We start from the raw sequence: 144,179 nt of genomic DNA, 5'->3' as shown, positions 1-144,179 counted from the left end.
TGTTCGGTTGGTGTAATGTATAGATGGAAGAAGTTGCAATTGTCAGAGTGTATTTGAGAAAGGAGATGGGCTTTTGATTTATGATGCTGGTGTAATGGAAAAATTTCGCCAATATATAATGAGGTAAAAAGGTATTACAGTTTTCTTTAATGACAATGCCTCTTGCTCACAGGTACAGTCAAGAAGGCATCTGGCTCGTGTTCATTTATTAGACTTGTAATTCTGGTTTCTATGTGCATTTATACACTCCTGGAAATTGAAATAAGAACACCGTGAATTCATTGTCCCAGGAAGGGGAAACTTTATTGACACATTCCTGGGGTCAGATACATCACATGATCACACTGACAGAACCACAGGCACATAGACACAGGCAACAGAGCATGCACAATGTCGGCACTAGTACAGTGTATATCCACCTTTCGCAGCAATGCAGGCTGCTATTCTCCCACGGAGACGATCGTAGAGATGCTGGATGTAGTCCTGTGGAACGGCTTGCCATGCCATTTCCACCTGGCGCCTCAGTTGGACCAGCGTTCGTGCTGGACGTGCAGACCGCGTGAGACGACGCTTCATCCAGTCCCAAACATGCTCAATGGGGGACAGATCCGGAGATCTTGCTGGCCAGGGTAGTTGACTTACACCTTCTAGAGCACGTTGGGTGGCACGGGATACATGCGGACGTGCATTGTCCTGTTGGAACAGCAAGTTCCCTTGCCGGTCTAGGAATGGTAGAACGATGGGTTCGATGACGGTTTGGATGTACCGTGCACTATTCAGTGTCCCCTCGACGATCACCAGTGGTGTACGGCCAGTGTAGGAGATCGCTCCCCACACCATGATGCCGGGTGTTGGCCCTGTGTGCCTCGGTCGTATGCAGTCCTGATTGTGGCGCTCACCTGCACGGCGCCAAACACGCATACGACCATCATTGGCACCAAGGCAGAAGCGACTCTCATCGCTGAAGACGACACGTCTCCATTCGTCCCTCCATTCACGCCTGTCGCGACACCACTGGAGGCGGGCTGCACGATGTTGGGGCGTGAGCGGAAGACGGCCTAACGGTGTGCGGGACCGTAGCCCAGCTTCATGGAGACGGTTGCGAATGGTCCTCGCCGATACCCCAGGAGCAACAGTGTCCCTAATTTGCTGGGAAGTGGCGGTGCGGTCCCCTACGGCACTGCGTAGGATCCTGCGGTCTTGGCGTGCATCCGTGCGTCGCTGCGGTCCGGTCCCAGGTCGACGGGCACGTGCACCTTCCGCCGACCACTGGCGACAACATCGATGTACTGTGGAGACCTCACGCCCCACGTGTTGAGCAATTCGGCGGTACGTGCACCCGGCCTCCCGCATGCCCACTATACGCCCTCGCTCAAAGTCCGTCAACTGCACATACGGTTCACGTCCACGCTGTCGCGGCATGCTACCAGTGTTAAAGACTGCGATGGAGCTGCGTATGCCACGGCAAACTGGCTGACACTGACGGCGGCGGTGCACAAATGCTGCGCAGCTAGCGCCATTCGACGGCCAACACCGCGGTTCCTGGTGTGTCCGCTGTGCCGTGCGTGTGATCATTGCTTGTACAGCCCTCTCGCAGTGTCCGGAGCAAGTATGGTGGGTCTGACACACCGGTGTCAATGTGTTCTTTTTACCATTTCCAGGAGTGTAGTATTTCTGGTTTTTCAATTAATTCATTGTAAATGGTGTTTAAAGTATTTTGTCGTATTGAGAAAGAACCGAGCCAGATACATGTACGTTGATTCACACAGAACAGTTACACTTGTGCTTTGTTCTTTCGTAGCTTTTGTAGTTGCAGGGGACTTAATTAATCAATCGTGTTAATGGAAATTCCTTGTCATTCTTTATTTTTATTTTATGTAGTCAGATTGCGTGCTAATAACAGTCAGGGCCAACCGGTTACGACACTTCGGTCACACTGCTAGTAAAATTATTGCATTTATTCATTAATATTAGTCTTTTCTTTTTAATTAAGCCCCTATGCACAGTCTCCTGCCGAAATGCACGGTCCATGGATTCATGAGGTTGTCTCCATACCCGTACACGTCCATCCGCTAGATACAATTTGAAACGAGACTCGTCCGATTAGACAACATGTTTCCAGTCATCAACAGTCCAATGCCGGTGATGATGGGACCAGGCGAGGCGTAAAGCTTTGCGTCGTGCAGTCAAAGGTAGACGAACGGGCCCTCGGCTCCATATGCCCATATTGATGATATTTTGTTCAATGGTTCACACGCTGGCACTTGTTGACAGCCCAGCGTTCAAATCTCCTAAAATTTCCAGAAAGGTTGCACTTCTGTCACGTTGAACGACTCTCTTCAGTCGTCGTTGGTGCCGTTCTTACAGGATCTTTTTCTGGCCATAGCTATGTCCGAGATCTGATGTTTTACCGGATTCCTAATGTTCACGGTACATTCGTGAAAAGGTCGTACGGGAAAATCCCCACTTCATCGCTACCTCGGAGATGCTGTGTCCCATCGCCGTGCGCCGACTATAACAGCACGTTCACACCATTGTAGCAGCAGTAACCGACCTAACAACTGCACCAGACATATGTTGTCTTATATAGGCGTTGCCAATCGCAGCGCCCACTCTGCCTGTTTACATATCTGTATTTGAATACTCATGTCTATACACGTTTCTTTGGCGCTTCAGTGTACGAACATATCTCTATATGATGACTGTCACCTCACTGTAAGCAGAAATGGGTGAAAGAGGAGGATCTTGCATAAACCCTGTTAGTAATCCTGCTCTTTCCCTAGTTAAACAACAAAGGGGCAAAGTTAACGCTATCTCACCCACTGCTAATTAATATTCACTGTCGATAATTTTTGACATTGGTCATCCTGATTGTGCAGTGGTGCTACGATGTGTGTTGTTCACTCTCGGCATACGACCGACATTAGAAGTTTCTTTAAACAGTGCTTGCCGGACAGTGTGTCTAAGGCGTTCAGCCTGACCGAGCTGCCTCCAAACATGTCTCCGACGATTGTCTGATTGAAGACATATGCGGCACTCATCGGTGAAGAGAACGTGATGCCAATCCTCAGCGGTCCATTCAGCATATTACTGGGCCCATCTGTACCGGGCAGCATGGTGACGTGGTTGCAAAGATGGACCTCGCCATGGACGTCAGGAGTGAAGTTGCGCATCATGCAGCGTATTGCGCACAGTCCTGTGGCGTTGTTGGCAGGGTTCCTCCGAGCCATAATCCGTAGGTAGCGGTCATCCACTGCTGTAGTAGCCCTCGGGCGGCCTGAGCGACACGTGTTCGACAGTTCCTGTCTCTCAGTATTTCTCTATGTCCGAACAACATCGCTTTGGTTCACTCCCAGACGCCTGGACACTTCCCTTGTTGAGATTGCTTGCTGGCACAAAGTAAAACTGCGGACGCGATCGAACCGTGGTACTGACCGTCTCAGGCATGGTTGAACCAGAGTCAACACGAACCGTGTACCTCCTTCCTAGTGGAATGACTGGCTGATCGGCTGTCGGACCCCCTCCGTCTGATAGCCGCTGCTCATGCGTGGTTTTCGACATCTTTGGGTGCGTTTAGTGACATCTCTGAACAGTCGAAGGGACTGTGTCTGTGATACAATATCCACAGTCAACGTCTATCTTCAGGAGTTCTGGGAACCGGGGTGATGCAAAACTTTTTCTGATGTGTACGTAAAGGGCTTATTTCAACAGTGGTACAAGTCTATTTTTGTTCATTCTGAGATACAGAGTCCTAAAGTTAAATGAGCGCTGAAAAATCTGCAGTTGAGATACCAGAAATATTCAAGCATATGGCTTCTTGCTAGAGATGAACCTTTCTTTCTGTTTGTTTGGATCATTAATGTCAGAAGCATTATAGACAGAAAAGTGGAGGTAGAATACATTGAGTACATACACAATCACAATGAAATAAATAAATGCAGGAAATATATAGGGATAGAGTGGAATGGGCAATGTGCCTTTATGTAACCCTTTTAGCCCCCAACCTCAGCCATAGGAATGCTAGGTATGTTTTATTATCTCAGCAACTTCTTTTCTGATAGCAAGTTGCTAAGATTGATAGCAACTGCTCCAGGCATTACAGAGACATGTCACCGCTTTTGTCAGCCTCCCCTCCAACTCCATCCATAGCGGTGAAACCTAATCAGCACTGTCATCGGTGATCCTAGCGACTCCGAAAACTTCGATCCGACGTTTATAATGGTCCTTGTAGAATATTTTTACACGTAAGGGACTCTCATTCTCAACCACACTAATACGGATGGCAGAAGTATATTATCTCTGAAGAATTTGTATACGAATATGAGTCATTTACATACGAATGTGGTTGAAATGACACCAGACCTTCCTTAATTATGCTTCTGCATCACCCCTTCTCCACCTGCATCCCTATCCAAATGTAAGACAGCTGGTCCTTACCCTCACAGTACTTTTTTCCAGACTGTAAGTGATATGTGTACCAGTTTTTCCAATGGTTTTGCCGCAGTGGTAAGACTGGTTCCCGTCATGTCATCCACGTTACGCGTTGTCGGGCTTGGCTAGCACTTGGATGGGTGACTGTCCGGGACTGCCGAGCGCTGTTGGCAAGCGGGGTGCACTCAGCCCTTGTGAGGCAAACTGAGGAGCTACCTGACTGAGAAGTAGCGACTCTGGTCACGAATGCTGACAACGGCTGGGAGAGTGGTGTGCTAACCACATGCCCTTCCATACCTCATCCAGTGATGCCTTAAATCTGAGGATGACACTGTGGCCGGTTGGTACCGCTGGGCCTCTGAGGACTGCTCAGAGTTTGCATTCATCTGGGCTCGGTTCCAAGCTGGGTCTAAAATTTTTTCGGCTCGGGGACTCAGTGTTGTGTTGTCCTCATCATCATTTCATCATCATCGACACGCAAATCGCCCAGTGTGGCGTCAACTGAAAACACTTGCAATTGGGCGGCGCATCTTCTCCAGGTGGGGACTCCCGGCCATCAGTGCCACACGATCATTTCATTTTTATATCAATATATACATACATAGTATTTCTCTGAAGAAATTAATCAATGGAGTACGAGTAGATCAGTACCAATCGATCTTATTTTGCTATGGAGTTAGGTATTGGAATCGTATACTGCCACCAGCAAATTTTTTAAGTAGCCCTTCAAGCTGACCTTCAACAGAAATAAGTGTGATGTAGTTCGCGCAAGGATACGTAAAGGTCCCATACCATTCAGTATCCAACCAGTTGTGATCAATGACTGTAAACAGTAACAATCGTTAAGTGTAAGGGACAGTCAAATGAAAACAAGACGTATAGAAAAAAGTAGTAAACTCTTTGTAATTTCAAAATTAATGGTCATAACAGTTAATACCGTTGTCCCACTGTGAGACAAGACGGTTAATATCTTCATGTAAAAATGTTTATGGTTGCGTGCGGAACCATGATTGTACCTAGGTTTGCACATATTCGTCCGAAACAGATCGACCACCACGAATGTATTTCTTCACGGCTCCAGAAAAATGGAAATCTCATAGGGAGAGAATAAGACAGTGTGGAGAATGCTTAAGAGCTTCTCGGAGGAACTTCTGCAGCACAGTCAAAACAGCCTACCAACAAAATTCCCCCCCCCCCCCCCCAGCATGTTATCCAGGCTGCTTCGACTACGCTGTAGAAGCTTCGCTTGGAAGCCCCTACACATGCTCGATACAGCCCAGATACTCGCAGGCCATCGATTTGCTTCGAACGATGACGTGCATTCCTGGGTGCAGTCACTGTTCCTTGAGCAACCGCAAACATTTCTACAAGAAGGCACTGATCGTCTTCTCTCACAGTGGGATAAATCTATTAACAGTTATGATGATTAATTTTGAAATAAAGAAAAGTTTACTTCTTACTTTTTTCCGTCTGTCTCGTTTTCATTTGACTGCCCCTTATATCTAGAAACAAATTGATTCCTAACACTTTCGTCTCGCGTAGTGACCACGATGGCGTCCACCTTCGTAGCACAGCGGTAGCGTTAACAGCCTACCACGCAAGGGGGCCTGGGTTCGATTCCCGGCAGGGGACTGGGAGTTGTGTGTCCTTCATCGTCATTTTCATCATCATTGACACGCAGGTCGCAGAAGTGGCATCAACTAAAAAGACTTGCAATACGGCGGCCGAATCCGAAGGGGATATCGCGGCCAATAGATACCATACGACGCGACTGCTACGGTCGCAGGTTCGACTCCTGCCTCGGGCATGGATGTGTGTGATGTCCTTAGGTTAGTTAGGTTTAAGTAGTTCTAAGTTCTAGGGGACTGATGACCACAGATGTTAAGTCCCATAGTGCTCAGAGCCATTTGAGCCATTAGATGCCATACGATCATTACATTTCCTCACGATGGCAACATCCGCAAAAGTCAGCTGCACAGAGAGCAGGACCGAACACTTTTTACCACTCGCCATCGTCGAACAGACAACGAAGACGGTTCAAATGGCTCTGAGCACTATGGGACTTACCTTCTGAGGTCATCAGTCCCCTAGAACTTAGAACTACTTAAAAGTAACTAACCTAAGGACATCACACACATCCATGCCCGAGGCAGGATTCGAACCTGTGACTGTAGCGGTCGCGCGGGTCCAGACTGTAGCGCCTAGAACCGCACGGCCACCCAGGCCGGCACAACGAAGACGGATCATGATGCCGGAACACATGTGACCTTCAACACATATCGATCGGCATACAGCTGTAGATATCAAAAATGAAATAGAATAATTGATGAATATTAGTTTGCCGCCTTCTTTTCTTTAACAGACGATAGCAGAAACAGACAACGAGCCCTATTCTGTTGGTCAGTGGCTCTCTAGAGAAGTTCCAGATAGGACAGGCATAGTTCATGACTGACCAGATGCTTGTTCCAAAGATTCGTAGACCACATTTGACATAAAGCGATGCACTTGTCGTTCATTAATGCATAGAGAGCCTCCATGATCTGTGAGGTCTTCTTCGATACGTGATGCCTTCAAATCAGGTGCAAATAGAGTATTATCCTGAAGACTTCCCTGTCAGTACCCACCGGTTGGCGTGTAGCAGACGTATTTGTTCAGATAGTGAAGGTTTCCTCTTCGCAGCTTTGAGTACTACACGCCACTCACTTAGCGACTTAGCAGCGTCATGGCATGCATCTCCAAGTAGCCGTCGACTCACCAGTGACGGGGGATCCTGATGATGAGCTCAGTGCAGCCAGCGTAGGAGATGGTCATGTAATATACACTACTCGCCATTATAACTGCTACACCAAGAACAAATGCAGATGATAAACGGGTATTCATTGGACAAATATATTATACTAGAACTGACATGTGATTACATTTTCACGCAATTTGGGTGCATAGATCCTGAGAAATCAGTACCCAGAACAACCACCTCTGGCCGCAATAACGGCCTTGATACGCCTGGGCATTGAGTCAAACAGAGCTTGGATGGTGTGTACAGGTACAGCAGCCCATGCAGCTTCAACACGATACCACAGTTCTTCAAGAATAGTGACTGACGTATTGTGACGAGCCAGTTGCTCGGCCACCATTGGCCAGACGTTTTCAGTTGGTGAGAGATCTGGAGAATGTGCTGTCCAGGGCGGCAGTCGAACATTTTCTGTATCCAGAAAGGCCCGTACAGGACCTGCAACATGCGGTCGTGCATTATCCTGCTGAAATGTAGGGTTTCGCAGGGATCGAATGAAGGGTAGAGCCACGGGTCGTAACACATCTGAAATGTAACGCCCACTGTTCAAAGTGCCGTCAATGCGAACAAGAGGAGACAGAGACGTGTAACGAATGGCACCCCATACCATCACGCCGGTTGATATGCCAGTATGGCGATGACGAATACACGCTTCCAATGTGCGTTCACCACGATATCGCCAAACACGGATGCGACCATCATGATGCTGTAAACAGATCCTGGATTCATCCGAAAAAATGACGTTTTGCCATTCGTGCACCCAGATTCATCGTTGACTACACCATCGCAGGCGCTCCCGTCTGTGATGTAGCGTCAAGGGTAACCGTAGCCATGGTCTCCAAGGTGATAGTCCATGCTGCTGCAAACGTCGTCGAACTGTTCGTGCAGATGGTTGTTGTCTTGCAAACGTCCCCATCTGTTGACTCAGATATCGAGACGTGGCTGCACGATCCGTTACAGCCATGCGGATAAGTTGCCTGTCATCTCGACTGTTAAGGATGCGAGGTCATTGGGATCCAGCACAGCGTTCCATATTACCCTCCTGAACCCACCGATTCCATATTCTGCAAACAGTTAGTGGATCTCGACCAACGCGAGCAGCAATGTCGAGATATGATAAACCGCAATCGCGATAGGCTACAATCCGACCTTTATCAAAGTCGGAATAGTGATGGTACGCATTTCTCCTCCTTACACGAGGCATGACAACAACGTTTCACCAGGCAACGCCGGTCAACTGCTGTTTGTGTATGAGAAATCGGTTGGAAACTTTCAAAATGGCTTTGAGGACTATGGGACTTAACTTCTGAGGTCATCAGTCCCCTAGAACTTAGAACTACTTAAACCTTACTAACCGAAGGACATCACACACATCTATTCCCGAGGCAGGATTCGAACCTGCGACCGTAGCGGTCGCGCGGCTCCAGACTGTAGCGCCTAGAACCGCTCGGGCACACCGGCCGGCGTTTGGAAACTTTCCTCAAGTCAGCACGTTGTAGGTGTCGCCACCGGCGCCAACCTTGTGTGAATGCTCTGAAAAGCTAATCATTTGCATATCACAGCATCTTCTTCCTGTCGGTTAAATTTCGCGTCTGTAGCACGTCATCTTCCTGGTGTAGCAATTTTAATGGACAGTAGTGTAGGACAAGTGAACTTTTTCAAAGTTATAATTTTTTCTGAACATAGCACTGGAACGTTCTTCTTATTAAACAACAAAATGATGCCTTGCTTAAAAGAATTATAAAACTTAGCGTTATAAGAATATGAGTTCGTCCTTTTTTTATTGCCTCCATTCTTTGTAATTATGTCGTTTAAATTCTTGCAGGGATATACCGAATGTAAAACTGTAACCTGTACAAAAGTCATTTTTGTAACAAATTATTGTATGATAAATTATCTTAATCATTGTAGCGAAGTAAGTAGAAGTTTCTAAGTTGAGTAAAGTTGACTCAAGCAAGCAACAATTTTTTGGAAATATTTGGTAAGTTCCTATGGGACCAAACTTCTGAAGTCATCCGTCCCTAGGCTTACACACTAATTAATCTGACTTAAACTAACTTACGCTAACGACAACACACACACACGCCCCAGTGAGGACTCGAACCTCCGACGGGGGGAGCCGCGCGAACCGTGGTAAGCGCCCCTAGACCGCGCGGCAAGCAACAATTCCTAATACAGTCATCAAGTTAAAGTTCTGAGTAGAATAGGCCTAAATAAAAATTGTTACTTCAGTGGTAACAATGTAAATGTTGAAGTACCACAGCCGTATGTTCCGGTTGTGTCGTTGTATCGAACAAAGAAATTTCGTTATAAAATGGAACACCTACAGCCGCCCTTACGATTTATTTATTATATGACTACCAGTTTCGATGCTTCAGTATACCACCTTCATGCTTTAACCGACGCTGAGTGGGTTAACGCCAGTCGTATACACTATTCTATCACTAGGCCAACATCTATGAACTGGTTTACGTAGACTGCCTGTAACAACGATGTTGTGTCTTCAACTATCAACCAACAGTTGTCAGGTAGCATAGCAGTACCTGCTGAAATTCTGTTGGGTTCCTCTTCACGAGTGTTCGCGTCTGGCATTTGGCAGCTTTGAGTGCTATACGTCACTCACTCGGTAGTTGACGGTTGCAGCACAACATCGTTGTTACAGGTAGTTTCCGAAAATCAATTCACAGATGTTGGCCACTATTAGAATCGTGTATAAGCCCCTCAGCCTCCATGAAGCACAGAAGATAGTGCACTGAAGCACCAAAACTGGTAACCATGTAATAAATAACATCGTAACGTTGGCTGTAGGTGTTTCATTTTATTACATATGTGAACTGCCGAAGTCCCTTAAACCTCCGATCAGAAGGATGGACATACAAAAGAAATTTAGGGGTTGAACAGGAAAAAACAGATACCATAAAGGCTTAATCTTTTACGTATTTCGCCGGCCGGGGTGGCCGAGCGGTTCTAGGCGCTACAGTCTGGAGCCGCGCGACCGCTACGTTCGCAGGTTGGAATCCTGCCTCGGGAATGGATGTGTGTGATGTCCTTAGGTTAGTAAGGTTTAAATAGTTCTACGTTCTAGGGGACTGATGACCTCTGAAATTAAGTCCCATAGTGCTCAGAGCCATTTGAACCATTTTCTTTTTACGTATTTCATTAACAGACAAATATGGAGAAGTAACGACATAAATGGGATGAAAGTAATATAAAGGAATCCATGGAAAAGGATCATAGTTCTTGAAATGACAATTAGAGAAGCAAATGAGAAATACTCAGTTTCAAGAAGTACATTAGGTGATATCCTTAAAGCTTTATGGGGAAACAGAGAGGTAGCCGTAAACCCAGTTTTAGGAAATTACATGACGATGATGAACGGAAACAATATTGTGCAATCAATGAAACCTTCGAAGAACGCTGAATTGGTTCAAATGGCTCTGAGCACTATGGGACTTAACATCTGTGGTCATCAGTCCCCTAAAACTTAGAACTACTTAAACCTAACTAACCTAAGGACATCACTCACATCCATGCCCGAGGCAGGATTCAAACCTGCGACAGCAGCGGTCGTGCGGTTCTAGATTGGCCAAGTTCTAATAAAGACTCTAATGAACTAAATTCGAGATGGCCTTTTCAAGAAAACAGTGCAAATTATTTCTCTACTGGTGAAACTCTGAAGCTGCCATGGAGATGTGTTTTCTCAATGGCTATCATGTCAACTTGTACTGAACGTGTAGGCACTGGATTCGCAGCAAAACTTAAGTGAAGTAGCAGAGGCAACCCCCTGCAGATTTCGAGCATTACGAGGTGCATTCAAGTTTTAAGGCCTCCGATTTTTTTTCTCCGGACTGGAAAGAGATAGAAACATGCGCATTGTTTTAAAATGAGGCAGCGTTCATTGTCAATATGTCCCAGAGATGGCAGCACCGTACGGCAGATGGAATTTTACCGCCAGCGGCGAGAATGAGAACTGTTTTAAATACTTAAAATGGCGACGTTTTCCATACTTGAACAGTGTGCAATCATTCGTTTTCTGTATTTGCGTGGTGTGAAACCAACTGAAATTCATCAACAGTTGGAGACGTGTGGTTATGGAGTTATGGATGTGTCGAAAGTGCGTTCGTGGGTGCGACAGTTTAATGAAGGCAGAACATCGCGTGACAACAAACCGAAACAACCTCGGGCTCGCACAAGCCGGTCTGACGACACGATCGAGAAAGTGGAGAGAATTGTTTTGGGGGATCACCGAATGACTGTTGGTCAGATCTCCTCCAGAGTTGGCATTTCTGTGGGTTTTGTGCACACAATCCTGCATGACGACCTGAAACTGCGAAAAGTGTCATTCAGGTGGGTGCCACAAATGCTGACGGACGACCACATGGCTGCCCGTGTGGCATGTTGCCAAGTAATGTTGACGCACAACGACAGCATGAATGGGACTTTCTTTTCATCGGTTGTGACAATGGATGAGACGTGGATGCCATTTTTCAATCCAGAAACAAAGCTCCAGTCAGCTCAATGGAAGCACACAGATTCACCGCCACCAAAAAAATTTCGGGTAACCGCCAGTGCTGAAAAAATGATGGTGTCCATGTTCTGGGACAGCGAGGGCGTAATCCTTACCCATTGCGTTCCAAAGGGCACTATGGTAACAGGTGCATCCTACGAAAATGTTTTGAAGAATAAATTCCTTCCTGCACTGCAACAAAAACGTCCGGGAAGGGCTGCGCGTGTGCTGTTTCACCAAGACAACGCACCTGCACATCGAGCTAACGTTACGAAACAGTTTCTTGGTGATAACAACTTTGAAGTGATTCCTCATACTCCCTACTCACCTGACCTGGCTCCTAGTGACTTTTGGCTTTTTCCAACAATGAAAGACACTCTCGGTGGCCGCACATTCACCAGCCGTGCTACTATTGCCTCAGCGATTTTCCAGTGGTCAAAACAGACTCCTAAAGAAGCCTTCGCCGCTGCCATGGAATCATGGCGTCAGCGTTGTGAAAAATGTGTACTGCAGGGCGATTACGTCGAGAAGTAACGCCAGTTTCATCGATTTCGGGTGAGTAGTTAATTAGAAAAAAAATCGGAGACCTTAGAACTTGAATGCACCTCGTACCTGCTGCAATTCTGTTGGGTTCCTCTTCACGAGTGTTCGCGTCTGGCATTTGGCAGCTTTGAGTGCTATACGTCACTCACTTGGTAGTTGACGGTTGCAGCGCAACATCGTTGTTACAGGTAGTTTCCGAAAATCAATTCACAGATGTTGCCCGCTATTAGAATCGTGTATAAGCCCCTCAGCCTCCATGAAGGCCAGAAGATAGTGCACTGAAGCACCAAAACTAGTAACCATGTAATAAATACACTCCTGGAAATTGAAATAAGAACACCGTGAATTCATTGTCCCAGGAAGGGGAAACTTTATTGACACATTCCTGAGGTCAGATACATCACATGATCACACTGACAGAACCACAGGCACATAGACACAGGCAACAGAGCATGCACAATGTCGGCACTAGTACAGTGTATATCCACCCTTCGCAGCAATGCAGGCTGCTATTCTCCCATGGAGACGATCGTAGAGATGCTGGATTTAGTCCTGTGGAACGGCTTGCCATGCCATTTCCACCTGGCGCCTCAGTTGGACCAGCGTTCGTGCTGGACGTGCAGACCGCATGAGACGACGCTTCATCTAGTCCCAAACATGCTCAATGGGGGACAGATCCGGAGATCTTGCTGGCCAGGGTAGTTGACTTACACCTTCTAGAGCACGTTGGGTGGCACGGGATACATGCGGACGTGCATTGTCCTGTTGGAACAGCAAGTTCCCTTGCCGGTCTAGGAATGGTAGAACGATGGGTTTGATGTACCGTGCACTATTCAGTGTCCCCTCGACGATCACCAGTGGTGTACGGCCAGTGTAGGAGATCGCTCCCCACACCATGATGCCGGGTGTTGGCCCTGTGTGCCTCGGTCGTATGCAGTCCTGATTGTGGCGCTCACCTGCACGGCGCCAAACACGCATACGACCATCATTGGCACCAAGGCAGAAGCGACTCTCATCGCTGAAGACGACACGTCTCCATTCGTCCCTCCATTCACGCCTGTCGCGACACCACTGGAGGCGGGCTGCACGATGTTGGGGCGTGAGCGGAAGACGGCCTAACGGTGTGCGGGACCGTAGCCCAGCTTCATGGAGACGGTTGCGAATGGTCCTCGCCGATACCCCAGGAGCAACAGTGTCCCTAATTTGCTGGGAAGTGGCGGTGCGGTCCCCTACGGCACTGCGTAGGATCCTACGGTCTTGGCGTGCATCCGTGCGTCGCTGCGGTCCGGTCCCAGGTCGACGGGCACGTGCACCTTCCGCCGACCACTGGCGACAACATCGATGTACTGTGGAGACCTCACGCCCCACGTGTTGAGCAATTCGGCGGTACGTCCACCCGGCCTCCCGCATGCCCACTATACGTCCTCGCTCAAAGTCCGTCAACTGCACATACGGTTCACGTCCACTCTGTCGCGGCATGCTACCAGTGTTAAAGACTGCGATGGAGCTCCGTATGCCACGGCAATCTGGCTGACACTGACGGCGGCGGTGCACAAATGCTGCGCAGCTAGCGCCATTCGACGGCCAACACCGCGGTTCCTGGTGTGTCCGCTGTGCCGTGCGTGTGATCATTGCTTGTACAGCCCTCTCGCAGTGTCCGGAGCAAGTATGGTGGGTCTGACACACCGGTGTCAATATGTTCTTTTTTCCATTTCCAGGAGTGTAACATCGTAACGTTGGCTGTAGGTGTTTCATTTTATTACATATGTGAACTGCCGAAGTCCCTTAAACCTCCGATCAGAAGGATAGACATACAAAAGAAATTTAGGGGTTGAACAGGAAAAAACAGATAGCATAAAGGCTTAATTTTTTACGTATTTCGCCGGCCGTGGTGGCCGCGCGTTTCTAGGCGCTACAGTCTGGAACCGCGCGACCGCTACGTTCGCAGGTTCGAATCCTGCCTCGGGCATGGATGTGTGTGATGTCCTTAGGTTAGTAAGGTTTAAGTAGTTCTAAGTTCTAGGGGACTGATGACCTCAAAAGTTAAGTCCCATAGTGCTCAAAGCCATTTTGAAAGTTTCCAACCGATTTCTCATACACAAACAGCAGTTGACCGGCGTTGCCTGGTGAAACGTTGTTGTGATGCCTCGTGTAAGGGGGAGAAATGCGTACCATCACTATTCCGACCTAAGGACATCACACACATCCATGCCCGAGGCAGGATTCGAACCTGCGACCGTAGCGGTTTCGCGGTGCCAGACTGAAGCGCCTAGAACCGCACGGCCACACCGGCCGGCGAACGCTGAATTGAATGGCACATTTGTCGGGGTTGCGTCAATGAGAATTGTTCCCATATAGAGGTAAAAAGGCTTTACTGTACGAGTACAGTTATATTACCCTACTTACTTACAAACAAAACATAACACGTCAAAGTTGATGAATCGAAAATTCAAAGAAAGAGGTGAATTGCCGCACTGAAACGCAGTGTAGTTTTGACTGAAAATCGCGTGAGTGGTGCTGTTTCTCTGTAGCTCACAGTGTAGCCGCGATTTAGGTGCTGTCACTTGTGCTGGAGCTTAGAAACAGCTCTCGCCTGATACAATGAGCTGTCCGATACAACCCGACCATCCGCTATGTGTATGTATATAGGATAAGCAGAAAGTCCTTCCACGTATTAATACAGTTAGACATGTAGATGAGCACTGTTGTGAATATAAAACAATAGGGAAACGGTACACTTTGTACTATTCTTGAACAGAATTACGAGTGAACATTCGCCGACGAAATCAACCCGTAAGCGGTCTGCACACTTAGCCATCCAGGGATCGACTAAGCGAGGCTACATGCGGAAAGGCATGAATGTTTCAAGTCTTCGGGCATCGTCAGTGAATGAGAGTGATCGTGAGTTCGAGCCACTTATGCATGAATGTGCAACACTGCTCGCGAGCTTTTCACATGCAAACGATCAGAAGAACGTTATGTTGTCTGAAGAGTGTACGATTGATCGTAACTCACGGAATCGTAACGTTTTTGGTTGTTTTGGGGGAAGAGACCAAACAGCGAGGTTATCGGTCTCATCAGATTAGGGAAGGACGGGGAAGGAAGTCGGCCGTGCCCTTTCAAAGGAACCATCGCGACATTTGCCTGGAGCGATTTAGGGAAATCACGGAAAACCTAAATCAGGATGGCCGGACGCCGGATTGAACCGTCGTTCTCCCGAATGCGAGTCCAGTGTGCTAACCTTGCGCGGTCCGTAACTTTTTTCTTTGGGCAAAAGACAAACCGCAATTTTATGAGGAAATTGGATGCAATCCATCCCAAGTTACGACTTGGGGAGCGTTAAGGGCAGACTGCCTGCTTAGATCGTATTTCTTTCATGGTTCTATGAGCCAACACACCTATCTTTACATGATGAATACATAGCTATTTCCAGAATCAAGAGCTGGAGGAGTCGTTAAACTTCAATGGGAAGGGGCTTCACCACATTTTGCTGTGCCTACAAACTGCTAAGTGAACTGTTTTCAAATCGCTGGATTGGACGTAGTTCAAGAGAGGCGTCAACACTGTTGCCACGACATCCACAAAGCCTAGACGTGACCACACCCGACAACACACTGTGGGACATAGTGAAAGGAGACGTTAGTAAGCGACGATATGTGCACGACGATCAGCTGAAAGGCTGAGTTCACATTTGAAAGGGTTAGCCTTGATGTGCTGCGGCGGATACGCCCAAGAACATGGTGTCGCATCAAACTTTGCATCGCACATCGAAGACCGCACACTGACCATGATTAACGAACATTTGTAACAATGTTCGCATTTTATTCACATTAAATATTAATAATAACCAGACATTGTTTATTCAGAACAAATGTTGAAACTTAAAAACACACTCTTTCGTTTTCGAACGGTATTTACCTACATGTCTAACGGTACTACGCTGTTAACATGTGGGGACTTCTCGCCCAACCTGTACTTCCTGACACGTGGTGACAGTAGGAGGTACTGCACAGTCAAGGCCTTCATTTTTATCTTTCCATTTCGTTAATCCACCTGGACAGCTGCCCACGTTAACACGCGGATTCAGCTGTACGGGGAGCCGCAACGGCCCCGGATCGAATACGCCCGGCGGTTCAATAACGGTGCGCTGGTCAGCCCCGATGTGGTTTTTAAGCGGTTTCCCACATCCGAATACGTACCCATGTTCCGCCTCAGTTACACGATTTAGAAAACGTTCGCGCACTTTCACTAGACAATTGAGGAACACAAATTTCGTCCCTACAGGCAAGAGGTTGGTAACAGAAATGGCATCTGCGCAACCTCAACAAGTGCCATTGCCAAATCCAAAAATTAGCATGCTGACACAGTGATGATATAGGATAAGGCCAGGGCAAAAAAGAAAAGTAAGATTCTTCGATTTCATTAGCATGGATGGGATGTCAACTTCCGCTCCTAAGCTTACCAGCTTACATGACTATGAAAACTTATGATAATACTTTAAAATTTTTGAAGAGGATAAAATACGTAAAAGTCCTGACACTCCAGGCTCGTAAATCGTAGGTGGAAACAGTGACTTTGGATCAGGCCCAGAGATGTGCTCAGAGAGCACAGTTGTTAAGGTGATCGCACACAGCAGGTAGGAGTTCCAGGATCTGGTCTGGAACTGAGGTTTTCGTATGTGACACCGAAGCATGTTACCTAAATCCCTCAATATTATTTCATCTAGGCGTCTTCGTGACTCTTGGATGGTTGCAGATGACGTCTGTGGTGTCGACACTACAGAAGCCTTTTTATGAAGGTCAGGACCAGAAACTGCACATGCGCTACGCAGTTTAGGTGCATTGTGTGACAGGGAAGCTAGGTTGCTATGGGGAACAGTATAATCACTCACATCAGACTGATAGCTGGTGTCCCCACTGGGATATGTGCAAGAATGAACATCGTCCGCGAAACTTACATTTACTGAGATGCTCACTGTACAAATTTTTACATTTACACAAATAATCGCGTCTGCGGAGCAAAGATACTCTTACACTGAAGAAAAGATGTGTTGAACAACCTAAAGATGATTTCAGTTACCTGCGCACGCGCGTTTTTCATAGTTATGAAACAAAGACTAACAGTGCAGTTCGTGCACAATCTGACAAGAGATGTTTGCACTGACTTGGAAAATGAACACTCGAACAGATCACTCTGGAGAGGATTCTACTAAATATAACATGAGCTTCTGGTATGTTCTCGAAGAAGTAATTCATCACATTAATAATTACATGAACTTCGTGTTTTAAGTAAGTTAACAATTTAAATATAACTGCATCTTTTACTGCTTGTAAAAAATAAGGTTGAAAGTAGTAACATAGATTGTTTTCATTTATAACGAAATATAATGTCTGAAATAATGGAGTATACCGCGTGTATACGACAACAAATATTTAGCTTTTACAAATTACGCTGTTATTAATGAAAAAGTTAAGTGAGTTTTTGCAACATACCAGTAGTTTTCTATTTCGTGATTAATAAAACTTCGTAAATTACGTTTGGAAAGATATTCGAAATATTTCGAATTTGTTGTAACTCATGTAAAGTGGAATCCATAGGATAACTAATTTTCATGGCACAACTTTATCTCACAGAAACATGCAAACTTGTTATTACATTATGGCCAAATTAGAAAAGATATAAAATTTGGTAAATGCACAAATGTATAGCCTGGCTATTTTAACAACATGAACCTCATACTTTGTTGCCCAAAATCGGAATAAACATTATTGAGAAGAATGTGGTACCGTAAAAATCAGTTAAAGTACACTATTCGTCATCGCCATACTGGCGTATCACCCGGGTTGATGTTATGGGGTGCCATTGGTTACACGTCTCGGTCACCTCTTGTTCACACTGAGGCACTTTGAACAGTGGACGTTACATTTCAGATGTGTTACGACCCGTGGCTCTACCCTTCATTCAATCCCTGCGAAACCCTCCATTTCAGCAGGATAATGCACGACCGCATGTTGCAGGTCCTGTACGGGCCTTTCTGGATACAGAAAAAGTTCGACTGCTGCCCTCCCCAGCACATTCCCCAGATCTTTCACCAACTGGAAACATCTGGTCAATAGTGGCCGAGCAACTGGCTCGTCACAATACGCCAGTCACTACTCTTGATGAACTGTGGTATCGTGTTGAAGCTGAATGGGCAGCTGTACCTGTACAAGCCATCCAAGCTCTGTTTGACTCAATGCCCAGGCGTATCAAGGCCGTTATTACGGCCAGAGGTGGTTGTTCTGGGTACTGATTTCTCAGGATCTATGCGCCCAAATTGCGTGAAAATGTAATCACATGTCAGTTCTAGTATAATATATTTGTCCAATGAATACCCGTTTTTCATCTGCATTTCTTCTTGGTGTAGCAATTTTATTGGCCAGTAGTGTAGTTTTTCAACACTTAAACAAAACTCTTGAATACCGTGCTTTGTCTTGAAATTCCAGAGCCAGCCATCGCTCGCTTTAAATGTTGGTAACATTTTAAGTTTGACAAGGGCCAATATTTGGCATGTTTTAAATTTAATTTTGTATTTGACCTATCTGAAGAAGGCTACATTGCTATAGCCGAAACCTAGGTAAAGTTTCTTAGCTTATACAACTGGAGGCTTTATGTTCATTACTCAAGCTTCTGTCCTAATCGAAGGTAAAGAAAAACCTCTAGAAAAAATAACGAGCTAATGGCCGAAACGAATGATCCCTCGAACTTGTAGTGAAATACTGAAACTGTAATTACCACAAGTACCTTTTACTCAGTAGAATGCTACAGTATCATATTCATCCTTCAGCTGTAGTAATAAGTTTCAAATCAAAGCCAATAACTCGATCTATTCCTCTCACTTACAGAAAAATATAGAAAACTACACGGAGGTGGACATATCTCCGGCTTACAGATACCTCAGGAGGTCTTCTGACTGGATGGGGATGGCAATGCGCGACTGGGATCCTGTGGAGATGATTTCGCGCATTGAGGACATAGCAGCCCCTATCTGCGAAGACGCGCTAAATAGTTCGGAGATGATCAGCTTTATAAAGTATGTGTACTACTGCAAAGGAAAAAAAATTGTGGTTGTAGAGTACAAGCTACGTAAGTTTTTAACACAGTGTACCAATAATAAGCGCGTCGCGCACTGGTGTTCCAGGTCGGCGCCCAAATTCGACCTGTACATCATGGAGAGGTTGCTGGGTCCGTGTTTCTACGGCGTGGTGCACGCAGTCGGCTCTCCACCAGTGGTGGGTCTCGCCACCCACGGGGCGCACCCGTGCACCCACTGGAGCCACAGGAACCCAGACAGTCCGGCCTACCTGCCGCTCTGGGTCCTGCCGTACTCTCACCACATGTCCTTCTGGGAGAGGCTCTACAGCGCCTACATATGGCTCTACTTTAACTTTGTGTGGCACAGTATGGTGCTGCCGAGACACGACGAGATACAGAAGAGCTACTTCGGTCCTTCAGTCCCATCGGTGTTCGATCTCGAGAGAAACTTCAGCCTGATGCTCGTTTCTAACCACTTCACTTAATGCTATCCCAGGCCGAATCTCCCAAATTTCGTTGAACTGACTGCCAGACATTAAACCTCTTCCTCAGGTATAGTATATAATTATTAACTTTTTGCTTAAACACAGTCCAGGTGGACTGATTCGTTCATTCAAATAGCGGTTTCGACAGATTTTTGCATGGTAAAAGGTCTTCCATGAGGTTTAGGGCGAGACGACTGGGATCGTTTTCCTTCATCTGATTCTTCCTGAGTGAAATGTTACATCGTGGCAGTGATCGAGCAACTTTCTAAAAACTTTCTGTGGTGATATTATTAATTATGAAGGTGGCAGGGGTAAAATACAGGGAGCGAAAGGCTATTTACAATTTGTACAGAAAGCAGATGGCAGGTATAAGAGTCGAGGGACATGAAAGGGAAGCAGTGGTTGGGAAGGGAGTGAGACAGGCTTGTAGCCTCTCCCCGATGCTATTCAATCTGTATATTGAGCAAGCAGTAAAGGAAACAAAAGAAAAGCTCGGAGTAGGTATTAAAATCCATGGAGAAGAAATAAAAACTTTGAGGTTCGCCGATGACATTGTAATTCTGTCAGAGACAGCAAAGGACTTGGAAGAGCAGTTGAACGGAATGGACAGTGTCTTGAAAGGAGGGTATAAGATGAACATCAACAAAAGCAAAACGAGGATAATGGGATGTAGTCGAATTAAGTCGGGTGATGCTGAGGGAATTAGATTAGGAAATGAGACACTTAAAGTAGTAAAGGAGTTTTGCTATTTGGGGAGCAAAATAACTGATGATGGTCGAAGTAGAAAGGATATAAAATGTAGAACGGCAACGGCAAGGAAAGCGTTTCTGAAGAAGAGAAATTTGTTAACATCGAGTATTGATTTAAGTGTCAGGAAGTCGTTTCTGAAAGTATTCGTATGGAGTGTAGCCATGTATGGAAGTGAAACATGGACGATAAATAGTTTGGACAAGAATAGAATAGAAGCTTTCGAAATGTGGTGCTACACAAGAATGCTGAAGATTAGATGGGTAGATCACATAACTAATGAGGAGGTATTGAATAGAATTGGGGAGATGAGGAGTTTGTGGCACAACTTGACAAAAAGAAGGGATCGGTTGGTAGCACATGTTCCGAGGCATCAAGGGATCACAAATTTAGCATTGGAGGGCAGCGTGGAGGGTAAAAATCGTAAAGGGAGACCAAGAGATGAATACACTAAGCACATTCAGAAGGATGTAGGCTGCAGTAGGTACTGGGAGATGAAGAAGCTTACAGAGGATAGAGTAGCATGGAGAGCTGCATCAAACCAGTCTCAGGACTGAAGACCACAACAACAACACATTATTAATACTATGTAAACATGGAATGTAGGAAGGACGAGGAGAAGGAAAGGCTATAAAGATGGGTTGGAAATCATGAAGGCTAGGCATTGTGATAATGCAATGCCGAAAGTTGAAACTTTGTCCACGACCGTGATTCGAACCCGGATTTATCGCTTCTCATGAACTGTTTTCTTAACCTCTTTGGCCATCCGGACACGGTCCCTCATCGACTCAAATTTCCAACTTATCGCAAGTTGCATTGCAGCATCCCTCGCACATTAAAATCTCTACCCGTAAATCCTGATTTCCGTAAGAGTTCGGACGATGTTTGTGCACCGTTTTCAGAAATGTATTTCTGTCGGACATGGGCCACAGAACAGAAGCTATTGGAATATACACGTTATTACTGCTTCTGGCGTAGAGCTTTCGCTCCTATCATTGTTCAGAACATTTATGTATTTCGTTTTCCGTGGGCCTTTGGAGGGAACTCCATCCTGTATGCTATTTGGCTGAGTACAAGAAAGTCTTTGTTGTAAGATAGTAAACTGGTCGTGCACTCCCGCTGCCTATACTGATTTTGTCAAAACTACAAACCAACTTTAGTGACACCCACACCTCTCTGTCTATGGAAAAAGAATCCTTGCTAGTTTTGGGTCCCTGCTTATATTTTCCAAGGTGGTCTAAGCGTTTGATCTCGAGTACACAACAGAGGCAAAATTTCTATCGAGATTATTAGATCCAGATAGTTCATGTCTGATAAGTGTGTGTTTAAATGTAAGGGCTACTCTGAGATGAAGAGAAGTAAAGGAGAGTAAATCACAGTGGACCACATCAGTCCAGCCCGAACATTGTGACCCAACAAAAAGAAAAAGAAACGTGACTGAACTGATGATGCGCAGTTATCATATAAAGTAGATTTTTTTTTCATGTGAGGAGTGAGATAAGGCAGTCGAGGCAGGGATATATATCCTGTGCCTATTCGACATTCACATACATTTCAGCTACAAAACATGAGCAGCTGCTGCACCGAGACTGCTCTCAATTCGTTAGTGTTTCCACTGGCGCAAACTTTCTCATGCCTCTGCCCATGCTCGTGAGGTAGATGCCCGCTGAACTGAAACGCAGTAAAGCAAAGACAAGCGATACAAATTTTGAGCAAAGAAGTTAACATGATTATCCCCTTTAACTGTAATTAAATAATAAGTCTCCTCTAATTTACGTCTATGGTCACAAACTTTTTGTTAACAGATTACCCGTTTCGGTCTATAATGACCATCATCAGATTTGTTTTATAAAAACTTTTGACGATACGACTATGGCTGCAGTACATTAGGACTTTCTTTTTATAAAACAGATCTGATGATGGTCATTATAGACCGAAACCGGTAATCTGTTAACAAAAAGTTTGTTACCATAGACGTAAATTACAGGAAACTTATTGTACATACGTGTCACTCTTTTATTCGCGACAATGTCGCAGCTTGTAATTAAATATTTAAGACAAATTTGAAGAGATAATCATTACGGGCTTACCACGTGCTCACTGAAGCCAGCATTTATCTTTAGAATTCCTGGAATTATTTACGCTCCACTCAAGTGCAACTCATATTTTCCTTCTTTGCTTCGTTTAGGTTTACTGTTTGTCACTGCCTTCAGAACGGTCTGATACAACTAACTAAATTCAAGGTTATGTCAAATTTAATACAAATTCAGTAGTACGTGAACTACAGTAACATTATGTGTCAATGGGCTTTGTGTTTCACAAACAGGACGTACAGGAGTGGCTGGACGGAGCCACAGAGGGTGCTATCTACTTCAGCCTGGGCACCAACGTACTGAGTAGCACAATGCCACCAGAAAAGCGACGGGCCTTCCTCGACGCCTTCTCCCAGCTGCCGCAGAGTGTGCTCTGGAAGTGGGAGAAGGACGACGCAACTGACCTGCCACCTAACGTCAGAATGTCCAAATGGCTTCCACAACAATCTGTACTAGGTATGCAATATATATAGTCAAACTGGAGAAAATTTGCATAATATGCAAGACAAAATTCATTTAATTTTCTCTTACTAGCACTTGTTTCAGCACTTTCAGTGCTATGTCAGTGTTTCTCTTTTCTTTTTCTTTTTTCTCCTGCCTGATATATTTTTGTGATATGGTAGAAGCTTCGTATCCCACCACTGCCTACCGAGCGGGGTGGCGCAGTGGTTAGACACTGGACTCGCATTCGGGAGGACGACGGTTCAATCCCGCGTCCGGCCATCCTGATTTAGGTTTTCCGTGATTTCCCTAAATTCCCAATTCCCTAATTTCCCAAATGCCGGGATGGTTACTCTGAAAGGGCACGGCCGACTTCCTTCCCCGTCCTTCCCTAATCCGATGAGACCGATGACCACGCTGTCTGGTCTCCTTCCCCAAAACAACCAACCAACCAACCACCACTGCCTGGGGCATCTTCAAACACGTCATCGGTGATCACCGGTTCTCAGTACGAAGCAGGAGTCATCTCTGAAGACATTTCTACTCCAGTAAACGAGAGTCCAGACTGAATACGCCCGACACCACGATCAAATGGGCTTGTTGGTGTACAGAAGTCGAGAAGTCGAAGGCAGTCTGCGGAAGGGGCGCAATACGCTCATCACCCTATCTGTGAGCCACCTATTAATGGTCCTTGTGATCACTGAAGCACCAGTTGCAAGTCAGATCGATGGTAATGATGAATCCGGAGCTCTGAGTGCCTCTCTGACGATTGCTCACTTCTATTCAAATCTCGACCGATTCACCGATCACTCTAACCCACTTGTTTGAGCCCAGCTACACGCTGATATGTGCGTATATTGTTCACGCACCTGTCTGCGAAGCATAGCTACTGAGTACACGGGATGAAATTCGCAAAGACTTTATGCCCCGGTGTGCTATCCTTGCAAGTTGCGCCGTGAAATTGTGCTGCAGCGTCACACGTTTATCCATCGAGTGCCAAAGTTTACAATTTTGCATTTTCTGTCAATACCTGTATGAATATCACTTTTGACCAATTGGCATAACTCCTTCATGACGCGTCTTTTTTTAAATTGTATCTTTCATATGACAGTTCCAGCCTAAAATGATTGTTGACGTTATGTGTCGTGAATATAACACTTAAGTTATATTTTTTTGCAAAAAAAAAAACTTGATGTAGGTCTGATACACTATAAATATTATGTATAATATTTCATGACTGAACTACGAAATGTGGCTGTACTGCATATGTATACTGACGTCAATATACGTCAGATTATTGCTCCTTAAGAAATAGTTTCATGTCGAATTCATACGATTCTCAAAATCTTTTCTTATCACAAAAACTTCCGAGACAAATTAATAATTTTAAAGAACTACTAAAGATACGTAAAGTTCCAAAACTTGTATGAATAACAGAAAAATCAGTGAATTTGGTCTTGCACAAAAGCAGACAGTTTGTCGACGTTTTTTTCCCAGCATGAAAATTATTAAAAGCTAAAATATTTAAAAAGACCCCTGTCTTGTAGCTAAGTATTCGATTACCCTTTTATTATTATCATCGTTATTGTTGGTAAAGACACTCCTCGAGCTAGTCTCTGAAATGTATGTTGTCAAAGAGGAAATAGTGACGTTCAGTGCCGATGAAGTTCTTCGCTTTAACCCCTGGCATCAGAAGCGGCAGGAAAGTGATGTATTTTCTCAGGAAAGAAGGCCTTCGTCAGAACGGCGACATAAAAATTTTACATTGAGAAACATCTGAAGGTTATGTTGGACACTGAAGTTGGGTCTAATTTGACTTGTAGGCTGTAGTAAGAGATCCGAATCTGAGAACGATCGAACCATCCCGATTTTCAAATAGTGGTCAGTTTAGACACGCAACCCTGCTGGGGTTTCGTGTCTGGGAAAAAATTCGCTCATGCGATAAAGGAAAGTTTTCACAGCGAGCTGCCTTATTACGAAGGCGAGGAGCGCGACTGTTTTTGTTTACAAGTGCTGGCAGAAATGGGTAGACGTCTTTTACGTTGCCAATAATGAAAAAGTGATGTTGCGTATAAAAATGAATGAAACTGCGTTGACACTCAGGTGTGGCCACGGTGCTATCTCGAGTAATGTAAGTACCATTGTCTAGCATTGTTCATGACAGTATACATGGAAGGAGGCTAAATATCAATGACTGCCGGCGGCAACTGGAGGTGGATTCACAGAAGAATTCAAAGCCCCCAACCTGAAACGTGCTGTAGGAGACTTATTCAAGTCTAGACTGTTAGCCTCTAATAGTGAGGCGAATACCTATGGCGTAAGAACAACGATAGACATACATGGGAAATTTCAGTACAATATGTGTGTACTATTCTGCACCTCTATTCACCACAAGCAAATGTGGTATTTGGTCGGAATTCAGTGATGGAAGATGGCATCAAACATTGGGAATTGTACTGGCACTGCAATCTATTTAGCACTTATAAAGCAAAGGACAGCCTGATCAGATGACAACACCTCAACTATAAACTGCCAGAGCTCACAGTATTTTCAGTTTGTGAAGAGTGCTAGACGTAGAATTCTGAAAAAATGTTTTCTCCTTGTCAAAGACAGCACACCTGTGAATAACAAACACCACGTATACACCCAAACCTCTGTCAGTCAGTATTGATCTCTTCTCGCTCGTTTCCACATCTTTCATCTGTGTCAAGGGCACCCATTACCTTTTTATCAGCTGCGTAAACTTATTATGTGCATGATACATATACCCCTCAAATTATTTTGTACAAAGTTTTCAGCAGCAAATGTGAAGCACATATTTACAAAAATGGATTATTTTCCTAGTGTGCATTTGCAAATGCACAAAAGACATATTGTTATCTAGATATGAGTGTACTTGTTTCCTATTTCACTACTTAATATGGTGAACTTATTTTTGTTTAATTAAGATAGCTGTAAAATGCTTGCCTATTAGTTTTTTCTTACTATGTTAGTTGCAATCTATTTCATATATCAGTGTACCACACATCCTGTCACCTAGGGACAGGGAAGGAATGTAGTTAATTCTTTCAAACAAGTCATCAGACATTTTCTACATCGTTGTTGCAGTCTCCTCCACGTTAGCCTCACTTGTGCAAAACCTTTGCAGCCATTTGAACCTGCTACCCACAGACAAGCTTTGGCCTCACTGCCTCCAATCGCCCCCCCCCCCCCCCCCCCCCCCCACACACACTTCCCTCCATTATCAAACTGACGATTATTCTATGCCCCAGAATGTGCTCAATCAACCAAACCCTTCTTTTAGTAAAATTGTGAAATACTTTTCTTTTATCCAATTTTAGAGCTAGTACCTCATGATTTACTCATCTAATGTTCAGTACCACATTTGCAAAGCTTCTATTTTCTTCTTGTCTCAGTTGTTTATTGTACAGGTTTCACTTCCATATAAGACAGACAAATGCCTTCAAAAAAGACAGTTTGCGTTTTGTATCTTCCTTGTTTCACCAATCACGAATTATTTAGTTGCCCAAATAGCAAAACAACTTAAAGTACTTCAGTCCCTAGTTTAATGCCCTCAGCACCGCCAGATTTAATTCAACTAGAGCCCATTATCCTTGTTTTATTTTAGTTGGGATTCATCTTTTTACGTCTTTTCGAACCATTACCTATTCCGTTCAACTGCTCTTCCAAGTCCTTTGTCGTCCCTGACTGAATTACAATGTAATCAGCAAAAACCAAGTTTTAATTTTTTGTTCTTGAGCTTTAACGCCCTCCTCAAATTTCTTTTTCGTTTGCTTCACATCTTTCTCAGTGTGCAGACTGAGTAACATCAGCAGTACTCTACAAACCTGTCTCCCTCCCTTCTCAGCTTGATCCTCAATTTCATGTCTGTCTGTTACAACTCGCGTCTGGTCAATGTATAAATTTTAGGTAAACTTTTTCTCTCTGTACTTTATCGCTGGTACCTTCAGACGTTCAAAGGCTTTATTCCAGCCAACATTGCAAAAGATTTCTCTAAATCTATAAATTACCTTCTAGGATAAATGTATTGCTTGACTTGTTCCTACACTTCTGCTAAATCCAAAACGAACATTCATGTGGTCGACTCTATTAGTTTTCCAGTCTTCACAAATAATTTGTGTTGCTGGTTTTATAACAATGTCCTATTACACTGCTGGTTCGATTATATTCACACCTATCGGCAGTAGCCTTTTTCTGAAAGTAATAGTAATTATTACATTCCAGTTAATGCCTTTCTACCTAATGAAGTCATAATTATGTTAACTGTAAGTGTGTTTGTGGTACCAATTACATGTTTCGATTACTTGGTCGCAGAGTTCTTCTACAGTAGAGGTAGACAATCATTCAGATTTGACACAAATTGCAAATATGGAAAAGTCATAATCGCACACTTCTGTATTAAGTGTTACGCGTTTCAAAACATTTGTTTTAGTATCTTTCAGCAGAAATTCAGACCATACAGCAAACATTAGAATGACAACCCCAATGAACTATTTCCCCTGTTGGCTACTGCAGTGTAATGTTGGACTGGAACTTCTGAGGACAGAAGAACTTTCGCACACTTTTTCACTTTCATTCTTCTTCAGCATCCCTAGAAAGTTTGTCGCATCATCATTTAGGCACACTATGCACTCTGAATCCAGTTTCAGTATAGTACTTTACTTAAAACCGTACACATGTTCGATGTCGCTAGCCTCTCCAGTGACTGCTTATGTCCATGAAACTTTCCTCTAAAGTAATTATGGTAGCTTACTGAGAAATACTCTGGTTTTACCTTGTTTATAGCTAAATAATATCTGCACATTAAGTTTCTGTATACAAAACTGAAAATGGTGATGAGTTGAAGCGGAAGATACTAATTCCTACAGATTCTTAAAAAACTAGTACTCCAGAAATAAATTGACAAATATGATACATGAAATTACTCTTTGTATCATTAGCAATGTATGTGTTTGTCATCCAGAGCACATCCAAATGTTAGAATCTTCATCACACAAGGAGGCCTGCAGAGCTTCAATGAAGCCACTTATTATGGTGTCCCTTTAATTGGGATTCCATTCATGGGAGATCAGCATTACAATGTAGCAAAAATGGTATCTGCTGAAATTGGTTACAAGCTGCAGTTTCGAAGTATCACAAAGGATGTGGTTCTAAAAGCTACTAGAGCTATTCTTGGTGATCCTAAGTAAGTAACATTTCTTTTAGATTTTCAAATGTTCTCACCACTATATTTAGTGGGCAGTGTTGGTATCTATAATATCACTTGCAGTTTCCGTGTCTGAATCATATCAATTCAAAATTCAGTTACTCTATTACACAGTATTCATTAGTTATCGACATGATGGGTCTATCAGGCTGTATAGGCATTATAGCCTTAGCCTGCCTGACTTTAAGTCACCACTACGAAGGCAGCAACAGGCAACAGTTGGTTGTACTACTCCTCATCTCTAAGTCAATGATGTAAACAGTCCTTTGTTGTTAGTTAAGAGTAATATGTATTATTAAATTTCATATTATCAAATTTGACATAATATAATTGATGAAGGTTGTTCAGAAAATTTTCTGTTATACCTGATTATCAGATTTTTTCATCTTTTCATTTAATATGTATCATAGTTTCTTAAAATATTTTTATAATGTTCTTGCCTTTTGTCTTCTATTCCTACAGATGTATACACATGCATATACATATATCCTCTTTATCAGGCATTTCTTATTTTAGGCAAATGAATGAACTCACTTCGTTTCTGTTGTATTCTTTCGTTTTCTCTGCTGCACGATGTAAGTCGAGTCAACAAGCTTTGTTTACACCCATTGTTAAGTATTTACCCTATGCCATGTGATTGTTTCCATGTAGTAGGTTTAAATTTCACTTTTTATTGCCAGTACATCACTGCTTTGCTCCACCAACTCACTCTAGTATAAAGCTATGTTCTCAAAACAATTACCATTCACCTTTTCTCACTATGAAAACAAATTCACCTCCTTCATTTATCTTGAGCCTCGTTGATTCACAGTATGCTCAGTCTTATAGAACATTAGCTCTTGTTGTAGACATCAGACTGTTTACATAAATGATAGTATAATATTGCTTTTGGAAAACAAATATGTCAGAAGTGCAATTTTAGTGGTCATTTCATATTAATGAGAAGTCCTTTTTAATTCTGGATGTGCATATCAAAATCAAGAACAGTAATTACAGATAAGAAAATATTGTTTTCTGTTATAATGCAATTCAAGTTACTTATTGGATGTAACATTTCTGTACAGAATCGAATGTGTACTGAAATGAGCCATCATCCACTATGTAATATATAATGGTTATCTAAAAATAGTTTTTTTAGTGATTAAATTATGGCTTCCCCCTATATAGTTAATGACAAAGAGCATGTTGCAGAGCATTCATATGTAATTTCACTTCCTGAAAATTTTTTATTTTAGCCCTTTCCTTAGTGATCTCGCGTCCGTCGGCCGTCGTAATTTAATATATTATTATTGTTATTATTTTTTGATTGTTGCCGACTTACGTGATGGGCCTTAATAAAAATGATATTTCATTTAATTTTGATTTACGATTAAATGCTTTCCTGAAGTTCTCCTTTTTAACAATATTAATCTCAAATTATTTGTTACGTTAATGAATGTTAGACTCGCTGAATCTTAAAACATGAGCATATAAGCTGAACAATGTAATAAACTTTTCATATTAATTTCCGCGGCTAGTCAGTTCACTTTAAAGCAATAAATCTTTAGTTATTAATTACAATTGCGGCCCACACACGCGCGAGAGTATTTTTCTTACCTCCGTTAACCATTGTATTGTAGCCGGAGTCCTGGTTCTGGCTCTCGGCTATGGCACTGAAAATAAGAATCTTAAAGCTACGTATTTCTGCAACTTCGTGCGGCTGTGGAGAAAAATTAATATTACGTTAATAGCGGGCGAGTATTTCGCTTCCGCTAATTTTTCATAAGTTAATATCGCCACGTAATGGCGTCGTTGGCTGCATCGGCCGCAGCGATTGTTGAACTGTAAATTACTTGAATGCAGGTTAATTCAAGGAAGGCGGACATGAAATCGGAATCACCTCTTACAAATTAAAAGTGCACAATAATATTAAATCAGTATATATATAATCTGCTTAACTCATACAAATATGCTTACATTTGCCAGCACTCGCAAGATGTCCGTCTATACCCAATCAAGACAAGAGAAGAAGTGAAGACGACTAAAAAAATTGACAAAAGAGCGTATCTCGTCACCTCTTTAGATCATTTTGTCATAAATTATTTCTTTGCAATCGAAACTTAGACAGAGAAATTATTGTTTTACGGCTACACAATAAAAATATATTATTCAATTTTTAAATGTCTCTTCTTTATAAATACTGTTTTTTAAGTCTTTTCGTAATATAGCACTGGGGACGCTAAATTGCCCCCCGAAATATTTATGTCACAAAAGAATGTTCGTGGTTTTTGACATAAATATTTCCTATTTCATGTCTACAGTGTCCACACCCAGGTTTTTCTTTCACAGTCTACATATGTCACATCGTATGTTTAAACCGTTGTAATTACTGAGGTGTGTTGCACACAAAGTGTAATACAGCTGAAGTTATTTACATAACAATATAATATACAATTGGTTACGTATACAGACATGTACAAAAGGACATAGAATACAATTAGTTTCATTTTGGCTGCTTCTTTTTAGGGTTGCAACTTTTGCAGTGTTCAAAGGTATACAACCACGAGTTAGTCTGTAGTACTTGAAGTCCCAGGGGTGTTAACTGTTCGCTCCCCATTTGGCGCGGCCGTAGGGAAACCCTGGGGAAAACCTCGGCGGAGCGACAGGCTAACTGCTTTGGTTACTTTCACTTAATTGTTTCTGGGATGTCCTTGGAGTACAGGATGTGCATACATTACAAATAATTTTTTTCTGCACTATGCAAAAAATGAGGTCATTATAGCAATTGGTTGCGGTGTCGTTGATGATCTACGTCGCGACGTTTAGCTCGCGACGGCGCCGGTTGGTGTGTTCGGTGCTCGGCGTTCGCGGCGGCTGCGGAGAGGTCAACCCCCGCTCGACGCCAGCGTGTCTCTCGCCGTCGTGGAACGTCAGAATCAGCTGATCGGCTGCACGGTTGGCGATGCGCTTCTGTCTCCGCCGGGCGTGGCGGAGTGGGATGGTATCCGCCCCCCGCGCTTGTTGGCAGGAGTCAGCTCTGCTACGCATCTCCGACGTAGTATATGAAACATACACGCAACCAACGTAATATTCCCCTCCCGCTGCAGATAGTTACGCTAGTGGGAAAGAAGCATTTATTAGTGCGGCAGTTGTTAAGCTTTCGCCAGTTTCCGAGTGTCAAGCCAGCACTGTCCTGCAGAATACATGACATGGATCTTCTCCCGTGAATGAAGTTTTGATGCGCCACTGTTTCCATTACACGTCAGTTTTCGTCTTGATAAACTTATTTATGTTTTCGCCGCACTCGCAGGCACTGGTGAGTGTCTCAGTACGAGCTTAGCACAAACATTCGCCGTTTCTGCGGTCGCTGTTTTGCAACAGTCCACGCATCGCATTCCAATCTCGCCTTATTGTGCTCTCTGAAACTACAGTCTGTCTCAAAAATATTGACTGTGGGTTCACTTCACGTTAACAGTTCACATTTATAAGCAAATTCACAGTTTTTCGTGCGTAATATTGGCGTTTGGCGTCTCCACCGCTGTTGAACGTTCAATACTAGCACTTCACTGTCCATATCACAGTTTCACCTTCACAGTTTTTCACACTGCTTAAAGTAACTGTTTCGATTAGTCCACAAACACTAATGTATTTCATTCAGTCTGAACTGGATTTTGGCTCGTGCTGGATTTTACCAGTCTCTCGCACTAATTATCTCTTTTCATTTTCCACTTAAGAGTCGTACTTCCCTTCAGATTTTTGGACTGTACAATTGTACTTCCGTCTCATCCGAGGTAAGTCCCCATGTCATGTCTGCCCACTCATTGTGTACTTGCCCTCCAGAGCCCGGCTCGACTTCATGAAACTTTGCCTCTCGCATTATTGTACACATTTTATAATCTAGGCCTAGCGTGCAAGTTCGTAGATTAGTGTTAGATTTGTGACTTTTGTTTACACGATAAATTCGTGCAAATATCTGCCTTAGCAGATGGCATTATATTTTAACAGTGCTTAGCGGTAGTCGCGTTTACTGATTTGCTTTGTACCTTGTCCACAACACATGAGGTACCTTGGGTGATGTACACCCTGCACTCATGTTGTTTAGTAAATTATGATTGAGCATATTTCAAGATCGGTATAGACATAAATACATGGAACAACATATACACTACAATATTGAATTTCATAAGTTTCATTACTACTACAGTTCAAAAACATTCATGACACACTAATGAAAAATTCCTTCATCATTACATGCTGTTGAATTTTTCTAAAAATATTTCTAAAGCATTTTTAAAAAATGAAAGTTTTAAATTATTCTTAAACCTACGTTCATTTTTTCCTTCAATATGCAATTGCTTAAGAATACTGTTGTTCCTTAACATATACAAAATTGAATCGCACTGATCTTGTGTGCCTCATTGTCTTTACCTGTTACACTAAAATCTGAACATTTACACACAGAAAAAAAAACACTCTAAACTTAACCTATTATTCACACATGTAAAATTTTGTCTACTGAGCGAACGTCTTTAAGTCTTTGTAAGTATTTTCCTTGTTTCCTTCGTAATTGCCTCCTTATTTGACCACAGGATGGTGTAGTTTGCGTGACAGAAAGTATCGTGAGGTACCATTTCGATGTTATAGGTGTAGCCCTCGATAACACCGGGTTTTTCCGAAAACACATTCTCATAATTTATAAGTAGCTGAGTCAGTTCGTTTTGTTGTGCTTCAGTCAAATGTTCTGACTCCCTGACTTTCATGGCTATCAGTTTCCCTTTTTCTTCTTTGTCTTCAGTAATAAATTCTTTATAATATGCTTGTCTTGTACTTAAGTCAGAATTTAAATTCATTACCTGTATTCCTTCGAATCCAGACTGAAAGCTCCGGCAATATTTACCGTGCACTTCCCGTGTCCTCAACAATGGCAAAATTGCACGTCTACCCTCATTCATAAGGCTTACTTCCCCGCACAAGAGGTCGATTTTAGCGTCCCTCTGGCGTAAAAATTCCATCCCAGGATGCAAGCAACACCTAATCCCTTAACTACTAGGAACGAGCTTTTCATTGCTTCATTTCCTATCGTAAACTCGACTTGCACCTGGTGCTTTACAATTTAAGATTGTGCACCTGTTGCACCTGTGCACCTGTTACACGACAATTCTTCACTGGCAATACTGGTATTCTATTATTTTGACTCAAGTACTTGTAAAAATTTGCACTCATCACACTGGTTGACGCACCGGTATCTACTATTATCTGTATTGGTGTTCCGTACATATCTGCTTGCAATATAGCCTGCACAACACTTGTCAGTTCGGTTACATTTCTGCGGTATGTCTACAAGTTCCGTTTCTATTTTTATTCTCTCATTGTATCTCAGCATACAAAGTTTATGGCTGTCATCCGTGAATGTGCCCTCACTACACCATCCTGCAGCCAACAACGGAGAGCGTATTGTGGCTGTCTTTAGTTTAACGGATGAGCATTAGTGGGTTGACAGTTGTCTGTCACTTCCACTAACCTCACATTGTGGATCTGGTTGTTGCTGTTGCTGCTTTTGGGTTGGCCGCCCTGCCTCCCCAATGGTGTATTTTGATATTGTGCATGACTCTGGTTTTGCGGTGGTCGGTTGTAACTTCCTGACATGTTCTGTGACGGACCTGGGTTGGCGTTCCATTGTGGCGCTGTGTTTTGTTGCCACTGTGGTGTCGGTTCATTACAACCACGCCACTGGTTTCGGTTGTTCCGCCATTGCTCATGCGTCCATCATGATGTCTCTTTCGATTTTGACGATTATAACCGTTGCCGTTATAACCATTGCCATTGTTTGTGCCTCGATTCTGTTGCCAGTGCTCTTGCCTATTCCCGTTACCATTTGGTACTAAGTTACTACCGTTACTGTGGCTGCCATTGTAATCGGCTTTTTGTTGATTACAACCTGCATGGTTCCACTTGCTTTCGGTTTTCATATCTTCGACCAATAAGTCAACAGAATCCACTATTTCCATGAATTGTTCTATATCGTATTCCAGCACATTGATGAAATATCTTTTAATTTCACTGGGCAACTTCATTTTTATTTATCTGATTATGTCACGATCGGACATTGGCTCGTCTCAGTACCTGGTTTTGTTTACATACTTTTCAAAATATTTGCGTAACGTTGCCATCTTAGGATTGTACATTTCTGGACTGTACAACTCTTTCTTGGACGCTATCGGACCAGAATTTTTGTAAGAATGCACCTTCAAACTGTTGCATCGTTAGACATTTTTCGGACACGTCGGTGGCCCACAGTGCCGCGTCACCTTGAATAAAGGAGACCACGACCTGTATTCTTTGTCTTTCCGTCCATGTCCTGGGAAACATTCCTGAAGCTCTCAATAGATACAACAGGGTGGACATTTCGTTTTTCGCTATTGAAGGGTTAGAATGTCCTGTATTTTATTACATTGTCCTCTTTTTTGCACATCTGATTGCAACATTCTGGGACATTCATTATTTCGTGATGTGCGCTGCACGGTATCGCATGTTTGTGCTCATTCACATTAGGTTGCGGTTGCGCACTCGCACCCTGCATACAGTCTACGTTATAATAGTAATCAGTCCGCGGAGTCGGATTTATTATCTGTCCGCTACTGTTTACATTGCTTTCCAACGCAAACAGTCTCCGCGCGACCTCCTGTTGCCAATTTGGCAACTCCGCTGTCACACAGGACTTGATCTGTGTTAATTCGGCATGTAGTGCGGCAGCGCTAGCGTCGATATTTACACTCGCGGCCGCAGTCGCTTGTTCTAGAGCTGTTTTTACGTCGCTTTCAATCTTTGCAGATATCTCGCGATCCTTTACTTCTAGCCATTCATTGAATCCTTCGTCGACTTTTTGAGCTTGCACTTCCAAGTACGTATCAACACTTTTCCGTGCATCTATCTCCACATTATCCACGCGGTTGGATAATGTCTGGACATTATCTTCAAGCCTAGCCTGCGATATCTGTAGTTTTTGCATCTCGCCGGCTAAGCTTTGCACAAGATCGGGTATTTCTTTGCACGCGTCCCGAATCTCGGCAAGTTCGCTTTGGATACTGTCTAGCTTCGCTTCAATTGCGCTGCTCTTCTCACTGAGCTTTTGCGTAAATTCTTTCCCTTGGTCATGTAGCATTTGCGTTAATTTTTTCTCCTGCTTATGTAGCATCTGAGCCAGTTTTTCGTCTGTTTTTCCCTCTGTTCTGACATTCTTTCTTTTTCCCTTTCTTTGTGTTCTCTTTGTTGCTCTTGCTCATAGAGCATCTGAGCCAGTTTATCGTCTCTTTCCTTATCTCTTTCTTCGAGCCTACGCAGAAATTCAGCAAAAGGGTCTGCAATTGGTGAGCATACTGGTGCCCCGCTTAATCTAGCACTCGATTGGCCTCCCTGCCCAGGCAGTGGAGTTTTTATTCTATTCCCATTCTGCTGTGGAGCGTCATTCACCCTCCACAGATCCTCGCCCCTCGCTCCGGAAATTATGTTATCCGAGGCGGTGGCTTGGGATTCGTTTACGTTTTGCAACTGAACCTCACTTTCCATATTAAAATTTTGTTCGTCTGGTACGGATGCTTTGGCTTGTCCTATCTTACCCATAATAAATTCAATTTAAGCCACTGACGAATCTTTAACACTGATACACGAATAATTATCCCCTCCAAAAATAAACATAAATACACAAAACGAATAATTATCCCCTCCAAAAATAAACACACAAATACACAAAACACCGAAGGTATCTCATGTGCACATGGCTTCGATATTCCGCACAGAGCTACACAGGATGCTTGCACAATAGGCCTTACTTTACTTATTTTTGTTTCTCGCAATCCTTTTTCTTTTCTACACTTTTTCTTCTCCAGATCTCCTAAGGGTGTGATTTGTTGTACATGTAAAAGAATTCATATAGGCATTAATATTTTACAACAATTAGACATACATAATTACATTCATTACAACAGAATCACATTGATCGGAACCCAAAGTTGCGGCGCCAATCTCGTGGTCCATCTGCCGTCGTAATTTAATATATTATTATTATTATAATGTTTTGATTGTTACCGACTTACGTGGTGGGCCTTAATAAAAATAGTATTTCATTTAATTTTGATTTACGATTAAATGCTTTCCTGAAGTTCTCCTTTTTAACAATATTAATCTCAAATTATTTGTTACGTTAATGAATGCTAGACTCGCTGAATCTTAAAACATGAGCATATAAGCTGAACAATGTAATAAACTTTTCATATTAATTTCCTCGGCTAGTCAGTTCACTTTAAAGCAAGAAATCTTTAGTTAATTACAATTGCGGCCCACACACGCGCGAGGGTTTTTTTCTTACCTCCGTTAACCATTGTATTGTAGTCGGAGTCCTGGTTCTGGCTCTCGGCTATGGCACTGAAAATAAGAATCTTAAAGCTACGTATTTCTGCAACTTCGTGCGGCTGTGGAGAAAAATTAATATTATGTTAATAGCGGGCGAGTATTTCGCTTCCGCTAATTTTTCATAAGTTAATACCGCCACGTAATGGCGTCGTTGGCTGCATCGGCCGCAGTGATTGTTGAACTGTAAATTACTTGAATGCAGGTTAATTCAAGGAAGGCGGACATGAAATCGGTATCACCTGTTACAAATTAAAAGTGCACAATAATATTAAATCAGTATATATATAATCTGCTTAACTCATACAAATATGCTTACATTTGCCAGTACTCGCAAGATGTCCGTCTATACCCAATCAAGACAAGAGAAGAAGTCAAGACGACTAAAAAAATTGACAAAAGAGCGTATCTCGTCACCTCTTTAGATCATTTTGTCATAAATTATTTCTTTGCAATCGAAACTTAGACAGAAATTATTGTTTTATGGCTACATGATAAATATATATTATTCAATTTTTAAATCTCTTTATAAATACTGTTTAAGTCTTTTCGTAATATAGCACTGGGGACGCTATAGTGACCTATGACCTCCATAGCTGTATTGAAAATTAAGTTCCTATCTGAAAAATTTCTTGAGAAAAGAAGCAAAGTTGACACCCATGGAATTGTACACATTTTCCAGTTGATAATGAGTAGGTCATCCTAAAATTAAAAACAGTGAATACATTAAGTACTTATACGTCATTTTCTATGTCACAACTGACTTTTTTTGTCATACTCTATACTGTGGTTGACTGACAGTCATGTTATAAACGACCATTTATTCCTTGATGATTGTTTATGTGACTTATGTTATACTATTCAACATTTTTATAACTGATTTTGATCTGACTCCTAAAAATATATGAAATCACCACAATTCATTGTTTCTTTTCCACTTCTAACATATAGTGAAATAATGTTTCAAGTCATTTTTAAAAAATTTCTAACACAGGTATATAAAATGTGATCTTAGACCATGTCACTTTTAACATGCAGAATTAAGTGATACTCTACGCAGGTATTTTTATTATGGTCTGAATTTATGCTACTCATCATGTACATGAGATCAATGTTGTTCATATTACAAATTGTTAGTACACTAGAAATATTTTCATTCTTATACTTGTAAAAATACAGAGTTTGACAATTACGAAATTCTAGTGTCAGATTATCGAACTGGAAATTTATAAATGTGTTATGAAATGCATATGTAGATTTGTCAGTCAAAAGTGGAGCTGCACCAATTAGTTCATTGTGGAAAGAATTTAAAAAATGTTCGAAGGTTGGAGATACATGATAAACTTCAGCAGTAAAGGTATAGGCAACACAGAGTTATAGATGAGATGTTGGAGCAAAAACTATAGCTTTCCCCTGATACTGTAAAGATGTTCTGACAGTAATTAGGAGAAAAATACATTTTTATCTAATATTTTCATGATTATGAAAACATAAACTGTTTAAAATGTACTATAAATCACTGTAAAAATTTGAGATTACATATAATAACTACAAGAACTAACAACACACAACCAATTAAATCTATTTGATAATTAAAATATGAAAATCAAAATGAGGTTAATGGAATGTAGTCTAATTAAATCAGACGATATTGAGGGAATTATATTAGGAATTGAGACACTTAAAGCAGTAGATGAGGGTTGCTATTTGGACAGCAGAATAACTGATAATGATTGAAGTAGAGGGGATATAAAATGTAGACTGAAAATGGCAAAAAAAGGCGTTTCTGAAGAAAATAAGTTTTTTAACATCGGGTATAGATTTAAGTGTCGGGAAGTGTCTTCTGAAGAGTATTAGTATGAAGTGTAGCCATGTATGGAAGTGAAACCTAGACGATAATCACCATGTAGAGGAGACACTGAGTCGCAGACAGGTATAACGAAAAGACTGCTCTGTAATTAAACTCTCAGGCAAGAAGCATTCTCATGAAGTAGAAAACATGCACACATTCATACGAGCACAACTCACACACACACATATGACAACTCTTTTACCACACTTCAGACGGCAGTCCGGCCACAGTGGCCAGAGACAGTTTTCATCTGTGTGGAAGTTGTGCCTGTGTGACTGTGAGTATGGTTTCTATTTTGGAAGAAGACCATTTCGTCAGAAGCTTAAAAATGTACTGCAATCTTTCCATTGTGCCTGTCTGAGACTAAGCGTCCGTCTCTATGGTGAATAGTAATCTGTTCTTTTCATAATGCTGTTGTTACTCCATCCTAGACTTTCCATTGTTTGATAGTGAAAATACATATATTCAATTGTTTATCTAAGGACCAGTTCGACACACGGCATATGTCTCTATGAAATTTTTTGCATCAAACTATATTTCTGCCACTTCTTAAAACACTGAACTTTTGTGTAAAATCAACCGGTTTGTCAATGCAATTTTAGCAACATAAAACTCATTATGTTGCTTTTGCACATTGTATTGCAAAATACACTCCTGGAAATGGAAAAAAGAACACATTGACACCGGTGTGTCAGACCCACCATACTTGCTCCGGACACTGCGAGAGGGCTGTACAAGCAATGATCACACGCACGGCACAGCGGACACACCAGGAACCGCCGTGTTGGCCGTCGAATGGCGCTAGCTGCGCAGCATTTGTGCACCGCCGCCGTCAGTGTCAGCCAGTTTGCCGTGGCATACGGAGCTCCATCGCAGTCTTTAACACTGGTAGCATGCCACGACGGCGTGGACGTGAACCGTATGTGCAGTTGACGGACTTTGAGCGAGGGCGTATAGTGGGCATGCGGGAGGCCGGGTGGACGTACCGCCGAATTGCTCAACACGTGGGGCGTGAGGTCTCCACAGTACATCGATGTTGTCGCCAGTGGTCGGCGGAAGGTGCACGTGCCCGTCGACCTGGGACCGGACCGCAGCGACGCACGGATGCACGCCAAGACCGTAGGATCCTACGCAGTGCCGTAGGGGACCGCACCGCCACTTCCCAGCAAATTAGGGACACTGTTGCTCCTGGGGTATCGGCGAGGACCATTCGCAACCGTCTCCATGAAGCTGGGCTACGGTCCCGCACACCGTTAGGCCGTCTTCCGCTCACGCCCCAACATCGTGCAGCCCGCCTCCAGTGGTGTCGCGACAGGCGTGAATGGAGGGACGAATAGAGACGTGTCGTCTTCAGCGATGAGAGTCGCTTCTGCCTTGGTGCCAATGATGGTCGTATGCGTGTTTGGCGCCGTGCAGGTGAGCGCCACAATCAGGACTGCATACGACCGAGACACACAGGGCCAACACCCGGCATCATGGTGTGGGGAGCGATCTCCTACACTGGCCGTACACCACTGGTGATCGTCGAGGGGACACTGAATAGTGCACGGTACATCCAAACCGTCATCGAACCCATCGTTCTACCATTCCTAGACCGGCAAGGGAACTTGCTGTTCCAACAGGACAATGCACGTCCGCATGTATCCCGTGCCACCCAACGTGCTCTAGAAGGTGTAAGTCAACTACCCTGGCCAGCAAGATCTCCGGATCTGTCCCCCGTTGAGCATGTTTGGGACTGGATGAAGCGTCGTCTCACGCGGTCTGCACGTCCAGCACGAACGCTGGTCCAACTGAGGCGCCAGGTGGAAATGGCATGGCAATCCGTTCCACAGGACTACATCCAGCATCTCTACGATCGTCTCCATGGGACAATAGCAGCCTGCATTGCTGCGAAAGTTGGATATACACTGTACTAGTGCCGACATTGTGCATGCTCTGTTGCCTGTGTCTATGTGCCTGTGGTTCTGTCAGTGTGATCATGTGATGTATCTGACCCCAGGAATGTGTCAATAAAGTTTCCCCTTCCTGGGACAATGAATTCACGGTGTTCTTATTTCAATTTCCAGGAGTGTAGTTAGTAATTAAAAATTCATCTGCACAGTAGAAACAATTATCAGGAAAAAATATTTTCATTTCTCTTTTAACCTTATCTTATGTCTTTAAGTATCAATCTGACAGTTTTGTAAAACTACATTCTTAGTATATTGTAGCCATACATTCATAATCTACTAATTTAAATATAACTGTGTACTATAAATTGAGCGACTATTTATTTGTGTTCATGAAATCGCTTGATGCCATAGGTATCGGGAAAACATGAAGAAGTAGTCAGCAGTGTATCGTGAGCATCAGGCAGAGTCACTGCCGAAAGCCATCTGGTGGATAGAATACGTTTTGCGCCACAATGGAGCTCCACATCTGCGTGGCGCAGGCGTGGACCTAAGCTGGTACCAGCTTATCCTGCTAGATGTCATTGCCTTTGTGCTGTGTGTCACTGTAATCTGTTGTGTTGCGATGTACTCATTGGTAAGGTGTCTCATTTCTGTCATCTTTAAGGATGCAAAGCTCAAGACCCACAGAGAAATGAGTGCTCATTTTCTTAGAAAGTATTCTGATAGCTCTTTAGCGAGTAGCCAATAGTGATGGCAGTGGTGATTAAAGTAGATATTTTATAAACACCTGTTCTTATTTTCTTGTTGTTCGTATTATGGTGTGTGTATGCATGCGAGAGAGAGAGAGTAATAGCAGGTCAAAAATTTGATGTAAAATGAAGACTAGTGGAATCCCACTTTTTATGATTAGAAGACGTTTGGTCACCATCTATTTATATTACGACTATTTTACTAAAATAAATGATATTTAAGTTTCTAAGTAAAATTATTTCATATATTTTATTTGCTTCACTGGTTACATAAAGATTGCGTGTCAAATTTCATCAAAATGGCCATTTTCAAATGATCGCTATGTGCGTATATGTAATAAATATGTATGTAAAGTCAGATTTCATGAGCACCTGCAACAAAATAAACGATTTTTAATTTGGTTTGTGACAGACAATGAAAGTTATTTAGATCGTGTAATACCCCTTTCTAAGAATTATTTTTTGTATAAAATTCTGTGTAGCGATTCCAGACGAAAGAGCCCATATGTTAAGATTTACACTATGTGTACAAGGAAACGAAGGCGAGGCCTTCATTTCTTTCTAGGGCAGTTGAGAGATGCCTGGCTGTTTGCTTTTCTCTTTTGACCTAGTTCGATCACCATCCTCTTTTGGAAGAGCTGCAACCAATCCAAGTGGCACTGATCCATCACTGACGTGACTTCGTTATAAATTTTCAACATCTTCTTTTTTTTTTTTTTTTTTTTTTTTTTTTTTTTTTTTTTTTTTTTGCTGATTGTACAACCTGAACCTGCAGTCATTCCGACAAGGAGCCCGAGAATTATAACTAATTACACAGCATAAGGCGATTACCAGATCTTCATATGCAATTTACATTTCAAAATCTGGGAGAATTACATCGTGCAGCTTCGGCATATATTTAGTGAGCGGTGGTGGAAACCAACTCACACTCACCGCACACAAAAGACTAAATGGCAATGAGCAGGGTAGTGTGGGCAATACTCACAATTGACGAAGACAACCAACATCGTATTAGTTCCATGCCAATAAATGGCAGTCATTTGGAACATTTACTATCTCATTTGCTGACAGCAATCTGAGATGTTCTTTGAGGTCGTGTATATACGCTCTTGCCGTTTCAGTGTTTATGCAGCTATAGTGCCTTGCACACACATAAAATGATGATTTAAATAAGAACTATTAGTTAAATAATGTCGCCACCAGTAGGGTTTCTAGAAAATAAGATACGGTAAGTTCATGGTGTCGTCAACATTTATAGTATTGTACTGGTGCGTAATAAAAAGAACCGTTATTCTGTGTAACTACGAGTAAGACGTGAGTGGAGACGTATACATCTTGTAAAGAATTTCTGGTACATATATGTTGTTATTGGTAATCAAACCACCTATTTCAGTAGCATTAGCATCCCTACATGTTCGAAAAATTGTACATTTTTCAGAGATTAATAACGTGCGGTACAGCGATAGTTGGAATTAGTACTGTTGCCCGCAATATGCTAAGCGGCAGATTCTTTTTCAAACTACACAAAAATTGGGTGACGTAAAGCCAAAAGGAGATGGGTTACAATTAATTTCTTGAATAAACAGACTAAAATTAAGTTGATTTTATACATTTCGTAAAGAGTAGTATCGATATCAAAACGGATTCTTGTGTTTGCCGCTTCACGGCTATTTTTTTGTTCACGTGAAGAGATTTTACGCAGTTAAGAAAGTGCTCAGCTTTGAATTAATATTAAGTGTTACAAGCAAAAGATGTTTCTCCACGCCATCCTACGGAAGTATGAATTATTAATCATGCTAAAAGACATTCCAGTATAACCCTGAGATATTTCTAAAGGTAAACGATTTTCACACCGATCTGTTCCTAAGTTATTTTAAGTATATACAGACACTCCAAAGTGATTTATTTATCGGGCACTTGAATATAGAGAGCCTTAACAATATCAAAGATAGAATTTCTTGCCCGTGGAATTAAAAATTGCAGTATGTTGTACATAGCCTCATGCGATCTTACGAAGTGTTGTTAACAGCACAATTGTACTCACACCTATTGTTCAGCGACTCGTGCCCACACGCGATACACACACGCGCAAAAGACACAACATTGACGCTGTAACGAATTTACACACCCATATACACACAAAAAATCACAATTTTGGCGCCCATACGGTACAACCAGAAACGTGTGGTACAAGGTACATTTGTATTTTCTTTCATGTACATCATTGTCTACAAGAACGTGAATACAAATTGTTCGCCAAGACAGCAAGCTGAGAGAAATTATTGCTAATAAGATCCTGAGCAACACTTTACAACTGCATACAAAGTAAGGATACGTTGACATACAACGCCAAACTCCAAGAATAAAGATAGTATTGTCTTTGGGGGCATCCAATGAGCGAAATTATATTTGTGCATTTTCAACATTACATCTTGCTGTACAATTTTCAGTGCTGTGTGGGAACGTTACCGATGTAAAAGTGGGACTGACTTTTTTTTAGATTATTATTATTGTTTTCAGTACCTTAATATTTATTGTGTCTCTTATTTTTGTTTGCATATTGTGTATAGTGTACTTAGGTATGGGTAGGCGTAAGAGGAAAGAAAAGCTGCAGGGAGATAGCAGGGGAAACTGACAACATTCGTGAGTTAGCTTATCCCGAAACAGAGGATCATAATTCGGAGTTCCAGACTTTGGAAACCGAGATAGGTAATAAAATGGGTGATTCTAGAGTGGGAACACTGGAACGAAAGACAAGCGCCAGACCAGCTGACGCTGCGACTAATACTTCAAAGGTCGTAGCGACGGACGGGGTACTGTTACTTAGGGCAACAGAAAACAATTTCCTTTCTCTGTTGCTACAGAAGCTAGACCTTAGAGAGTATAAAGGAAAAGGAACGACAAGAGAATGAAAGAATACACAAACTCGAAGGAGATAATAGGCTGACCGTACAACTAAACAAAACTCTCGATGCTCATGATAGGCGTATTGTGGACCATATAAAGGAAATGGATAGCATACGAACACAGATGGAAGAATTAGTTACTCAAAATAAGGATATGCCGAGTAAAGCGACTGAACTGGATTCACACGTAAACAGTCAAGAAGAAGCTTACGAAACACATGAAAGCCAGGAAAAAAAGATTAGTACTGTAGACGATTTGTTCAGTCATCTAAACAAGAAAATAGAAACTGCAGTTACCGCGACACTGCAACTTTTGAACACTGCAGTAAATCGCGAGAAAGATGACCTTAATGCACGACTGCCACAGGACGTTCGTAAAATACAGCAGCGTATGGTTATAGCAGACCGTGAGACAACGATAACAGACTTAGAAAATCTAATGAAACCCCGAATACTAGTTATCAGTATGGTAACATCCCCATTAACAATGAACATTGCGAAATTTTAAACCGCAATCAAACTGAGAGACACAACCCGAACAGTAACAAGGCCATTGTTGGCATGACAGCCACTGACGTTGCTGAACCAACTTTGGCGCATATAAAGCACGAAGACTCGCTTATAAAAGATAGACAATTCCAGACGTTCTCGGAAAAGTAAAAGAGAGTACATCCCGTAATGTTTATTCAGAGTTTTTGGAAAGTACTGCGTGCTTCTTGGACTGAGAGGTAAAAGTTCCTGTTTGTGATTTCTCTCATAACTGGCGATGCAGCATTTTGGGCGATGGAAATCGCCGACGCCTGTCACAACTTTTCAGAATTCGGAAAGTTATTCCTATCACGTTTCTGGTCAAAGTGTGCTCAAGAACTCGTGAGAAAGCAGATTTACAATCCCGAACCTTATAATACTAGACAGGGAAACCTGCGTGGTACTTTGAAAAGTACTTAAATAAGGCTCGGTACTGGGATGAGCCAATGTCTCCAAGAGATGTTCTGCAAATACTCAAAGGCATTCTACCAATTACCATTAGGAAAAAACTTTTCCATGTTCCTGATACGGACTTGGAAAAGTTTATGGCCACTGTTGGCGCACTTGACCTTATACGGGAGGATGCAAACCAAAGCGAGACAGAACAGTGGCATGGGCCATAATAATTTGAACAAAAATGGAAATAGTCCAAGCAAAAACACACACTGGGTCAATGCCAACCACCAAATCTGGTGCGAAGTCAAGGAAATTATGGAAGCAATAATAGCAACATTTCTAACGGGAATTCGTTGAAGAAGTGGAGCAACAATTTTAATAGGAAGAGGAGAAATGAAGGGGCTGTAACGCCACATTTCAACCCAAGAATATGAGGGAGATGAATGAACAAGAACAAAAGGCAGGGCGACAACATGGCATTCGAACCCAACACCACAGAATAGGAACTATCGAAGGAATAACGTTAATGTTATACCAGTGCGAGCTCCTACTCGATAACCACAGTGTCTACAGCCACAGAGTGAGATGCCGCAACAGATGCAGCAATCTCATAGTGTCTGAATAGTAGAAATGGTGGATGACCCACAATCAAGTACATCGTAAGCCTCAAATTCCGAATGACCAAAGTAAGCCACCGCATGTGGTCGTGGGGGCACGAATGGGGGCAATCGATACGTAAATGTATTCAAGCTCAGATGCAACGAAGGATTAGATATGTTAAGAAGAACTGTGTGCTGATTCGAGAAAGTGTGGTCAGGGTATGCCAGTGAATGCAATTATTGGTACCGGCGTACCCGTTATGGAATACGATTTATTTAAGTGCATCAATCAGGTGAATAAGTTGCCAACATTGCCAGTTCAAAATTTTAGAACTGTTGGAGCCATACGTGGACGTATGCAGCGAATTCAGAGTCAGGTCCAGACCTTCATTCAAGTAGGAAACGGAGTGGTAAGGAGCTCAGTCCACGTTGTGAAAAATTTAGCGATTCCCCGGCTGGCACTATTTAAAAGAAAAGGACGCAGAGGTCGACATTTCTCGAGCTGTATGCTCACTTATGAAGGAAGGAAGGTTAATCAAACTGGGAATAATAAAAAACTGCTTTACATGGACAATATTGCAGAAGATTGAGGGTAACATAAATGAAACCCGAACTATTGCACACAGCCAGCGACTGTACTCGGGAAAACTACCTACGTATAATTGAAAACGGCGAAAGCGAGGTCGACTACACAAGAAAAGACATAGATGGAAACATCACTGAATCTCGATGGTAAACAGTGGTACCAACTTGCACAGTTATTGAAAAATTATGCAATGTTATTCTCCGAAAAACAGGGGATACTTAAACGATACATTTACGATATGCAAGTCGAACCTCATGGGACCGACTGCCGTGCTACCTATTCGGTACCATGGAGTAAAAAGGAGGCAGTGTCTACGGAGATACAGCGTATGATTGAATGGGGGACAATAGAAACTTCCTTTTTTGGGGGTCATCAGTCTTCTGATTGGTTTGATGCTGCCACGAATTTCTATCCTGTGGTAAGCTCTTCATCTCAGAATAACATTTGCAACCTGCGTCCTCAATTACTTGCTGGATGTATTCAAATTTCATTGTTCCTCTACAGTTTTTGCCCTCTACAGCTCCCTCTAGTACCATGGAAGTCATTCCCTGATGTCTTAACATATATCCTATCAACCTGTCCCTTCTCCTTGTTAGTGTTTTCCACATATTCCTTTCCTCTCGGATTTTGTGCAGAACCTCCTCTTTCCTTATCTTATCAGTCAATCTAATTTTCAGCATTCGTCTGTAGCAGCACCACATCTCAAATGCTTCGATTCTCTTCTGTTCTGGTTTTCTTACAGTCCATGTTTCACTACCATACAATGCTGTGTTCCAGATTTACTTTCTCACAAATTTCTTCCTCAAATTAAGACCTTCCTTATCTTCTCCAAATCGGATGGTAGCATACGCCCCATGCCTTATGCGTGCGATATCAACAAGATTATCATACCACTGCTAACCCGACCTGAAAATGGGGAAAAGAGTGTGTATAATGATGGTGTAGGAGCCGTGTTAGCAATTACGAATCCACTTGAGTGAGTCCTCATTATGCGAATATTGCATGCATGTTCCGGGGGGTCACTCATTACTTATTTATAATTTTGATCAGAGCGCTCTGGTTTCTTGTTTTGCTAGTAACTGTATCTCATCTCAGATGAGATCTGTCCTAATTTTGGTCTTGGACATTTGAACACAGTCATGCGTGTTTCATAACTGTTGCATTCATTCTAGATGAAGCTTTCTTCATGTTATAGTGAAGCCTGACAGTACGCGACCGTATCCTGTATTTAATTAGGTTACAGAATGACTCGGTGTGAATGATAGTAAAACCACTAGAATTATTTAATCCAGATGACCTAATAGTCTGCTTTTCGACATATCGGGATGCTAAGTTACTTTCTGAAGTGATCAAAAGCAACGGTAAACAACATATTGTCAATGAAATATGTGACAGAGCTAAGTTACATTCTGTGTGTGCAAACGATCTTTAAAGAATAAAATACTTAGTGTTTCTTTCACCATGTACGATGTACGAAGTTAACGGTGTAAGAGGACGTTCTATGTATGACAAAACAAGACTGTGAGCATGAAACTGTGCTACGACTATAAGAACGCTCTGTTCGAGTGATTAGACTGTGAGTGACTCTGAGGATTATAAACTGCGCAATCACAGCAACTGACTTATGCATGAATCGGTGATAATTCATTCGTAATTCACGAGTTCATTTAGTTTAAACGTCCCAGCCAACGTCTATAGATATGTACTGTGTAAATGAGAACTGGAACAATGCTAAACGAGTTGAAACAGACTGTGTTTACTTGCCAAGCAGCCAGTGACAGCTGAAATCGTGGCATCTGAATGTTGCGATGTCATGTATGCCAATTGTGAATTAGGAAAGCAGTACAAACCCGTTACGACAGTAGCGAACGCTGACCATGGTAAATACAGACAGTGCGGGCTAGTGAGGTGCAGTGACAGATATTAAAGTAATGCTCTCTGTAGGTCAATTAAAACAACTAATGCCTACAGCCGAGAAATGAACGAAATACCGGATTGGGTAACTGCTTCACACTATACAAAAAAATAATACCCACACACGCAAGAATAACTGCGGGATGAGGAGAAGCTAATCACGACTCTTTTCAGCTAAACGAGCAGTGGTAACAAGTGTATTCATACTGTGTCGGTAACATTTCTGTTCTCGCGGCAGCTATACCAGCGACTAGATGAGCACGCGCCGCACAAACAGCTGATTGACCCGGGGGACGGAGTCAACCGCAACAGCTGACCACCGATGGGGCGTGGCCCTGTACGCGCTTTAACGCAGCTAATCGGCCAACCCACGTCCATCTATGACCGTCTTTTCCTGTATCTTGAGTCAACATTGCCGACACGGATACCGGAGGAAGAAACTCTTAATGTATTTCGCTGCAGGTCTGTAAAAAAGCGTCTCCAGCATATTTTGTTACATATGAACAGTTTACCTATTACTTTCTCAAAGACTATTCCACATATTTGTATTGTGAGATTCAAAGAACAATACAATGAAAGCTGTTGCAATGATTTCCCTTAACAAACATGTATAAGTGCTGCTATTAAAAAAAACTTCTCAGTGTGAATTTTGGAAACACCGTTAATAGCTTTAATAGCGTAGATTGTAACTAAATTTATAATGATTGTGCGAATGTACAGATGGTAACAATCTGAAGACTCCGGACAGTTTTTTTATCATCCTCGGATTTTTCCCACTGCCTACAAACCCGAGTGGTGAGTTAACACGTTTCTTTCCGGGGAATGTTAAACTTTACCAGACTGTTTTCATTGCTTGCAGTAGTGTAATGAGAAATAGGCCAAAATCAATTAACATAGTGCCCAAGTAATAATAAATAACAAAAAAAAACTTTACGCAATAGATGTCGTTAAATACTAACTGATGATTTTTTAAACATTATTTTGAACTCACAACCAATATAATCGTGTGTAGCTAACAATGCTTGGTGAACTAACTAACTGTTACCTACTTAAAGCAGATGCAACTGCAAACCCAGTATAAAAGTGAAATTGTCCATCTGAAAACGAAGTATGAACCGATCAATTAGTAACTGGTTAAAACAAATACGATTACGAACACACAGCTGATCTAACAGTGTTCACATATCAAAGCGTTATGAAGTTGACTTCTTGTCTTTACGAGTGCATTACAACAAACCATGATGTGACTAATTAACTGACGGTATGAGTGGAATGTCTCCCCACATAACTTCATATAATTTTGGTCCAGTCATTTCAGGGTTCCATTGTATTGTTCCTGTGGAAACGAGAAACATTTCTTTATGGTTGACATGAAATGTTTACATAATAAAACGAACTGTGTACAAAAGCATACATAAAAATATTAATTAAGCAGTATTATTTATATATTATACTAATTAAGCAGCATTATATATATATATATATATATATATATATATATATATATATATATATATATATATATATATATATATATATGTTATTAATGTACAGGGTGTTACAAAAAGGTACGGCCAAACTTTCAGGAAACATTCCTCACACACAAAGAAAGAAAATATGTTATGTGGACATGTGTCCAGAAACGCTTACTTTCCATGTTAGAGCTCATTTTATTACTTCTCTTCAAATCACATTAATCATGGAATGGAAACACACAGCAACAGAACGTACCAGCGTGACTTCAAACGCTTTGTTACAGGAAATGTTCAAAATGTCCTCCGTTAGCGAGGATACATGCATCCACCATCCGTCGCATGGAATCCCTGATGCGCTGATGCAGCCCTGGAAAATGGCGTATTGTATCACAGCCGTCCACAATACGAGCACGAAGAGTCTCTACATTTGGTACCGGGGTTGCGTAGACAAGAGCTTTCAAATGCCCCCATAAATGAAAGTCAAGAGGGTTGAGGTCAGGAGAGCGTGGAGGCCGTGGAATTGGTCCGCCTCTACCAATCCATCGGTCACCGAATCTGTTGTTGAGAAGCGTACAAACACTTCGACTGAAATGTGCAGGAGCTCCATCGTGCATGAACCACATGTTGTGTCGTACTTGTAAAGGCACACGTTCTAGCAGCACAGGTAGAGTATCTCGTATGAAATCATGATAAGGTGCTCCATTGAGCGTAGGTGGAGGAACATGGGGCCCAATCAAGACATCACCAGCAATGCCTGTCCAAACGTTCACAGAAAATCTGTGTTGATGACGTGATTGCACAATTGCGTGCCGATTCTCGTCTGCCCACACATGTTGATTGGGAAATTTGATCACGTTCGAATGAAGCCTCATCCGTAAAGAGAACATTTGCACTGAAATGAGGATTGACACATTGTTGGATGAACCATTCGCAGAAGTGTACCCGTGGAGGCCAATCAGCTGCTGATAGTGCCTGCACACGCTGTACATGGTACGGAAACAACTGGTTCTCCCGTAGCACTCTCCATACAGTGACGTGGTCAACGTTACCTTGTACAGTAGCAACTTCTCTGACGCTGACATTAGGGTTATCGTCAACTGCACGAAGAATTGCCTCGTCCATTGCAGGTGTCCTCGTCGTTCTAGGTCTTCTCCAGTCGCGAGTCATAGGCTGGAATGTTCCGTGCTCCCTAAGACGCCGATCAATTGCTTCGAACGTCTTCCTGTCGGGACACCCTCGTTCTGGAAATCTGTCTCGATACAAACGTACTGCGCCACAGCTATTGCCCCGTGCTAATCCATACATCAAATGGGCATCTGCCAACTCCGCATTTGTAAACATTGCACTGACTGCAAAACCACGTTCGTGTTGAACACTAACCTGTTGATGCTACGTACTGATGTGCTTGATGCTAGTACTGTAGAGCAATGAGTCGCATGTCAACACAAGCATCAAAGTCAACATTACCTTCCTTCAATTGGGCCAACTGGCGGTGAATCGAGGAAGTACAGCACAGACTGATGAAACTAAAATGAGCTCTAACATGGAAATTAAGCGTTTCCGGACACATGTCCACATAACATCTTTTCTTTATTTGTGTGTGAGGAATGTTTCCTGAAAGTTTGGCCGTACCTTTTTGTAACACCCTATATATATAACTGTGATGTATATGAAAAGGAGTATCGATATTTCATGATAATCTCTGTTTTCTAGTAAAGATACTGAGGACAATGAAAAAACAATAGACATATATTTTCATAAAATTTTTACCCTGGTTGGAATCTTCCTACGAGAAAGACGTGAGTGGAGAGGTATACATCTCCTAACGTATATATGCCGTTATTGATAACCAAACCACCTATTTTAGTAGCATTAGCATCCCTACATGTTCGAAAAATTGTACATTTTTCAGAGATTAATAAGGTGCGGTACAGCGAGAGTTGGAATTAGTATTGTTGGCCGCCATTTGCCAGGCGGCGTATTCTTTTTCAAATTACTCCAAAATTGCGTGACGTAATGCCAAAAGGAGATGGCTTACAATTAATTTCTTGAATAAACAGACTAAAGCAAATTTCATACTTTTTTGCAAAGAGTGGTATCGATATCAAAACGGATTCTTGTGGTTGCTGCTTCACGGCGATTTTTTGTTCGAGTGAAGAGATTTTACACAGTTAAGAAAATGCTCCGCTCTGAATTAACAGTAAGTGTTCCACGCAAAAGGTGTTTCTCGGTACGAACGTACGAAAGTATAAATTATTAATGATGCTAAAAGACATTCCATTATAACCCTGAGATATTTCTAAGAGGAAACGATTAAGGTCTTTCACACCGATCTGTTCCTAAGCTATTTTAAGTATATACAGACACTCCAAAGTAATTTATTTATCGTGCACTTGAATATAGGGAGCCTTAACAATATCAAAGATAGAATCTTCTTGCCCATGGAATGAAACTGTAGTAAGTATGTTGGACATAGCCTCATGTGATCTTACGATGTGTTATTAACAGCACAAGTGTACTCACACGTGTTGTTCAGCGACTCGTGCCCACATACGATACACAGGCGCATAAAAGACACCACATTGACGCTACAACAAATTTACGCACCCAGATACACAAAAAAAAATCACTACAATATCCACACTTAATTGCTTCTTTATACACTCCTGGAAATGGAAAAAAGAACACATTGACACCGGTGTGTCAGACCCACCATACTTGCTCCGGACACTGCGAGAGGGCTGTACAAGCAATGATCACACGCACGGCACAGCGGACACACCAGGAACCGCGGTGTTGGCCGTCGAATGGCGCTAGCTGCGCAGCATTTGTGCACCGCCGCCGTCAGTGTCAGCCAGTTTGCCGTGGCATACGGAGCTCCATCGCAGTCTTTAACACTGGTAGCATGCCGCGACAGCGTGGACGTGAACCGTATGTGCAGTTGACGGACTTTGAGCGAGGGCGTATAGTGGGCATGCGGGAGGCCGGGTGGACGTACCGCCGAATTGCTCAACACGTGGGGCGTGAGGTCTCCACAGTACATCGATGTTGTCGCCAGTGGCCGGCGGAAGGTGCACGTGCCCGTCGACCTGGGACCGGACCGCAGCGACGCACGGATGCACGCCAAGACCGTAGGATCCTACGCAGTGCCGTAGGGGACCGCACCGCCACTTCCCAGCAAATTAGGGACACTGTTGCTCCTGGGGTATCGGCGAGGACCATTCGCAACCGTCTCCATGACGCTGGGCTACGGTCCCGCACACCGTTAGGCCGTCTTCCGCTCACGCCCCAACATCGTGCAGCCCGCCTCCAGTGGTGTCGCGACAGGCGTGAATGGAGGGACGAATGGAGACGTGTCGTCTTCAGCGATGAGAGTCGCTTCTGCCTTGGTGCCAATGATGGTCGTATGCGTGTTTGGCGCCGTGCAGGTGAGCGCCACAATCAGGACTGCATACGACCGAGGCACACAGGGCCAACACCCGGCATCATGGTGTGGGGAGCGATCTCCTACACTGGCCGTACACCACTGGTGATCGTCGAGGGGACACTGAATAGTGCACGGTACATCCAAACCGTCATCGAACCCATCGTTCTACCATTCCTAGACCGGCAAGGGAACTTGCTGTTCCAACAGGACAATGCACGTCCGCATGTATCCCGTGCCACCCAACGTGCTCTAGAAGGTGTAAGTCAACTACCCTGGCCAGCAAGATCTCCGGATCTGTCCCCCATTGAGCATGTTTGGGACTGGATGAAGCGTCGTCTCACGCGGTCTGCACGTCCAGCACGAACGCTGGTCCAACTGAGGCGCCAGGTGGAAATGGCATGGCAAGCCGTTCCACAGGACTACATCCAGCATCTCTTCGATCGTCTCCATGGGAGAATAGCAGCCTGCATTGCTGCGAAAGGTGGATATACACTGTACTAGTGCCGACATTGTGCGTGCTCTGTTGCCTGTGTCTATGTGCCTGTGGTTCTGTCAGTGTGATCATGTGATGTATCTGACCCCAGGAATGTGTCAATAAAGTTTCCCCTTCCTGGGACAATGAATTCACGGTGTTCTTATTTCAATTTCCAGGAGTGTATTTCATAATACTTTTCAGTTGAACTATCATTACTCGTAGTACCATCTAAACTCTTAATGTAAGGCAACAGCAAAATATTATGTAAACAACAACATGAAATTAATAACATAGTTAATGGAATACCCAGTCATACTACACATTTACTTGTGAACACGAAAACATCAATCCTATTTCCTTCTGAAAGTTACACTGTCAATACTGATATCTACTATGACACATTTACAAACTAATCTGGTAACACTTAAGAGTATTTACAAGGCATTCATTTTCCTTACTCTAAGACATTGTTAGTCTTCGTCCTGTGAGTTACACTCAATCTCTTTGTCCGACAGGTGGGTAGTTTTGAAATACATGAGTCAATTGCTTCTCAGCTGTGTTGTTCACAAAGTGAAGGAGTGTTGAAGTGGAGAGGCTGTAACAGAGAATACTGAAGTTTGAGAGAAGATGGTACAGTGGTTTTGTGAACAGACAAGTCTCTTCTGCCTTATTTGAGTCTAAAAGGTTGTATCCCAGGCTACAAAGTGTATATGCATCATTGTGGTTTATATTCTAAAGTAACTAACACTATAATCTCGACATACATCCCAGAATGACACGAATGTTCGGTTATCACATCTTATTCATTACATTTCAGGTTCGCATTTTGCGTCATTGCATCTTCATTGATTTTATCTCCACCAACCCATCCATTTCGTTTCAGTGCATTTAATTTGTTGCATATACATAAACTAGTATCATAACTTGTCTACTGAGAAATATCCTATTCACCCGCACTTCCTACACTCCTTCAATTGTCCAGAAGTTTCAGTCTATTCTGAGCTCCTGATAGGCCAAAAGGAGTCTTTGCGATGTGTTCAGTGTAAGCAATGTCATTGGTGTCAGTTAAGGAGGGGTTTACCAGCTATACCACCTGCAATCATGCGGCCAAAAACTGTGTCCATAGTTCCCTCCGTGTGGGTTGGAAGACGAAAAAATGCTGGATCAAAAGAAGGAGAAGCATACAATTCATCAAATAATGATGATGTAGTGGAATGAGCTGGAGTTACATTTCGCAATCCATGCTCACTGATGCTTGTGCTGTATCTGTCAGCCTTTCGTGAGAAGTCCAGTCAGTCATCCAAAGCACAAGAGATGAGACGTCCACCCTCACCAGCATAAGCATACGTAGCACATCCAATGGAACCTTTGTATTGGTGTATTGTGAAGGTGTTAACGAAATGAATTTGTGGCCATTTATGATCGGATACACTCGCCAACGCGTTAAAAACGCAATTCTCCAAGTCAAATCTGTCCTCCCCTTACAGCTAGGCGTATACATTTTTTTACAGGAATAGCATTCTGATCTCTTCCCACACATGTCTTGTGATACTTCGGAACACTAACCACAATAACCTTACGTTCCAACAGCACAACATTCTCGACAAGTAGCGTGATTGTCATTTGTAAGCGTACAGTGTCCGAAAAATAATGGTATGCCCACACCCACACCACTTAAGTGTCGTTTCGCACGGCCTACCATAGCTTTCCAAAAGCAAAACACGCTTTCCATATCGCTGTTACCACAATATTTGTCGCGGAATAGAGGGCATAACTCCAATTCAAAAGCCCTCGCATCTTTTATTTATGTTTCACCAGCTGCGACATAGTCGCGTATGTTATTTATGTTACATATGTTCTTGAACCATAGGCAGGGTATGCCAGATTATGTTTCTTTTGGCCAGCGAGCTGTAAGACACACCAGTTCTCGAAATAATTATGTCCCCTCAACGCAGGACTAAGTTTCTTGCAAACTCAGTAACACAACAGTGCCACCGCTAACGTCATGAAATGATCTGACAAGACAACATGGAGCGAGTGTCAGTATAGTTTTATGAGAGTAACTGAATTTACTTCGTGAATATAAACCATTACCATTAAAATTACACACAAAACCTATGTAATTAACAGTCATCTAAGCTTATACGAGGAGTAGAGGCAGGACTCACAGAGATCTTTCTCAGTCTAACCACATCAGCTTATGTCTGGTGGCATTACAATTCAGAGCGGTACGGGGAACAAATAAAAATAAGTATTGATACAATTCCTATAACGCAGACGAAACGGTCCCATTACTACTCTGTAGCAAGCCACAGGACCCAAGTCACTTATACCGAAATATTCAGAAAATATCCCTGAACAGCATCCGAAATGTTGTCAGTGGAGTTCTGGATGACCACATATACGTTGAAGTTTATCAGCTTCTAGATGTGCTATGTGCTCTTTGGTGGAGACGGTGCAGAACAATATTATGAATTCTAGTGAGAATAACTAGCACGAGTACCGAATGGTTGAAAATGCCAGCTTAATACTACAGTATTCCGTAGTCAGAGCACTTTATAAATTCGATAGATGTGTATTCAATCCAGTACACCTTCTATATTAAAAAGACAAAGAACAACCCAAATACCATCCCTCAATGGTAGTTGCTGGTCCTTTTCTACCTCCATAGTAAATTTTCATGCGCGTATCGTAGGATCTGACCGAGCTGTTCCACATCATGAAAGTATCGCTTATAAAGTAATTAGAAGTTACTTTCTTAGTCAAACAAGATTTTATTCGTCTTTTAAGTCGGGAATCTGCACTCCATCAATCTCATTTGCCGTGTCGACCATGCTTACAAGGGAACCTCCCCATCGCACCCCCCTCAGATTTAGTTATAAGTTGGCACAGTGGATAGGCCTTGAAAAACTGAACACAGATCAATCGAGAAAATAGGAAGAAGTTGTGTGGAACTATCAAAAAAATAAGCAAAATATACAAACTGAGTAGTCCATGCGCAAGATAGGCAACATTAAGGATTCGCTGAGCTCAGGAGTGCCGTGGTCACGTGGTTAGCGTGAGCAGCTGCGGAACGGGAGACCCTTGGTTCAAGTCTTCCCTCGACTGGAAAATTTATTTTCGCAAAGTTATGATCTGTCCGTTCCTTCATTGACGTTTCTGTTCACTGTAATAAGTTTAGTGTCTGTGTTTTGCGACATCACCGCCAAACCGTGCGATTAGTAGACGAAAGGATGTGCCTCTCCAATGGGAGTCGAAAACATTTGATTGCAAGGTCATAGGTCAACCGATTCCTCCACAGGAAAACACGTCTGATATATTCTATACGACACTGGTAACGGCATGTGCGTCACATGACAGGAATATGTTGTCGACCCACCCAACTTGTACACTTGGCGAATGGGTTTTACCTTGCCCGATTTAGGTTTTCTTGTGGATGTGATAATCACTCCCAAAAAAGGGATGAAAACATAAGAGTGTGACACATAAACTGCAACAAATGAATGCAACAGTTTCACAGTCGCATAGTTTTCCCTGTGCTCTGTCAAAGCATATGTTTTTCACGGTTTCTAACGTTTTCTAATTTTTCCTTGTGTGGACTGTCAAATCCTGCATATGTCCAAGCAAATCTGAACATGTCCTGGAATTTTGGAGACCGAAGTTGATTATGTGTGAGTGCCTGAACTTTGATAATTGTCTGAAAATAAAAAAATTAAACGTGTTGCTCGAGGGAAGGCTTGAACCAAGGACCTCTCACTCTGCAGCTCCTGACGCTAACCACGGGACCACGGAGCTCCTGAGCTCATACGTGTCCTTGATGTTGCATATCTTGCACATGGACTACTCAGTTTGTATATTTTGCTTATTTTTTTCATAGTTCCACACAACTTCATCCTGTTTTCTCGATTGATCTGTGTTCAGTCTTTCAAGGCCTATCAACTGTGCCAACTTATAACTAAATCTGAGGGGGGTGCGATGGGGAGGTTCCCTTGTTAGTAGTAGCAGTGTTGGGTTTCATCACCCTGCTCCTCTAGCAAACAGAGGGATGAAAAACGATAGTGCCACGCGTATTTTCGATCGTGAGATCGGCTGGGAAGATATCAAAGCAGTTTGGTGCATTATACACATATCAAAAAAAGTTTTGGATTACCCCGGTTCCCAGAACTCCTGAAGATAGACGTTGACTGTGGATATTGTATCACAGACACAGTCCTTTTGACTGTTAAGAGATGTCACTAAACCCGCCCAAAGATGTAAACAACCATGCATGAGGGGCGCCTATTACACGGAAGGGATCCGGCAGCCGATCAGTCCCAGCCATTCCACCAGGAAGGAGGCACACGGCTCGTGTTGTCTGTAGTTCAACTATGCCTAGACGGACAATACCGCAGTTCAATCGCGTCCGCATTGTTACTTTGTGCCAGGAAGGGCTCTCAACAAGAGGAGTGTCCAGGCGTCTCGGAGTGAACCAAAGCGATGTTGTTCGGACATGGAGGAGATACAGAGAGACAGGAACTGTCGATGACATGCCTCGCTTAGGCTATTACTGCAGTGGATGACCCCTACCTACGGGAGGAACCCTGACAGCATCGCCACCATGCTGAATAATGCTTTTCGTGCAGCCACAGCACGTCGTGTTACGACTCAAACTGTGCGCAATATGCTGCATGATATGCAACTTCACTCCCGACGTCCACGACGAGCTCCATCTTTGCAACCACGACACCATGCAGCGCGGTACAGATGGGCCCACTAACATGCCGAATGGACCGCTTAGGATTGGCACCACGTTCTCCTCACCGATGAGTGTCGCATATGCTTCCAGCCAGACAATCGTCGGAGACGTGTTTGGAGGCAACCAGGTCAGGCTGTACGCCTTAGATACACTGTCCAGCGAGTGCAGCAAGGTTTAGGTTCCCTGCTGTTTTGAGGTGGCATTTGTGGGGCCGACGTATCAAGCTAGTGGAATGGCAGGCGCCGTAACGGCTTTACGATATGTGAATGCTATCTTCCGACCGATAGTGCAACCATATCGGCAGCATAGTGGCGAGGTATTCGTTTTCATGGACGACAATTCGCGCCCCCATCGTGCACATCTCGTGAATGACGTCATTGAGGATAACGACATCGCTCGACTAGAGTGGCCAGAATGTTCCGACATGAACTCCATCTAACTTGCCTGGGATAGATTGAAAAGGGCTGTTTATGGACGACGTGACACGCCAACCACTCTGAGGGATCTACTCCGAATCGCCGTTGAGGAGGGGGACAATCTGGACCAACAATGCCTTGATGAACTTGCGGATAGTATGGCATGTCGAATACTGACGTGCATCTATGCAGGAGGACGTGCTACTGGGTATTAGAGGAGCTGGTGTGTACAGCAGTCTGGACCACCATCTCTGTATGGTGGTACAACATGTGATACGTGGTTTTCATAAGCAATAAAATGGATGGAAATGATGTTTATGTTATTCTCTATTCCAGTTTTCTGTACAGATTCCAGAACTCTCGGTTCAAATGGCTCTGAGCACTATGGGACTCAACTGCTGACGTCATTAGTCCCCTAGAACTTAGAACTAGTTAAACCTAACTAACCTAAGGGCATCACAAACATCCATGCCCGAGGCAGGATTCGAACCTGCGACCGTAGCGGTCTTGCGGTTCCAGACTGCAGCGCCTTTAACCGCACGGCCACTTCCGCCGGCTCCAGAACTCTCGGAACCGAGGTGATGCAAAACTTTTTTTTTGATGTGTGTAGATCAGAGGTAGGTGGGTGCAAGACCTCAATACAAGTTTGCAGCCGTTCTATTTTTTTTCACTTACTGTGCACGACAAAGGATATGACTGGGGTGGGGACCTTTTCTGTTGTCTTCTGTCTCGAAATTCTCGTCGACAGGCTCGCGACAGCGGCTAGCAGCTTACGATTTCCACCAATGGCCAACCTCCCCTGAGGCAGAACGGAACTTTACAACAGCTCTTGTAGTGGGTTTTCCAGACAAGGTCAATGACAGCGTCTTCTGAGAGGCGATGTTCCCCTATAATCCAGTTCAGTTGTATTTTTGGAGTCACCTAGCCGACATGGCTCTGAATGTGTAATGGAGGATTTATTTTAAGTCTCTGTAATTATTCACATAACAACGTGTAATGGAGGATTTATTTTAAGTCTCTGTAATTATTCATATAACAACAGCAACATGTACGTATACGTATGTAGTTTGATGAAACTGTCCGTGTTTTGTTCATCTTCTTTACCAATGCCGGTGTAGACCAACCATCACTTCCTTACGTGGGGTGGTGCTGATAATGAGTGGGTGGACATCATCTCAGATACGGATATCGAGGAATTCCTGTTCATTCAAGGTGTGTGTGTGTGTGTGTGTGTGTGTGTGTGTGTGTGTGTGTGTGTGTGTTTGTGTGTCTGTTGTATATCAATAGCAGCTTTTATCTGTAGGTATAATTGTAATTTTGAGGTGTGATGTAATACAGAGTTTGCTCTTACTTGCAGGATTGGATGATATATTCGACGACATTAACAACGTCCTGATGATGATGCAGGCCGACGAAGCCGAGGATGCATCACCGAGTGAGTAAATGGTTCCGTTCACTAACTGAAACGCGTGTATGATAATGAGCCTCTGTACATCAAAATGTATTCTTAATTTTTTGATTAAAGCAAGAATTTAGTAAATTTTGACTCCAGTGAAACTATGCTCTTTCTGTTTCTTCACGAGATGTCGAATGTAGCTAGTATAGTACCTTACTACTTCTGGTTAGTTCCATATTAAGTCGGGGTTGGCTAAAGACAGAGGGAGAGTTACAAGATGCATAGAGAGAGACCATCTAGAGTTATGCTCAGGATCCTTAGCCAACAGGTTTAATGAAGGGGAAGCGCGTTTCGAAATAGAGGACAGAGATATTATTTGTTGGGATAGTAATCATCAAAGGTGTTGGTGAAATCTTTCAATCTCAGACTTTATCCAACGAATGCGAGAATTCATTGTGACTCCCTTTCACATAGGAGGACAAGCTCAGTTGTAATAAAATCTTGTCGAATGTGTACAGTGTTTCGACTAAGGAACGTGGTTTTTGCACCTCCTCTCTGCTGCTGGCTATTTCCCGCACTACGAAACAGTATTTGTGTCATGTGATGTGGGCAGTGTAACACAGTTTGCGATATGTCCATTCGTATATAGCACTCGCAAACTAGTAGAGGTGGTGATTTAGCAATTATGCAGAAACTGAGAAGCATGCTGCAACGTCACTGGCTGACAGCTTCATGAAATTGAAGCTGTAGGACGTTTTGTCGACGTGAGGAGTCGTCGAGAGCAGTGATTTTGAACTCGAGTAATTGGATAAAATGGGTTTAAATTACGGAAAAACCTGGTAAAATTGTGGAATTAATGGAGAGTACGTAAAACCGACGGAAAATTCACCATAAATATGGATGAATGAGGGTAGTTAAATGTTCATTTGGGTATATGAAAATCATTTTGTTCCAGTCCTCTCTCTGTTGTGGAGGCTTTAGCTAACAGAAGTGCGCTAAAAGTTTCAAACAGCATGGTGCAGGTCAGTACTGGACTCCAACGTACACACCATCCATTGAACCATGGATCAATCCAATGGATGGGGATAAACCAATAGCCACTATCTATATGTATGATGACACAGCACTCATGATGAAATCTGGAGACCAATCCATTTATTTACGACATTACAAGGGCAGAATACCTACAGTATGTTCTCTATTCTGAGAGACTGGAAGGACTATATGTTAAATCATTTCGTGGAAGTGGCGAAATCGAGACATCACGTGGGGATTAGATGTCTGGGGGGGCTGAGGTGGTGTTTTCGTGGAAGTTAGCGGGACCCTTCTAAGTTACTCTTTTTTCATTGTGTCAGTTCTTCCTGGTCTGGCATATGCTGAATATCTTTCAAGAACGTACGTAACATAAATAAAAGATTCAAGGGCTTTTTAATTGTAATTATGCCCTTTATTCCGCGACAAATACTTGATAAAAACGATATGGTAGGAGGATTTTGCTACTGGGAAGATATGGTAGGCCATGCGAAACGATACTCAGTTGGTGTGGGTGTGGACACTAGACACGTATAACGCACAATCAAGTTACTTGTCGGAAATTTTATGCTTTTGCAACGTTAGGTTATTGTTGTTAGCGTTCCGACATATCACCAAACATGTGTGTGATAAGACTACTATTCCCGTAAAAAAATTATGTAGATCTAGCCATAAGTCAATGCACTGACGAGTATATCCCACCGTAAGTGGTGTTTCATTTTGTAAACGCCTCCACAATGCACAAATGCAATGGATCTGCTATAGTGAATGCTTATGCTGAAGCAGGTGAACATCTCGTCTCTTCTGCTTTGGACTACTGACTGAACTTCTCATGGCTCTGAGCACTATGGGACTTAACATCTGAGGTCATCAGTCCCCTAGAACTTAGAACTACCGAAATCTAACTAACCTAAGGACATCACACACATCCATGCCCGAGGCAGGATTCGAACCTGCGACTGTAGCAGTTGCGAGGTTCCGGACTGAACTTCTCGTGTAAGGTCTACAGTTCGAGCAGAAGCATTTGTTAGCATGAGCTGTGAAACGTAACTCCGACTGTCCCACTGCATCATCGCTATTTGATGAACTGGATTCTTCTTCTCCTTACTCTCCACCATTTTCTTCCCCTTCCAACCCACGTGCAGGGAATTTTGGATACAGTTCTTGCCCTCAAGATGACAGGTGATACAGATGTTGAACTCCTCCTTTTCTGACACCAACGACATCGAACAAATCGCAAAGACCTATGTCAGACCATCCAAGAGCTCAGAATAGACTGAAGCTTCTGCACAAGTGGAGGAGTGGAGGAATTAGGGAGAGGAGAGAGGGGAGTGGGAGAGGAGGTGGAGGCAAACAGCGCCCTCTGGTGGATGTAGTATGAATTAGCTCAGTCGGTCCCTGCATGTTGAGGTAAAACCACATGCCTCCAAGTTACATTACTGAAGGCACCCCAACTGAGCTATAAATAAATAAATAAAACCTCTGTCTCCAGCACAGTATTACTGTTTCCCGCCACTCCCACAAGTTATGTTAGCCCAACTGACATTTCACTGCCATTTTCAGGGATGGCGTCATAGGAGGAGTGGGAGGAAGTTGGAGGGGAAGGGGAAAGTTAGATTAGTAGAGATAGCCCAATTGACCTTTGCCCAATATAATTTCCCGCCATTTCCAGTAGGTAGAGGGTTGTGACTGATATCATGGAATAGATGGGGTGAAGAAGGGGGGGGGTAGGGAGAGGGGGCATAGTTTGGTTAGTGAAGACAGCCCCAATTGACCTTTGCCCAATATAATTTCCCGCCATTTCCAGTAGGTAGAGGGTTGTGATTGATACCATGGAATAGATGGGGTGAAGAAGGGGGGGGGTAGGGAGAGGGGGCATAGTTTGGTTAGTGAAGACAGCCCAATTAACCTTTTCCCACCAAAATTTCCAGTCATTTCTAGGGGATGGAGGGGGCTGGGTGACATCATAGGAGCGCGGAGGTGACAGCCACCATTTTGAATAAATTATTTAGGCTTGTAGCAGCTTTGTTCCACTGCTTCCATCATCCCTCAAAATGTAAGGGAGTCACACACACACTGTCAAATAGGCCCTTGGAAACTGTTCGTCATCCGACTATGTGGCAGGAATCACTGAAACAATGAGCTGGTAAAAAGTACCTCGTCTTAAACTATCGTATCATGTGAATTTGGCTGCAGTGAGAAAAGAGCCGTCAAGCAAATAGGACATCACATGTGGGACACACACTGATATTTATAGCTGCAGACTACTTAACTCAGTGACACGACAGTAACAAGAGGCATGAACAGCACTAGTTCTCATAATACAGCTTGCAGTAACCTCAAGTCCAATCCGTAATTCCAGTAAACGGCCTAAGTCCAGGCTCTCGTCACAATTAGAATCACAGAGACGAGTACCACATTAACTCGAGGAAGTTCGCTTGAAAGCTAAAACAAAAATGAAGACAGGCTGCCGGCGCTGTATGCAAATAGCGATGTGGAGCCTCCTGTGCTTGTTTCTTAGATCCATTGCCCTCACTCTGGTTTTCTGTACAGGCACTTGTTAGTGCCAATTGTTGAATCTCAGCGTGGGACACTTGCTGTAGTGTGTGCCACAGCGAATGCCACCACAACCACGCAGCATTACTCAAACAAATACACTCTTGCTATGCACAGATTACACAGATATCCCTTAGTTTTATGTTTAACAGTTAAAACTGTGTGTTATTTAAAGAAATACACTCTTTCTATGTGGCAAGTCTATTAATGTGCGAATACAGTCAAAACTAGACGTAGTAATTAGCTGACATTCTCAGCAAGGAACAGCGATCTGTACACTTGAATGTTGTAGATTATATTGAAATCTTTATTTGGTAGGAAACAGTGATTAATAGTTTCAACTGCTTAAACGGTCATCTTCAGACCAGGATACATACATGAGGTGTCTAAATGGAGAAAGCAAGTAAAACACATTGTCATAATTATAGTGTTAAGGTTACTAAGCAAATGTCAACTTACAGTCGTATTCACAATATACACTGAAGCGCCAAAGAAACTGGTATAGGCATGCGTATTCAAATACAGAGATATGGAAACAGGCAGAATACGGCGCTGCGGTCGGCAACGCCTACAAAAGTCAGCAAGTGTCTGGCGCAGTTGTTAGATCGGTTACTGCTGCTACAATGGCAGTTATGAAGATTTAAGTGAGTTTGAACGTGGTGTTATAGTCGGTGCACGAGCGATGGGACACAGCATCTCAGAGATAGGGTGTTTTCCCGTATGGCCATTTCACGAGTGTATCGTGAATAGCAGGAATCCGTCACTGCAGCCGGGAAAAGATCCTACAAGAACGGGACCAACAACGACTGAAGAGAATCGTTCAATGTGACAGAAGTGTAACTCTTCTGCAAATTGCGGCAGATTTCAATGCTGTGCCACCAGCAGTGTAGGCCTGTGCTGTGATAGGGCCAACAAGGGGTCCAAGCCCTTTCCATGAAAAACACGACCACACCATAACACCAACGCCTCCGGATTTTACTGTTGGCACTGCACACGATGGCAGATGACATTCACCAGGCATTTGACATACCCCTGCCCTGCCATCGGATTGCCACGCTGTGCACCGTAATTCGTCACTCCACACAACGTTTTACCATTGTTCAGTCGCTCCTTACACCAAGCGACGCGTCGTTTGGCATTTACCGGCATAATGTATGGCTTATAAGCAGCCGCTCGACCATGAATTTCCAAGTTTTCTCACCTGTTCAAAGTACTTGCAGTGGATCCTGATGCAGCTTGGAATTTCTGTGTGACGGTCTGGATAGACGTCTGCCTATTACACATTACGACTCTCTTCAACTGTCGGCGGTCTCTGTCAGTCAACAGACGAAGTCGGCCTGTACGCTTTTGTGCTGTACGCGTCCCTTCACGTTTCCATTTCACTGTCACATCGGAAACAGTGGACCTAGTGATGTTTAGGAGTGTGGAAATCTCGCGTACAGAAGTATGACACAAGTGACACCCAATCACCTGACCACGTTCGAAGTCCGTGAGTTCCGCAGAGCCCCATTCTGCTCTCTCACGATGTCTAATGACTACTGAGGTCGCTGATATGGAGTACCTGGCAGTAGGTGGCAGCACAATGCTCCTAATATGAAAAACGTATGTTTTTGGGGGTGGCCGGATATTTTTGATCACATAGCGTATATAAGACAAGAAGTGTCTGGCGCAGTTGTTGGACCGGTTACTACTGCTACAATGGCTGAGTATCAAGATTTAAGTGAGTCTGAAAGTGGTGATATAGTCGGTGCACGAGCGATGGGACACAGCAGGTCCGAGGTAGCCATGAAGTGGGGATTTTCCCGCACGACCATTTCACGAGTGTATCGTGAATATCAGGAAACCGGAAAAACATCAAATCTCCGACATCCCAGCGGGCGAAAAAGGAATCTGTAAGAACAGGACCGACGACGAATGAAGAGAATCATTCAACGTGACAGAAGTGCAGCACCTCCCCCAAATTGCTGCAGATCTCAATGCTGGGCCATCAACAAGTGTCAGCGTGCGAACCATTCAACGAAACGTCATCGACCTGGGCTTTCGGAGCCGAAGGCCCACTCGTGTACCCTTGATGACTGCACAACACAAAGCTTTACGCTTCGGCTGGGCTTCTCAACACCGACATTGGACGTGGTGATTGGAAACAAGTTGCCTGGTCGGACAAGTCTTAATTGTATCGTGGATGGACGTATGCGGGTATGGAGACAACCTCATGAACCCATGGACACTGCCTGTCAGCTATGGACTGTTCAAGCTGTTGGAGGCTCTGTAATGGTGCGGAGCGTGTGCAGTTGGAGTGATATGGGACCCCTGATACGTCTAGATATGGCTTACATATGACACGTACGTAGGCATCTTGTCTGATTATCTGTATCCATTCATATCCATTGTGCATTTCGACGGACGTGGGCAATTCCAGCAGGACAATGCGACACCACACACGTCCCGAATTGCTACAGAGTGAGTCCAGTTACACTCTTCTGGGAACACTTACGCTGGACACCAAACTCCCCAGACATGAACATTATCGAGCATATCTGGGATGCCTTGCAACGTGCTGTTCAGAAGAGATCTCCACCCCGTCGTACTCTTACGGATTTATTAACAGCCCTGTAGGGTTCATGTTGTCAATTCCCTCCAGCACTACTTCAGACATTATCGAGTCCACGCCACGTCGTACTGCTGTTCTTCTGCATTCTCAAAAAAAATGGCTCTGAGCACTATGGGACTTAACATCTATGGTCATCAGTCCCCTAGACTTAGAACTACTTAAACCTAACTAACCTAAGGACAGCACACAACACCCAGCCATCACGAGGCAGAGAAAATCCCTGACCCCGCCGGGAATCGAACCCGGGAACCCGGGCGTGGGAAGCGAGAACGCTACCGCACGACCACGAGATGCGGGCTTCTGCATTCTCACGGGGGCCCTACATCTACCTCTAGATCTAGGTGATTACGCTGCTATTCACAATAAAGTGCCTGGCAGAGGGTTCAATGAACCACCTTCAAGCTGTCTCTCTACCGATCCACTCTGGAACGGCACACAGGAAAAACGAGCACTTCAATTTTTCTGTGCGAGCCCTGATTTCTCTTATTTTATCGTGATGATCATTTCTCCCTATGTAGGTGGGTGCCAACAGAATGTTTTAGGAATGGAAGGAGAAAACTGGTGATTGAAATTTCATGAGAAGATCCCGTCGCAACGAAAAACGCCTTTGTTTTAATGATTGCCAGTCCAATGCGCAAATCATGTCTGTGGCACTGTCTCCCCTGTTTCGCGATAATACAAAACGAGCTGTACTTTTTCGATGTCATCCGTCAGTCCCATCTGATGCGGAACCCACACCGCACCGCTATACTCCAGAATAGGGCGGACAAGCGTGGTGTAAGCAGTCTCTTTAGTAGACGTGTTCCACCTTCTAAGTGTTTTGCCAATGAATCTCAATCTTTGGTTGGCTCCACCCACGTTATCTATGTGATCGTTCCAATTCAGGGTATTTGTAATTGTAATCCCTAACTATTTAGTTGAATTTAGAGCATTCAGATCTGTGTGACTTATCGCCTTACACAATATTAGGCAGGTGTACCATTTTCTTTCTAGGCAGATGCACTGACCACTGCACCGGCTGCACACAACTGCACAGACTACGCTAGCATGCCTATCGTCTGACCCATGGTCTCAACTTATTCACACACCATTAACGTAGTGCCCGTTGCCCATTATCTCAAATTACTCATGGCATTTAGTTGATTTCAAAAAATGTGTGTGAATTCCTAAGGGACCAGACTGCTGAGGTCATCGGTCCCTAGACTTACACACTACTTAAACTAACTTATGCTAATAACAACACACAGTCCCATGGCCGAGGACGGACTCGAACTTCCGGCGGGAGGGGCCGCGCAATACGTGACATTGCTCCTAGTTGATTTCCATAAAAGTCTGAGCTTTGTGTGCACCTACACTGAAGAGACCATGGGCCGTCCTTGCCTTATTTACATACCGGGTGAGTCACGTAAGACGTATCACCCCACATCACCCCATTTATTTCGTAAACGGTTACATATATCGAAACGCGGCTTCTGGCAAATGTTACAGCGTCGAGGGGCACGAAGTTTTTTTTTCGTTTTTTCGTTACTGTTTTTAGCGATGGTATGAACGGAGATATTGAAGCTAGATTTTTTTTTACTGCTATCCGAGATAAGTAATGGACTACTTACAACATTCTGTGTCATCCCACACGATTGGTTGAAGACTAGCAGCAGCCGACTAGGGAATTACTGTCTCATGTGTGGGCTGCCGTTACCACCACAACAAAAATGGCTGCGTCTGTAGTGATCCCATGCCCAGGAAACATTGACTGTTGATGAATGGTATCGCATGGTGGGCAGCAATGAATTGCTGTTCTGCACTTTCCTGTTAGACCATTGGCAGCCAGTCTGGCGGCGACGTGGTGATAGGTCCCTTTCTTCTCATCTTTTGCAGAACCACAGGGTGTTATTCCTGGCGTCATGGCGTGGGGAGTCATTGAGCACAACTTCAAGTTACAGCTGGTAGAGACAAGACACTCCAAAAGTCGTCTCGGACGTCCTGCACCCTCATGCGTTACGGCTCACGTCGCTGTATCGTGTTGCCAATTTTCAAAAAGATAATGGTCGTCCACATACGGTTTGTTTCTCTACGAATGGTCAGCATAATATTGGGATACCCCCTTTTGAACTGGATCCTCAGATCTGTTCGTGATAGATAATGTGTGGGGGGACAGGTCAGACATCAACTCCACTCCAGTCGCAGTATCCATGATATCAGGAACAAACTACAATAGCTGTGGCCCACCTTGCCTCAGAAGAGGGTACCTGGGACACCTTTCCCAACAGAATCAGTGTATGCGTCCAGGTCAGAGGCAGAGGGGTGCGCCGCGCGGGGTTAGCCGAGCGGTCCCAGGCGCTGCAGTCATGGACTGTGCGGCTGGTCCCGGCGGAGGTTCGAGTCCTCCCTCGGGCATGTGTGTGTGTGTTTGTCCTTAGGATCATTTAGGTTAAGTAGTGTGTAAGCTTAGGGACTGATGACCTTAGCAGCTAAGTCCCATAAGATTTCACACATATTTGAACATTTGCAGAGGGGTGCAACGTCATACTGATAAATTTAACTCGCATTTTTAATCACTGATATAAAATCACGTAACCTCTCATCGCATGAAGATTCATTTCGTTTTCTGCTCCTCTTCTTAGTGCTTCACTTTTTTGTCAGACAGTTAACACAGTCGCTGATCCTTACATCCACAAAGATGGTAGACCTACATAGTACAATCAATAACGTTTCGAAACGACTCCGTCAGAGTCTACCACTAGAACTCTGGCTTGCGTTAGTTACCTCCGGTATACAGCTATCTTAGCAAATGCAAAATTTCGTCAAACTTCGGTAGAAAGACAGTTATCCGAGTTATTGGAGAACGCGATGCGTGTAATATCTAATCACCACTTTTCGAGACAGTCTTATCGTAGCGTTCAGTCATCGACAATACCGAATGGTCGGTGACACACGCTCCAATACCTCGGCCACTTTGTGCGTTGCGATAACTGCAAGTCATGCGATGACGCAGCGCTGCGTATCTCAAGGTCGCACGGAGTTATAAAAAGTTGGCGCAGCCGCAGCAGCCGGCAGTGGCCGGGCCTCCAGCAGTGCGAGAAGTGGGTGCGCACGTCACACGGCAGGGACTGACCACGTGCTCGCACCTCGTACGTAGCCGACGTCCACGGAAAAGCTTCCTTACTTACTGAGGTCAGTGAACACTCTGTAATACGTGATGCTTTACAGGGACAAGTAACGAGGGGAGACGAACGCTTAACTTGGTAGAAGCCCTTGAAGATAATAAACATTTATCACACACTGTCACCACATAAACTCATTTCGGTGAAACTCTGCTTAGCATCGCCTCTCTTCTTTAGGTTTCAATTTATTACTTCAACTCGTCAAAACAGTATCCCCGCACTATGTCCCCCCCCCCCCCCCATCCATTCACAGCCGTTTTGTATCTTTTGCGTATTTGTACTGAATATATATCCTGCTACATAATAAATATCCTACTACATAAAAAAAACTCGAGAACTTCTCTACCGATTTACTTCGTATCTTCACACAACGCACTGATAAACACTCTGACTGACACAGACTATAATTTTTAATATATATAATATACAAATATATATATAATTCATCAGGTGGAAATGTTGTTACCAAAACTCTAGAAAAGCTCTTGACCGATTAATATCAAATTTTTACACGATACTCTAATAAACGTGCAGATGGACATAGGCTACATACTTTTTAAATACACATAATTTACAAATATATGTGCAATATATAAAGAGGGAAAGACTGTTTCCAAAAGTCTCGAAAAGTTCTTGACTGATTTACTTCAAATTTTTACACAATACACTAACGAACATTCTCACAGTTAAAGGCTAAATATCTTTTAATATATATAATATATAATTGGGTACATAAAATGTATAAAAGGGAAACGTTGTTGGCAAAAGTTTCGATAAGTTCTCGACTCATTTAATTGAAATTTTTACACGATACTGTAGTAAACATTTGGACAGGTGTAGGCTGCACATTTCTTTTAAATAATAATGTACAAGTTTTGTGTTGAAACAGACTGCGACAAAGAAAATGCTGTGCTGTGCCGTTTTGTTCTCTTTCTTGCAGTCAGTTTTAACTATGATAGTAAGAAAAATTGTTTCCCCATATATATTGTTCCTCCTTATATAGAATTTTAAACAAAAATTGGATACACAAGAATGTGGTGTTTTGTTTTCTTCCTTGGAATCGGTTTTAACTGAAAAGAAGTAACTTATATTTATGGCTTGTCGGCTTATGATTAGAATACTGCTTCCCAATTTGAATTATGTAAAATACTGTCATTCTAGGGCCGGGCGGGGTGGCCGAGCGGCTCTAGGCGCTACAGACTGGAACTGCGCGACCGCTAAGTCGCAGGTTCGAATCCTGCCCCGGGCATGGATGTGTGTGGTGTCCTTAGGTTAGTTAAGTTTAAGTAGTTCTAAGTTCTAGGGGACTGATGACCTCAGAAGTTAAGTCCAATAGTGCTCAGAGCCATTTTTTGTCATTCTAGGTACTATCCTCACAGATCCAGCAGATGGAGACGTCTCTCTCATACCCCGTATATCAATTATCGCAACCGGTTTACCCATTCATTTCAAGTGGCTTCAACGACCAATCAAGGTTTCGTTTGACTTAACAATAAACAAAGCTGAGGATCAGATAGAAGAGGTAAGAAGAGATGCACAGAGAGGAGTGGGGGGGGGGGGGGTGGAGGAAATGGACAGAGAGAGGGGAAGGTGAAGGTGGACAGAGAGGGGCAAGGAGGAGCTGAAAAGAGAGGTGGGACAAGGTCATGGACAAAGACAGGGGTGAGGAGGAGGTGGCTGAAAAGAGGGCGAGGAGGTGATGGGCGGAGAGGCGGAAGAGAAAGAGATGAGGATGTATATCCAATTCCCATACATATTTAGCAATTGCAAAGCATTGCAATGTTCACTAATGTACGCATATATGCACTACGTGATCGAAAGTGTCCGGACCCGTGGCTGAAAATGATTTACAAGTTCGCGGCGCCCTCCATCGGTAATGCTGGAACTGAATATGGTGTTGGCCCACCCTTAGCCTTGATGACAGCTTCCACTCTCGCAGTCATACGTTCAATCAGGTGCTGGAAGGTTTCTTGGGGAATGACAGCCTATTCTTCACGGAGTGCTGCGCTGAGGAGAGGTATCGATGTCGACCGGTGTGGCCTGGCATGAAGTCGGCGTTCCAAAACATCCCAGAGGTGTTCTACAAGATTCAGGTCAGCACTCTGGGCAGGCCAGTCCATTACAGGGATGTTATTGTCGTGTAACCACTGCGCTACAGGTCGTGCATTATGAACAGCTGCTGGATCGTGTTGAAAGATGCAGTCGCCATTCCCGAACTGCTCTTCAACAAGAAGGTGCTTAAAACATCAATGTAGGCCTGTGTTTTGATAGTGCCACGCAAAATAACAAGGGGTGCAAGCCCCCTCCATGAAAAACGCGATGACACCACAACATGATCGCCTCCTAATTTTACTGTTGGCGCTACACACGCTGGCAGATGACATTTACCGGGCATTCGCCATATCCACGCCCTACCATCGGATCGCCACATTGTGTACCGTGATTCGTCACTCTACACAACGTTTTTCCACTGTTCAATCGTCCAATGTTTACGCTCCTTACACCAAGTGAGGCGTCGTTTGGCATTTACCGTCGTGATGTGTGGCTTATGAGCAGCCGCTCAACTATGAAATCCAAGTTTTCTCACCTCCCGCCTAACGGTCATAGTACTTGCAGTGGACCCTGATGAAGTTTGAAATTCCTCTGTGATGGTCTGGATAGACGTCCCTACTATACATTACGACCCTCTTCAACTGTCGGCAGTCAGTCAACAGACGAGGTCGGCCTGTACGCTTTTGTGCTGTACGTGTCCCTTCACATTTCCACTTTACTGCCATTCGATACAGTGGACCTAGGGATGTTTAGGAGTGTGGAAATCGTATGTACAGACGTGTGACACAAGTGACACCCAATCACCTGACCACGTTCGAAGTCCGTGAGTCCCACAGAGGGCCCCATTCTGCTCTCTCACAATGTCTAATAACTACTGAGGTCGCTGATATGAGGTACCTGGTGGCAGCACAATGCCCCTAGTATGAAAAACGTATGTTATTGGGAGTATGCGGACACTTTTGATCACTAGTGTACGATGCTCCAAGTACACTCAGAACAATGGATAAAAATATCATCAAAACTACAGCCACACTCTGCAAGCCACCTTACGTTGTCTGGGGAAGGGTAATTCGTAGTATATTGTCATCCTCCCTCTCCTGCACCTTACCTTAGTCATTCACGAACGATGCACGAGAAGAATTGTCGCTAAACCCAAATTTCTATGGTTTCAGAGTCTCAGTCATTTTGCGAGATATATGCGTAAGGAAGTAATATGTCGATAAACTCTTCTTGGTTACATACGGCTTTGGGATCGTAAACCTCTCTGTGATTGGCAACGTCTCTCTTGTAGCACCTACCATTTCAGTTTGATGCACATCCCGCGATTCTCTTCAGTTTACTGAACAAACTTCTCTGAAATGAGACTCCCGTCTTCGTATGTTCGCTTTCTTCCCCATTGGTCCTCCCTAGCAAATACTAAAGGGCGGCTCAGACGAGTGTTTTGTGAGCTACCTGTTTTGCTTGTGAATTACTTTTGCATATGATTCTTCCAGCGAAGTCTAGTCTGAAACTTCCTGGCAGATTAAAACTGTATGCCGCACCGAGGCTCGAAATCGGAAGCTTTGCCTTTCGCAGGCAAGTGTTCTGCCATGTGAGCTACCCAGGCACGACTCACGACCCCGTCTCACAGCTTTAATGCCGCCAGTACTTCGTCTCCTACCTTCCAAACTTCACAGCGCATACTCCGCTGCAGAGTGAAAATTTTATTCTGTAAATATCTCCCAGGTTGTGGCTAAGCCATGTCACCGCAATAACCTTTCTTCCAGGAGTGCTAGTTGTGCAAGGTTTGCAGGAGAGTTACTGTGAAGTTTGGAAGGTAGGAGACGAGACACTGGCGGAATTAAAGATGTGAGGAGGGGTCGTGAGGCGTGCTTGGGCAGCTCACATGGCAGAGCACTTGCCCACGAAAGACAAATGTCTCCAGTTCGAGTCTCGGGACGTTACACAGATTTAATGTGCTAGGAAGGTTCATGTCAGCGCATACTCCGCTACGGAGTGAAAATTTCATTCTGGAAGTGTAGTCTGTCATCTACCTTTCCTGCAACTATTTTTTGTAGAATCGTTTCTCGTCACTCTAGATGCACGCACCTAAGAAATAGGTTTCTGGCACATGACGTGCTAAAAGGTGAGGAGTACTTTTGCTCTCCCATTGTTACTTGTCACTTCTGTACGTACCGAAATACTACTTTTCTATCACATTCGGTAGCCCTTGAAACAAACAGAATAATACTGTAACGATTTTTAAGCGTTTTGTGTATATAAATGGCTGGGTTCAAAAAAATGGTTCAAATGGCTCTGAGCACTATGGGACTCAACTGCTGAGGTCATTAGTCCCCTACAACTTAGAACTAGTTGAACCTAACTAACCTAAGGACATCACAAACATCCATGCCCGAGGCAGGATTCGAACCTGCGACCGTAGCGGTCTTGCGGTTCCAGACCGCAGCGCCTTTAACCGCACGGCCACTTCGGCCGAAATGGCTGGGAATTGTGTAAAAATGAAAGGCCGAAGTCAGCCGAAATATTGAAAGTGACATCTAGTTGAAATAATAATCCCAGGTGAGTTTTTAAGGCGGTCTTTACCGTGTTTCTGCTTACAAAGTGTCCATGAAAAATGAAAATATTCATATTAAAAGACTCCCCCTGTTTTATGGTGAGACAGTCTTTCACACCAAGGTTTTTTCGTAGCTAAGAGCTCTATGTTGCATAAATAAAGTGCTTAGCATTATCTGCCTGCCCCTGTGTGCCTAGTCGTCTGAAGTTCGATCAACTGTAATTGAGTATTAGCCCCGTTTTATATACTAAGGAGAATCTGCACAACGGGAATTTAATACGTGAACTCCTGAGCGACCGATCAGGGTTTGCACTTTACTAAACATTCCAAGTAATTTTCTCTTACAAGTGGTCATGAGGCTAAGCATTTCAGGAGGACCAGGGTCTGCACACGGTGGCGCAATGTAACGAAGTAAGTAGGTGCATAATGAACTTTTATTTAACAGATGGAGCATACTCCTAAAACTGCATTTACATGGATCAAACATTAAAAATACTACTGCTATGGTTCCACACAAGCACGCGGTAATAACGTACTGATCAATATTAGTCAATAAGGACTGGGTGGATTAAGGACCGTGACATGGACGCACACACAGTTCCTCACACGCAACGAATCAAACTCACCGACGAATCGAAGGCAAAGGTCGGCACTTTCCATTATAACTCAATCGTCAAAGCTGGCTAGTGACTCATAGCGAAAATAATGAGGAAAGTAACTCGCCACACAATTCATTACGTGAATAACGGCCATCTGAATCTACATAAAATGTTACAAAATCTTCAGTCGCGAGAACCCCATACTGCTCCTAGTGATTCAGATTAATCGTTACAAAGAATGCTAGCTCAAAACCGAACTAAACTCCTGTGACTCAAAACTGACCTAAACTCCCATACAAAAATCACTATTCATGTGTGCACAGAAGCAGCACGTTATACTTACTTGACCATGAAACAGCGACTGATTGCTGACTGATTGCTGCCACTCGACTCATCCCTGCCTCAGTTCAAAATCCAAACTGCCTCGCCTGTGCTTACAGAGAGCGAACAGACATGGTGGAGGCGCACTGATCAGCCAGCAATGTTCCAGGAGTTTTCTCCTGTCGGAAAATAGGAGAGGGAGCGCCTCGTTCTTCGACCCAAAATTTTCCACTCGGTTCAGCAGCTGAAATTTCGAAGACGGCGTCTCTAGGCTCAGGAGGCCAACCGCGTAACTGTTCGGTTAGGTACGCGCGACCGATTGTTGTGACACAGTGTCGCGACAGACTGTCGCCTCTGGATCTGGCTTCGAAGAATACATTCAACTGACTTTCCAGTTTGCTACCACAAAATTAAACCAACAATTTCCACATGAACTTACCCAGTTGCATGCGTTTGTAATTATACCCACATTCATTCAAAATGAGCGATCATCTATGTTCAGGAAGGTAGTTATGGGTAAATGTTGTGCTAATTATAAGTTGCAATAAAATTAATTTGAAACACTCTCAGTTTAGGTTCGCAGTGTGATCTACTTCTACATGGAAAATATGAGCAAACGCAGGCAAAGCAAAGGTACTCTGCCTAATTTGATAAAGCAGAACTGCAAAATTATATACGAGGCTATTTGATTGACGCCTTTCGATATTAATCGTAAAATATTTCCCAATAATTTTTATGAAATGTTTAACTACAAATGTTAGGAGAAATAATGTCACTACAATCACCGTTCAAGAGCTATCGAATGTCATTTAGAAAGTACAGGTCGTACGTAATGTCCGGGAACACTTTCAATTATTTATTGCACAAGAACCAAACATTGTACAGATATCATACATATGTCATTTTGAAGAGATACCCTGAAAGTTTTTTTTTTTTTTTTTTTTCGTGTATACCGCCACAGCGTAGTTTCGTAATTTGCCGATAGTTAGCGCTAGTCGCCAACATGGCGAGTTCAGGTGCGGAGCGAGCTGTTTTATGAAATGGCCACCCCGATCACCAGATCTCACTCCCTGTGGGGACACATTAAAGATCCGGTGTATGTACCGCCTCTACCACGTGATGTAGCAGAGCTCGGGGAGAGAATACGGGAAGCGGTTGCCACAGTCGACGATGCCATGCTGGGTCGGGTATGGCAAGAATTCGATTACCGTATTGACGTCTGTCAGGTCGCTCATGGTTCGCATATCGAATGTTTGTAAAAAAAAATTTCAGAGTTTCTCTTCAAAATGCAATATGTATAACATCTGTACAATGTTTAGTTCTTCTGCAATAAATAATTGAGTGTTCCCAGACTTTATGTACACCCTGTATTTATGTTATGTTCACGGATGGCTCAATGGCATCACTCGGTTAGTCACCGTTGGCCGATAAAGTCCACAAAAGGAAAATAATTCACTTGCAAAGCTGTGTAAATGTCATTTGACAGGCCTGAAACTGCTCTTCCCAGCAGAAGTTCACGTGCATGTTTACCGCTTTCATTTCCTAAACTGTTAACTACGAATGTTAACAAGCTTTCCTTCAACGCTTGTCAGATATCGTTAAAAACAAAGTACGTATCTCAGTAACTCAAAAAAAAAATATGTCTGTTACCAATATAGAAAAATACTGTCAAATTCTGCTGAAAATACTGTACGGATCTCATTAATAAAAAATATTTTCCTTCCACACTACCACTCATCCAACACATGAAGTTGTTTAATTTCTAATCCTAATGTGGTTCCCCGTGTGCTGTACTTAAATCTGTTTTCCGACACTCTTTACGATTGCAGTCTTAAAGATAACACTTACTTTGAGGTTCTCTGGTCACCATTAGTTTATGGTATATTTTTTCAAAGTTAACCTTCGGCGTGCTATTATCTTCATGACAGTACTCGGCTGCTGCCTCCTTTTGCATAGGGTCTTTCATTAAGAGTGATACTTTTTAAAGCTGTCTATTGTGTGTGTGTGTGTGTGTGTGTGTGTGTGTGTGTGTGTGTGTGTGTGTGTGTGCGTGTATGGCAGTTTCACTCAACACGACCAGAAGCGATTAAAAAGACAACGTAATGCGCAAAGTGGGGGCAATATCTCAGCAGCAGCGGCCAGTATTGAGAAAGAGAAGAACGTGTCAGTTTCAGGACGAAATCAACAATTGTGCCTGTCTGAGATATCAACGTGGCAAATGTTGGGAATGAATTTGGGCATGTATCCGTACAAAGTTTGGTAACTCAAGAGTTCAAACCACTAATGTTGGGCAGTGTGATTAACAAAGAAAGGTCGTGGTGAACATTTGAACGATATTTTGTTTAAAGCATAACTGCAATGCCTAAGCTTCAAAATAAAGCGCATTTTACTTTGATACGTTGAGCGGTATTTTTTTCACAAATAACTCTGTCCAGAAGAAAAGTAAAAAATGTATCAAGAAAATAATTTTTACTAACGGAGGGGGGTGGGATCATTAACGAGCATGACTGCTTTTCTTCTAACGTCTTCGTTACGAACAGCAGTATGTCTTTTTTAAAGAGTACATTGTAATTTTTAATCAAGACCTGTTCGAAGACGCATCACCATGTATCACCCACGTAAACGTAACGTTACTGAAAGTGTAACGCAAAACCGATCTTTACTCTCCTGTACAAGCTCTAATTCTGCCAGTACCTCGTCTCCTACCTTCCAAACTTCACAGAAGCTGTCCTGCGAACCTTGTAGATCTAAACGTGGCAGAACTAAAGCTGTAGGGACGGGGCGTGAGTCGTGCTCGGTAGCTCAGATGGTAGAGCATTTGCCCGGGAAAGGCAAAGGTCCCGAGTTCAAGTCTCGGTCCGGCACACAGTTTTAATCTGCCAGGAAGTTTCATATCAGCGCACACTCCAGCCGGCCGAAGTGGCCGTGCGGTTAAAGGCGCTGCAGTCTGGAACCGCAAGACCGCTACGGTCGCAGGTTCGAATCCTGCCTCGGGCATGGATGTTTGTGATGTCCTTAGGTTAGTTAAGTTTAACTAGTTCTAAGTTCTAGGGGACTAATGACCTCAGCAGTTGAGTCCCATAGTGCTCAGAGCCATCAGCGCACACTCCACTGCAGAGTGAAAATCTCATTCTGGAAACATCCCCCAGGCTGTGGCTAAGCCATGTAACTACCTAGTTGCCTGTGGCTGCAGAGCAAGTCTGGAAGGGGCCTATTGTACGTAAAATGGCTGATGGTGGCGCCCTGTCTCCCATCAAGGGCTTTCATGCCTCTTGAATTCCTAGTACGTCTAACCAATTGATTTTCTGCGTCCTTGCGGAACACAAATTTCAAATGCTACCTGTTCCTACATTGACCTTTCCACAGTCAACATTTTTCCAGCCTTCAATTATGTCCCCAGTCCCAATGAAACATGCACATTTGAAATAACGTAAGTGACAATAGCCTGCAACACGTCTGTTTGAATGTGAATGGCATGCGAACGTGTATTTTATCTTGTCGCTTATGCGCTTTGCCCTGTACTGAACTGTTCAGACTGCGAGAATGCAGACTGTCAATAACTTTAAGTCAAACCAAAACTGCATGAATTTACGTAGCACAAAAACTGAATCGGACGCAACATTATTGATTTGAAACAAAACTTGATGAATTTGAAAATAGTGGTCCCTGTGTTTAATGAATGCTATCCCTCAAAAAATAAAATTTCTTACCTCTAATTGCGCAATGGTAATGCTCTTCATACTGCTCTCTGTTAGTACTTTAAATTGTATAGTTAGCATATAGCTACTGTTCAAGGCTGTTGCTTATCATACATTTTAATTAAATCGAATATGACTGAGGCAATAACTTCTTGAGCAAAATAGTTAATCAAAAACGACATGGATGTGGAAACTGGTATTAACTTGTGGTAAGGAACAACATGGCACTAACTTTAAAACTTGTATTTTCGCTCTTCGAAAATTAATAATGCTCACAATTAACAAACAATAAACTGATTAAACATTAACAATTAGCTTTACAAAATCATTGGGCGCAAGTGTTATACATTGTCTCAATCATCACTTATGAATACGCTCTTTGCATTTGCAAATAAAAAATCATTATGGCCCGTAGCGAGTAGTATATATCTAGCACACACCAGAAACGACACGTATTTACACTTGACAGTCTTCCATATATCTCTCTATCTAAAGTTATTCTAACACATTACCTATAACTCCTTGAACCAGCGCTCTTTGTTGAGATGCGACGCTACTGCACAATCGATACTACATCTGACCATCTCTGGTTCAATATAAAATTTTCTTACAAAATTTTACCCTGTTCGTCAAATATTCGTATTTCTTTTGTAATAGTTACTCTAACCAATTACAGTCTGCTTTTTGCTTCAACCGTATCCAAGTAATATTGCTACATAGTATGTAAATTTGTTTGACTGTTTCTGCTGTACTTGTACTATTGTTAAGATGCCCGCCCACTAAGCCGCGCGGTCTAACGCGCTGCTTCCCGAGCGGGAAGGCGTGCCGGTCCCCAGCACAAATCCGCCCGGCGGATTAGTGACGAGGTCCGGTGTGCTGGCCAGCCTGTGGGTGGTTTATAGGCGTTTTTCAGTCTACCTCGGCGAATGCGGGCTGGTTCCTCTTATTCCGCCTCAGTTAAACTGTGGCGGCCATTGCTGCGCAAACACCATTTCTGCATACGTGTACACCAAAAGTATCCTACCACGCGAACATTTGGGGTTATACTCGTCTGGTACGAGACGTTCCCGGGGAAGTCCACTGGGGGGAGGTGGGGGAGGGGGCGGAGGGGGGGAGGGGGCGGAGGGTGGGGGGGGGGGGGGGCTGAACCGCGCAATAAGCCTGGGTTCGGTGTGGGGCAGCAGTGGGGTGGGTGGACTGCTGTGTCCTGTTGTGAGGTTGTGAACCACTGAGGGCTACGCCGGAAAGAAGCCTCTCCGTCGTTTCTAGGTCCCCGGTTTAATACATACATCCATTCTTAAGATTATATGTTGGAATTTGTTGGATCATTTATAACAGCCCTGTAAGCTGTCATGACGACGTGAACGTATGTAACGGGTGCAGTAGAGATATCTGTTGTTGGCAGGTGACCACCATGATTTCCGGCCTGTCGCTGGTGATGCTGTCGGTGCTGGTGGGAGCCTCGGAGGCAGCCAAGATCCTGTCCATCGTGCCGTTCCCTGCCGTCAGCCACCAGGGACCCCTCAGGACGATGAGTCTCGAGCTGGCCAGGAGGGGCCACCAGGTCACCTTCATCACCACCAACCCGTCCAAGGTACTCATTTCCCATCTCTTCAAAGTCGCGAGGGGCAAACTTAAATGACGGTCGCAATACCAGTAATCACTTTAAAATAACAGAAAAATGTAACAACTGTAAATGCGAAAACACATGGTCTGAAGGAACAGATGACAAGAGCCCCCTTGCAGTATTAAGCAACTCCAGGGTGACAATTATTGAACTACATGAAATAAAATTGTCATAACTTCTGCCTTGGGTCGTGAGGGACATAGTATGGACATGCATTCTTTGATTTAGCGACGAAGCCTACTTTTATTTGAATGAGTTCGTCAATAAGCAAAATTGGCGCATTTGGGGGACTGAGAACCCACACTTCGCTATTAAGAAGTCTCAATGGGTGACTATATGGTGTGCAATGTGCAGTCACGGAATAATCAGTACGATATTCCTTTATGGCTACCGAATGGTACGTGAAGTTTTTGGAAGCTGATGTCATCCCCAAGTTACCCTGGTTTCGACAAGATGTGGTTCATGCAAGTCGGAACTCGATCGCATTGAAGCAGGAGAGTTTTTGATGTCCTGGCGGAGCACTCTAGCTAGGGACCTAATTCTGGTTCTGGGGTACCCAGAGGCCACTGGAATGGACCACGATTTGCCGCCATATTCTCCGTAGCTGAACACATGTGACTCTTTTTTTGTGGGGCTATATTATAGACAAGGTGTACAAAAACCATTGCTGAGCTGAAAACAGCCACTCAGGAGGTCATCGACGGCATCGATATTCCGACACTTCAGTGGGTCATGCAGAATTTCATTATTCGTCTGCGGCACATCATCGTCAATGATGGTAGGCGTCCCGAACACGTCACAACCTAGATCTGAACATCTGTAGTGAACTTTACATGTTGAATAAAGTGTGTGGACGCGGTAGTTTGTAACTAATTTAGGTTCTTTTTTCATATAGTTCAATAATTGTCACCCTGTATTTGTTGTGGCCGTTCTTGAACTGGACTTGGACGCTGTGACAAGTTTCGTCAAGCTGGATCAACTCAACTGCAGTGGCCGAGCAGCTTGCTACAGTCGTGTTCTGCAACTCCGCCTCAAGGCGAAAATGGTGGAGCTCCTGTGGCCATTCACGGAAGGCGACATCCAGAATTATTTTTAGAATTTAGATGGAATGAATGCTGACATTTCTGAACTCAAACAGGTCTTAATTTGATCGCACTTGTCAAATAAGTGCATATATTTCATTATTATACAATTATGAAACATCAGAGTCGTTTATTTTGCGCCACCCTTCTTTCTCGTAGAACGCAAGAACTGAACTGATTGACTTTAATGAAGCTTGTCATAGGTGAGCACACGTACTGAAAAAGGATTATTATGCACAAACCCACAGTGGCAAATAGTTCCTCAGTAATGTAATGTGTCTTTTATTTCAGTCCTCATAAACTATGTTTTTCTGAGTAACCAATTTGATACAGGGTTATCATAAAGTCAGTGAAAACCAATGTATTTGACACAATATTGCAGAACTTTGCATTTTAAAAGATAACTGAACGAGCGAAGTTTAGACGATTCTCAGACAAATGGATCACACGACTTTCGGTCTTTCATCCCTTAACTATACCAACGTCTTAAGGAATGGCATCTAGCCACGAAGTAAAACCAAACTGACAAATCATGGGACAATGAAGAAGAGAAACTGTCACAACTTTCTGCTGACACTCAGAAACTTATCAGATTTTAGTTACAAGTCCTAAATGTATTTTTCCTTTAGGACTCCGAAGAAGTAGAATCAGTAATCAAGTTGAGCGTTAGTCGATGTAACACATTCGCTTCCCTCTCTCCTAAGGTCTACTTGAAGCGACATCGCACTTCTGGCAGGTGTGCTGGTAAAGATGGTGCAAAGATCGGAACCCTACACAGGAAATCCACATTATGTTAAGATGGGTGAGACTGAAGGCTGACATTCACTGATCGATATGCCCACCACGATCAATCCATCGGTTTTCGCCGATGAGTTTCAGAACTCACGATCTAGATGAGGGGTTGAGTAGCTGCAGAATGAGAGAAATTAGCAGCATGTCCAGATTCACACCGCCTGTAATGGTCTGTTTCATGAAGGAGAAGGAACCACAAATTTTTAAACTGTAACGCGTCACCTCACGGATGAAGTTAATGTGGTTGTTGAACGTGTCGAACGATTACGTGTGGAACTTTGTATGCATCAGGTCGTGTCTCTTCAGCATACAGTTAACAATTGTCGCGTCAACAATGTTTTTTTCACTAAGAAAAACCTGTTCCATACGGTGTCGCATGCTTGTGGATATCCCAGAGAGAGTCCCTTAGTATTTGTATTCGGATGTCAGAAGTTGTAGTAATTGCAGGAAGTAACATTTCTGCTTCAATATTTCCCGTACAGTCTTCCAAATGCTCAGTTACAGGATGTCATTGTCTTTTAATAAGTGTGCGTTACCACTGGTTCACAGACTTGGCGCTCGGTGCATCTTTGTGGAAAACCTTAATTAAATGTTGTGCTGCTGTAACAGACCGATGTGAATGAAAACGATTTCAGCGTCTGTCGCCATCTTTACTACTGCTGCACACAGGACTCTCGGCGATGTGGCTGGCGGGAATAACAGAACTGGTACAGGTCGAACGACATCGGCCAGTACTCACTGTTTTCCGGTCGCTTCTAGCTTGAGATCACAGGCACCGCTCGCTTATTGTGTCTGCTTCGACACAAAAGCAGATGCGACATCTGTAGCTGCCGATACCTAAAGAGCTACGTGGCACTAATATTAAAAAAAAAATTACTCACAAGGGAACCTCCCCATCGCACCCCCCTGAGATTTAGTTATAAGTTGGCACAGTGGATAGGCCTTGAAAAACTGAACACAGATCAATCGAGAAAACAGGAAGAAGTTGTGTGTAACTATGACAAAAATAAGCAAAATATACAAACTGAGTAGTCCATGTGCAACATATGCAACATCAAGGATACTATGAACTCAGGAGCGCCGTGGTTCCGTGGTTAGCGTGAGCAGTTGCGGAGCGAGAGATCCTTGGTTCAAGTCTTCCCTCGAGTGAAAAGTTTAATTTTTTATTTTCAGACAATTATTATCTGTCCGTCCGTCCGATGCGAGGTAACTGCGCCGTAGTATGGGGACGTTGTATGGCTCTGAGCACTATGGGACTTAACAGCTGTGGTCATCAGTCCCCTAGAACTTAGAACTACTTAAACCGAACTAACCTAAGGACATCACACACATCCATGCCCGAGGCAGGATTCGAACCTGCGACCGTAGCAGTCGCGCGGGACGTTGTATGAAAACGTAAAAAAAACATATGTTTTGACAGGGAAAACTGTGCGACTGTCAAACTGTTGCATTCAATTATTGCTGTTTATGTGACAAACTCTTATGTTTTCATCACTTTTTTGGGAGTGATTATCACATTAACAAGAAAACCTAAATCGGGCAGGGTAGAAGAATCTTTTTTACCCATTCGCCAAGTGTACAAGTTAGTTGGGTCGACAACATATTCCTGTCATGTGACGCACATGCCGTCACTAATGTCGTATAGAATATATCAGACGTGTTTTCCTGTGGAGGAATCGGCTGAGCTATGACCTTGCGATCAAATGTTTTCGGTCCTTTCGTCTACTAATCGCACGGTTTTGCGGTGCGGTTGCAAAACACAGACACTAAACTTATTACAGTGAACAGAGACGTAAATGAACGAACGTACAAATCATAACGTTGCGGAAATAAAGAAAGTAAAATTTTCATCCGAGGGAAGACTTGAACCTAGAATCTCTCGTTGCACAGCTGCTCACGCTAACCAAGGGACCACAGCGCTCCTGAGCTCAGATTGTACTTGACGTTGCCTATCTTGCACATGGACTACTCAATTTGTATATTTTGCTTTTTTTTTCATAGTTCCATACAACTTCTTCCTGTTTTCTCGATTGATCTGTGTTCAGTTTTTCAAGGCCTATCCACTGTGCCAACTTATAACTAAATCTGAGGGGGGTGCGATGGGGAGGTTCCCTTGTCAGTAGTATGTTACATCCACTAAACACGGTGATAAAGTTAACAGAGACCACAGAGCATTCAATATATGCCGCCATCACTTAATTTGTAGCGATTCAGTTACCACCATTAGGCACCAGGTTGATTGTTTTCTTACAGAGAGAGGGAGCGCGCGCGAGTAGAAACAAAGGGGTATACTGTACAACAAACCAAATTTGAAGTTTTTGTTACTAAGAAGTTCCGCACCATTGTGTATCACAAAATATGATTGCAAAGCATTTGTGAATCTGCTTCGCTCACTTTTTAATAACCTAATAACGTATACTGAAGACCATCAAATGAATTAGCAGTTGTGAATAAGGACAACCATCAACTGCAGAATGGAATATTGACAGTGAAAGTTTGTGCCGGACCGGGACTAGAACCCGTATTTTCCGTTTATTGCAAGCGATTACCTTACCATAGGGCTATCCGAACACAACTACCAGCCAGACTCATACGTCGTCAACCATATGTCCATTATACAGCTGATGGCTGTCCATATTCGTAGTTTCGAATTCATATGATGTATTTCGTTGGACGTGCATGACTGTCCAAAGGAACTTTGCATCGTAATCAGAATAACATAGGCACTGCAAATCATATTTATCTGCCGATTACGTTCAAGCAACTTTCAAGTACAAGTGTGACCTGTACGATATAATACATAATGGATGTACGCGTATAGGTCGTAGACGGATGCTGAACGACATATGCAAGTTTGGGTCTGGCCGTGATTCGTCCACGGATAGCCAAATGGTAAGGCGACCACTCGCGATAATGTGGAAATCCGGGTTCGCGGGCCAGTCTCTCATACATTTTCATTGTCATCATTCCATTCTACAGCTGCTGGTTGTCCTTATTTGCAATTGCGAATACATTTATGTATTTCATAACGCCTCTTGTCACCGAAGCGCCTGTTCCTTTGGACAGCCAAACATATCCAAAGGAACTTGCTGGCAGATTAAAACTGTGTGCCCGACCGAGACTCGAACTCGGGACCTTTGCCTTTCGCGGGCAAGTGCTCTACCATCTGAGCTACCGAAGCACGACTCACGCCCGGTACTCACAGCTTTACTTCTGCCAGTACCTCATATCCTACCTTCCAAACTTTACAGAAGCTCTCCTGCGAACCTTGCAGAACTAGCACTCCTGAAAGAAAGGATATTGCGGAGACATGGCTTAGCCACAGCCGTGGCTAAGCCATGTCTCCGCAATATCCTTTCTTTCAGGAGTGCTAGTTCTGCAAGGTTCGCAGGAGAGCTTCTGTAAAGTTTGGAAGGTAGGATATGAGGTACTGGCAGAAGTAAAGCTGTGAGTACCGGGCGTGAGTCGTGCTTCGGTAGCTCAGATGGTAGAGCACTTGCCCGCGAAAGGCAAAGGTCCCGAGTTCGAGTCTCGGTCGGGCACACAGTTTTAATCTGCCAGCAAGTTTCATATCAGCGCACACTCCGCTGCAGAGTGAAAATCTCATTCTGGAAATATCCAAAGGAGTTTTGCATCGTAATCAGAATAACATAGGCACTGCAATATCGTATTTATCTGGCGATACCGGGCAAGGGACTTTCTGGTACGACGTTTGACCTGCACAGGAATGTACGTAAAAGATGTACGACTACAGGTCGTAGACGCATGGTTGATGACATATGAAAGTTTGGGTGTGGTTGTGAGGCGTGCACGGATAGCCAAATGGTAGCTCAGCGTGCTCGGTCAGAGGAGTAGCTGCCCTCTGCAATAAAAAACCTGAGTGAACCGATCAACAAAGACCTTAATCCTGGCTCGAGTGCGGGTGCGGCACAAGTTTTCATTATCATCATTCCACTCTACAGCTGATGGTTGTCCCTATTCGCAATTGCGAAATCATTTGATGTCTTTTATAACGGCTGAGGTCGCCGCAGTGCCTTTGCATCGTAATCAGAATAAGACAGGCCCTGCAGTGTCGTAATATCGTATATTCAAGGCCGGTTTAAAGCCCAAGAGACTCAAGCCGCCACTTGGTGCGCCAAGCTGAGATGGCACCAGAGACGCCACAACTGTAAGATTTCTATACAGTTGTAGCTGCCGTACAGTAGCTAGTAGCGATAACTGACGTCGGTGAAAGGTGCCAAATGACGAGTCGCTTGTGTGAAAAAATTTCTTCCTAAGTGTCCTTGCGCATATTGACCCTACACACTGAACTTTTTCCCTTAATGGCAAGTAGGTACCTGCTAAAGATTATCGCTGTCCATCTTGTCTACGTGCAATGAAAGTTCATTAAGGGGGTAACATTTCTCATAGGTAACTTCGTCATCTGTGAAAAGCTTTCTTACAACTCGACAATGGCGCTAGGCAGACTCCACGAAAAAGTTTCATTATTACATACACATTAAATCAGTATACAGAATAGAGAGCTCTACATTAACCGCAATTATTAAACTTCTATAAAGGTAAGAAATTCAATAGCTTTCTCTGAAGATATTATCAAGTACCCGTCATACATTATGATTATTTCTGCTTCCAGAAAAGCATTGCCAACTTCACAGAAATTGACATATCTGCCTCGTACAAGTATCTGAGAACAACCTCTGACTGGATGGCGATGGCCCATTGGACGGCGACCGACATGATATTTTCATGGAAGCGGCTAGGCGGTGGTATTTGTGAGGGCGACCTCAGCGCTCCGGAGATGCAGGAATTCATAAAGTACGTACCTGCTCTGTCTGTCTTCCTCTTTCTCAGTCTTCTGTTCTTCCTCTCTCCTCGGCGCCTCCTCCTTCTTCCGCTTGTTCATTTGGTAAATTCCCAGTCCAACAGTAGTAAACATACGTTCTGCCTGTTTAAGTTTCAGTTTTTAATAGTGTGTTGTAATTTCATAAAGCATGCAAATTGAGTTTTTAACATGAAAAAGGAAAAAAAGTTACAAATTACTAAAAATTAAATTGCTCACTGAAGGTGATAAAAACTATTTGTTGTTTCATGAAACACAAAACTGACGAATGTTATGATGAGACCTAACCACGTTAGTTCACTACACTAAGTTGTAGGATGTTGTGAGGTCACCGTTGCTGCATCTCGACCGATACGAGTATAAATACAACCTTGCGGGTTACGCATCTCTCTGCGCTGTCCGCTTTCGTAGCGTAGCGGTAGTGCTATTGCCTATCACGCAGGGGACTGGGTGTTGTGAGTTTTCACCATCATCATTTTCATCATCATTGGCCCGCACGTCGCCGAAGTGGCGTCACCTAAAAAGAACTTGCAATACGGCGGCCAAACTCCCCTGCACGGGGCCTCCCGGCCAACAATGCTATACGATCATTTTATTTTCATCTCTCTGCGCTCAACAATGAGTGTTAAGGTTGCTTCCTTTTGAGAGCGTGCGCCAGAGCGGCAGTCGTTGATGTGTCTTCAGATGTGTTCGGTCGCGAACTCTCAGTCGGAGAAAGCAAAGTAGTGTTGTGAAATTTGCGGTCCCGTGTAGGCAGATTGTTGTTGTTGTTGTTGTTGTTGTTCTGGTCTTCAGTCCAGAGACTGGTTTGATGCAGATCTCCATGCTACTCTACCCTGTGAGAGATTCTTCATCTCCCAGTACCTACTGCAACCTACGTCCTTCTGAATCTGCTTAGTGTATTCATCTCTTGGTCTCCCTCAACGATTTTTACCCTCCACGCTGCCCCCCAATACTAAATTGGTGATCCCTTGATGCCTCAGAATATGTCCTACCAACCGATCCCTTCTTCTGTGCCACAAACCTCTTCTCTCCAATTCTACTCAGTGCCTCCTCATTAGTTATGTGATCTACCCATCTAATCTTCAGCATTCTTCTGTAGCACCACATTTCGAAAGCTTCTATTCTCTTCTTTTATAAATTATTTATCGTCCACGTTTCACTACCATACATGGCTACACTCCATACAAATCCTGACGCTTAAATCTATACTCGATGTTGACAAATTTCTCTTCTTCAGAAACGCTTTCCTTGCCATTGCCAGTCTACATTTGCTCTTCAAATAGCAAAACTCATTCACTACTTTAAGTGTCTCATTTCCTAATCTAATTCCCGCAGCACCACCCGATTTAAATCGACTACATTCCATTATTCTCGTTTTGCCTTTGTTGGTATTCAGGTAGATTATTGAACATTAATTGGCACGTAGGGAATGTCGTCCAAGGGGGAAGACTCCATGAAAGCTGAAGCTTTATTCGAATCTCATGGCATAATTTTGTTACTTTGATTCAGTAATATCTTTGTTAGCTGCCTCACGAATATAGTATGCGCGGTAATCTGTCACATTACGAGAATCAAAGCTCACCAACCCAGCAGCAGCATGTGCCACTACTACCAACTCTTACAACGGCAACAATAAAGCAACCGTTATAATGGCTGAAGTTTTCATTATTTACAATAGTAAAATTAAAATTACACCAACAAAAACACATGGTCGATCAAGAATAGAAGTATTGGCAACTCCCAGCCGATCACTAAATAGTACTGCACAGCGACAATGAGAGGGGCGATTAGCAACGAAGAGAGGTAATGCGACAGGATCGCGCAGTCTCAGGCACCTTGCCGCAGTTCGCGAGGCTCTCCCTGTCGGATGTTCGAGTACTCCCTCGGGCATGGATGTGTGTGTTGTCCTTAGCGTAAGTTAGTTTAAGTTAGATTAAGTAGTGCGTAAGCCTAGGCACCGAGACCTCAGCAGTTTGGTCTCACAGGAATTTACCACAAATTCGCGGCAGGATCCTTACAATGAGCGCTGGGAAAGGGTAAATTGGGAGTAGGAGGGTTAAGTGCTGTTGTGAGGGCTGCGTCTGTAACGTAGTTGCTGGGCTGATATATGGGGAATGCGTGATGTGGGACAATGAATGGTACGAGGCATTGGATCTGGTTTATGCGTGACTATGGTGGAGGCTGGACCATGGTTACGGAAGGGACAGATAAGGATGCAATGGAAGTGGAGCAGGGAATCCAAATATAAGAAATGATGGATTGTGAGGTAGCCCTAACTGGAAATAAAATTATTAGGTCGGATTTCGTCGTATGGGACAGGGAGATTGTGGAATCTACGTAGGGAGAGGATTTAAAGAATATATAGTTGTAGGGTCGGCTGGATGTGAATTTTCTGGTTCAGTGGCATGCCGTGATTGGTAACTAGGAGCGAAATGATGGGGTATTTGAGTAACACTTCTGCAGAGCTACGTTTTGTATTCCAATCTATTTCTTTATCTTTGCACCTAGATCCACCAACGTACCGTTCCTGGAAGTATACTGTACACAAGACGGAGCATATGTGCATAAAATACGTTTTCGTCGGAGGTTTTTGAACGCTCAAACTTCTATACTTTAAATTTTTACAAAATGGTCCAAACTTCGCACGAAAGTAGATCAATGGATAAAGTCAAAACGAAAATATTAATACCCAATAAACTCTATCCGTTGTCGGCATACCTTGGTTTAAAGTCGGGCTAAATGTAGCATATAAAATTCGTTCTCACGTGAACTGAGTGCGCGGAAACGGTTCATTTTGACACATTCCCGTTTTTTTACGATTTACCCTACTTCCCCAGCGCAGTGAGGTCCCTTGCCTGCAAGCTGTTGGCACACCTGCATCTTGTAATTTGTAGGCTAAGGTCCCTGACACTGTGCCCAAAATGCAGAAGATTCGCCAGCCATAGTAACCAATATATAATATCACATGGCTGAGGAGCACACATGTAATAGTTAGAAAAGGTTTTCTGGGGATAGATTTATTCCTGTGTGGTAGAGGGGTTTGATTTCTTCCCTGAGGAGACTATTTCTCCCACAAACCGACCTCTGTTAGGCCGGTATTACACTATCAAATTTCTTTGTCAAAGATTTGATCAAAGATGTGATCCAATATTCCGTCCAATATATTTGACAAAGATCTTTGACGTAGCGCTACAAGGGGTATTACACTGTCATCAAATTTTTCGTCAAAGTTCAAGATGGCTGACAACAACTTGTTATTAACCGCAACAGTTCCACGTACTCCAATTGCATTGTGTGCACATGCGGAAAAGAAGTGGGTGGAAAAAATGGAACCACACATACGAGGTTGACAGTCTTAAAAGTCCTGGGATTACAACTTGATAATAAATTCAGTTGGGAGGAGCACACCACAAAACTGCCGAAAGGCCTTAACAAATCTGTATTTGCAATTCGAGTGTTAGCAGACATAGGCAACATAAAAATGAAAAAGCTTGCATACTTTCATTCCATAATGTCACATGGGATAATATTTTGGGGTAAATCTTGAAGTCAAACAAAAGTTTTCAAGGTCGAAAAGCGTGTAATACGTATTATTTGTGGAGTAAATTCACGGACCTCCTGCAGAAACCTCTTCAAAGAACTGGGTATACTAACTACTGCCTCTCAGTATATTTACTTCTTAATAAAATTTGTCGTAAATAATATATCTCTTTTTCCAACAAACAACTCAGTTCATGCATACAATACCAGGAACAAAAATGATCTGCACTAGGACTTAAAAGCACTTACTTTAGTTCAAAAAGGGGTCCACTACTCAGGAACACTCCTCTTCAATAATTTGCCAGGAAACATAAAAAAGTTAGTTAGAAATAAAGATCAGTTTAAAACGCGCCTGAAAGACTTGCTACTGGCCAACTCCTCCTACTCCATTGGCGAAATTTTTAATAGAAACAAATGATGTATTTATTCATACTATTAGTATTGTTATTTCAGCTTTAAAAAAATCGACATGTTCCACATCCACGAGGATCTCCTCAGCACGGATCTATGGAACAAAAAACTAATGTAATCTGGGTGAAGCTGTGGGTTTTACGACGATACGATAAAAGCATTCAACAAAACTTGTTACGTGAGCTTACAGTGAAAGACGTCAACTCGTACATCAATTACTTAAGAATGGATGAGCATACATTTCTGTATGTGCTCAATGAAGTGTATCCTCATATCACAAAGCACAATATTCACTTAAGAACTGCTACATCTTCAGAAGACAGGCTCACTATAACACTCCGATTCCTTGCTGCAGGAGAGGGTTATGTTATGTTAGGTTAGGTTAGGTCAGGTTAGGTCTCCAATCTTCTTAATCTATTTTTGTATTCAGGGTGCCTCACGTTGTAAAGCGCCTCATCAGCTTCAGACATCTCTATTAATTTTGTAGTTGTCGGCACACACCAATTGTATTTACCGGCAATGGTTATAAAAACACTACAGACCACAGAACGCTGCAGCAATGCTAGCGTTCCATGTGGTAACATGTCACATTGCAGTGCACAGAAGACAAGCGGTTTCTTTGATCAAATATACAGCGAGGCCCTAGATTTGATCAAATATTGGACGACATTTGACAAAGTCCCTATTACACTATCAAAAATCTTTGACAAAGATATTGGACAAAGATATTGGACAAAGAAATTTGATAGTGTAATACCGGCCTTACATGCTTGACCGAGCGAGGTGGCGCGTCCGGTCATCCTGATTTAGGTTTTCGTGATTTCCTTAAATCTCCCCAGGCCAATGACAGGAAAGTTCCTTTGAAAGCGCACGGTAAATTTCATTTCCCGTCCTTGTGCTCCGTCTCTAATGGCCTCGATATCGACGGGACGTTAGCCCATAATCTTTCTTCCTTCTGATGCATGTACAGCGAGGGGTGTAACAACAAATAGACACAGATGTATTTCCTTCTAGTGAGTAGGATGCATCTACAAATGGAAATATCCGAGAGCAGGTAGTATCCCAGAATGGCGATGCATGCGTCCTAAACTCTAATAACATGCTGTGTCATCAGCGGAGTGTGCACTGATATGAAACTCCCTGGCAAATGAAAACTGTGTCCCAGACCGAGGCTCGAACTCAAGGTCTTTGCCTTTCGCAGACAAGTGCTCTAGCAACTGAGCTCCTGTTTGGAAGGTAGGAGACGTGGTACTGGATGAAGCAAAACTTAGAGAATGGGTCGTGCTTGGATAGCTCAGTTGGTAGAGCACTTGTCTGGGGAAGGCAGAGGTCCGGACTTCGAGTCTCGGTCTGGCCTACAGTTTTAATCTGCCAGGAAGTTCCGTGTTGTGTCATATTGCACAACATGAGAAATATCACCCTGGATAACATGATGGCATGTGTCATGTTATAGGACATGACATCATATATTACGTTTCTTTACATTCCCTTCTTTTACATCACTATCTCTTTTGTGCCATGATAGGAGCATTTTTCATTCTGGTACAAATTTATATGTAAATGTACTTACATTTTTATAAAAGAATAATATGCATTCTAACAGTTACTCTCTGTCCGAAGCCCTGTTAACAAGCAGAGGTCCCTAGTGTTGGGATCGACTTTTTGGAACCAAATATATAATTATGGAGGTTAAGATCCCAGGTAACTTGTTAGAACATAGTGTAAATGGCTCTTATTATTAAATATCATCTGCCCACTATTCATTTTCTTTTTATCCGCTTTTAGCCAAAACTTGCGTATGTAGTCTTTCAATTGATATTGTTAATGATACATAACACATTTATAAATATATACACATCTCTTTTGTTTTATCATTACTGAATTATTATTATTAACATTATTATTATGCTGAGACGCAGAACTGTAATCAATCAAAACATGTAACAACTTTAAAAAATGTTAAATACACGACCTGTTATGTAAACAGACTGAGTATGTCTGAAGGAAGCTATAGATAAATATACAGGGTGGTCCATTGATAGTGACCGGGCCAAATATCTCACGAAATAAGCATCAAACGAAAAAATTACAAAGAACGAAACTCGTCTAGCTTGAAGGGGGAAACCAGATGGCGCTATGGTTGGCCCGCTAGATGGTGCTGCCATAGGTCAAACGGATATCAACGGCCTTTTTTTTTTAATAGGGACCCCATTTTTATTACATATTCGTGTAGTACGTAAAGAAATATGAATGTTTTAGTTGGACTACTTTTTTCGCTTCATGATAGATGGCGCTGTAATAGTCACAAACGTACAAGTACGTGGTATCACGTAACATTGCGCCAGTGCGGACGGTATTTGCTTCGTGATACATTGCCCGTGTTAAAATGGGCCGTTTACCAACTGCGGAAAAGGTCGATATCGTGTTGATGTATGGCTATTGCGATCAAAATGCCCAACGAGCATGTGCTATGTATGCTGCTCGGTATCCTGGACGACATCATCCAAGTGTCCGTACCGTTCGCCGGATAGTTATGTTATTTCAGGAAACAGGAAGTGTTCAGCCACATGTGAACCGTCAACCACGACCTGCAACAAATGATGATGCCCAAGTAGGTGTTTTAGCTGCTGTCGCGGCTAATCCGCACATCAGTAGCAGACAAATTGCGCGAGAATCGGGAATCTCAAAAACGTCGGTGTTGAGAATGCCACATCAACATCGATTGCACCCGTACCATATTTCTATGCACCAGGAAATGCATGGTGACAACCTTACGCGTCGTGTACAGTTCTACCACTGGGCACAAGAGAAATTACGGAACGATGACAGATTTTTGCACGTGTTCTATTTAGCGACGATGCCTCATTCGCCAACAGCAGTAACGTAAACCGGCATAATATGCACTATTAGGCAACGGAAAATCCACGATGGCTGCGACAAGAGGAACATCAGCGACCTTGGCGGGTTAATGTATGGTGCGGCATTGTGGGAGGAAGGATAATTGGCCCCCATTTTATCGATGGCAATCTAAATGGTGCAATGTATGCTGATTTCCTACGTAATGTTCTACCCATGTTACTACAAGATGTTTCACTGCATGACAGAATGCCGATGTTCTTCCAACATGATGGATGTCCGGCATATAACTCGCGTGGTGTTGAAGCGATATTGAATAGCATATTTCATGACAGGTGCATTGGTCGTCGAAGCACCATATCATGGCCTACACGTTCACAGGATCTGGGGAATGTTGAAGGATATTTGCTATCGTGATCCATCGACAACGCCTGACAACGTGCGTCAATGCATGTGCGAACATTACGGAAGGCGAACTACTCGCTGTTGAGAGGAATGTCGTTACACATATTGCCAAATGCATTGAGGTTGACGGACATCATTTTGAGCTTTTATTGCATTAATGTGGTATTTACAGGTAATCACGCTGTAACAGCATGCGTTCTGAGAAATGATAAGTTCACAAAGGTACATGTATCACATTGGAACAACCGAAATAAAATGTTCAAACGTACCTACGTTCTGTATTTTACTGTAAAAACCTACCTGGTACCAATTGCTCGTCTAAAATTGTGAGCCATATGTTTGTAACTCTCACAGCGGCATCTATCACAAAACGAAAAAAGTGGTCCAACTAAAACATTCATATCTCTATACGTATTACACGAATCTGTAATAAAAAATTGGGGTTCCTATTTTAAAAAACGCAGTTGATATCCGTTTGGGCTGTGGCAGCGCCATCTAGCGGGCCAACCATAGCGCCATCTGGTTTCCTCCTTCAAGCTAGACAAGTTTCATCTTTGTAGTTTTTTCGTTTGACGCTTATTTCGTGAGATATTTGGCCCGGTCATGATCAATGGACCACCCTGTATACATATTATAAAATGGGTGTATGTGTATATGTGTGTGAATATATGTTCCGCATCTTATCCTAAACCTCCACTCCGATTTCAACCAAACATTGTACACGCACTCTTTGTTGTCAGACAGCAGTCACTGTTTGCGTAAGAACCACCTCCCCATTTTAATTCCGACGATATGACGTCGTAAACAATGAGATGCGTGAAAAACTGTCGCATTGTGCAAGACTTTTAAATTTATTACTTCTTTGCTACTAACTCAATTCGCAACATATCTCGCATATAGTATCCAGATATGCTGCTGAATGTACCTATCATTACGCGGCACGTAGTTAAAGAGATATGGCATCGTAAACACTGACTTGCGTAAAAAAATGCCGCATCATGCACAAAGGTTTAATACACTTATTCTTTACTATTAAGACTCTCCCAAGTCGACTCCACTGAAGGAAACACCTGGCAGCGCTTTTGACAACTTTCATCTGTAGAGCGCAAACGGCTGCAGGCGAAAACAACGGCCTTCTACAGAGCTGTGAAGAGGCGTTGCCACAGAGACGTTTAAAAAATCTCGTTTAAGGACCGCGAAAGACCTGTACTTAAAAATTTGTACATTATGCACATTTATTTGTGCGACGAATACATATCCAGGCAAGGCAGGGTTCGTGACCTCGTTGAAAATAAAATAGTAGAATAGACAATGAACTTGTGAAAGAAGTTGATGCGTTTTTGTATTTAGGACAGTTGAAGACAACGGAATGGTAGAGGGGAAAGAAACAAACAAAATGGTAAAACATGACTTGGAGTGATTTTAGTAAACTGATTACAGCTTAAAAATTCTACTTCTTCATCTACATTCACATGATTATTCTGCAGTTCACACTTACTTGACTGGCAGAGAGGATTCATCGCACCACCATCAGACTATTTCTCTACCGTTCCTCTCTCGAAAAGCGCGCAGGAAAAACGAACACTTAAATCTTTTCGACCGAGCTCTGATTTCATTTTATTAGAATCATCAAGTCACGCACTTTTCATTGGATGTATAAACGCATAAATAAAACTGTGACTAACCCATTCGATTTATGTCTATGAGCGCTTTGACACGCTGCGTCGATCTCCTATCTGCATTAATTACTACAAATGTTATATTGTTCAAATGGTTCAAATGGCTCTGAGCACTATGGGACTCAACTGCTGTGGTCATCAGTCCCCTAGAACTTAGAACTACTTAAACCTAACTAACCTAAGGACATCACACACATCCATGCCCGAGGCAGGATTCGAACCTGCGACCGTAGCAGTCGCACGGTTCCTGACTGCGCGCCTAGAACCGCGAGACCACCGCGGCCGGCTGTTATATTGTTAGCGCAGAAGCCATTACAGATTACTTCTCCACTCATTAAGTAATTAAATACTTCACTTCCACAGTCAATCTATACGTACATCATACCAATCGTCTCCTTGCGATTTCTTATTTGGTGTGTCGTACTGTGACGTACGTTTAATGGTTTACGCCCTAAGTGCGCATATGTGTATTGCGATGACTGTCTTTGTGCAATCTAGTAGCAACTCTCGTGACGTCACTTCCAAACGATGGAAACCTGACACGAGCACGTGGGTGGTCCGCTGCTACCGATTCATCGTGACACCAAGGCGCTCAAAGCAAAACAAGCCATCTCGGAGCTCTTTTTAGTCTGTCGTGTCACAAGGACAGAAACAAAGAGGAAGCTATTCTTTCGTTCCTTAAACTAAGTGTTCTGGCCTTGTACACTTACGAAATGACTTTTAGTTTTTAGTTATGTACACTCAATCGTATCACCTGTCCCTACATGCTAATTATACTACTGCAGCACGTAAATCAAAGGTTAAAACGTTTAACTAAATATCTGTGTGGGCGTGCGGTTCTAGGCGATTCAATCTGGAACCGCGTGACCGCTACGGTCGCAGGTTCGAATCCTGCCTCGGGCATGTATGTGTGTGATGTCCTTAGGTTAGTTAGGTGTAAGTAGTTCTAAGTTCTAGGGGACTGATGACCACAGATGTTAAGTCCCATAGTGCTCAGAGCCATTTGAACCATTAATCTGCCTCTGACGCAATAGCAAAGCAGCAGCAGTAGCCAGACGTGTCCTTTCGAAAGTGGTGACCAGAGAAAGAGAGGGTGAAGTATAATACCAGCTAACTGTAACAGTTGAACGAAATGTTGCAGCAAAAGTGTGGGCATTAAACAATGAATGAAATAAAATCTCTCTATCATGCTTATTTGAAATGCAACATCCCGGTCGAATTAGTGGGAGGTGAATGGACGTCACAAAAACCGTCGACGCGTTACAGGGCAGTTAGAAAACAGGCATTAGAAATGATTGGTCTATATCAAGGTAACATTTTGTTCTGTCCAATCTGTAGGTATTTATGAAATCACTTTCTGTCCAATCTGCAGATACTCATGAAGTCAGTGTCATTATTTTTCTTCTTTTATCTTGATGGAAGTTTTGCTGTATGTCGTAAGCCGCATGTTGCACCATTTATATTAATCAAATTATTTATCAAGAACTTGAGGTAGCGATAGCACACTAATACACAGATTTGTTACAGGTCTGCTCCAAAATTCGACTTGGTCATTTTGGAACGATTGCTGACGCCGTGCTTCTACGGTTTAATCCACAAAGTGGGCTCCCCGCCTCTCATCGGATACGTTACCGTAAGCGCAACTATCCCCAGCCTCTGGATTGATGGAAACCCAAGTAATCCTGCTTACCTTCCAGATTTTCTGGTCGGCTATTCACACCGCATGTCATTCTGGGAAAGACTTTACATGACATATGTATGGGTCTGCATAAATTATTACTACTCCTATGTAATGATGCCGAACCAAGAAGAAATCCAGAGAAAATATTTCGGATCTGACATTCCATCAGTTCATGAAACTGAAAAAAATTTCAGTTTGATGCTTATAAACAACCATTTCAGTATAAACTACCCTCGACCGAACCTGCCAAACATGATAGAACTGACTGGACTGCATGTGGAACCCAACTCACCGCCTCTACCTAAGGTAACTACGCTTGCTTCTGTCGTTCCAGTAGTATACACCACCTTGATATCACCTGAATTGTCAAAATAACAAAATTATCACAAGTGTAAAGCGCATTATACACATAAATATATAATTTTAGAAGACTATCACACTAACAATATTACATAGGTTCCTAAAAACATAGCACAATCGACGAACTGCCATAGCTCATCAAAAGTAATTAGAAATTCAGAAGAGCAAAGTAGGGCGTACGACTTTCTCCAGTAAATGTAGTTATGGAAACAAGATACATAACACAAAGAGTTTAGTAACGAAGCTAAAAAGCAAGAAGGAAGGTAGGAAGATTACCATCTAATGTGCAGTCGACGTTGGGGTCATTACGATGGAACGCAAGCTCGAATTGAGGCAAAGGGCGAACTGACGAAGGATGTCGGCAGTGCACTTTTTATAGTAAGCACCCTGGCATTCGCCTCAAACGATCTATAGAAACCATAGGATCTGGATCCTAATTCGAACCTCCATCCACCATAATGCGAGTCCAGTGTCTTAAACATGGCACCACCTCGTTCAGTAACTGGAAAAATCACTTCCGCAAATAGAAAAGTTTGCATAAGGGATATGCGTACCACTGTCACATGTAGTCAATAACAATTGTCATTCTTTCTATGGCGAGGTTCATGAGCTCTAATGCTAGTTAATCCCAAACCGCTACGAGGACTGTACGCAGATCTTGAAGATCCCTCAGTGACATGTGATGGACTAAAATTCATATTAGGTGACCTGATTCTCGAGCCTTGCGAGAATTTCACACGACGGAGAAGCAACATCCAAATAGGCACTACCGTTGCTATATAGAGAGTTCTGGATCCTTGCCACTCTGAGAAAACACGGACGTCATTGTATTACTTCCTATCATTTCCTCTGAACTCCGTCCACCATCAGGCTCTGTAAGTTCGTCTACTGTGGTGCCTCCCCAAACGCTTGGCCTCAGCGCCATCCAGTCGATTCATTCCCAGGCTCTACTTGTTATTAATCGTCAAATATATCGATAATCATTCTGAAAACTGAAGTCTGAATCAATTGCAAAAAGCATACTTCTTCGCTTAATCATACTTTATGATGAATAGGATCGTTTCTATACTTTGGCATCGGGACACACACCACTGGATGTCTGGCACATGGATCAACTGCTCTGAACTTCTGGTGGATAGTAAGTTTCTTTAATTTACGTCTATGGTCACAATCTTTTTTTGTTTAACAGATTACCGGTTTCGGCCTTCAATGACCATCATCAGATCTGTTTCATAAAAACAAAGTCCTAATGTACTGCAGCCATAGTGGAATCGTCAAATGCGGAATCAGCACCAGCATCGTCAAATACATATAAATCACATCACATGCACGAGTCATGTTGTCAGTAAAGTAGTTTTACTGACAACATGACTCGTTCATGTGATGTGATTTATATGTATTTGACGATGCTGGTGCTGATTCCGCATTTGACGATTCCACTATGGCTGCAGTACATTAGGACTTTGTTTTTATGAAACGGATCTGATGATGGTCATTAAAGACCGAAACCGGTAATCTGTTAAACAAAAAAAGATTGTGACCATAGACGTAAATTAAAGAAACTTATTACATATACGGGTCAGTGTGTTTTTCGCGACGATGTCGCAGCTTGTGATTCTGGTGGATAGTTTCTAAGAAAACTGAAACTTCTGAAGCAGCTGTATGCCATACATTCGTCTTTGGATTCCGTTGTGTACGTCAGGCCAGATGTAGATGACTGTTGTGCAGTGTTACTCTCCATCGAACGCTGTTAAATGTGTGGTCTGTGCCTAATCAGATACGAGGACCATAAAACGCCAGAAGGGACCAAAAGACCACTTTGTGTCTTTTGCAGCAAACAGTGACATGAGACTAAGCTCTGGTGGGGCATAGCGAGAGAGCGCAGTGGTTAAGACGCTGGAATTGCATTCAGGTGGAACATGGTTCGACGCCACATTCGGCCATCTAGCTTTAGAAATGATGTGATGTGATATGATATGAATCGCTTAAGGTGAATTTTTGGAAGGTCACCCTCAAAACAAAACTGCCAACGTCCTTTCTGACCCATTTCAAACCCGATTTTGTTCTGTGTCTGGAATGACCTGATGGTTTACGGTATGTTGGGTCCTAATCTTCGTTATGCGCATAACCAAAGCAGATATTATTTTGGTTAACATTTTTGGAATACAGTGATCAATAGATTATTATATTTTAACTAAAGTTCAGTCTTGATCACAACACTTATATCTCAATAACAAATGGTTCAAATGGCTCTGAGCACTATGGGACTCAACTGCTGAGGTCATTAGTCCCCTAGAACTTAGAACTAGTTAAACCTAACTAACCTAAGGACATCACAAACATCCATGCCCGAGGCAGGATTCGAACCTGCGACTGTAGCGGTCTTGCGGTTCCAGACTGCAGCGCCTTTAACCGCACGGCCACTTCGGCCGGCCTCAGTAACATAGGTGACCGGTTTCGGTTATATTTACACTGCTGGCCACGGTAAATGCAACACCAAGAAAGACAAGAGGTAGCACAACAAAAATTTATTTTGTAGATAACATGTTGACCAAGTATCAAATGATTACGTTTACAGACGTCTGTGACATGTGGTTCCTGCCAGAATCAGTAGCCAGAGTAGCCGCCATTGTTGGAGATCACCGCTGCCACACGTCTCGGCATTGAGTCAAAGAGATGTTGGATGTGTTCCTGGGGTACAGCAGCCCAAGCAGCTTCCACACGTTGCCAAAGATCATCTGGTGTGGCAGCTGGGGATGTAATCTGGGTCACTCGTTGAGCAACCATGGACCACATGTTTTCTATCGGCGAAAGATCCGGAGAGCGAGCCGGCCAGGGAAGCAATTCAATCTGGTTATTGACGAAGAACCTTTGGACAATGCGTGCCACGTGCTGTCGCGCATTATCCTGTTGAAATATGGTTGTGGCCGAGCCCTGAAGGTAAGGAAGGACAACTGGCTCCAGCACCTCGGATATGTAGCGCCGGCTATTTAAAGTACCGGCAATGCGTACTAGAGGCGTGCGAGAGTAATATACAATACCGCCCCATACCATAATACCCGGTGCAAGACCAGTGTGGCGGTGCATAATGCAGCTGTCCAGCATCCTCTCTCCACGGTGTCCCCACACTCGAATCCGACCATCGTGGTGCTGCAGACAGAAGCGTGCCTCGTCAGTAAAGACAACGTCATTCCATTCTGCCGTCCACATCCGTCTGTCATCACACCATTGGCGACGGAGACGTCTGTGGTTCTGCGTCAATGGTAGACGAAGCAATGGACGTCTTGCGGACAGACCACTCTGCTGTAAACGGCGTCGAATGGTACGCGCAGACACTGGATGATGCGTTACAGACGCAATGTGCTGTGCTATGGTTCGGGATGTCACTGAGCGATCCGTCACTGCTATGCGCACAATTTGCCTATCAGTAGGTGCAGTGGTGCACCGAGGTGAATGCGATCGACCACGTCGGTCCGTCGTACCCTCCTGCATCCAGCGGTCACATATCCGCATTACAGTTGTTTGGTTTCGTCCAACACGACTAGCGATTTCTCTGTATGATAATCCACAATCTCGGTAAGCCACTATCCTTCCTCTGTCGAACTCGGATACTTGATCAAAAGATGTTCGCTGTTGTCTACGAGACATAACTGATCGTCTTGTGAAACAACCACAAGGTAAACACACGTGCCGAACGTACACTCGTCGAAATCGCCAAGCCTTAAATGGCGCTATGAGGTGGCGCCACAGGCGCGCGTGATGTGCGTCTGCGCTGAAATTCTAATCAGTTGCATATCTCATCGCTGCAAACTCATGGTGTAAATTTCACTTGATTCGGATGCTTCCTTCAGGGTGTTGCATTTACGGTGGCCAGCAGTGTATATAACCATCTTCAGACCCATGGCTTCCTTGGAGGATGGTGGGCGGAGCTTTCCTCAACTTCGTAGCAGCTATGTTATTGAGACATAAGTGTTGTGATCAAGACTGAACTTTAGTTAAAACATAAAGCAGATACTACTTTTTTAATATACAGATGTCACATGCCCATTTCATGGATAAATCTGGACTGTTCATTACAGTGAATATTTCTCTTTCACTTCTTACTCTTTACGACTGGTCACTAATTGAACTATGTATTTTCATGGCTGTATTTGCATGTAGGAAAGGGTGTTGAGAACGTATCTTTCATGAGAATTTATGGCGCGTCTGCTTTGCAACTGCCTCGATAATACATAAAAATCGGCTATTTTAGGTGTTTACAATTCACTTTTTAATTTCACCAACAGGACATACAAGACTGGCTGGATGGAGCAGAAAACGGCGCCGTTTACTTCAGTCTGGGTTCTACTCTGCAAGCGAGTATGATGCCTGAAGATAAAAGGCTGGAGTTTCTCGAGGGTTTCAAAAAAATCCCACAGAGGGTGCTGTGGAAGTGGGAGAAGGACATGGACGACCTGCCGCCCAACGTCAAAGTCTCAAAGTGGCTGCCGCAGCAGTCTGTACTGGGTATGACACAGCTAGTGCATCACATCACAAATACCGTGGCTTATTCGTATGTCTGATTCCAATATTTGTCTGCCTCATTTACTGAAAATTAATTGGATTTGCAAGAATCATATGGAAACTTCGCCGGCTAGAGTGGTCGAGCGGCTCTAGGCGCTGCAGTCTGGAACCGCGCGACCGCTGCGGTCGCAGGTTCGAATCCTGCCTCGGTCATGGATGTGTGTGATGTCCTTAGGTTAGTTAGGTTTAAGTAGTTCTAAGTTCTAGGGGACTGATGACCTCAGCAGTTAAGTCCCATAGTGCTCAGAGCCATTTGAACCATTTATGGAAACCTCCTGCAGACCTAGACAGCAGAAACTACCTTGTCTATTTTTTGCACTGCATTACTACTGCCAGGTAGTGCAGCTCTTTGTTTTTCGAAATAACAGGCTTGCACGCTTATCACGAAAAAAATTTTCATCGGCTGTATTTGTTTGTGTGGGGAAGATGATATTCGAGCCATGACTTCCGCTAAATCCATAATGTCGCCATATTGTCTCATGGTGTGTGTACATACGCCATTTCACACTGAAACCCGTCTGTAGAATCAGAATGTTAAGCTGGACAGTCACTTTGACATTAATCGAGAGAAAGAGTCTACATGCTAACACCGGGTTTCATCCATTCCTTGTCCTTCGTTACATGCTCATTTATAACAGAGGGAACAGAACATTCTATAAATGCAGGAGGAGAGATATAGCCATGAGTGCTCTAAAAAGAGCACAAGGGGATCCGTGGGAAAGTGCAGTGGGAAGTGATCGACAGACTGTTGTAACAGATTATGCTTATCCATTACGCATATTTTAGAACCGTGAGTGTATATTGAATGTAAATAAGTTGTACAGAACTGCAACCAGTCACTTTTTTGAATAATTATGTTTCATTCCATGAACCGGTTTTCGAACCTTTTCAGGTTTATCTTCAGATGGTTTCAGGAAGTTACATCATTGCTGATAGTAGCATAATGCGGGTGCTGGCTCTATGGCAGAAAGATGGGTCACACTTTAATGTATCGCCATTACTATAGCTTATCTGTCGATATGGATGTAAATTCAGTTTTTACTTACTGCGACAGTATGGGCCAAACATGATAATTACTATTATAAAAAAAATGCTATAAACTGCCTGTAATATACAATTAGAAATAAGATATCAGATCACCTGAAGTTTGTTCTTGTAGTAATCTATTTATTTATTTTATCTTGTGCTCTCATGTTATCGCCATTATTATTCAAATACTTGCCCTTATATCGACTTTAATACATGTAAAGAACAACAAATTACATCTCTGTACAAAGTAGGCCTATGCCATATCTTTCTGTCAAGATCTTTGTTACAAGCAACAGTAGTAAAGCGCATGCTGGATTCTGGAAAAGTCTCGCTGTCAAAGTGTAAATTAATATAGTTTGTGTGGAAGTGTGTGTACTGATATAACTACTTGACATCAAAATGGAGGCAGACAGATGGACACTAACCGAAAAAAGCCACCTATACTGTCGCAGTAAGTAAAAGCTGAATTTACATCCATATCGACAGATAAGCTATAGTCATGGCGATACATTAAAGTGTGACCCATCTTTCTGCCATAGAGCCAGCACCCAGCATTATGCCACTACCAGTAATGATGTAACTTCCTGAACCCATCTGAAGATGAACCTGAAAAGGTTCGAAAACCGGTTCATGGAATATAACATAATTATTCAAAAAAGTGACTGGTTGTAGTTCTGTATAACTTATTTACAAACTGTTGTAATCCTATTTGACAGATTTTCAGTCGTTAATCTTGTGACTTTCTCGCGACCTATGTCCTCATTTATTTGCTGGATTATTCTAATCTCTGTCTTCCCCTACAGTTTTTACCCTTTGCAGCTCCTACTAGTACCATGGAAGTTATACCCTGGTGTCTTAACAGGTGTCCTGTCATCTGTTACTTCCTCTTGTCAGTGTTTTCCATATATTCATTTCCTCGCCGATTCTGCGGAGAACCTTGTCATTCCTTACATTATCAGTACACCTAATTTTCAACATTCTTCTGTAGAACTACCTCTCAAACGCTTCGATTGTCAGTGCCCGTATCCAGCGTAATGGTGCTTCTGAGGTACCACCTCCATGCCGATCCGGCTAGCTGCGCGATCTAACTCGCTGTTTCCCGAGTAGGAAGGTGTGCCGATCCTCGGGACGAATCTAGCACCCAAACATTTGGGTTTACACTCGTCTGGTATGAGACGTTCCCCGGGGGGGGGGGGGGGGGGGGCCTCCAATGGGGGCCGAACCGCACAATAATCCTGGGTTCGATGTGGGGCGGCGGTGGGGTGGGTGGACTGCTATGGCCTGTTGTGAGGTTGTGTACCACTGAGTGGTTTCTAGGTGCCCAGTTTGATACATACGTACACGTATACCAACTCCATATTCCTCAAGGACAGTGGTCGGCCTAGTAGTGTTCACACCGACGCGACGAATTGCTTACGGGTAGTAATCACTTGTGTGCGGGTGTACGTTATACAGATTGTCATACGAAAGGCAGCTGGTGAGTGGCCTGTGGTCAGCTTCACCATGGCTCCAGACAAATGGCAGAACAACCACGTACAACTAAACAAACAGTGAGAAACAGTGGGAGAATACTCCCAGTCGCGTATGGGAAGCAAAATTAAATAAATCAGAGGGAGTTTCGGAATGGGGCTATCTGAGAACTGCAGTGGTGCAAATAAGCCACTGATACATAAAACATAACTGTGTATAACACAGTGTGGCAGTCGTTCGAGACTTAAATAGTTAAATGACCATATGGTCAGGTGTAGACCTAATCTCATTATGTTACACTGATATAACTTACGCCTCTTAGCTAACATTCATTAACTGCGTGTGTCCTACTCTGAGATGCAAAAACAATAAATTTAAATTTACTGTGAAGTCAAAACCAATAAAGCTGTACTCATATACGCGTACTCGATCTGTGCCTTTACTCAAACATGCAAGAACGAGGATCAAGAAAATTAAACATACATCATTCTCTGCCATTAGATACAACTACCACAGGTATTAGTACAAATGTTGTTGAAAAATACGTGTCAATGAGCCTAAAAGTGCACTCAATTGCTCGAAATGCACTGAGATGCCCAGTCCATGCAATCCGTGTGATATTGTAAAGAAACCAGCCCCAAATACGCGTACACCGGATGTCAGATTCGAATATAGTGTGGTCTGCGGTTCACAGCAATCACAACAAGGCTTTGCAAATATGGTCACTTCAGAAAGTTACATGATAATTAAATTAGTAACCAGAAACCAAGAAACATGGCAAACGCGTTGAATGAATGGGAACGTATATGACTACTATCTTAAAAATAAACAGAAAAAATGTAGGATGTGTAGCAAACATTACATTTAACTACAAGTTGTAGAAGATCGACAAGTTACAACACTACAGTTGGAACAGCATTTTGATTTAAAGAAAAAACATTACACAACTTTTATAATTGAAAGTCTGATCGTATTTATTAGTCTGTTTCAGAAATACCTTCTTTGGTTGCACCTCACCTCATTGCAGGATCCCGAGATAATGTGGTGATGATTACGCGCGATGTTAATATTTGACGATTCTGCGTTGAAAATATGTCCACATCTTTTGTATAAATATTCCAAGCAATCTTATGACTCCCACCCCGTCACAGCTATCGTTGGGACCATCAAAGCACAGTCTTCGAAAGGTTCAAATCTGATATTGTCCGCATTCGTCGTTTTACCAGTGACCCACCGATTCGCTTCCATTACATACGCGAAAATTTTCTTAGTTCCTCCACTATTAAAAGTGCAGCGCATAGTTAATTCAATATTAATCACTATTTTTATGCATTTGATGTTGATAAGGTGCACATATTAACTTAAATGTTTTGTCTGTATCTTTACGCAAGGAAATTCAACCCACCAGCCACGCTATCACGTCAGCAGTCAGCGTCCCTTATTCGATTGTTTAGTTTCGATATTCGAAAACAGGCTCTCCTTCAGAAAAGATATATACACGAACATTGATCATTTATGTTCTTGTAATATTTGAATGTATTGACATTTATTGCTAAAAATAATTAATAAACATAATAAAAAGAACAAATTATTTATATAATTTCACTAAAGATCGACCTTTACATATAGAACTGTTCTAGAAAGGAATATACTGGCAAATATGAACAAGCAGTTACGTAGGAACGAGTAGTGCAAAACCCTGGACGTGACTGACAGATGTGGAATAAAAAAATAGCTAGGTACAAAACAGTTACATTTACACCGACCTACAGATTTAACTTAGTTACTGCTATTTCATTTGCCATCTCCAATAAAATATCAAACAAAGAATATTTCAATACGATACTGGACGTGTTACACTCTGCTGTAATCTTGCGGTGTTTCGTACGTTTGTATAATCTTATTTAGATCTTCATCATCTGCAGTGCCGTCTCTGGTACAATGAAGTCGTGTATTATGCAACAGATCTGTAAAAAAAACCTCTTTCGCATACTCAGTTTGTATCTCTAGTGGACGATACAGAATTTACCATTTATTAGATAAAATCTCGAAAATACGTTCGTTGAATAGTCGCGCACAGCTAATTATGTAACGTCTTCTCGTATATGTTTCTGTTAGATGCAAAAGTCTTTGGAGACCGAAGAATCAGTGTACTTCCCATTAAGCTTCAATAAAAATGGAGATGAATTTGTAATCGCATCACAAATAGCAAGCAACGCAATGCCAATATATCTCTTGCAAAATTAAACACAGTGGTCCGCTCTGAACTGCGTTGGTGATCCTTATCTTCTTTCCAGAGACAGCATCTATACAGGTAGGGATGTTGCTGCTTGCCAAATGTTGCTGCAATATTTTTGTAAAATTCCTCTGTAGGTTTCCATAACCATATGTCGATCGTTTTGCGACATCGGTTACACCAAACGTGGCTCTCTATAGCACAAACAATACTGCAATCATCTCGCAGGTTTAAATCGACAATTTGGTACTCCGAGACTACGTACCAGAAAGTAAGAAGTCTTTTGGTTATTTTCAGATTTTTCAATCCCAAGTAAAGGAAAAAAATGTAAAGGACTGCTACTTCTGAGACATAAAGTGACTGAAAAATGAATGAAGCCCGCTCTGCCTCCTAGAGGACCGTCATACATATTTTTTAAACATCTCAACTTTCGTAAAGGGCAACAGAATATGGTGCTATTGCTTCCAACATTGAACATCTTACTGACCCAATGACTGCATAATCACAGCATCAACGCCACCACAAAGTAATCGATCTTGCAACAAGGAAAGAATCCAAAGAGATTAAACTGGTTTGGAAATTATTTACGTTCTATTCAGCTTACAGTCATTCCTAAGTGATTTACAATAGATAACTATTCCACACAGAATGCCAAAATAGATATCATTACACCTGTTCATATTTTCAACCTCAAACACGTTTCCACAACTACAAGCAACTTCATGCGATTCTTCGCATTCCCGAGTAAGTAACACTGACCCCAGCAGCTCATTGTACAATCAAGTTCGCGATTATCACTCCATATTCACAGAGGTTCGTCCTTCGATGTCTCAACTGTATCCTTAAGACACCACGTCACAAGATTCTAATGGCGCTGAATCATTTCCGTCATTTTCTTACACATACGCATTTAAATGCACTTTAAAAAATTAAGTAGTGTTTGTTCTTTTGTACAGTATAAAAAATTACATGAGCTGAATAACTTTAGAAAAATTATGTTGACAATAAGAAGTGTGCGTAATAAACTTGCTGTGGCTAACAACTATGAACTAGGAAGTTCACTCAGGCCTAAGAACAAGGCGGAACAATGGAGTTTAGTGCCTCTTCAACCTCCGTTTGGGCGACTGCCTCGGCGGTAATAAATTTCACTCTGCATATTATTTTGTCAAAGTTTAAGCGTGAAAAAAAAGCAGCACATGCAGTTCTAAATTTTCAAAGTTACTTCTCTACGTGTTCTACATCTACATCTACATCCACACTCCGCAAACCACCTGACGTTGTGTGGCGGAGGGTACCCTGAGTACCTCTATCGGTTCTCCCTTCTATTCCAGTCTCGTATTGTTCGTGGAAAGAAGGATTGTCGGTATGCTTCTGTGTGGGCTCTAATCTCTCTGATTTTATCCTCATGGTCTCTTCGCAAGATATACGTAGGAGGGAGCAATATACTGCTTGACTCTTCGGTGAAGGTATGTTCTCGAAACTTTAACAAAAGCCCGTACCGAGCTACTGAGCGTCTCTCCTGCAGAGTCTTCCATTGGAGTTTATCTATCATCTCCGTAACGCATACGCGATTACTAAATGATCCTGTAACGAAGCGCGCTACTCTCCGTTGGACCTTCTCTATCTCTTCTATCAACCCTATCTGGTACGGATCCCACACTGCTGAGCAGTATTCAAGCAGTGGGCGAACAAGCGTACTGTAAACTATTTCCTTTGTTATCGGATTGCATTTCCTTAGGATTCTTCCAATGAATCTCAGTCTGGCATCTGCTTTACCGACGATCAACTTTATATGATCATTCCATTTTAAATCATTCCTAATGCGTACTCCCAGATAATTTATGGAGTTAACTGCTTCCAGTTGCTGACCTGGTGTTCAGTATCATTAGAGTGGTGCATAATTAATCAGCATAACATAATATAAATTTTATGCTATGAGAGCAGTATCGTCCAAACGCACATGAAAGGAAGGAAGATCAGGGCTTAATGTTCCGTTGACGACGAAGTCATTAGAGACTCATTAGAGACAGCACCATTCTCGGTGTACCACGTCGCAATTTATGGTCAGCGCAAGACCAGTTGTTGGACCAACCTCGGGATATGTTCACTCGTCACATTAGCCAACGACAAAGTCCCTTTATACCAGCGACGTCTTCACTCTCTCGCCTGTGCCGCGGTTACATTTCGCTTTCTGTGGCGCTAGCTTATTCGTTCGAGTCAACTTGCAACATTGCCTTAGTGGAACTTTATGTTCTAAAATATTCACAAACTTGCTCACATTCAGTTTTCGTACACCTTCTAATACACTGAAGAGCTAAAGAAACCGGTACACCTGCTTAATATCGTGTAGGGACCCCGCGAGCACGCAGAAGTGTCACAACACGACGTAGCATGGATTCGACTAATGTCAGAAGTAATGCTGGAGGTAACGGACACCATAAATCCGGAAGGGTACGAGGGGGTCGAGATCTCTTCTCAACAGCAAGTTGCAAAGCATCTCTGATATGCTCAATAACGATCATATGATCATGTATGGGGTTCTGGTGGCCAACGGAAGTGTTTAAACTCAGAGTTTAAACTTCTGGAGCCACTCTGAAGCACTTCTGGACGTGTGGGATGTTGCATTGTCCTCCTAGAATTGCCCAAGTCCGGCGGAATGTACAATGAACATTAATGGATGCAGGTGATCCGACAGAATGCTTACATACGTGTCACCTATCAGAGTCGTATCTAGACATATTAAGGGTCCCATATCACTCCAACCGCACACCCCCCACCCTCCCCCCACACCATTACTGAGCCTCCACTAACTTTAACAGTCCCCTGCTAACATGCAGGATCCACGGATTGATGAGGTCTCCATACCCGTACACGTCCATCCGCTCGATACAATTTGAAACGAGGCCCGTCCGACCAGGCAACATGTTTCCAGCCTTCATAAGTCCAAAAATGGTTCAAATGGCTCTGAGCACTATGGGACATAACATCTGAGGTCATCAGTCCCCTAGAACTGAGACCTACTTAAACCTAACTAACCTAAGGACATGACACACATCCATGCCCGAGGCAGGATGCGAACCTGCGACCGTAGCAGTCGCGCGGTTCCAGACTGAAGCGCCTAGAACCGCTCGGCCATTGCGGCCGGCCATCATCAGTCCTATGTCGGTGTTGACGGGCCCAGGCGAGGCGTAAAGCTTTGTGTCGTGCAGTCGTCAAGTTTACACAAGTGGGCCTGCAGCTCCGAAAGCCCATATCGATGATGTTCCGTTGAATGGTTCGCACGCTGACACTTATTGATGGCCCACCGTTGGATCCGCAGCAATTTGCAGAAGGCTTACACTTCTGTCACGCTGAACGAGTCCTTTCAGTCGTCGTTGGTCCCGTTCTTGCACGATCTTTTTCTGGCCGCAGCGATGTCGCAGATTTGATGTTTTACTGCATTTCTGATATTCACGGTACAATCTTGAAATAGTCGTAGGGGAAAATTCCCACTTCATCGCTACCTCGGAGATGCTGTGTCCCATCGCTCGTGCGCCGACCATAATACCACGTTCAAACTCAATTAAATCTTAATAACCCGCCATTGTAGCAGCAGTAACAGATCTAACAACTGCACCAGACACTTGTTATATATAGACGATGGCGACCGCAGCGCCGTATTCTGCTTGTTTACATATCTCTGTACTTGAATATGCATGCCTATACCAGTTTCTTTGACGTTTCAGTACAGTATGAGACTTATGAATGAGTATGATTAACGATGCAAAAGTACGAATACCGCTAAATAGCAGTTAAGAAAACTTGTGTTTTTAGTAATGAGATTAAGGCAATAATTTACAGTGGTGTTAATGTGAGCTACACACAGTGTAGTCATCACAAACAGTTCGATTTAGGGAAATCAGGCGTACTCGAGAAGCAATTTAGCACTGCGGTTAGTAATGGAGGGCAAATTCAGTAAAAACAAGGAAGCATATCTTGCATTTGTAGACTGCAGAAGGGTTTTCGTTATTTGGAATCGCTTTCAGGTATTTTATTATCAACTACTGGGACAGAAGCCTTACGCATCCTCTTTGTGCAACGCAGACTGCTGTAAAACTTCCCGGCAGATTAAAACTACATGGCGGACCGAGACTCAAACTCGGGACTTTTGCCTTTCGCGGACACGTGCTCTACCAACTGAGCAACCAAAGCACGGCTCACCATCCCCCCTCGCAGCTTTACCCCCGCCAATATCTCATGTACTCCCTTGCAAACTTCACAGACGCCCTCCTGCGAAGCATGCAAGACTAGCAATTCAGAGAGAAATAATACTGCAGAGGCGTGGCTTTGCCATAGCCTGAGGATGTTTCCAGAATTAGATTTTCACTCTGCAGCGAAGTGTGCGCTGAAATCAAACTTCTTGGCAGATTAAAATTGTGTACTGGAGCGAGACTCGAACTCAGGATCTTTGACTTTCGCAGGAAAGTGCTCTACCGTTCTGGCCGACAGCATTAGTCGGAATTGAGGTAGTGGTCCAAGAGCCTCGAAGAAGGATACGTATAAAGTACGATAGGGTCACTCAGTCTCGCTGCTGATACACTACTGGCCATTAAAATTGCTAACGAAGATGACGTGCTACAGACGTGAAATTTAACCGACAGGAAGAAGATGCTGTGATATGCAAATGATTAGCGTTTCAGAGCATTCACACAAGGTTGGCGCCGGTGGTGACACTTACAACGTGCTGACATGAGGAAAGTTTCCAACCCATTTCTCATACACAAACAGAAGTTGACCGGCGTTGCCTGGTGAAACGTTGTTGTGATGCCTCGTGTAAGGAGGAGAAATGCGTACCATCACGCATCCGACTCTGATAAAGGTCGGATTGTAGCCTATCGCGATTGCGGTTTATCGTATCGCGACATTGCTGCTCGCGTCGGTCGAGATCCAATGACTGTTAGCAGAATATGGAATCGTTGGGTTCAGGACGGTAATACGGAACGCCGTGCTGGATCCCAACGGCCTCGTATCACTAGCAGTCGAGATGACAGGCATGTTATCCGCATGGCTGTAACGGATCGTGCAGCCACGTCTCGATCCCTGAGTCAACAGATGGGGTCGTTTCCAAGACAACAACCATCTGCACGAACAGTTCGACGACGTTTGCAGCAGCATGGACTATCAGCTCGGAGACCATGGCTGTGGTTACCCTTGACGCTGCATCACAGACAGGAGCGCCTGCGATGGTCTACTCAACGACGAAGCTGCGTGCACGAATGGCAAAACGTCATATTTTCGGATCAATCCAGGTTCTGTTTACAGCATCATGATGGTCGCATCTGTGTTTGGCGACATCGCGGTGAACGCACATTGGAAGCGTGTATTCGTTATCGCCATACTGGCGTATCACCCGGCGTGATGGTATGAGGTGCCATTGGTTACACGTCTCGGTCACCTCTTGTTCGCATTGACGGCACTTTGATCAGTTGACGTTAGATTTCAGATGTGTTACGACCCGTGGCTCTACCCTTCATTCGATCCCTGCGAAACACTACATTTCAGCAGGATAATGCACGACCGCATGTTGCAGGTCCTGTACGGACCTTTCTGGATACAGAAAATGTTCGATTGCTGCCCTGACCAGCACATTCTTCAGATCTCTCACCAATTGAAAACGTCTTGTCAATGGTGGCCAAGCAACTGGCTCGTCACAATACGCCAATCACTACTCTTGATGAACTGTGGTATCGTGTTGGAGCTGCATGGGCAGCTGTACCTGTACACGCCATCCAAGCTCTGTTTGACTCAATGCCTAGGCGTATCAAGGCCGTTATTACGGCCAGAGGTGGTTGTTCTGGGTACAGATTTCTCAGGATCTATGCACCCAAATTGCGTGAAAAGGTAATCACGTGTCAGTTCTAGTATAATATATTTGTCTAATGAATACCCGTTCATTATCTGTATTTCTTGTTGGTGTAGCAATTTTAATGGCCAGTAATGTCAGTAGTGTCAGTGTCGTCGTAACTGCCGTCTGCTTCACGTCTGCTGTGCAGCGAGCTACCTTAATTTAAGTATTAACTGTATTTTTCTTAGTTGTCACTTCTTCTTCCGTGTGTTTTTGCTTTTAGGAAGCTTTAATTGTCGAGTGCCAGTAATAGTGTTCCATAGATTTCGTGTTTGTTTTGAATACAGTCAGAGAGAGTCCCTTTAGTCAACCATAGTGCCAGTAGTGCTAGTGTTTGTTTTCAATACAGTCCAGAGACAGGTAGTGCTTTTTTCATTGTTTTCTACAAGAAGTGGCTAGCAATCAGTTTAGTCAACAATCAGCCGCCTTTAGTGAATTAGCAGTCTAGTTAAAAGTTGATTAACTCTCTACAGTAAATTGATTCCTTAGGATAAATAGGATGTGCGACTGCTGTGTAAGGACGCAGGAGGAGCTGGCCACCGTTCGCGAACAGCTGAGCGTGTTGATGGCCGCGGTCAGCCGTCTTCAGGCTGCTGCCTCGGAGTGTAGCAGCAGTGGGGAGTCTGGTGCGTCGCAAGGTACACCCCAGGTGTTACATGCTTCACCCACTGTCCCTGCTGTCGAGACATCTTCGCGGGTACCGGGCGCGGTTGGGCCACCCTCTCCCCAAGGGGAGCGGCGGGTTCAGCGGCGTTTGCGGCGCACGAGGCGGAGGGTCAATGTGGAGGCTGGCCGTGTGGCATCGCCCGCTTTGCCTGTGAGTGGACATGTGGCTGCTCCTTCAGCAAGGTCCGAGCAGGCACACGGGGGGGGGGGGGGGTTATTAGTTATTGGGAGCTCCAACGTTAGGCGGGTGATGGAGCCCCTTAGGGAAATAGCGGAAAGGTCGGGGAAGAACGACAGTGTTCACTCTGTCTGCTTGCCGGGGGGTCTCATCCGAGATGTGGAGGAGGCCCTACCGGCGGCGATAGAGAGCTCTGGGTGCACCCGACTGCAAATTGTTGCTCATGTCGGCACCAATTACTCCTGCCGTCTGGGTTCAGAGGTCATCCTCAGTTCGTACAGGCGGTTGGTGGAATTGGAGAAGGCGGAAAGCCTCGCTCGCGGGGTGGAATCTGAGCTAACTATTCGTAGTATCGTTCCCAGAACCGATCGTGGTCCTCTGCTTTGGAGCCGAGTGGAAGGCTTAAACCAGAGGCTCAGACGAATCTGGGGTGCAAATTTCTCGACCTCCGCTATCGGGTGGAGAAATGTAGGGTCCCACTGAATAGGTCAGGCGTGCACTACACGCCGGAAGCGGCTACAAGGGTAGCGGGGTACGTGTGGAGTGCACATGGGGGTTTTTTAGGTTAGAGAATTACCTCCCTAGACCCGACAAGACGCCTCCTGAGACGCGGTAAGGTAGGAGTAGGCAAAATGCAACAGGGAATAACAATATTAATGTGCTAATAGTAAACTGCAGGAGCGTCTATAGAAAGGTCCCAGAACTGCTCTCATTAATAAACGGTCACAACGCCAATTTAGTACTAGGGACAGAAAGTTGGCTGGAACCAGACGTAAACAGTAATGAAATCCTAAACTCAGATTGGAATGTATACCGCAGAGACAGGCTGGACAGTGAAGGGGGAGGCGTGTTTATAGAGATAAGAAGTGCAATAGTATCGAAGGAAATTGACGGAGATCCGAAATGTGAAATGATTTGGGTGAAGGTCACGGTTAAAGCAGGCTCAGATATGGTAATTGGATGTGTCAATAGGCCCCCTGGCTCAGCAACTGTTGTGGCTGAGCACCTGAAGGATAATTTGGAAAATATTTCGAGTAGATTTCCCCACCATGTTATAGTTCTGGGTTGAGATTTTAATTTGCCGGATATAGACTGGGAGACTCAAACGTTCTTAACGGGTGGCAGGGACAAAGAATCCAGTGAAATTTTTAAGTGCTTTATCTGAAAACTACCTTGAGCAGTTAAACAGAGGACCGACTCGTGGCGATAACATATTAGACCTTCTGGTGACAAACAGACCCGAACTATTTGAAACAGTTAATGCAGAACAGGGAATCAGTAATCATAAAGCGGTTACGGCATCGATGATTTCAGCCGTAAATAGGAATATTAAAAAAGGTAGGAAGATTTTTCTGATTAGCAAAAGTGACAAAAAGCAGATTACAGAGTATCTGACGGCTCAGCACCAAAGTTTTGTCTCAAGTACAGATGGTGTTGAGGATCAGTGGACAAAGTTCAAAACCATCGTACAATATGCTTTAGATGAGTATGTGCCAAGCAAGATCGTAAGAGATGGAAAAGAGCCACCGTGGTACAACAACCGAGTTAGAAAACTGCTGCGGAAGCAAAGGGAACTTCACAGCAAACATAAACATAGCCAAAGCCTTGCAGACAAACAAAAATTACGCGAAGCCAAATGTAGTGTGAGGAGGGCTATGCGAGAGGCGTTCAATGAATTCGAAAGCAAAGTTCTATGTACTGACTTGGCAGAAAATCGTAAGAAATTTTGGTCTTATATCGAAGCAGTAGGTAGATCAAAACAAAATGTCCAGACACTCTGTGACCAAAATGGTACTGAACCAGAGGATGACAGACTAAAGGCCGAAATACTAAATGTCTTTTTCCAAAGCTGTTTCAAAAAAATGGTTCAAATGGCTCTGAGCACTATGGGACTCAACTGCTGTGGTCATAAGTCCCCTAGAACTTAGAACTACTTAAACCTAACTAACCTAAGGACAGCACACAACACCCAGCCATCACGAGGCAGAGAAAAAAGCTGTTTCACAGAGGAAGACTGCACTGTAGTTCCTTCTCTAGATTTTCGTACAGATGACAAAATGGTAGATATCGAAATAGACGACAGAGGGATAGAGAAACAATTAAAATCGCTCAAAAGAGGAAAAGCCGCTGGACCTGATGGGATACCAGTTCGATTTTACACAGAGTACGCGAAGGAACTTGCCCCCCTTCTTGCAGCGGTGTACCGTAGGTCTCTAGAAGAGCGTAGCGTTCCAAAGGATTGGAAAAGGGCACAGGTCATCCCCGTTTTCAAGAAGGGACGTCGAACAGATGTGCAGAACTGTAGACCTATATCTCTAATGTCGATCAGTTGTAGAATTTTGGAACACGTATTATGTTCGAGTATAATGACTTTTCTGGAGACTAGAAACCTACTCTGTAGAAATCAGCATGGGTTTCGAAAAAGACGGTCGTGTGAAACCCAGCTCGCGCTATTCGTCCACGAGGCTCAGAAGGCCATAGATACTTCCCAGGGAGATGCCGTGCTTCTTGACTTCCGCAAGGCGTTCGATACAGTTCCCCACAGTCGTTTAATGAACAAAGTAAGAGCATATGGACTATCAGACCAATTGTGTGATTGGATTGAAGAGTTCCTAGATAACAGAACGCAGCATGTTATTCTTAATGGAGAGAAGTCTTCCGAAGTAAGAGTGATTTCAGGTGTGCCGGAGGGGAGTGTCATAGGACCGTTGCTATTCACAATATTCATAAATGATCTTGTGGATAACATCGGAAGTTCACTGAGGCTTTTTGCAGATAACGCTGTGGTGTATCGAGAGGTTGTAACAATGGAAAATTGTACTGAAATGCAGGAGGATCTGCAGCGAATTGACGCATGGTGCAGGGAATGGCAACTGAATCTCAATGTAGACAAGTGTAATGTGCTGTGAATACATAGTAAGATAGATCCCTTATCATTTAGCTACAAAATAGCAGGTCAGCAACTGGAAGCAGTTAATTCCATAAATTATCTGGGAGTACGCATTAGGAGTGATTTAAAATGGAATGATCATATAAAGTTGATCGTCGGTAAAGCAGATGCCAGACTGAGATTCATTGGAAGAATCCTAAGGAAATGCAATCCGAAAACAAAGGAAGTAGGTTACAGTACGCTTGTTCGCCCACTGCTTGAATACTGCTCAGCAGTGTGGGATCCGCACTAGATAGGGTTGATAGAAGAGATAGAGAAGATCCAACGGAGAGCAGCACGCTTCGTTACAGGATCATTTAGTAATCGCGAAAGCGTTACGGAAATTATAAACTCCAATGGAAGACTGCAGGAGAGACGCTCAGTAGCTCGGTACGGGCTTTTGTTAAAGTTTCGAGAACATGCCTTCACCGAAGAGTCAAGCAGTATATTGCTCCCTCCTACGTATATCTCGCAAAGAGACCATGAGGATAAAATCAGAGAGATTAGAGCCCACACAGAAGCATACCGACAATCCTTCTTTCCACGAACAATACGAGACTGGAATAGAAGGGAGAACCGATAGAGGTACTCAGGGTACCCTGCGCCACACACCGTCAGGTGGCTTGCGGAGTATGGATGTAGATGTAGATGAATGTATTTATCTCGAGATAGTCCGTTATTCTCTTCATTGTCTCTTGAACATACGATGATGAGTATGAACAAGAATTGAATCAGATTCCTAATAAAACGGATGGAGTGCTAGCTGATGTACATAAAATGTACATAAACTAAAAGAGCATAAGGTAGCCATGGTGGCTGGCTAAAGGTTATACTTGGACAAGAGACCCTTGAAATCATGGTTGAATGTCGCTGTCTAAGAAATAGAGCAGACAGAATAGGAAGATCCTAGATTGCTATTGTAGCAAGCAGTGCACATGGCCAAAAGGTTTCATTAAAATTAACAGCTGCTAACTTCCCCAACTATAAACTTAAAGACCCAAAAAATATGCGTCATGAGTTATATCTGGGCCACTCCTCTGTAAAGGTGCGAAACCTGGACAGTGAGGCAGACAAAAGAGAAACGATTAAAAGCCTTGACTTTAGGGGAGTCTGTTAAAAATGATAATGATGGCGAATAAGAAACGTAGACATAGTGCAACAGGTTAACGAGATAGAAATGTTAACAAAGAACATGCTGATATGAACAGACAGGATAGTTCGACGTTAATCACGATATGAGTCTTTGATGAAACTGGTAGCTGAAGGGCTCGAGGAAGGAAATAATTGAAAGGGCAGGGCTGGGTATGTGGAAATACGGCAGTTCGTGGTATGATGTGGTATGCAGTAGACCATATCTGGCATTCGACAGAGATGGGAATGCAGTCAATACCAACGTTAGAGGTAATGATCTAAACAACAACAATAACCGAATTCGTGAATAATGAGGTCGCAAATATAGAGGGATACAGTTGATAGTTCCAGTTTCTTGGTATAATACTACGAGTATTAAACTGTAATATAGCCACGAGAGCTTCGGTTAGGAAACTCTCAGCCCATCTGTCGTTGACCATCTCCAGTCGTAGATACAGCAAGGGAAGCTAACTCTTCAAAGTACAGGAGTACCCTTCCCAAGGCTACTCAAGATATGCGTCCTTGCCTCTACAGTCATCTCTAGCAGTAATATTGGGGGAATTCACCACAATGGTTATCAACTGCAATTCTTGCATTTCCCCTTTCACTAAGGGAATTAGAACTGGCAGTGAACTTTTGTAATGATATTCGTCCCTTGTGGCTCAGAGATTATTGGTGTATGTGTAAATATATACTGCCAGAAAAACTGTACATCCTTTTAGAGGTTTACAACAGACTCAAGATTTATTGATGCAACAATGCATATGTAGTACGTGAAAAGATTAAATTTACAGATCAGTAGCACCCGCGGTTCTGAGGTGCCTGTTATCGACCCATGCTGCAATACCCGTGTTAGTATGTTGTGTAGCCACCACGGGCAATGCAGGCGCTCACTCTGGTACCCAGTCGATCGTACAGATATACACTACTGACCATTAAAATTGCTACACCAACAAGAAATGCAGATGAAAACGGGTATTCATGGGACAAATATATTATACTAGAACTGACGCGTGATTACATTTTCACGCAATTTGGGTGCATAGCTCCTGAAAAAGCAGTACCCAGAACAACCACCTCTGTCCGTAATAACGGCCTTGATACGCCTGGGCATTGAGTCAAACAGAACTTGGATGGCGTGTATAGGTACAGCTGCCCGTCCAGTTTCAATACGATACCACAGTTCATCAAGAGTAGTGACTGGCGTATTGTGACGAACCAGTTGCTCGGCCACCATTGACCAGTCGTTTTCAATTGGTGAGAGATCTGGAGAATGCGCTGGCCAGGGCAGCAGTCGAACATTTTCTGTATCCAGAAAGGCCCGTACAGGACCTGCAACATGCGGTCGTGCATTATCCTGCTGAAATGTAGGGTTTCGCAGGGATCGAATGAAGGGTAGAGCCAAGTGTCGTAACACATCTTAAATGTAACGTTCACTGTTCAAAGTGCTGTCATTGTAAACAAGAAGTGACCGAGACGTGTAACCAATGGCACCCCATACCATCACGCCGGGTGATACGTCAGTATGGCGATGACGAATACACGCTACCAATGGGCGTTCACGGCGATGTCGCCAAACACGGATGCGACCATCATGATGCTGTAAAGAGAACCTCGATTGATCCGAAAAAATGACGTTTTGCCATTCGTTCACCCAGGTTCGTCGTCGAGTACACCATCGCAGGCGCTCCTCTCTGTGATGCAGCCATGGTCTCCAAGCTGATAGTCCATGCTGCTGCAAACGTCGTCGAACGGTTCGTGCAGATGGTTGTTGTCTTGCAAACGTCCCGATCTGTTGACTCAGGGATCGAGACGTGGCTGCACGATCCGTTACAGCCATGCGGATAAGATGCCTGTCATCTCGACTGCTAGTGATACGAGGCCGTTGGGATCCAGCACGGCGTTCCGTATTACCGTCCTGAACCCAACGATTCCATATTCTGCTAACAGTCATTGGATCTCGACCAACGCGAGCAGCAATGTCGCGATATGTTAATCCGCTATCGCGATAGGCTACAATCCGACCTTTATCAAAGTCGGAAACGTGATGGTACGCATTTCTCCTCCTTACACGAGGCATCGCAACAACGTTTCACCAGGCAACGCTGGTCAACTGCTGTTTGTGTATGAGAAATGGGTTGGAAACTTTCCTCGTGTCAGCACGTTGCAGGTGTCGCCACAGGCGCCAACCTTGTATGAGCGCTCTGAAAAGCTAATCATTTGCATACCACAGCATCTCTTTTCTGTCGGTTAAATTTCGCGTCTGTAGCACGTCATCTTCGTGGTGTAGCAATTTTAATGGCCAGTAGTGTAAATACTGTCCTGGGATACGTTATGCCACGCCTGCTTCACTTGCTCACGTAGTTCAGTAAGAGTTGTTGGTTGACGAGGCACACAAGTCACTTCTCGTCTCATCATAACCACACGTGCTCGATTGGAGATAAGTCCGTAGTTTGTGCTGGCCAGGAAAGGTGCTGCACGTCTTGCAGAGCAAGCTGAGTTTCACAAGCAGTGTGTGGGGGAGTATTATTCTGTTGGAACAACGCATGTCCTTCCTGTTGCAAGAACAGCAAAAGAACAGATCTAATAACATTCTGCATGTATTGAGCCCCCGGTTAGCGTCCCCTCCGGAAACAGCAAAATTCAACGAGTGTTGGCATCACCTACAGGAACACCAAAGTTCAAAGAATGTTGTAGCTCATCGCAGCACAGACCATAAGGCCTGGGGTGGGGTTAGTGTGTGTTGGACGAATGCACTCTACGAAACAGTGCTCACCCGGTCTACATTGTACGCACAAACGACAGTCACTTGCATGCACGCAGTATCCCATTTCATCACTGAAGACCAAGTGATCTCTGATGGCACCAGTCGAGTCGAAGTGAGTGGAAGATGGGTAAGACGTGTGCATGGCAGTAGACTCACTGCTAATAACCAGTTCGTAACAGTTCGCGATGATACGTTTGGGTTCACAAGCCATCGTATTCGTGGTCTGGTAGTTGTACGATCTGCTACTGATGCCCTTACAATATGACGATCTTGGTGGGCATGTGTGCTGCGTAGAACTCGTCTATGGGTGTGAGAATCTTCACGTGATCGTTGACACCAGCATCTTTGCACAACTGACGTAGCACCTCCAGTCTGTGTGGCAGTTCCCTGAAAGGACCATCCCACCACTACGAAGGCCACAATTTGACCCCTTTCAAGCTTGCACAGTTCGCTAGAGGAAGTACGAGTGCATCTCCGTGGCGTGGTAGCCTGCTTGATCCACACGTTTGCACAACAATGAGCCATCTGGCTGTGAGCATTCCCTATTATGGGGTAGACGCAGTAGGTACTCTGATAGCTATGCCACTAGGCCATCTGTTGGCGGACGACGTTGAAACCATTATAAAAGCTGACCGCTTGTGCAACTTCAATAATCTTTTGTTGTTGTCTTTTGCTTTCCAGCACATCCCAATGTCCGTGTGTTCATCACTCAGGGCGGTCTGCAGAGCTTTAACGAGGCAGCCTATCACGGAGTTCCTCTACTGGGGATTCCCTTCTTCGGCGACCAGCAACATAACGTGGCGAAAATGGTCGACGCCGGCATTGGCATTGAGCTGAAATTCTGGGACGTCACAAAAGACACCATTTCGGACGCCATTCTAAGGCTTATTGGGGACAAAAGGTGAAAACAATATCCCTCTAAAATTGTGTTATTATTAGTAGATTCCTAAGTTCACTAATGTTTTATTATTTACATAAAAACGCTGAAGTGAATTTCGTGACAGTTGCTGGAGTTCGGACGATGCAGCTCTGTAGAATACATTTCATAAGTACGACATATGGTGAGTTTTTGTTGAGAAATAACGTTACTGAAAGCTTTTAAATCTGCAGTAGTCTTAATGGATGGGAAAGGAAATGAGAATAAAAGGCTTGACATCTTTATATAGTACAATCGCAGTTAGGACAATCAGAGGCAATGCACTTGTAAAACTAACAAACCATAATCAGCAGTCTACTCGTTTACTGTAGAGTTGAGATGACTGGACCATCTGTCTAGAATTTCACACAGCTTTGGTGTTTTATGTGGGAGGTACTTTGGTTGGTGATTTGACGTGATGCAATTTGTATACTACAATATCTTTAAAGTTTTTGTTTGGCACTAAGAAACAAAATTGTTTTACTGGTTTGATAACCAATCAGCTACCATTTCGAGGATTGAAAATTGGCAGTTTGGGCAGTAGGAGGGTTGCCATGTCACTTAAGACGTTGGTTTCCGCCAAAGGCACTAAGGAGGACAGATAAATACCAGTAACGCTACGACAGCTCTTTTTTTGTAATCTCTAGCTGCACTTTGACATAGACACAAAATCAATGTACTGTGTCTCGTACCATATTCTGAACAATATCACACAGTGTATATTTGACGACGCCAAATCATTTTCACTGGCATTTATATCGTTCAGTAGGCTCGATACCAAGAGACTTACACAGAAGTCAAAGCCGAAAAGTTTCTTGCTCTATATTACCTCAGATATCGTATCGTCTTATATGGAACTGTCCACATGCTCCCTGAATTATTATGAGCACAGCTAATCACATACTTTATTATAAAAGGGTAAATAAAATGGGCATATTTTTTATACTTGCTCATTTTTCTTGCTTCTAAAACATATTGTTTTCTGTTCAGTTTCTAGAAAACTGTGTCCATGGATGAGGAAGGAGGAACTCACTCTAAAAAGTAATTATGTCTTCATAGGGTTTCCACCTTCTGTTACACAGTTGATCGCAACATGACCAGGTTCTTTCACCGCTCCAATCATAAATCCCTAATGCACCAAACTTTATCCCACTCACCTACGTTTTCATATTTTCCACTTGCCCCGCAACGATCACACTTTTAGTCTCATTGATTCACATAATTTCTCCATGCGACTTACCAAAAGTTAGTTTTCTTGATTTTTCTAGTCACTCTTGAGGACCCAAGTGTGACATATTGTCACTTTTAAGCATCGCAGGAATATTTTATCATCACCCTTCCTTCTTTCAACAGGTTCAGCGAAAACATGAAGCAGTTCTCAGCCGTCTACCGTGAGCATAAGGAAGAGAGCCTTCCTAAAGCCATGTGGTGGATCGAGTATGTACTTCGCCACAACGGGGCTCCACATCTGCGCAGTGCAGCGAAAGATCTTACCTGGTACCAGTACCTGCTGCTAGATGTCATTGCCTTCGTGCTGGCTGTTGTAGTGTCCTCTTGTATAGCTCTGTACTGTATTGCTAGGTTCCTCATCTCCAAACTGTTTAAATCAAAGAAAGTGAAAAGTAATTGAGAACCTAATCTTCTGTTATACAGAAGTCTCTTTGCACACTAATTTATTGAGTGTCTTAAATGAAATGGTGGAACTGATACATGCACAATGATTTGTAAAACATTTCTTGAGATTGTGTCACCTGAAATACAATGTATACAACGTTTTGCTCTCATTTGCATAATGTTATAATTGGGAAAACTATCTCTCCTAAGAGGCATCAAGCGCATTTCCTCTGGGATTTCGAAAGATTTTTTTTCAATTTCGTACTTGTAACGTGTAGCTGATGTCGACGCAAACAAATACTCCCTATTATGTCTTTCACGCGGCTCTCAGAGTCAACGGAAAGCGTCGGTTTGCCTCCTGTTACAAACAAAATCATTTTAAAGCCGAATTTTACGACTCCATTCCAGAGAGCTACCCCATATTAGTCTAGTGCAACTTACGTTTTTTTTTTATCGACGTATATTAAAAGGGTCAGTAAAACAGCACGGTAGTCTTATCAGCGACTGGCACGCCACCCTGCCCATGCTGACTGCTACTGCCATGTAGCAGCACTGCTGAGTCTCTGCTGCAGTAAAAGTTATCTCCGGGTTTTACTGTCCGTGTTAATATCAATGAAACGAAGATTGCAGTAGGCTAATTTGGGACTGCTCTATCGAATGGGCATTAAAATTTAGCTTGAAAAGTGACTTTGTAATATGAAACAAAGCGACACTCTCCGTCGACACTGGGTGTCTCGCAAAAGACATGATGAGCAGTATTTGTTTTGGCTGACTCCACCAACACATATGAAAAACAAAACAGCAAATATCTACCGAAATACCAGAGGAAATTCCGCTTACGAGTCTTAGAAAGGACACACTGTATATATTTTTAGATACTAAATCTAAATGAAATACTTCATCCTTTTCAGGATACTTCATTAAATAAAAACATTCTGAACATTTCGAAATGTGTAGGAGTTTTCTTCGTGTTCTTTCAACTGAGTGAAATCTATTCCCTACAAAACAGCAATTTGCTTATTACCTGAGTAATTTTTTTTGTCTTTAAACTAATCAAATAGATAGTTAGTTGAATTACGTGTACTCATATCACCCAAGAATGAGACCAAAACACAATACAATAACTGTACCTGTGCGAAAGCTGTTGTATGTCCATGTATCGTATAAACAACAAAAGACAAAATGTTATAATTCATACACAGTATTAATAAATTGTTTCAATGTAACTCCTCAAGTTAAGATATTATCAGATTGTGTTTAATAAGGTAAGTATGTCATATTTCCTGGTTGTCGTCTGAACACAGAAATACTTCACACTTTGGTAAAAGTTCTTTTCTTCTCATCTACATTCTAGAAAATTCACGAACACAGCTTAAGTTTGCCAACAAAAGATATCAATTTTCTTTCTTTCTTTCCTTCTTTCTTTCGCTTACGCCACAGTCCCGCAGCGATTGCAGCGTGGGCGTGGTTACAACGGATTTGGCAATGTTAGTGTTAGGGATAGCCGGATGCCCATCCTGCCGCCACCTCGTACCCCCAGGATGGAATGAGTGTACCCCAACTGTCTGCGTCTAGTGTAAATCGTGAAATAGTGCGAGCGTGTTTGAAATGTCTGTGACGCATGTAACTGATGCGGAACGTGGGGACCAGCCCAGTATTCACCTAGCGGGATGTGGAAAACCGCCTAAAAACCACATCCACGCTGGCCGGCACACCAGCCCACGTCGTTAATCCGCAGGGCGGTTTCGCTCCGGGGCCGGTGCGCCTATCCGAATCCAAGAAGCAGCGCGTTAGCGCTCTCGGCTACCCTGGAGGGTTACTGTAAAGATACCAATAACAGAGGAGAAACATTGTTAATAAGTTTTTGTGTTAATGATTTGCTTCCCCGCTTACAATATTTAATCCTTGATCATAGCATTGACTGTTTCCTTCATCTTCATATTCTCTTCCTTTGTCCGCTATTGCAACACAAACTATCGATCAAAACTCTCTGGAAACCCTTATTAATACAAAATTGACCACTAGATATTAAGAGAGGCGAACCCGTAGGTATAAAAGGAGGTGAGGAGAGTTGCACTGTAATCAGAGAAGCAGTAACAACAGAAAGGGTCGGCCAGCAGACCACACTGACTTCGCACGTGTATTGGTCAACAGATGTCATCTCAGTAACAGATCCATCAGAAACACTTCAACCCTTCTAAAGCAGCCCAAGTCGACAGTCGCTAATGCGATAGTAAAATGAAAATACAAAAGCAACCACCATAGCTAAATGAGCAGCAGGCAGACATCATATGCTTGACTCACAGAGAAAGCCAAGCTTAGTAGAGAGTGGCTGCAAGAAATCGCATGGAATCAGACCTAAGAATGACTGTGCTACCAGGAGTCCATCTAGCACTAACACAGTGTGTGGGTATTTGAAAGGAATAGGTTACAGCGGTCGAGCAATAGGGAGATGGCGGCACGACACCAACTTTGGTATCACATTGGTATCAGATTGATATGAATTTAAATAAATTGATCAATTAATTACCCCACCCACACTCACCCCCACCTCTGGATGATTTCATGTGTTTTTCTCAGCCCGCACGTGGGTCCCATCACCCTTCCACCTCCCCACGCTCTCCGTCCCCTTGCCCAACTTCCCTGTTGGCACGAATTTCAAATTTGAGCTGAAATTTCGAATTTTGGCGCGAATTTCGAATTTTGGCGCGAATTTAGAATTTTGGTCGGTATGTCTTTGTCCCAGGCCATGCTCACGTGTCACCCCATTCCCCACCCAGGAACTGGAAGGCATTTATAAACGGCAGTGGCCTTCCAGGGATTCGAACCCTGATCCTTCTGGACAGAAAGCCTAGTGCACCCCCCAACACATGAAAATTGCCCAGGTGAAGGAGACAAGGGTTTGGTTAGTGTACTTTATTTATTCTGGTTAGGAAACTGAAGTAAAGATTGGGGCTAATTACACAATTAGTCATAAAGATCTGGCCTAATTACACAACTGTTCGCATAGCGCTCTATCAGGACTGGCTAAAATCGCAATACAGCTCGAAACTTGATGACACCATACGGCAGGTGTTATTCTGCTGAGAAAAAAATATTCACAATATCACTCGAAACTAGTGGCAGCATTCAAACTCTACCATTCACCTACAAGTTGACTGGGAAAGGGTTGTGGTGTAAGGTACTATCTTTATATTTTTGCTGGGAAATATATTCAACTGTTGACATGCCGGCGTTGGACAGAAAGGAGTTTAATAAGTGTATTACCTGCAAGAATACAGCTGAGGACTGTATCTACCACTGTTTGATAACAAAGTTCGCTACGGATACCTGCTCGACGATCACCCTGCAACCCAGGTAATTGAAGCCAATACACACTACCACAACTGATGGAAAAAATGCACCACTGTTCTAATTATACTTTGAAATTGTCGTGAAAAAAACAGCATTCATTAAAAATGTACTACGCTACTGGCCATTAAAGTCGCTACACCACGAAGATGACGTGCTGCAGACGCGAAATTTAACCGACAGGAAGAAGATGCTGTGATATGCTAATGATTAGCTTTTCAGAGTATTCACACAAGATTGGCGCCGCTGCCGACACCTGCAACGTGCTGACATGAGGAACGTTTCCAACTGATTTCTTGTATACAAACATTAGTTGACCGGCGTTCCCTGGTGAAACTTTGTTGTGATGCGTCGCGTAAGAAGGAGAAATGCGTACCATCACGTTTCCGACTTTGATAAAGGTCTACTGCCCCTCTACCGGCAGACGAGCTCGCCTTGAGGCGACTCGATGATCCTTCGCCAACACAAAAGCAATAGGAGATAAATGGAAGGCCGGCCCAAGTGCAAGTTGTTCATCTAAAATACTGTGACAAAGCACCGCCCCCACACGCTACACCTGCGCCGGCGACCTCACACACACTGGACAGTCCACAACAACGCCCCACCACAAGCGATCACAATTTTGTGACTGAGAACACTTTCATTTAATGTCAACGCATGTCTTATAATCGAGCATCTATTAAAAAGAAGAACACAATCGCGACGACAATAAATGTTCTCTTACCACGAAAATAGGTGCAGTCCTCTTTCATTTAGTTTATAAGGAAAATCAGTATGGTTTTTACAATAGACTGCGAGATTCAATCCCATCTCATTATTTTGCGGCAACCAACGAAGTGCACCACCACCGATTACAAATGATCAGGCTATACACCCTCTGTACACGTCCACCATGCGTAAAAACAGGGGGAAAAAACTTCCAGTATTTTACTGCGAAAACTACCGATCATCGCAAAATATAGCCGTTATTTCGAAACAGTCATCAAAGTAAAGAAAAAACGAGAACTAAGCTCCGAAGAAAAAAACATCCATGTTAAGCAATTTACTTCAGCTTGGTGGACAAATTACACAACCTTAGAGCCTCTCTCGCGTTCAAATCAGTGTCTGCAAATAAACTGTCATGCACGTGTGTGTTACAAACATTTCAAACACATGAAATAACATTAGAGAATACCATCTTCCAAGCCGTTGGCTCACATGTCGGAAAAACACAATCATTTTACGTTCGACAACAAGATGCTATAATCCGAGAGGACGTTCTGTTTTGTACAGTGTGACAAAGTCCCGTTTTACCAATGTGAAACTATATCACACCTGCGTTTACGAAAGAAACGTGAGAACTTGTTTTGTAATAGGACCTCCTATATGATTTTACTGCGTCTCCCTCTCTTCCACTACATCGAACCAACTACCGTCTGCGTACGTATATTTGACATATTTGCTTCATAACTCCTCTCTACCGACATGTCTGTTTCTAATCATACGGCAGATTCTTGGGTTCCAGTTTTGTAAGCAATTTGATCATCACAGCCTGTTTTACTCAATCCACTGACATGTCCAGAGAAAACACTATCATTTCTAGGTTCCACAAAGAGCTATAATTCAACTTGTGTCTAGTTTAGGTTAAGGAGTGTGTAGCTTCGGTTTATCGACAGAATCCTGAAGAAGATCAATCAGTCTACAAAGGAGATTGCTTACAAATCACTTGTGCGACCGGTTCTAGAATATTGCTGAAGTGTGTGGGACCCCTACCAGACATGATTAACAGGAGATACTGAAGAGCAGCACGAATCGTCACAGGTTTGTTTAATCCGTGGGTGAGTGTCACAGAGATACTGGAGGAACTACACTGGAAGACTCTTGAAGATAGACGGAAACTATCCCAAGAAACTATATTAACAAAGTTTCAAGAACTGGCTTTTAATGATTATTCTAGGAATATACTACTACCGCCTATGTATCGCTCACATAGGGATCGTGAGCATAAGATCAGAATAATTACTGCACGCATAGAGACGTTCATACAATCATTCTTCCCGCGCTCCATACGGGAATGGAACAGGAAGAAACCCTAATAACTAGTGCAGTGGGACGTATCCTCCGCCGTGCATCTCACGGTGGTTTGCAGAGTATAGATGTATTATGTGCGAGTATAATGACTTTTCTTGAGACTAGAAATTTACTCTGTAGGAATCATCATGGGTTTCGAAAAAGACGATCGTGTGAAACCCAACTCACGCTATTCGTCCACGAGACTCAGAGGGCCATAGACACGGGTTCCTAGGTAGATGCCGTGTTTCTTGACTTCCGCAAGGCGTTTGATACAGTTCTCCATAGTCGTTTAATGAACAAAGTAAGAGCATATGGACTATCAGACCAATTATGTGATTGGATTGAAGAGTTCCTAGATCATAGAACGCAGCATGTCATTCTCAATGGAGAGAAATCTTCCGAAGTAAGAGTGGTTTCAGGTGTACCCCAGGGAGGAGTAGTAGGACCATTGCTATTCACAATATATATAAATGACCTTGTGGGTAACATCGGAAGTTCACTGAGGCTTTTTGCGGATGATGCTGTAGCATATCGAGAGGTTCTAGCAATGGAAAATTGTACCGAACTGCAGTAGGATCTGCAACGAATTGACTCATGCTGCAGCGAATGGCAATTGAATCTCAATGTAGACAAGTGTAATGTGCTGCGAATATAGCAGGTCAGCAACTGGAAGCAGTTAATTCCATAAATTATCTGGGAGTAGGCATTAGGAGTGATTTAAAATGGAATAACCATATAAAATCAATCGTCGGTAAAGCAGATGCCAGACTGAGATCATTGGAAGAATCCTAAGGAAATGCAGTCCGAAAACAAAGGAAGTAGGTTACAGTACAGCTTACCCACTGCTTGAATATTGCACACTAGTGTGGGATCTGTACCAGATAGGGTTGATAGAGGAGATAGACAAGATCCAACGGAGAGCAGCGCGCTTCGTTAGTAACCGCGAAAGCGTTACGGAGATGATAGATAAACTCCAGTGGAAGACTCTGCAAGAGAGACGCTCAGTAGCTCGGTACGGGCTTTTGTTGAAGTTTCGAGAACATACCTTCACCGAGGAGTCAAGCAGTATATTGCTCCCTCCTACGTATATCTCGTGAAGAGACCATGAGGATAAAATCAGAGAGATTAGCGATAATCTTTCTTTCCACCAACAATACGAGACTGGAATAGAAGGTAGAACCGATAGAGGTACTCAAGGTACCCTCCGCCACACAGCGTCAGGTGGCTTGCGCAGTATGGATGTAGATGTAGATGCAGAACAACGCCGTTGCCTTTGTGTTGATGTGAACAAGTTCCAGCCCGCCAGACCTCTTCGATCTGGCTAGCATACGATACGACAGCCTAAATATGTTTTCCTTTCATGTGTATCTGCTGTAAGTAGGCTGTTTATGTTTTCTTATTGGCAACCTTACGTAGCGCTCTGTATGAAAATCACTAGCTGTGCTGTGTGCAGTCTGTGGCTAGTTTGCATTGTTGTCTGCCATTGTAGTGTTGGGCAGCTGGACGTTAGCAGCGCGTGGCATTGCGCAGTTGGAGGTGAGCCGCCAGCAGTGGTGGATGTGGGGAGTGAGATGGCGGTGTTTTGATAGCGGATGATCTGGACTGAGACAGTAAATTTGTAAGACTGTATGTCATGAACTGTTATATATATTATGACCTTTGAACACTAGTAAGGTAGATACATTGTTTGTTGTCTATCAAAATTCTTCATTTGCTAACTATGCCTATTAGTAGTTAGTGCCTTCAGTAGTTTGAATCTTTTATTTAGCTGGCAGTAGTGGCGCTCGCTGTATTGCAGTAGTTCGAGTAGCGAAGATTTTTGGTGAGGTAAGTGATTTGTGAAAGGTATAGGTTAATGTTAGTCAGGGCCATTCTTTTGTAGGGATTTTTGAAAGTCAGATTGCGTTGCGCTAAAAATATTGTGTGTCAGTTTGAACACTGTCATGTATAATTTTTCTAAGGGGACGTTTCATATGTCGACCCTTAGCCGAGGATATCTCACTGGAATCTTCTGATTTTTTCTTGTAGTTTGTGTAATTAGTGTAGATTCTGTTTATTGCTAGCGTGTAATTGTAGAGAGAATCTCCTTTGTAGTTGCAGTCTTTCATTGTTGTACAATAAAACAGGTGTGGCACGCATGTAAATTTGCACCAAGTATTTCGCAGCTGCGCTTGCAATTAACAAGATATTATTTGCAGTGCTATGTTAATGTATTCTCTTATTTTTGCTCTTCAAATTGTGTTTTTCTGTTTTGTCGTGTGAAATATTGTGACAATAATGGCGTGTGAAAAACGTAATACTAAGCTCCAAAGTAAACTGAGAAATGACAGTGAAGACGAAAGCAGTGTGTTAGCGCCACCATGTAATGAACTAACTAATGTTCAAAGTAGTAATTTGGTAACTGTGCATAGGGAAATGGAGTGGGCTGCAAATAATGGTGTAGGCAGTGAAACAATTAGTGAACAGGGGAGCATTATCGATCGATCGGTCGGCAACAGCTCGCCTCAGGATTCCGAAATGACAGGACACAATCTTGCAAATACTGTAGATTCAGGTTTTGCGTCCTCACCGTTTTCTCAAATAAATCAAGACACATTTTCTGCTTTTCAAAATGCGAATATTGCCGGTTCAAATGCACTGCCGAATAGCGCTGAGGAACATGTTTCAGACACCAGTGCACTGTTATTACAGTTAATGCAACAAATGTGACAAAGGCTACAAAAGTTAGACACAACGCTTGAACAAAATCAGAAACAAATGGGACAAAATCTTCAAAAGTTAGACACAATGGAACAAAATCTTCAAAAGTTAGACACAATGGAACAACACCAGAGACAAACACAGCAACAGTTAGACACAATGGAACAAAATCTTCAAAAATTAGACACAGTGGAACAAAATCTTCGGAAGTTAGACACCACACTTGAACAAACACGTGAAGATTTAAATACTGAGTTACATAACATTGAATCGAAATGTCAAAAAGTCTGTAATGACGCAAAAACACAAATTTGTGAGCATTTACAACCTATTTTTTCGCGTCATGAAAATGCATTCCAGAATCACGAAGCAGCCATAAAAGAACTGCAAACTATTGTTCATGAAAATCACGACACCTTGCAAGCTAAAATTGACTCAGTTGCATCTACCGATTCGGTTACGCAACTTGCAAAAACTCAGGAAAGCTTAAAGGACACAGTAGATACTATTTCAACACAAATGGACACTCTGAAACTTGGTTCAGAAAAACACACTGAGGAAAAAAGTTCACTATTGGAGAAAGTAGCCGATCTTTCGGAACAGTTCACTAACTTATGTACAAAGGTAGATGATGATCTGAATGACACAAGACCCGTAGCCTTCACTGACACAGAAGAATATGATCAAATTAGAAAATTCAGACAAAATCAAAATCAAATTAATACAATAATTACATTTTTCAGAGGATACTTGTGCTCCAATGCAGGAAGAAAGACTTAGAAATACGGAAAAGCCACAAAACAATAACACAGGGCACTTCGGAAATTACGAAAGAAATTGGCAAGGCACACCGAATTTTGAGATGGAACCGCCGAAACGACATAACAATGACCGATATGCGACTTGCTGACACGATGACTTTGACTATAAACTGTTCATTACTACACGTAAATTCAAAACACTTAAGAATTCCAGCAACGACATTCATTCACAAGCGTGGCTCCATCAATTCTCTCATTGTTTTCCTCCCAACTGGTCATTAGAGCACAGATTAGAATTCATGTGTGGCTATTTGGAGAATTAACCAGCTGTAAGATTGCGATCGGTCATTCACGAATGTCGCAGTGAAGGAGATTTTTATCATGCCTTCCTCTCAGCATATTGGTCTCAAGGTACACAAGACCGAGTAAAACATAGCATCATAATGATGAAACATTTCGAACAATCTGAATTTTCCAGTCTTGTGTAATATTTTGAAGACATGTTGCACAAGAAGCAGTACCTGTGAAACCCATACAGTCCCTCAGAACTCATCCGCATTTGCTTAATCAAACTGCCTGAACATTTACGACATATTATTTTAGCAGGACGTTGCAAAGACGACATTGAAGCTTTTCAGGGACTGTTACAAGAACTGGAAATTGACACTGACAATCACGGAACGCGAAAAAAGGGAACACAACAATTACAGGTCACATCCGTCACAATTCCGAGATGACAGAAATAATAACTGGACACGACAAGGCTATTCTTACAACGTAAATCGTGACCAAAACAGACACCACCCGTATGACAACCATTGGCAGAGTAGTAGTAATTACAGGGAAAGATCACCTCTCCGTGGTAATGACTATCACAGGGACAATCAGAGAGACAGACAATATGGGAACCAAAATAATTATTATCAAGGGAGACAGAATAACTTCAGATGCAACGGTCCAGCGCGCAGTTACGATTCAGGGAGAAATTCTCCACCACCTAACTGACAAGAAAGAAACTACAGGAACTACCGACATGACGACAGACCATATAATCGTAACGACAGACCTGAATTACATCAGAACTGGCGGGATTCAAACAGAGCAGGGCCCTCTCGACAAGGTGGATTTGTAGAAGTTAGGTCTCCAAATCCCAATAACGATGCGTGCCAACAAAGAGACAGACAATGACTTGCACCGCAGGCAGCCACGTGCACCCGCTGGCTCCGAGAAAAACAACATTAGATGCAAGCATTGAGAAAAATTTTAGCATTCCTTACCAACGTATACAACATGATAATTGCTTTGAAGTTGAAACTCTGCGCACTAGAGAGTAAAGGATTGCACCACATTTCACATGTGAAACCGTTTATTGAAAGATAATCTGCTTTTTAACTTTGTCTTTGCCATATAACTTTTCACTTTACATTACTAGTACGCTTTGTCAGACTTCGAAACTTGTAACATGCAACAATATTTTGAAGTTCACTATCCAGTCTAGAACCTAGGGAACATATTTAGACAGTATTTACGAGTGCATTGTTATAGTGAACAGACGACACAGTGTTATTGTGTGTGTACATTCTTGCTCGTTAGTTGCACGATTACGTAACGACTATAAGGCTGACATACTTAGAACATGTACCGGTACTGCTAATGAGATTTTAATGCAACATTTTGGTTTACTTGAAAATACATTCTAGATTTCTGAGAGATACCAGATGACACAGTGGTTGGTTTATTTGACAGTTACACGATTATATCGCGACGCTCCTAATATGAGACACAGTTTACATTGTTGCTTTTGCGGTGTATCTGTTTTATATCTGCACAGTTTTTCTGAATTATTCTGGAAAGTAAAACATGTTTTAGTAGTAACTTTGTGGTATAGCTACAATGAGACAGCCTTTTCCTTAGCACAACAATACGTTACAGCACAGTACTTTCTTGATCATGGTAATGTACGTAATAACTACGATATCTATATGCATAGCATTTCGCTTTTGTTTATTACGAGGTAAGTACATTGACTTCCACAGAACTTAGATTACGGACGACGATAATTACGACACTTGGCACACTTTTTACCATTAAGTAATGACAGAGATTATATTACAACAAGACGTACAATTTAGCGCTACAGGACACGCATTTGAGTGATTAATTTTGTACTTAAAACATTTATTTTTAAAGATATTTGAAGTACAATGATACAAAGGTTTTCCATGATACATTTCATTCCATTGCTGTAATCTGTAACACCTGAGGGTATAATTACATTAATCCTCAGGGGGTACATACCTACACTGTGCACTATGTGTTTGGCAAGCACAAGGAGCCCTAGCTAATATGGTATGTGTTTATACAACTTTACACATCAGTACCATATTTCGCTAACACATAAATTACACAGCTATCTGATCATTTAACTGGAAGAGACAAATATTTATTTTACTACATCAGTGACAGATGTTAACGTAATTAGACAGTTGAATAACTTCACACTTATGAAACTGTATTTTGTCTGTACTTTGTGAACTGTTCATATTTTTTTTTGGAACCATTGTGATACTACGAGAGCTTTGAATGATGTATTTGGTATGGGATATGATTTTTAAAGAACGTTTGAGGTAGATGACACTTTTGACATGAGCAGAGAATATTTTAGGTTTTGAAATTATTGAAGGAAGCTACGACGATTTTGAGATTTGGCTGAGGTTTTATGATGTTATGATGACAATGTGTATTACGCTGTTGCGGTATGTTTATGATCAATAAGCTGATGCTATATGAGGAATTTGCTACGTATTTATTATGATGAAATATTGAAGAAGTGTCGACGAATATGTATATGTGTAATAAGGTAAGGAATAATTAGTAGTGGTTAGGGACTCTGACTTGTGAAAAAGGATGTTGGAAACCAAGAATCGTACTTTAAGAGTTATTAAATGTGTGTAAATGCGTGAATGTACCATAACGCCGATGGAAATTTCTTGGACATTGTTATATTTCCAGGTTTTTGTTTCTACAGATTTGTAACGCAAATTCTAGACCTGTGAAATTTTTTATATGAGACTGTCACTGTAGTGCAAACTGGTGTCGTAAATATTTCGGTAAGAAAGCCAAGTGACCTTGACGTAATGCGTCTTGAGCGGCCAGCTGTGTCAGACGCCTGAAGAAAAAGCCATTAGTGTGTGCCTTTTCAGAGGCACAGGTAGAAAAAAAGAAGCCATTATCCTCGCTATTGACATTCCTGTTTAGAAAGCATCGCAAATGCGACACGCTCAAACTTGAAAACATATGATAACGCTGTGGAGCTCTTAATTTATGATATTTGCTGAAATGCCTAATGAAATGACGAGAAATATTTTTATGTCTATACACCTGATTATGACTACTGTCTTTCTAGTTGAGAGATTTTTTTTACTGCCTTATGAAATGCCATATGGCTAATGAATGATGTTTCATGCTTTCCTTTGTACATATTTGCTCATTTTCTTTAATATCTAGTTTCTAGCTGCACTGCAGCATTGGTTATTATAAAATTTAATAGATGTACTGATATGACTATTTTCTGTCTACAAACTCAGTAAAGAATACGTTTATGATATACTTTCTTAGAAAAAAGATAGCACAAATAGACATTTCCCATCACAGGAATTGCATAAATAAATTTTTTAATGACTTGGTAACTTTCTTGCGGAGTAAGTTTTTGTGGTGCATCACTCTAGTGTTAAGATGTGACATAGGTATTAAAAATGGCCATTTTACTGTAATATATTTTCTGCTTGAACTATGTCATGTTTAGATATAAGTTATTGCATTTGCTGCTGCTGTTTGCCAGGCATAGTGCTACTAAATTTCACTTTACATTACTCTGTTAAGCCAGTTTTACTACTGATTTATTTTTCTTGTTTGCTGCTCATTGCCTTATATTAGTTGTAATATTGGTGCTTGCTTTGCCAGTTTGCATTTTTTTTCATTGCTGTTTGTATTAATTGTTTTGTGCTGCTGCAGTACCTCATCCCTTAGATTAGCATCTGAGCTCAGTAGATTTAAGTTAGCTTAAGATGGGGTAGGCCATATAAGAGAAGAAGTTGTGAAAAATTGGAAGAAATGCATTGAAAAGCTATAAGAAAATGATTTGGCCAAAAAAGTATTTTGAAAGAGGATATGAACAAAAAAGTAGGGTTTAGAGACAACAGGTTTAGGTAGGATTTTCTTGGAAATAAATAATGAGGTAAGCAATATGTGAAATAAATGCAGAAAGCATACTTGGATAGGATTTTTTTGGTGGAAGCAAAGGTTAAAATAAGACGAAAGATGTATGGAATGACGTTTTGGGTTGGACTGCAGTACCAAATGTTACACTGAAAACAAACCCTGTCCTTTCCTCCTGTGTTATTCTGCTATGTGTTTGTGTACCCTTGTTTATTTGTGTTTGTCCTGTCTTTATGTGTTTAGCTGATGAGAGTTATGTTGTAGAGTTTTTCTAATACTATGTTATTTACTTTGTAAAGATGTTTAGACATTATTTTTCTATTCTGTTTTGTTGCTCATATGTGAAGTCGATGTTTCAAAAGTTATTCTGATCTTTATGTATGTACTTATGTCATAATTCTTGTAACACTGATGTACATGTCTATTTCTATTCTTTTGTAAAACTTGTATTACTACAAATGTTATCTGTATTGTTATGTTCTTTAATGATGTATTTTGTACCTTTGTTATTGTATTCTTATGTTATAAAATTGTAATTGACACCAGTTCATCAAATTAAGTAACTTGTAAGTTACATTTCACTGCACATGTTTGTGTTGGTCATGGTATATGGACAATATGTGACAAGTAGGGACTGATAGTGTTTGCATGTGTGTCAATAATTCAGCAAGGGACTGGATAACAGCATTGCTGGTTCTAAGGACAATTCCAAAAACTTTGTGAGTGCACAAGTGGTGGTTATGGACTTGCTATATTATCCGCAAGACTCTTCAATGGTGATTGTGCACCTGCACAGTCACAACAGATGGCTGCTGGCCATCTCTACAAGGACTACAGTGGGTCTACACCTTTCCTGACTCACCAATACCATTATTGCTACAAGGACTACAGTGGGTCTACACCTTTGCTGACTCACCAGTACCATTATTTCTACAAGGACTGCAGTTGGTCTGCACCTCTGGTGGCCCACCAATACCACAATCTCTACCAGGACTACAGTGGGTCTGCTCTGTGATGACCTACCTTCCAATATTCTTCAAAACTGCGATTGACTCTGCTGTGGGTTTGCTCTGTTGTGGCCCATTACCTGTCTGCATGTCAAGAGTCAGCACTGTCTTTCCATTGGAAGGACAACACTACTTCTTCAAGACTGCATGGAAATCTACTACTTCCGTGTGCATTCTCTTTTACTGCTCAGACTTTGAGAAAAAGAAAACAACACTGCAATTTTACTGTGATGAATGATCAGGACTGTCTTTATGGACTGTGAGAAAATTTTAGCTTTTGACCAACATTGTATGAATAAGTGTGTGCATTTGATTTCTTTATTATTGTAATTATGAAAAATTTTTTCAAATCTGTATTGGCCACTGCCCAAAACAATTTGTAAAATTTTTTGTGGGGAGCATGGAGCTATGTAAGTAGGCTGCGTTACGTAGACCTCTGTATGAAAATCATTGGCTGTGCTGTGTGCAGTCTGTAGGGAGTTTGCATTGTTGTCTGCCACTGTAGTGTTGGGCAGCTGGATGTGAACAGCGCATAGCGTTGCGCAGTTGGAGGTGAGCCGCCAGCAGTGGTGGATGTGGGGAGTGAGATGGCGGAGTTTTGATAGCGGATGATCTGGACAGAGACAGTAAATTTGTAAGGCTGGATGTCATGAACTGCTATATATATTATGACCTTTGAACACTAGTAAGGTAAATACATTGTTTGTTCGATGTCATGAACTGCTATATATATTATGACCTTTGAACACTAGTAAGGTAAATACATTGTTTGTTCTCTATCAAAATTCTTCATTTGCTAACTATGCCTATTAGTAGTTAGTGCCTTCAGTAGTTTGAATCTTTTATTTAGCTGGCAGTAGTGGCGCTCGATGTATTGCAGTAGTTCGAGTAGCGAAGATTTTTGGTGAGGTAAGTGATTTGTGAAAGGTATAGGTTAATGTTAGTCAGGGCCATTTTTTTGTAGGGATTTTTGAAAGTCAGACTGCATTGCGCTAAAAATATTGTGTGTCAGTTTAAGCACAGTCATGTACAATTTTTCTAAGGGGACGTTTCACTGCTAGTTAGAGCATTATCCTGTTGTCTGGTACTGTTTTTTGGAATTGGAAAGAATTGTGCGACAAGGCATGCTTTGGAAAATACGTAAATATTTATGATTACCTAAGATGACTCATAGCATTTTGTGCTCCGTACCTCTGTATATCTAGAATGTGGAATCCCCTAATGTTTACGATTTTAAATTTTGGTCGTTGAGCCGTACCCTCGATACTAGAAACGTCATCAGCGTATGCTCTTACGGCTAGCTTTTGATCAGGCATTGAAATACCTGATAATGTTTTTTTTTTAAAAAAAAAATTCGTAGCAACGGCTTCAGTGACAGCACAAAAACAAGCATAGAGAGCGGACTCTTCTGTGGCATACCCCGCTGAATACTGAAACTGTTAACTGCCATTAACTTGTACCATAGTGGATATGGCAGCTACAACAATTGCCCATGACTTTTACCACATTCTCTTCCGGATCCAGTTTCTCCAGTATCTTCATGATGCATTGATGGCCGACAAGACCAAAGGCTGTATGGAAATCTGTCAAAAAAAGCGCATTTGATGTTGATCATGGCACACACTGAGACATCGCCTCAAATTTCAGAAACAGCTGACATTATAGTTCTTCCAGGCCTGCAAACCTGATGTTTTTGACTACTTTTTTAAGCGACTGGGTCATACCCAGATAGCACAGTAAGCCGGTTTCAAACTTGTTTCCAGATGTAAAGTTCAAGAATATAAGCTTGATCAAAGCTGGAATATTCACGCCTGTTAGTTGGATTCAAGCTTGAAACAAACATCAAAGTTGGCAGAGTTCAAGCTATATTTCAAGCTTGACTTATCAAGTTTGGCTCCAGCTGTATCTACACACGTCGAATACAGCCTGGTATTTACAGCTTGTTTTAAGCTACAAAATTATTAATCTGAATTTATTGAACCTAATTAATTAAATAAATATCAGAATGGAAATGGTGTGAAAAAAATTATCAAGACATGTATGTTTAAAATTTTTTATTTTCAAAGTGTTTAAAATTGTTTTATTTTAAAATTTAATCATTCTGAAGCCCCTCCGGTTCCAGGACACAGACCAGAGCAGGATCAAATATCGCTGACTTCTGCTGGTATAATGATCCTGTAACAGGTAAAAGAAAATGTTAGCCATACCTAAACAGAAAAAATGCAAAAAGTTGAAACCGATCAACCTAAATATAATTTATGACCCAGATTACCAAATTCCTTCAAACTCACTGATGTAGTAAGAATCATTAACTAGTATAAACGTCACTGAGTAAGCAGCTGCTTCTGGTGACTTCATTCCATAGAGTTTTTAAAGTAATTTGAAATAACCTTTTGTTTGAAATTTTTAAAGTAAAGATGACATTTGGGTAATTTTGCGATGACTTCATGAAGAAGCCACACATCACTATTTCTAACAGTTTCAGGGCCATTTAATCTGAATTATAAAGAAACAATTACTTGAAATCATATCCACCTCATACTGTAAGCTTATGAGGAAACTACCGTTTAGAAAAATGTAGACGTTTTATTCTATCCACAATTATATTTTGGTGAGTAAAACTGAATCAAAATGAAATAAAAGATGAAATCGAAATAAATTTAAGAAATTACCAGTTCAGTGGAACTGAAATGTAAAAAGAACAAAAAATGTTCTCCTTGTCATATTTTAATAATGCCTTTTATTAGATTTCAGCCACATTACAAATAACAATAAAAGTAAGAAGTACCAGTAGGCCTTGCGGTATTATTTCACCTAGGGAACAGCAAAATTAAGAGCAATTGAAGACCAGTCAAAGCTACATAAATAAAAAAGACTGACACCTATGTAGTGACTGGTTCATGATGCACATTTTCCCGTTCACCATGTCATTACTATTTGTATTTGCAAAGAAACTTTTTACACTTCACGATTATTCATTCATGGTGTGACACACACGAGTATTTACAAGTAAACAAATGTAATAGGGCAATATATATAAAAAGGCGAGATTTTAAAAAGGTAAAATAACATTAAGTTTTCATTTATTGGTCCTACGTACTAGAGAGCTAGTTTAAAAAGACCTCTTTTTGCTGAACAACTTGTAATATGTTTTCTTAGCTGGTAATTCATTTCACTTTCATCCAGGTTCAATTTTTCTACGTAAAAGAATATGATATTTCTTTACATTACGTAATAATATTTAACATTTGTAATATTAACGTACCACTAGAGAAAAATGCACCAGCGTACCTGTAATACTGCTATACCGGGTCTGAAGAAGATATATAGTGTAAGGCAGGGGACGCCACACACTTTCCGAAATATTTTCCAGTATAAAACAAACTTCACGACAGTCAACAATCATTAACGCACGTCACAAAAATAAAATGGCTGTAAACCTAGCAGAGTCAGTGCAAGGCCTATAAACGCTTGTGGCGCTTCCCGTGGACGTCTATGGAAGCTATGCTGCGCGCGCATCTGCTGTACAGCCTTCCAGGGAAATTACAGTTTATTTCAAGCTTGGGAAAATTATTTTAATTCAAGCTAAACTTTTACAGCTTGATGTAAACTGTGTAACAGGTTGATTTTTCAATCTTGAATTTTCAACTGAACCTAAACTCAATATCCACCTTGAAATAAGCTGTGTAACAGGTTGATTTTTCAATCTTGAATTTTCAACTGAACCTAAACTCAATATCCACCTTGAAATAAGCTTGAGTGCTAGCTGGGTATTGCTGTTAACATCTCTGGAGAGAGTTTTGTAGTTAAAATTCAGCAGTGTAACAGACCGCGTATTTTAGAAGTGTTCAGTCCCCTCTTCTTTGTTACTAGAACAATTTTGCTCTCTTTCATCTCATTGGGTACAACCCAGCCACAAAGTATGTCATTTAAAATGGCAGTCAAAGCAGCGGTGGTAATATCCCAGAATTTGTGACAGAGCTGTTTGGGAATTCCATTCGTTTCTGCAGCTTTGCGGGCTGATGACTTAACAATGAAATCAAAAACTTCAGCCACACTAAAATCAGCTACCAATTCTGTACTGTTGTCTTGTTAGCGGTGTAATGCCACTTCCTCGGACGAGAAATAAAAATAAAAATTAGCTCCCAATACCCCAAAGATTTCCCCCCAAGTCCCAAATTCCCAGAAAAGTGAATAAGCGAACGAAGTTCCATTTATCACTATTATTAGGACAATAACAAGTAATTAAATCAGGAATCTTACTTAGACTCGACAATTTAGCAATCTACGAAATAAATATTAAATTTCAGTAAAATTAAAATCAGAATCATAATAAATCGCAAAATTAGCATAAATTAACATTTGCAAAGTAGAACCAACGATCCCAAAGAATACTCCGTGTGAGTACTCTTTGGGAATCGTGCGTCATTACTACGTTACGAGAGTTAGCCCTTACACGTAGGCGCACATATATTGTTTTTGAGATTGAATAATTGCGATCTATTACGACGCAGTAACACGATCTGACTTCAAATATCACGGTATTAGAATTCGAACGGAGGACTTTTACCTACTAGATAATTGAAATAAACATTAATTAGACAGTGATTTAGGCAACGAACACTGATAGACAATTTTCATTCATAATAGCCAGTGGTTTATGGAACTTCAGTGATAGGTCCGAAGCATATAATTTAAATCCCCCCAACACCTGGGAAAGTTTTCTTCTCAAGGCTCGGTTAGGAAGTGACTGATATTGTGCAATAAAACACCCTCTCGTGCCAAGTCGTGCATTTGTGATTTAAAATTCTATCAAATTATTGACATGAAACTCCCGAGTAATAATTACTCGCAGCGATAATATTTGACTGTAGCGCTCGGCGCTTGTGTAGAATCTTTGACTCAAATAACAAGCCCACTGTTACGATTTCTTAGAAACTTGAAATTACGACCAGCTTGTAGGGAATTTGTTGTGGATGTGACTGTATTGGTTTTATCATTAATATTTCATCATTAATCAGTTAAACATCGATTACGAACGATTAATTACGATTCTTGGTGAAGTAAATATCTCACGCACGTCGACATTTCGGTTCAACACTGATGTTTTGTGTAACGTCGTCTTCGTAACTTGATAACGATCTCAACACTTTACCGACTGTCGCCGAGTTTTACTCGAGGCCAAGGACAAATCAAACCAAATCATTAAGAAGAAGAGGCGTTATAGCGGGTGTGGCTTAGCTATCAAATCTTCATCGGTGTAATTCACAGAGTAGAGCTTCTGATCATGCCGTTGTATTTGATTCATCATCTCGTTTTGGTTAGTGAGTTTATTCCCATCCTCTGCAGCTCCTCTAGGAGTGTGCGTCTGCTGTTGGTTGGATGTTTGATGAGATGATACGTGAACGCTGGTCAATTATGGATCTCGCTTTTGATTTGATCTTCAGGCCATCTATTTTTAATGGTAATTAGTTTCGCTTCAATTCCCTTTATCCGATGCATGTGCTCGTTTGTAAGCTTGGGTTTTTGGTGCTGATCTCAAGTGACGGTGAAGCAAAATTCGATCGTTTTCTTTACGTCATTGGTTTTACGCCTTCCATGAGTTATTAGACATGTTCGTAAGCGTCTTTTAAGCAATTCAGGCCCCCCCACTCGGCTTTTGTCGTGAAATTATCGCGTGAGCGTAGGAAGTAGTTCCATGTTACTCTGACAATGTCACGAAGCCTTCGTCGCCTAGGCGGGAGACGATTAACATCCACTGGCCTCGGTGCCCTTTCGCGGGCCGTTTGCCTAAGTTAACGTTACAGATACTGCACAGTGATCTGAAAATGGAGCAGCGGTGACATTAGTAGTGAGCACTCGTTGCCGAATGTTCTCGGTTGTGAACATTCTATCAGTTAGGCTGCCCGAAGTCGACTTTAGGAAAGTATAGTTCACAAATGTGTTGTATTTTAAATCCCATGAATCCTTGAGCCACAAAGTCTTCACAAGGCCGTGTAATGAGACGACGGAAAAAATAATTAATGTAGAGTAATGAAATTACGGGAACACGTTTGTCTAGGCAACATATTAAAGTGATTAACATTGCAAGACTTCTTAAGTAATAGAACCCAGTACGTTGTCCTCGATGGTGAGTGTTCATCGGAGGTGAGGGTATCATCTGGAGTGCCCCAGGGAAGTTTGGTAGGTCCGCTGTTGTTTTCTATCTACATAAATGTTCTTTTGAATAGGGTGGATAGCAATGTACGGCTGTTTGCTGATGATGCTGTGGTGTACGGGAAGGTGTCGTCGTTGAGTGACTGTAGGAGGATACAAGATGACTTGGACAGGATTTGTGATTGGTGTACAAAATGGCAGCTACCTCTAAATATAGATAAATGTAAATTAATGCAGATGAATAGGAAAAAGAATCCCGTAATGTTTGAATACTCCATTAGTAGTGTAGCGCTTGACACAGTCACGTCGATTAAATATTTGGGCGTAACATTGCAGAGCGATATGAAGTGGGACAAGCATGTAATGGCAGTTGTGGGGAAGGCGGATAGTCGTGTTCGGTTCATTGGTAGAATTTTGGGAAGATGTGGTTCATCTGTAAAGGAGACCGCTTATAAAACACTAATACGGCCTATTCTTGAGTACTGCTCGAGCGTTTGGGATCCCTGTCAGATCGGATTGAGGGAGGACATAGAAGCAATTCAGAGGCGGGCTGCTAGATTTGTTACTAGTAGGTTTGATCATCACGCGAGTGTTACGGAAATGCTTCAGCAACTCGGGTGG

At 42.8% G+C, this 144,179-nt stretch overlaps 2 protein-coding genes across 2 annotated transcripts; both read left to right on the top strand.

The window, feature by feature from the left end:
• The first annotated feature begins 7,158 nt into the window (after positions 1–7,158).
• On the top strand, positions 7,159–40,930 carry LOC124605914 (UDP-glucuronosyltransferase 2B31-like). The gene is made up of 6 exons (XM_047137867.1): positions 7,159–7,242; positions 19,157–19,344; positions 19,453–19,717; positions 22,905–23,127; positions 28,099–28,318; positions 40,880–40,930. Exons 1-6 carry the CDS (start codon positions 7,159–7,161, stop codon positions 40,902–40,904), a joined length of 1,005 nt encoding a protein of 334 aa, XP_046993823.1. The 3' UTR covers positions 40,905–40,930.
• Positions 40,931–69,324: 28,394 nt separating this feature from the next.
• Positions 69,325–124,539, top strand: LOC124605617 (UDP-glucosyltransferase 2-like). The gene is made up of 7 exons (XM_047137427.1): positions 69,325–69,440; positions 80,060–80,248; positions 86,789–86,970; positions 97,417–97,876; positions 102,217–102,436; positions 121,465–121,684; positions 123,053–124,539. Exons 2-7 carry the CDS (start codon positions 80,069–80,071, stop codon positions 123,327–123,329), a joined length of 1,539 nt encoding a protein of 512 aa, XP_046993383.1. The 5' UTR covers positions 69,325–69,440; positions 80,060–80,068; the 3' UTR covers positions 123,330–124,539.
• The last annotated feature ends 19,640 nt before the right edge of the window (positions 124,540–144,179 follow it).

Source organism: Schistocerca americana, chromosome 3, assembly GCF_021461395.2.
Source record: "Schistocerca americana isolate TAMUIC-IGC-003095 chromosome 3, iqSchAmer2.1, whole genome shotgun sequence".
NCBI lineage: Eukaryota > Metazoa > Arthropoda > Insecta > Orthoptera > Acrididae > Schistocerca > Schistocerca americana.
This window is presented reverse-complemented; position numbering and strand designations above follow the sequence as displayed.

Coding starts and splice junctions, on each gene's coding strand:
- LOC124605914 (XM_047137867.1), top strand. CDS start 7,159: ATGCATCTCCAAGTAGCCGTCGACTCACCAGTGACGGGGGATCCTGAT. Junction 7,243..19,156: donor CCAGCGTAGGAGATGGTCAT/GTAATATACACT, acceptor TCTCACTTACAG/AAAAATATAGAAAACTACAC. Junction 19,718..22,904: donor ACTTTGTGTGGCACAGTATG/GTGCTGCCGAGA, acceptor TTTCACAAACAG/GACGTACAGGAGTGGCTGGA.
- LOC124605617 (XM_047137427.1), top strand. CDS start 80,069: ATGATTTCCGGCCTGTCGCTGGTGATGCTGTCGGTGCTGGTGGGAGCC. Junction 80,249..86,788: donor TCACCACCAACCCGTCCAAG/GTACTCATTTCC, acceptor TTCTGCTTCCAG/AAAAGCATTGCCAACTTCAC. Junction 102,437..121,464: donor GCCGCAGCAGTCTGTACTGG/GTATGACACAGC, acceptor TTTGCTTTCCAG/CACATCCCAATGTCCGTGTG.